The following is a 144,179-nucleotide window of genomic DNA, read 5'->3' as shown; positions in this document are numbered from 1 at the left end:
GTGCATGCTTCAGTCATGGTTGTATTACCATTTATATAATTGGATTTTATCCACAAGACGTTCTTCAATCTGCTTTGTGTTAGAAACATTTGGCCTATTTGAGGGGGGAAGGCGGTGATGTTAGTTAGAAAATTGGGCTCTACTCTGTCCATCCTTGTGAGCCTGTTGGAGAGCCCTAATGAACACACACCTCCGCATTAGAGAAGTATAAACAGGGCTTAAGGACCGGTTCACACTGCAGGAGAATTGTGCCAATATTCTCCTCTTCCAACAGTCTTAAAGAAGAGCCTAATTACTGTAATGGCTCTAACATCAATTCTTTCAGATTTTTCTGTCTTGTGCCTTCTATAAGAGCTTCTTTCTGATTTGTCAAAATGAATTTATAGTGAAGTGCCGTCATTTGTTTCCATGCATCCATCCGTCCATTTTAATCAAGAAATCATTTGGTAATAGGTGAGGCGTACCCAGGTCAAGTTAGAAATGCCAATTAAGGCAACTTGCATGTTAATGCTTTATGAGAGGAATCAGAGAGCACAGGGGGAAAAACCCGCCCATGGAACACATGCAAACATGGAGAGAACCTCCCCAGCTGAGATTAAAAACCTGCAGTCTTCTTCTTGTGCTAATCAAATCTACACAAACCCTGCACTGCCCTTGTTTTACTTTCTTATACATAATTAACTTACAGCTGTGTGGTCTCACATTCTTCTTTTCTGCTGAAAAGACCGTCATCACTCCAAGCATCTAGATTTCCCATGTGGCCATCTTCATCTGGCATGCGTACCTGCCACTGGAGGATCTCACCAGAACAGTAATCAATAACTTAGTGAGACCACAGGAAGTTATGAGTAATCACGATGATCAATGCCACGAAACTCTGGCTGTCTGCAGATGGTCAACATACTGCTGACATTAGATGTTGTCCCTGATCCCTCCAGGGCCAGATGAGAGCTGAAACAGAGCCCACCGTTCTCTCCGTCTGAGTCTTCACCTCTGGCGCCAGCTTCCTTTCACCTCTGCCTTCCTTTCTTTGCCACCAACTCGGAGGACGATCCGAGGCAAACCATTTATTTTATGAAGATGTGGAGCCACTGTCAGCTCCTGCCGCTAATTTTCTGTTTGACTGTGAACCATAACAGTAGACCTTATGGCTTTGTGTGTTTTTGATAGCATGTTGTAATGGCCCCTGCCAGCAGCCCTGCAGATTTACAACCTCATATCGACCGGATGCCCCTAACATGAGATCAAGCTGTTTGATCAATATCGAAGAGCCGAGATCACTTTTGTTTTAGTTTGATTGTCTACCAAATCGAAACGCCACCTTGGATTTACACTTAGTGTCTCATGATAGTGATTTGCTTTCAAACTACCTTAACAAGATGCTTAATTAATTAACCGTTTGTCTCGGGCTGGCTTCCTGTTTGGTGATTAAAGTAACTCTTGGTCAGTAGGAGTTGGGTCCCGTTGGGGTTCGTTTTGAAGTAAAGCTACATGTTGAAAGACACAAATAAAGACATCATAATTAATCACCTTATCATCTGTGGGTTTTATTTAAAGTGGGGCAAAAAAAAAAAAATAAAAAAAATGGCAGCAACCGATTGTGCAAGTTGTCCCACACAAAAAGATGAGAGGTCTGTAATTTTCATCATAGGTATACTTCAACTGTAAGAGACACAATGTTAAAAAAAATCCTTGGTGTCTTAGATTGTTAAGAATTTATTTGTAACAAAAATAAGTATTTTGCACCCTCAAACAAGCAATAATTCTGTCCCGCACAGACCTGTTCCTTATTTCAGAAGCTCTTCTTTCATCCACTTGTTATCTGTATTAATGGCACTTGTTTGAACTGATTATCTGCATGAAAGACAACTGTTCACACCTTCAAACAGTCAGACTCCATTAAGGAAACAGCTTGGTGAGAAGAGAGCAACTGTTCGAGCAATTATTAGAAACTGGAATAAATACAGATTACTGATACTCTCCCTCAACCTGAGGCTCCATGCAAGATCAGGAGAAGTATAATTGTGGCAGTTTTCAAGTAGAGTATTGAGGGTATCGCTGTTAGCAACAGACCCAATGCTTCCCAATTCTCAGGGGGTGGGGTCAAATAACCCCACCCCCTGAGAATTCTAACCGAGCCAATCAGCGCTAAGCAGCGTGTGTCACACACACACACACACACACCACAATGCAGAGTTTCTCATAAACATGGCGACTGAAGTGGATTTCGCTGCAGCTCTTTCCTCTGTTCTAAATGACTTGGACATGTCTTTAAAACCATGACAGGACGAAGCGCTAAAAGCCCCTCGTCTAACTAAAGACAGTTGTGCTGTCGTCTGACGCCATTATTGACAACAGCTAAAAAACTACGGTGTAGCGTAGTGATTTCTGGCTTTTTTCTGATTAGTTATTGTTGAGCTGGCTAGGTGGGACACCTTGCACAATCAGAGGCTGCCAAGTACTTTTTTGCCCTACTGTACATGACACACCAACAGGATTAGGATTAAACCCTGCATTAGCGTAATCACATTTTACCCCTTCCCCATCAGGTTTAAAGAGGAACAAGTTAATGCGCTTTTTAGAGCCTGAATGTGTCACTTGGATATTAAGCTAATTATGCGCACAGAATGTTAAGGCTGCATAGGTGAGAATGCTGATCATTTCTGCAGCGTATTCTAAAACGTAAACACAAAAATGATTAATGATGATGAATTACTTTGAGAGTGAAATTACAGAAGTTCTCATTACATTTCATTGAATTGCAAAAAAAAAAAAATTGTTATCTTCTTTTTACCAAATTGTGGAAAATGTTTATAGCTACAATTCCTACGGGTAAAATCAAATGTCACACAGAATAAAAACTCTATTTTTATGCAATCATTGTCAATTAATCATATCAATATTCAACCACAGCATGCTAGTGCAATCTTTATTTTCTTTGCTTTTCAATTTTTTTAATCGGTTTTACTGATTGTGGAATAGTTACGAATTCCAAAAGGCTGATGAAGAAATCAGAAAAAAAATTATCTCTTCTGCTGAAGTCATTTATGAAATATTTTGTTTTCTAAATTAAATGTATCAAAAACTGCTAGAAAACAAAAACAAAAAATCAAAAAGATGGATTATGTTTTAAGAGACTGTGCAAGAGACTGCGACATCCAAGATGTAAAAGAGAATACTATCATAGGTCATTCATCTCCTATATGCAGTAAAAGTGTATTACTCCTCAGCCTGAGGAAGTTTGCAGCCGCAAACGAAACGTAGCGGGAAAACAGGTAAACAAAAACTGCTCTGTGTTTTAAAAAAGAACTACAGCATGGAATTAGAGATACGACACAGCAAGAACACACCTAAGATGGTATGTCTTCTGTTCAATACTCTGCAATACCGGATGTACCAGGACAGCCGTAGCTCAAGAGGTAGAGCAGGCTGTCCAGTAATTGGAAGGTTTCAGGTTCAATCCTGACTCTGACCAGAAAATGCTGCTGTTGTGTCCTTGAGCAAGACACTTAACCCGCCTTGCCTGCTGGTGGTGCTTGGAGAGACTGGTGGCACCTGTGCTCAGCATTCTCACCTCTGCTAATGCCCTGGCAGGCAGCTGTGGGTTCATTGTAGCTCATCATCGCCAGCGTGTGAATGAGTGAATGACTGGTTAGTTGTAAAGCACCTTGGGGGGTTGTAGAACCCTAGAGGGCTCCATATAAATACTGGTCATTTACAATTTGATGCTTTTTTTCCCACTAGAAAACACAACGAGCATGTTTTGGGTATTTGGGCTCAGACCCCTTTGCTAATAAATTGAAATAATCCTAAATTTGGAGGAAATAGCTGATGACAACAAAGAAAACATACAAACAGTTGCTCTGGGAAACATTGGCTAAGCTCAAATAGTTCCTTGTTTGTATTTTGATACATTGGTAATGTCATTATTAGTGCAATTGGTGTTTTAGTCCACATTTTTATTGGAACATTTGCTTTTGTTTGTCAGAAATAACTTTTTCGACGATACCATACCGTACAGTACTTTACCGTGCCATGCCGAGCCGTGCCATGCCGAGCCATGCCATAACACATTTAAAAACAGCCCAACAACTGACCAAAGTGCTTCACAAAGCAACACGGATGCTCTCTATTTAAAGGACTGATAATATCAAAAATAACATTACATTAGGCTAAAAGAAAAAGAGCAAATTGAAAACAAAACAAATCTAAGTGAAAAAACATACTTAAAACGAGTCTGCCTCACATGTAAAGGGAGTGAATCACAAAGCTTGGTACCGGCAAATGAGAAAGCCTGCTCCACATGAGATTTGTAGTGTGTTTTAGGGACACACTGGACCTCAAGGATCAAGGATCTTGATAGAATAAAATCTGTTCCGGTAAGCAAAGGGGAGCTGCACCATTCAGATCCTGATACATGAGGGTTAAAACCTTTAACTGAACCCAATAACAGATCAGAAACCAGTGCAAGGATAGGAACATCTGGAAGTGTTTGCAAGGAATCTAGCTGCAGCATTTTGCACTTTCTGGAGAAGTTCCAGAGGAGATACATTGACACCTATGAGCACTGGGTTAGCGTAGTCCAATCTTGTTGAAATGAAAGCATGTATAACAAATTATCAGGTCCCTTAAGAATGGGTTTATGCGGCGGAGCTGAAAGAAACAGGGGTGTCATTTATCAAACTTTGCGTAGAATCCTTACTAAAACTGTACTTAAGCTCAGCAAAAAAAAAAGTACTTACGCAAAGTAGGTTTGTGATCTATCAAACATGGAGTACGCACAGCTGCACGCAATCTCCGCTTCATAAATCAGAAACTATCTAGAAAGGTTCTCAGCTTCTTTTTAGTAACATCCGCCCTCATCACGCCCACTTACTGTCATAAATAGTTAGTGCAAAGTGCCTTGTGGATCTCATGCATATACATAAGCCGGCTGTTGTAGCGCTCCGCCAATGACGATTGTGAATGTAGATCAAGGCAGATCAAGGAAGCACAATTTCACAGAAGCAGAAATTGAGGTACTTGTGGGTGAGGTGAAGAAATGAAAGGAAGTGCTTTTGCAAAACAAATAAGAGAAAATCCACAGAGTGGCACAGCGTTGCTGAAGCCATCAATGTTGTGAATTCTTCAGAGAGATCTGTGGTGGAAATAACAAAAAATAATCCAAGAGGGATGCAATCCCCAGATTTCCAGGTGAAAGTCACGCATGCTAACCAGTCAGCCAAATGTAGCTCTCCCTTGTACAGGGTGCATGATCAATCGTGTCACAGTAATGGGACACTCACACTGTCACAGACGCATGACATTCTGTCTCAATCTGTCCCCCTGCTGATATTCTGCATTCTGTATTCTGCACTTCAAGCTGTGTGTGTGTGTGAGTGAGTGAGTGAGTGAGTGAGTGAGTGAGTGAGTGAGTGAGTGAGTGAGTGAGTGAGAGTGTGCGCATGTGTGTGTGCGCGCGTGTGTGTGGTCTTTTTCTGTGTGAAAATGAAGCAGTACAAGTGATAATGCTGCAGGATTTCATAATTGTATCCTTCTCAGCAGCAGCACTGCAGGTGCTCTCCATGTCCAACATGTGCGTAAGCAAGGTCCTTAGTCAACTTAAAGTTGCACACATTTTTCTGCTAAGTTTTATTTCATAAATCCCAAAGCTTGCGTGGAAATTTGCCTACGCAGTTTTCCGACCCCGTTTTGTCCGCAAGCCAGCTTGATAAATGAGGCCCCTGGACTTTACTGTGGCATTAGTTTAATAAATTAAAGTTAGCTTGTTTTTTAAAGAAGGGCTAAAGCAGAAAAATATTTCCTTTAAGGTTATTTCAGTGTCACCATGATGTTTGCTAAACTATTCGTTCATTAGCTTTTTTTTTAAACGTGTGGTTGAGCTTTTTAAAAATCTGTTTGCGATCATAGGAGGATTTTAGAAGGAAATAGATAGAATAGACCTCAGAATACACTGATGTGAGACGGCTCTCGTGAGAGTGTTGTGTATGTGAGGAATGGAAGCGATGGATGAGCTTGAACTCCTCAGTATTCTCTGTATAGATCCCCACAAAGTCTCAGCATGTGGTTCCACTCAGTATATAATGAGTGTGAGTTACCCGCTGCATGATAGTTGTGGATGCCTCCTCTTACCTCAACGCTGCTGGAAGAGGAACTGCTTCAGGGCTTTATTTCCCACAGGATGCAAACATGAGAAACAAATGTTCTCAAGTCAAAACTAATTTATCTTCAATTTTTTTTCAATCAGACAAACGTGTTACTTGGTTGAGGAGAGCCATTATAAGTGCCCTTGCTGCCACTCCTTTCCATTAGCTTCTCTGACTAATGGAGAGTTTCCTGTGCAAAACAAAAGGCAAACAAACAAATAAATAGATGAATAAATAAACAAACTCTCAAACTTGTGGGAAGCATTCCCGACTTTCAGATCTACTGCAACAAAATTCCTAGATCATTTTGATTTCAAAAGAATTTCACTCAAGAATATACAACAAGCTAAACATGAAGAACATTTGGAAATCAGATGAAAAGTGAAGCTAAATGGACAAAATTAACCCACTTTGCATAGCTTATGTTGATTTCCAAAAAACAGCTTTTTCTTTGAAAAATCATGCAGGATCTTTGATGAGAAGGACAATAATCTACAATGATGACTACTAAACAATATATCAATCTAGAGCATGAGAAGGTGAGCCTGCAAAGGTTTTTAGCAGAAACAGGATAAATTGTTCCGCAAAGTGAAATGTGGGTTTGTGAAATTCAGATGGCTGTGATGGATCTGAGCTTTGTTACATGCTCTTACCATTACTGAAGGGAAAAGAAAAAAACACAGAAGGGGCTAAACTACACAAGCACCCTCTCAAACTACACAGAATCAGGCTGATTTGATATCACTTCTGATGTCTCTATGGAGACGAGGAAAACTGCTGCAGTGTAGAACGAGGAGAGAAAGCCAGGCAACTGATTTTATGATGTGAGGTCTGCCATTGTGAACCGATCAAGTTCTGGACTCATTACAATTGCTTATTTATTTCAGAATGTGACGGTTTCTGTCATATTTTCGCAACATGAAGCTATTCCTCATGTAGAAGTGGCGTAAACATTGATCTGACATCCTTCACACAAGACACTCTGCTGATGTAGGACGTTCCACATGACCTAAAGTGGAATAAAAACTTATAGGACCAACTTGTTTGCTGGTTGTTTCTGTCAAACTACGTTCTAATCGTGTGAGCAGAGTTTTTGCTGTGTGTTTTTCTTTCGTTTTGTAAATAAAATCTTTATTAATTTTTCCACTTTCAATATTATTATTGAGTTCACCAAAAACACAGGATCGTTACTGAGTAACTTTCATGACTTTTTCACATGAAAGGCTAGGTGTTACCATTCACTTACATTACATACGCTAAGCTAAAGCTAATGGATTACTGCCATATGAGGAGAATCACTGGGCTGGTTACTAAAGGTTTTTTTCAGCTATCTAACTCCGGGGATTACGACAACAGACTAAATTTCACTTAGGGATGGAGCATCCCTTTAAAGTTGATGGAACAATAATGAAGAAATCTGTTTAGACATTTCTCTATTTAGTAAATTATTCATTCCACATAATGCAGAATTGTGTTACCATTACAGGCTTGAGCAATGCTGAGAAAGAGGAGACGGCTGAATGCACTATCAACATCTCTGGCTGTGCCAGCTGCTGTGCTTTGACTGTACCAGGACATGGTCTAAATTCACCATCTTCTCACTCAAGGACAAATGAGGGGCTGTCAAGCTGTCAGCTCCCCAGTAGGGACCGTCATCTAAAGAAACGCTGTCAGATGGGGCCTCTTGTTCATCAACTTCAGAAATGCACCAGTGTTTTTGCTTTTGCCTGCTGGTCCCTTTTGTGCAGTTACAACTCCACAGCTTCCTGTCTGATGAGTGACGAAGTGACCCAGACAAACAGACTCGAGCAAAGAAAAACAAGCCATTTAAACCCAAATGGAGAACAAGGGAAGTGAGAGGCACAAAAAGGCAAACTTTTCAAAACACTCTAATTAAAATTATGTATCTGGAGTCCTTCTCAACTGCATTAAACAAATGGTCTGTATAATTTAAAAAAGTTGGTCAGAAAAAAACTCTGAACAGACAAGTCTGACATTTTGGTTAATGTCCTTCCTTTCTTTCCTTTTGCCAAGTGTTAGATAAGAAAAGTGACACCAGTCTGGAGTGGCTGTGTTTAACGGGAAGTTTGTCCCAGTAGCTGGTTAGCTCAGCCTAGCAACACTGGAGACAAAGAGAGCTGCTACCTTAATCCATTTTTCTTCTCATATCTTGTTTGTTTAATCTATAGAAAACAAAATTAAAACAGACAAAAGACCTAAAAGTGTTCTCATGTGTTTTTCTTAAACAGCAAAATTTCCCAGTTTCTTTAACTATATTTAGATTTACTGTTGCCAAACAATTAACGTCTCTCAACGCTGCTTTTTAAAACACTCTGTATGACAATAGTAGGTGATCGGACATGTAGCACTTCTCTTCAGGAACTTATTATCAACATAAAGGCAACAAAAAAGTAATTTTACCATAAAACAAAGGTTTTAGAGCATAAAGGGTAAAAGAAGAATTTAGCTTACACACAAACTAACTCCAAAAAGCGTTTAAACCATAACATTTGTTGAAACAGCAGTATTGTTTCTTGAGTGCAGTTTGTAAAACTAACTTTTAAATGAATACTCAAGAAAATGATATTGATGAATGACATTGATGATATATAAAAGTTCCTCCAAAGCCAGAGGAGAAGATTCCCTCAGTTCTGAATGCACATTAGTGGAAATTCCCCCACACAGAAACATGTGAATTGTGTTTTTTCCCTCTGGTTTAAAGAGAACCATTCTGAATTGTCAGTGGAAAAGTGCAACAGTGCTATGGTAAAAAGGGTGGACATTATACAGTATAATGCCCCTCCTGCTGTATACACTTCTTCCAATAAGAATGAGAAAGCAAGGATACAGTTTAAATAATGTTGCCTACACCCAGAATAAATAAAACATAGTATACATTTTGTTTGTGACTTGAAAAATGGTTTCTCAGTTTATATGTTAGTCTGGTTTAGAGATGGTCAAAATACTCCAAGCTGGAATAACAGTGTCTGTGGAGCCAACTATAAGGAGAGAGCTTAGGAAACGTATACAAATACATTGGTGCTCAAAATCCTCAAAGATTCAGCAAATGTGTAAAATTTTATTTATGTGGAGGCTTCTTTCAGCTATGAAAACATTGGGATTAACCCTCTGGAGGCAGGCGTTGCAGATTTTCAGCTGTTAAAACCTACCTACCTGGTTACTCCACACGTATTTCATGAGCATTTTTAAACTCAGAAGTACAGCTGAAGGACTTAGTTGTTCATCCTTTTATCAAAACTTATTTTGCGCCTGAGAGGGTTGAAGGCCAAACAATGCAATTAGATTTCTATTGTGAAAGCAAACCCCTCAAATATCTCAAGCTGGCACAACCAACAGGTTTAGTCTTGACTGGCACATCTGTACAGGTTGTGCTGAGTTGTTTTCCCACAAATTACTGCCAAGTGTCTGTTTTCTCATAAAAGAACAATGTGGTTTATTGGTCTGATGTTTTATGAACTTTAATCCATTTAACCAACTCAGACCCATTTCCTGAGACCCATATGTGGGAGATTTCAACTTATAGAAAAAAGTGAAAATGTCAATAAACCATGGAAACCAGGGCCGGAGTGGGGCACATTTTCAGCCCTGGAGTTTCAGACCCCAGACCGGCCCACTTAACGAATTATTATTAAAATCATGTTAGAACTTTATATGTATAGTCTACAAAAGCACACTACTCGGTAAAGCCTTGTAATTCAGTGAAAGAAAGAGTTGCTTTAGAATGTAGGTTTATTTGAACATCAGTGCACATCTCCAACATTGTTCTTTACAACACATTCTCTAACAATATGACAATCTACATTCTGTTCAAATAGCTGTTCTGAGATTTTCAAACCTTTAAAATGAAATGACTCAGCACTCCCTTTCACACTTTTTCCAGTTTCCCTAGACTCACCTGCACACAATTAAAATAATCATCTGTAAAGCTTTAGCACATTTGATATGGAAAACACATCTTTGTAACCAATTAAAATATTTTCTATGGCAAAATATGCAGGCTTATTTAATTTTACTTTCATTCTAATAGCGATCTGTTGTGGGCTTTGTGCATTTACTAACAGAAATACATCAGGTCACTACCATTATTTGGACATTAAAATTATTATAATGAAACTGATGTTTGCTTGTTTGCACATGAGTTGGCTCACCTTCTATCCCAACAGGAGCAATACCCTCACTGCTGGCTCCCGGCTCTTCTTCTGACACTACATTGTGTGAAAATTGTCACAATTCAGCATTCATTTTCCTTTTTTACACGCTTTCTGATCAATGCTGAATCATCTAGCATTTTAGAACACTTTCATATAGAGCCAGGATAGTTTTCATCATATAAATTTTAATAATATTCAGTTCACTGACTCAATAAGTAATCCTACCTGTACATGTCCGCTCTGGAATTGTGGGTTTCTGCCTGGTGCTTATTAGGCCTACTGGATCTTGTGTTTGACTCTGACAAGACAGTTTGGTGGCATCAGTCACATCATACTGTAAATTATATTACATAACGTTATGTCATGATGCCATATAATTCATTATTGATGCTTAATTAACTTGAATGGTGATTTGCAGCCGGTAAAGTTTAACATCTTGACTTGCCTTACCCGTTTTATCTTCATTTGAAGTTAAAGACCACGAGCTTGTTTGAGAAAAAAAAGGTGCTCATTTTTGCACATTTAGCTGCATCCAGGGCCAGATTAACACTTTGTTGTACCCTGGGCAACAATATCCAAGGGCACCATCATCACGACCCAAGGATCACCATAATATGGTCACATACAGAATATTTTACTGTAATATGCAGTAAATATACTCAATGCTTGAATGCCTGACATCACGTAACCCGCTCAGGGTAACCTTTGACCCACCTTGTGTGGACTGACCAATGAGGAGAGGGTCTTAACTTGAGGCCCTCTCTTCATTGGTCAGTCTGCATGAGACTGACTCTCAACTGACGTTCAAAGTCATAGGCAGCGAAGCGTCTCTGTGCAGCGCAAAAGCCCGGGTGGACAGTTTGTTTAGTACAGGGTGATCATATTTCCATTTCCAAACAAGAGGACAGGGGATCTGTGCCTATGACGTCACACTATGGCAACACCACACAAACCACGCTGGGACCCATTTTTTTTAAAGAACTAAATTAATATCAGATTCTGCCAATAAAAGGGCTCTAAAACAATTCATATGTAAATATTTAGCATATGTATTGCAAAATCTAATTTTTCTGCTTTAGTGCTGCAACAAGGTTTTAATAATAATAAATTATTATACCTTTTGTTTTACTTCAGCATCGGTAAGCTTCCTGTGCACAGATTATTAAGGGTGCTTGTTTCAGCTGTGAGATTAGACGATAGGATCAATGAAAAAATAAGTTGTCCCACACTCCATGGAAACTTTCAGAGAATCCACAAATAGTGGCTTTCAAATGGTTTTGTTTCTTTTTGCAAGTTTAGAAAAGAAGCAGATGAGACAGCATGTCTGATAATTTAGTTTTTCATCTGATAATATTAGAACATGTCAGTAATGTCTGAGGAGCTTTTATAAACACTGTATAACTAACAATACTGGAGAGGGTAACAATTACACAGAGGCTTCTGGGGAGCCCAGTTATGGGGTGGGTGGGGGTGGGGGGGTCATTTTGCCTTGGCCCCCAAAATGTCTTGAAACGGCCCTGGGTGTGTGACTGAGTTTTGAAGGTGATTTGAATTGTATCAGATGTGTAAATATGACATGTGTATAACTTATTGTTTTATACAGGTAAAAACTTGTAGTGGAGATAAATCTACCTACATTTTACTTTACACTTAGTTTTGTTTTCTTGTTTTTATTTAACTATTTTCCTGTCCTGTCTGTCTCTCATCTTCCTGCGTCTCCTCTAAACTCTCCAGAAAAAACTGCTGCCAGGATTCTTACTTTTTCACCTCATCAGTTACTTTTGAGCAGATCAAATGGATCTCCTGACCGCAAAGCGGAGTGCGCCTTTCGATGCTGCGTCAGTGAGGTGAAATCACCGCAGCACCGCGCAGCACAGGTGATGAGCTGCGCAGCAGCAGAGCGCTTCAGGCACAAATAAGACAGAAAATAGAGAATATGTGCGGACATGAATGATCATGTGCTAATTATAGTTTTTTGGTTGCGCCACTTTGAGAATGGACCGTGCGCTGGACGCAGCTGCCTGGAGCGCTGCGCAAGAACGCGCTGTGCCGCTCTCTGTGCTCTCTGCTCAGAAGAGTCCATAAATGATGTAATATAGATAGAAAACTTGTTTCCGGCTCCCCTGGATGTGTAAGATATACAGCTCCCCCATAATTCGATCCCTGCTCCTGGATGAAAAGCCGGACATTTTCATCAATACGACCGCGGACCCCCAGTCCGGACGCCCGGACAGAGAGTGAAAAGTGGACATGTCCGGGGAAAACCGGACATACGGTCACCCTAGTTTAATATAATGCGGGAGATTACAGACATGCCTACAGTATTTTGCTCGTGCGCTTGCTGCCCTGGGCCCCTTAGAGTTCGTGGGCCCTGGTCAATTGCCCAGTTGCCCATATGGTTAATCCGGCCTTGGCTGCATCTGTTTCCAACGCTTTCCTCTTTTTAATTCTTGCCTTCTCCGCAACACCCTTGCTCTTTCTACTTTCCATCCTTCCGTCAACTGCGTGGTCACGTGGTGCGCACAGGCGCATACGGGGGAAAAAAAACGAGCTGCAGCCTGCAGGTAGAGCCAGCCAGAGACAGCCGGGAGTAGCGTATGTGATCAGCCCGGCGGCCTCAGTGCCATGACTGAACACCGGCACCAAAAAATAAAAATAAAATGATAAAAAACAAAAACGAGAGCACCGACCCCATGCGGCCCAAACATCGCGCGGCCCACCGGGAATTCTCCAGACCCTCCCGATTAGCCACTCCGGGCCTGATGGAAACAACTAAGAAGTAATAAAAGAAACCAAACTGTCCAACATGCACATGTGTTTTAATGTTTGATTGAAAACCAAAACATGCAAACAAAAATGTGATGTTCATGTCTCTTGTAGCTGTATTGCCTTTGTTTATGAGGAGATTTGACCTGTGATGGACGGATGACCTGTCCAGGGTGTCTCCCACATCTTGGCCAGTACCTTTACTGGAAGAGAGATTTGGTTTAAGCTTTAAGAAAGCGACTGACTGACCAACCAACCAAACAAGGATACTGTCAGAATCAGTTTTGGTTGGTCATTTATTTCAAGAAGCACTACATTGAAAATTATGTATCCCTAAACATGAATTTCAGGTTCTCACACTTCTGTGGGAGGACATTCTGCAGTAAATATTGACCTGGTAGAGGAAAATCAATGTCATTAGTGTTAGAGATGTTGATGTAACCTTAATTACACAACTTTGATTTACTGTTAGGACATCAAGATGAATTATTGGCAAAAAAAGAGCATTTAATGTTCTTTCCTTGTGGTAAAATGTGGACACATTTTGAACCTTGTATTAGTCATACACTTTTGATTTAACATAGACTCACATTTAAATGGTCTTGAGTTTTCTTTTCTGTTATTTTATGTCAGATAAAATAAATGTTTATTACACAACAACAACAACAATACTACTACTACTACTACTACTACTACTACTACTACTACTACTACTACTACTACTACTACTACTAATAATAATAATACACCAGAGGTGTGATCAGTACAGTGGGGAACGGATGAAAAACTGCTGAAAAATTAAATTTGATCACACACACCTGTGATTATATGTTGTACATAGATATGTGGAATATATATTTACACAGGGATGTAAACATATCACAACTTTTAATTCACTAAGATTCTGTAATATCACTCACAGGAAGCTGACCTTTCTAAATCAACTGTTTAGAAAACTGTTGCTTTTAGAGTTGTAGTGTTGAACTATTATAACTGCCTTAATTATTTACTTTCTATGCAAATATGTGCAAACATGCTTCATTTGTTTAATTAAATACTTCACTAGGGGTGTGTATTGGCTAAAAGTACAAGATTAGATACATATCACAATTACACAATATTGTGATACTAAAAGTCACATGATATTTACAGTATTCAAGACTGAATTAATTTGGAAACCTCAGGTCAGACGCTTCCAAGTCACATCAAGTGTAATTGTGAGAGCTCATTGTGCTGTCAGAAACAAGATGGTAAAAGCTGCTGCCACCTAGTAGTCAAGGTTTGAAGCGAAACATTTTGCATCACAATTGATGCCCCATGTCAATAAATGCCACCAAGCTCCACCGCTAACAAAACAGCAGAGCCTGGGCTACAATTAACTGAATCATGTCAATCCCTCTTCACAAAGAAAATAAAGGAAAATCTCCTTTATATTGTTTGTAGTTGGTAGAAAGCAGGCAGGCAGTAACTTAATCTATATAAACTTTATTACAGCAGGAGGAATTTGACCATACGCAGCATTCATCTTGTAACCCTCAGCAGAACTTCCCCTAAACTCTACACTACACCTCTATATATATTAACAGTGCCACCTAGTGTTCAGTTCATGTCCATTTACTCTTCTTCAGTAACACATTTACTTATATTAGCACACCCCAACAAATCCCACAATAGCTACAAATCAGACCAAAGTAATGAAGTAGACCTCGTGGTTACAGAAATATAATAAATAAAGTGTGGGTGTGTCATGTGTGGCTTACTAACATTATTATTGACTATTGCTTGGGTGCAAACTGTCTTGAATGATTAAAATGTGATAAATCAAGATTACTGAGTTACAAAGCCTCTAGTTAATTAGATACATTTTAAAAAATCAAATCCAATCCCTAGTTCATATATACATGGACATAGTTTTTTTTTTGGGGGGGGGGGGGGGGGGGGTACATGTCCTCCCCATTTTTTCCAAAGTCAGTATTTGACCCCTGCACTTTTTACTGTCCAAAAACAATATCACGCTATATTAAATAGACACTGGTTGAGCACTGGGGCCAAGTGGAAAACAAGGGTTTGCGTTGAAGCTCCCCCGCCCCCACCTCTGTAGTCAAAACTACATCCATGTACTACGTCCATGTATACATACATTTTCAATTTTAAAAATCTATAAATTGCAATATTTTAGTCTATCAATATGTTTTCTACATCCCTACTATTTACACAAACCACCATGAAACATTTTTAAAAATGGCAGAAATGTCTATTCGTTAGCATCAAACCAATCAGGGCTAAGATGTCTACCTTTCCAAGCCTCCTACAGAAGATCTGAGTCATCCTTTAAAACTTTTAGAAAGAAAGAATTTCATTATGTTTTGTACATTTGATCCTGAATTCATCCTCTGTGCTAAATCTGTTCAGACTTCTTAGATTCACGTTGCAGCGTGAAAACATTTAAAGATGTCTGCTATCCCATTTTTTATATTTATAAGCAGAAGTAACATTGTAAGTGGGAGTGGACAGAGTAGCAACAGCTGCTGAGGGGGGCAGACCAAAGAAGGAACTGGTTTCTGACGGGACCGCTCAGTGGAACAGTACAGAGCCACGTATCTGAAGAGAATCGCATGTGAAGCATTTTCCTGATTCTTCAGTGCACTGGATTGAGCAACAGGGAGATGGCAATCTATTGTTTTCTTTACTGCTGCGAGTCAAAGAGAGGGCATTTATTTTCAGTCCTATGTGGTTAGAGATGCTTCATGGTGCATAGTCCGGACTATGAACTGGATTAGAAATAAACAACACAGAGAATATTTTAGATTATGGAATTCTTTAAGCAACCTTAGTATACTATACATATAAAAAAGTGTTTGAAGAAGTGCGCTGGTGTGATGTCGCCTCACAGTAACGATATCTACAGTCTGGATCTTGGCTGTGTCGGTGTGGAGTTTGCCTCATTCAGTTTTAAGCTCTCCGCCTTAGACTAAAACATGCTTTTAAAAAATAATTTGGTGATTTTGCTGTTTTATAGTTTTGTCGCTGCAGCAGACTGGTAATCAGTAACCTGATGATAGCTGAGATACACGCCAGCCCAGATGTGAGTTTAACAAAACTCCAGCCTGAATTTACACCTAACTTTAGATTAAATATATATATATAAATATATGTATTAGAAAAGTTTTTGATTTCTTCCCAGCCGTTTGAAGGACTGAGAACGTTTCAGAACGTTTTCAGCAGTAGTTTTTCTTGTTTACTGTCATAAATGCATCTAAGTTTCTGAGGGTCTCCACACGTGTGACTTCATCACGGTGTTGAGTCCAGTAATGCTTCGACGCACACAGGCACACTGTTAAGCTCCGCCCCCTTGGCTTCAGTCAGGGTGTGATTAGAACCAATACAATCTTGGTCAACCTGCTCTGAGAGAGAGAGAGAGAGAGAGAGAGAGAGAGAGAGAGAGAGAGAGAGAGAGAGAGAGAGAGAGAGAGAGAGAGAGAGAGAGAGAGAGAGAGAGAGAGAGAGAGAGAGAGAGGAGGGGGGGGGGACAAAAGGCAAAGTGAGCAGCGACTCTGGTGGTTCTTGCTTGATCTTCTCACAGTTCAGCTCAAGCATCGTGGCTCCAGGAAGATTGGACTGAAGACTTTTTCCCATTGGACATATTTAAAAGAAGAAATCATTTTGATTTTCCTCTAAAACTGGACTTTAAGCAACTTTTGCAGCTCAGGGGATAGTTTGGATTAAAGTTTCTGGAGAGTATGGTTCTATCTACAAATCCTCCAAACTCACGTCTATGATAATATGGGGAACCACACCTCCCATCTGAGCGATGCCAAACTGGAGGCAAAATGTGAGCATTAACCGCGGAGAAGATAAGCTTCATCTTGTGGTGAACTTAAATTTGAGAAGGTTCATTTTTTTGACACTTCAGCAGAATATTTATTTGTGACTGGTGAAAGATGAATAACACAACCAGAGCAACCTACCACGACCCAGAGGGACTTTGGTTCCTGGCAGTGGTGGTCAACATCATAGTGATCACGGTGGTGGGAAACCTGCTGGTCATTGTTGCTGTGGCACGCACGGCACAGCTACAAACTACGACAAACATCTTCATCATGTCCTTAGCATGTGCGGACCTCATCATGGGGATCCTGGTGGTGCCCCCCGGGGCCAGTTATGTTGTGACCGGTGACTGGCAGCTCAGTAAGACGGTCTGTGACCTCTGGACTTCTGTCGATGTCCTCTGTGTGACAGCGAGCATCGAGACACTTTGTGCCATCGCAGTGGATCGGTACATAGCCATCACAAGACCGCTGCGACACAAGGTTCTACTCAGTAAGCTGCGTGCGAGGGTAGTAGTTTGCTCCGTTTGGGTTGTGTCTGCTTTAATATCTTTTATGCCAATCATGATTGGCCTCTGGCGGGACAGCCAGGATGTCATTGCTATGGACTGCTACGAAGATTCTCGCTGCTGTGACTTTCTGACGAACAGTATCTATGCTATTTCATCCTCTTTAGTGTCTTTTTACATCCCTTTGGTTATAATGATAATTGTGTACACAGAAGTCTTTGTAATAGCGAGGCGGCAGGTCCAGCGCATAGATGACAATCTGAAGCGTTTTCAGAACAAAAGTCCAGCAGCCCAGATTCCAGCTGGCCCAAATCTCAACCACATCCTGCCAGCAGCATTTGTGGGCTCCAGTAGCAATGTCTTAAGGAAAAAGAGTAGCAAGCGAAGGCCGTCTCGACTGCTGCTGGTCAAGGAGCACAAGGCTATCATAACTTTGGGTTTCATCATGGGGACCTTCACCGTGTGCTGGCTGCCATTCTTTGTTGCCAACATCATCAGAGGTTGGAACAAAGATATCATTGAAGAGCGCTTCTTCCTGCTGTTGAACTGGCTTGGTTACATCAACTCTGGCCTCAATCCAATTATTTACTGCAGGAGTCCAGAGTTTCGAAGTGCATTCAAGAACCTGCTGAGCTGCCCGTGGCTGTGGCTGAACGAACTCCCCAAGGAGCTTCGGACGGCCTGCTCCTGCTTTCTGTGGAAGACTAATGCAGGCCTGGCCGGCTCTTTCCAGAAGTCTTTGGACTGTGGGATGGAAATCACAGAAGTCACTGAGAGTCTTGGCAGCAGAAGTGAAGATTCATCGCGAGGTTCTTTGCAGCCAAACGGCAGCGCTCATTCTAGTGACTGTTTGGAACCAGAAGCCAAATAGTAAGTTTTTCCATTTATATAATCTTCACCCGTTATTTATTCTTTCTTAGCTTACATGTCTAAGATGTCTAAAATAATGAAGTAACTATCTGTTTTATTGTCACAGACAAAAAAAAACAAACTCAAATAAAATGTAATCAGACAAATCTCAACCCGATCAGTCCTGCACTGACTAAGGAACAAGACAGGGAAGTATATCAGAGACAAAGGTTTAAATCTTTCATGAGTTCCTCCTGTGTGTTACACTACACAACAAACACCTGACAGCGGTGGGGAAATGTACAGTTTCAGATCGATTGGACAGAAGTTCATTTTAAACTCTTATAATGATTTAGCCGTGTTGCTGTTTCATATTTTCCAGACAACAATACAACAAATGTTGGTAACACTTTCCAATAAGGGTCCTTTTATTAATGTTACTTAGGAAATTATTAAGCATTATTAAACCAAGGATCCCTTTATTAACGTTGTTAGTGTATTTTTAACTATTAGGTGTCCTTAAGGTTTGAACAAAGGGCCAGGGGGGGATCTGTCTTCTTAGTCATTCATTAGTTAATAATACCATTTATATTAAGCAGTTGTTAACTCTTTATTTAATGGTTTATTAGTGCTTAATAATGCACTAAGTAACATTAATAATCAGCTGTGAAATGAGGTTAAATAAATCTTACTATTTAGCATTAATTCATCATCATGAACAGATTAAATGTAATCATGACTAAAGTTATGCATAAATGCATGTTTTGCATAAATGATTTAAGTCTTTTTTGCAAATAAAATTATTTTATAATCACTGGAAACCATTCAAAAGTCTGCCCATTTAATTAAAAACAGTCCATCTTAGGGGATGTGCTGCAGCCCTAAAATTAAATAAGCAAAAATAAATCACTTGGGAAGTATTGGCAGCTGTTGGACATGACACAAAAGAGGAAACTTTATATTCAGATTTTCAAGCATGAGTGAACAAACACTTGAGGATGATTTTGGCATCACTTTCAGAGGAAAGATTGTGCTGACATTTTGTGTTTTATATATCTATATCTATATCTATATCTATATCTATATATATACATGTCAGTTAGTTACAACAATCAGCTCATTGAAGGCTAAAAAAACAAACAAACAAACAAAAAGAGAAAAACATGAAGGTAAATACAAAAAACCAAACCCAACAAATCTAAATATTTATTTTGTATGTTTATTTTGCTAAAGCAATCTCATGACACAAGCACGCTGGTAAATGTTGTGACTCTGGGTCTGTCAGAGGGCCTCTGAGTCCCGCCCAACTCTCCCTGATGCAGATAAACTTTTATCATTTATGAACAAGACATCCGCCCCAAACCACACTGTCCACAACTGGCTGTTTACTGCCGCTGTAGCCAATCAGAGCGTCCCTGTTGTTGGAGGTTAACAGGGATTGGACATCTGGCTGTTTGATTCATCAGTGATGTAAAACAGCAGCTGTACACGCTGTACAGCAATCGTGTGTCCTGCAGATATCAGTGGATTCTAGGGAAAAGGAGGTGGAACATTTACACAACATATTTACCTAATTTAATTTTTGTTAACATAAAAAAATTATGTTGTCATGACAAATCTGAACTTTTTTTGAATTTTTCCTTTCAAAAGCAAAGTAAGGATATTGAATGACTTTATATTTGAATCATTTAAAATCCAGAACAAATAAAGAATAGTATTAAACATAATTAATGCCATTTTACAATTACATGTAAGTTGATCTAAAAGTGTTTTTCCCAAAGCAAGTTTGAGTTTACGTCATGCCCGTAAAAATACATTTAATTTGTCGAAAATAAACATTTGGGTGTCCGTGTGAGCACTCATCAGTAACCCAGGACCTTTCAAAACTTTTATTTTGCAGATTATTTCTCACCTCTCATGACATCCACTCAATGGCATTTGAAATACATCAATGTGCACATAATATAAAAGAAATGTGGGGTCTCATGAAAGTCTTCCGTAAAAGGAGCGCAGCGTTGAGCGGTAATTCACCCCCGAGGGAAGGCTCAGCAGACTTCGCTCAGCGCTCTGAGCAGGATTACAAATGTGAGCGAGAGCAGGAGCTCAAAATATGAGTCTGATGGCTCGAAGAAGACTCACAGACAGAAATGATCAACTGGTTCAAACGTGCTGTAGATGTTGCTTTAGAGTGCCATTATGAGGATCTGTGTCAAAACCCCTTTGCCAAATACAATCACACGTGAGCTCCACAACTCCTTCAGCGCAGCGTAACAGCATCAAAGCTGTCAAATCACAAGGTGATTTATTGCAAAGCTGATAATAAAACATGAGATACCACCACTGAGATGTATAGTTACTGAGACACAGTCATCATCAATAGTTACTTTGTTTTCTTTGCAATACATGCTGGCACATCAGTGCAGCCCTTATCAACATTCATTGCAACTTTCTGCTTGTGTCACGCACACCTCGCTCTAGACGACAAGAACATGTCCCCTTCAGGACATTTCTCTTTTTCTTTTAGGCTTTAACTGTGTCTCCATTTTTTTTTCTTTCTATTGTTTTGATCTTAATAATCTGCATAGTGGACATATTTGAGCACATTATGCACAGATGGAGTGTGTTACATTTATCCACAACTGAGAACAGTAAAATTAAGCTAACATTGAGTGTAACATTTGATTCAAAGAATAATAATAATAATACATTTTATTTCAAAGCGCCTTTCAGGACACCCAAGGTCACTTTACAGAAAACACGTAATAAAATACAATAAAACAATAATAAAACCCAAACAAGAAAAAACAAAGACAGAAACAGTTCAATAAAATCAGAGGTTAAAAGCAGATTTAAACATGTGTGTTTTGAGTTTTGATTGGAAAAGGGTAAAACTGTCGATGTTCCTGATGTCTGGGGGAAGTGAGTTCCAGAGACGGGGAGCAGAGCGGCTGAAAGCTCTGCTCCCCATGGTAGCGAGACGGGCAGAAGGAACCGCAAGATGGATGGAAGAAGAAGATCTGAGTGAACGGGATGGGGTGTGAATACTTATAAGGTCTGAGATATATGGAGGAGAGAGGTTGTGGATAGCTTTGAAGGTATGGAGGAGAATTTTGAAGATGGACCTGAATTTAACTGGGAGCCAGTGAAGCTGCTGGAGAACCGGGGTGATGTGGTGAAAGGAAGGGGTTCTGGTGATAATACGGGCTGCTGAATTCTGGACCATTTGCAGTTTATGAAGGAGTTTGTTGGGGAGACCATAAAGAAGTGAATTGCAATAGTCGATAAAGAAGCAGAAGACAACCAGGCTGTGGACTGAAAAGATGTCAGAATGTAGAACATAAACAAAGGCTCCATTCTAGATCTCTGAACAGACAAAACCAGAACAAATGGGTTTTAATCACTGAGACTGGGAAACAAATCTGGCTAGAGAAACACAAAATGCGTTTTACGGCCTTTCTGCGTGGAGTTGCGTGTTCTCCCCATGCATGCGTGGGTTTTCTCCGGGTACTCCAGTTTCCCCCACAGATCACAACATGCCCTATAGGTTAAAAAAAATTGTAAGTCGCTTTGGGTAAAAGTGTCTGCTAAGCACATAAACATAAACATAAACATTTAATACCAACTACTGAAATATGCTGAGTGACATTTGGAGACTAAAACTATGGATGTAGTTGCTTTTCCCACTTGTGTGTTCTATTTCCCTCCATAATATAAAATAAATATGGAGGATTATTTATAAAAGTTTTAGTAATTTACTGCATGGTTGAAAGTTTAAATGTTGAACTGCTGGTTAACTAAAATGTGACATTGTGTGAAAGTTTATTGATATGAATAGGTGGCTGCATGTGATTGTTGTTGAATAAATGTAAATGTTGTAATAGCTGCTAAGAAAAGCTGATTTAAAGTAGTGGTTCACTTGCCTAATCCATACTTATTCAGTGGTTTCTAGTAGAAATTAATGCCCATTGTTCTTGGGGGGAAAAATATACCAGTGCAACATTTCTTGGAATTAAACATTACCCACATCACAGCTCTTCAAACGGCAGGTTTTGGAGTCTTATTTCCTGATATTAGGACATCTCGGCTCGGATTGGATAACAGCAACGTGACTTTACCACTGGCTTGCAACGTTGATGTTTTATCACCACAAATAACAAAAGCCTGGAGAGGCTTCTGCTGTGTGGTGAAGTTGCTAATGCTAACAGTTAGCTTCTACTAGCCGAGACGTCCGCTGCTGATTCTTGAACGTTAAACCAACAACAGCCTTCCCTGTCGTGAGTCAAGATGGGCGATTCCATGAACATTAAGTGTCAGTGTGATATAAATCTGTCAGGCTTTTCAAATCCTAGCATTTCAACTTCTATTTATATTTTTAGTCAGACGCTTACGTAGGGGATAGGTGTCTGGGAGTATTTTCATGTTCAGCCTACATGACAAACTCAGAGTGACAATTAATAATCAGATACAATCATCAAAAAAAGGGTTATCATTGAACTACTACTTTAACACGTCTGAAGCAAGACACACCCCCTTAAAGTTACAATGACAAAGCTACAAAACAAGCTAGCGTAAAACATTTTTTTCATGCCTCTTAACAGGGTTTTAACATGCTATAGCAGTAAATATTTTGTGGAGATTTAAAAAAATTTAATAATAATAACGATAATAATGAAGGGTTCCCTCACATTTGTCTAAAAACCTCAGCCGCCATTGGACCATCTGGTTGTCTGTCTTACTTAAGCTTGGTTTATGCTTGACGCATTCACTTTCCGCTTGGTGATGCGGCTCGCGGCTGGAACGCGCTTCACAACTCGCAGCGTTTATGGTTCATGCGGCTTGTCTCTGCGGTGAGCCAATATTCTCCCAAACTGAACGGGGCAGCATGGAGCTCTATGGCATGCATCCAACACTACACCATAGTAGAAGTAAAAATTACTGTTTACAACATGGCATTCCAGCATTTTTTAACAGCGTCCTCGTCTTTTCCGACAGTGCGAGCTATTTCCCTCCAAGAATTATTAACAACATGTTGATCACGGTGATCTTTCAGAGCTGAATCATACAAATGTCTGTATTTACGAACCTCTGCCATACTAGTTCTTGCCGGTCCGCCATGTTTTTCCGCATCCGACCGTCCGCGTGGTTAGAAAATTTCCTAGGTACACGGTGCGGAAATTTTGGGCCGTGCGGAGGCGCGGTGGAGGGGCGTGGTTCATTTCAAGCGCTTATAACCTCCGATTTTGTTTTCTTTCTAGCCTTGAATCTGGGGGGACAGATCCCCCCTCGTCCCCCACCCTATCTGCGCGCCTGGGGTAGCGGTAATGCTTATTGCAGAATAACACTGGGCCAAACCACTGCTAATGCTAGACCGAGTTACTGCTAATGCTAGCCTGAGCAAGTAACTACCTTGTTGGACAAGAGGAAAATAACAAAGAAGAATGTTGGAACTCAACTCCCATTCCAGGATGTACTGGGAATGTCAAGACAATGAGAGTGCCAGATAGCACCATAGCTTGTAGTCCTCATCTTTGTGACTTTGTCCCTTGCTCATCCAGTGTCCACACTCCTGCACCACACCCTTAGCTTGATGCCTGTGTGTGTGTGTGTGTGTGTGTGTGTGTTAGCCGGGGTTTGGTGCCATGAATTCTGTAATTCCAAGCTTTATTCTCAAGCGGACTAATTGTGCTTCCTATCCAGCTTCACATGACACCTCATCTGTTGTGCATTTATTTAGCTTAGCGAAGATCAGGCTCAAGAGAGCGTGAAACAAGAAGCAGGATAAAGCAAAACACTGAGGTTCTGACCTGAGAGAAACCACAACACATTCCAGTTGCATGCCTCCATGATATAGCAACAGACCTTTATAACACAGAGCAAAATAAATTGAAGACCACAATAAATTTAGGTTGTTACTGGTTTAAACGTAAATACATGATAAAAGCTGCAGAAATTAATCTAAATGACTTTCAGTAGCAAGACTGATTTAAGATGCATTTGCATTTAAGCAGCTATTAATCAGAGGAGACCACCGGCTTAAGCTGGGAGACATGGAAGACCGGGTGAATCCTGAGAGTGGCCGGAAGGCGCAGCCGGTAAGTGACCGGATTGATGACCCTAAGGACAGGGAAGGGACCCAGGAAGCAGGGAGCGAGCTTCCGGGAGCCCGCCGGCATCTTCAGATTGGCGGAAGAGAGCCACGCCTGGTCACCAGGCTGGAAGACGGGGCCAGGCCAGTTGCGGCGGCAACGTTGACGGTAGTACTCCATGTTGGTCCGGGTGATGGCCGCACGGGCCCGGATCCAGACGAGCCGACACCGGCGGACCAGAGTCTGAGCAGCAGGAACCTCCACCTCAGGCACCTGGTGGCTGAACAGAGGGGGCTGGTACCCATAACACGTCTCGAAGGGAGACAGGCCCGTGGCAGAGGAGGTCTGGAGGTTGTGCAACAGTTCCACCCACAGGAGGAAGCGGGGCCAGGTGGACAGCTGGGACAAGGTGAAGCAGCGTAAGTAATGTACGAGCTGCTGGTTGGCTCTTTCCGTCTGACCGTTAGTCTGCGGATGGTACCCAGAGGACAGACTGGTTGAAGTGCCGACCAAGCGACAGAAGGCCCTCCAGAAAAGTGAGATGAACTGGGGTCCTCGGTCGGACACCACGTCCTGGGGGAAACCATGGAGCCGCACCACCTGTTCAAGGAGCAGTTCAGCCGTCCTCTTGGCAGTGGGGAGGCCGGCCAGGGCCACTAGGTGCACGGCCTTTGAGAAGCAGTCAGTGATGGTGAGTATAGTGTCCAGGTGGTCGACGGCGGGCAGTCTCGTGACAAAATCCAGACCGATGTGCGACCATGGCCGCTTGGGCACAGGGAGTGGTTGCAAGTCCCCGGCGCCAGGTTGGTTGTAGGACTTGGACCGGGCACATAAATCATATGCGGCAGTGAACTTGCGTACATCCTTCCTCATAGAAGGCCAACAGAGAGCCCGACAGAGGAACTGGAGGGTGCGGGCTTGGCCTTGATGTCCAGCGAGTTGTGAACAATGCCCCCACATCAGTGCCTCCCGTCGGCAGGTGGTCGGAACATAGAGGCAGTTTGGGGGAGTCTCTGGGGGTGTCGGATCAGCAGGGAGAGCAGCCCGGATGGATTGTTCCAGAGGCCATTGGAGGGAGGCCAAAAAGCGTTGGGCCGGCAGGATGGTCAGAGGCTCCGGAGGGCTTGTATCCTGCGAGAAACGCAGAGAGAGCGTCTGCCTTGAAGTTCTTGGAGCCGGGTCGGTAGGTGATGTGGAAATTGTACGGCTCGAAAAAGAGGGCCCACCGAGCCTGGCGAGGATTGAGTTGACGGGCAGTCTGAAGGTGTATTATTAGGTTCTGATGGTCGGTCCAGATAAGGAAAGGGTCGGTGGTACCCAAGAGCCACTGCCGCCACTCCTCCAGGGCCCATTTTATCGCCAGCAGTTCTCGGTCACCGACCCCATAGTTCTGCTGTGTAGGGGAGAACTTCCGGGAAAAGTAAGCGCGGGGTGGAGTTTAGAGTCCGGGCCCCGTTGCGAGAGGACGGCTCCCGCTCCCACATCGGAGGCGTCCACTTCCACAACGAAGGGCCGGGTCAAGTCCGGGTGGAGGAGGATGGGTTCACTAACAAAGCGACGGACCAGATCATGGAAGGCACGGGTAGCCTCCGGGGTAAGACGGAAAGGGCGAGGCTGGTTGGTAGCTTTGGTGAGCCGTGCGAGAGTATATGAGTATGTCATCCAGATATACGAAAACCCAGTGGCCCAACATGTGTCTCAGTACATCTGTGATGAATCGTTGGAAAACCGAGGGGCTGTCGCAGAGGCCAAAAGGCATAACCAGGTACTCATAGTGGCCGGTTGATGTGATGAAAGCAGTCTTCCACTCCTTACCCTCCTTGATGCGGATCAGGTTATAAGCACTGCACAGGTCCAGTTTGGTGAAAAGGGTAGCTTGGGTGATGGCGTCCAGCGCGGTACCCATGAGAGGAAGAGGGTGACGATCCCAGATCGTTATCTTGTTCAAACCCCTGTAGTCAATACAGGGCCGGAGATCCCCCTCCTTCTTCTTGACAAAAAAAAAAAAACCCGCGGCACCGGGGGATCTGGAGTGGTGGATGAACCCCTTCTGGAGGGCCTTGGTTATGTAGGAGTCCATTGCCCGGGTCTCCGCCGGGGAGAGAGAGTATAGGCGACCCCGGGGCGGGGTGGTACCGGGCTGGAGCCTGATCTCCAGGTCATAAGGCCGATGAGGGGGTAATCTGGTAGTGGGTTCCTTGGCAAAGACCTGAGCGAGGTTGTGGTACTGTGGAGGAATGAGTGTCAGGTCTACCTCACTGGGAGGTGTTGATCGAGTCCGGGGTGTAGGGGAAGTACAGTGGGTCTGGCAACCCGCGCCCCAGGCCATGGCCTTACTGGTGGACCAGGATATGTGAGGCTCATGGCGGCAGAACCAGGAGTGACCCAGGATGAGGGGAGTAGCCGGGGCCTGAATGACCAGAAAGTGAAGGGTCTCCAGGTGTTTATTGATGGTCTTGTGAAGGTCCTGGGTTCGGTGGGTGAGAGGATACGGCATGAGCGGGCGGCCGTCCACTGATGTGACAGGAGTGGGTCAGTCGAGAGCAGTAAGGGGTATCTTGAGCTGGTTGACCAGTCCCTGGTCGATAAAACATTCAGCTGTGCCGGTGTCGAAAAGAGCCTCCAGTCGGATCGGGCCTTGGTCCAGTTGGAGGGAGACCGGGAGGGTGGTGCGATGTGGGACTGGAAAAGTGGAGACTCTGGGTGGGACAGCCCCTACTCCGACCCGGAGGGACCGTTTCCCGGTCGTCTTGTGCACGTGCCACGGTGGTGGCCCAAATCCCCACAGTAGGCGCATCGTCCTTCCTGGTAACACCGCGCCCGTTCCTCGGGGGGAAGATGTCCCAGCTGCATGGGTTCCTCCGTCGGTTGGCTGCCCTGACGACGGGGTGAAGTTCCGTTGTGAGCGGGAGCCGACATGGCGCTTGGTCGGTTAAGGATGCAGCGGTCCAATTGGAGGGCCAGGTCCACTGCCAGGTCCAGGGAGGTTGGGGCCTCATGTTCGATCATGCCCTCACGGATTCGGGGGGACAACCCCTCCAGGTAAACGGCCTTCAGGGCGGCGTCGTCCCAAGTCAACCGAGCGGCCGTGGTCTGGAAGCGGGAGGTGTAGTGAGCCACCGTCTGGGAGCCCTGATGGAGTTGAAGCAGTCGGGTCTCATCCGCGACCTCGCTGCTGGGATGAACAAAAGCCTTCTTCATCTCCTTCACGAAGGTCTCATAACTGTTGCAGACAGGAGACTTCTGGTTATAAAGAGCCGTCGCCCATTCGCCGGCCCGACCCGTCAGCAGGGAGGTCAGCAGGGCGACGCGAGAACAGGACGTGGGGTAGCGCGCCGGCTGGCACTCAAAAGTCATTGCCAGGATGGCCAGCATGCCTTCCGGGGACCCCCTGGTCCCATCCCACTTGTCTGGAGGCTGAGACGTGGTTCCATGTTGTCAGTGATGGCCGAGATCTGCTGTTGGAGGGCAGTGGAGAGCTGGACAACTAGCTCGATAAGAGACTCGAGCTTAGAGGCTTGGCGATCTGCTACGGCACGAAGCTGGGTCAAGTCTGCCATCTGTCGATCTACAAGGGTGCGAAGTTGAGCCACTTCTGCACGTAGGTGAGCGAACTCCGCTGGGTCAACCTTAGACTCAGTCATCCTGTCAGGTTCGAGTGGCTGAGCTGAAGTGTAGCGGAGGTTGCCTGTAGCGTAACTGCGTGACCCAGATGCGGAGTGGCTAGCGTTGGGTTAAACAGAGCACGTGGCTTTGATCTGGGAACGGCGGCGCAGCGCTCGGAGAGAGCCGAGACTGAGCAGCAGCTCCGAATAGATAAGGAAGCTGACTTACTGGCAGTAGACAGCGTGGAAAGATCCCTTTCCTGGTTTGAGGGCTGGTAAGCCTGAGAACTCGGGTCGATGTCTGGTAGGAATGATGACTGAGTGATGAATGAGCGGCGGCACTTCCCTAAATAGAGTAGGCGTGATGAAGTCGACGAGCCACACTGGTGATGGGAATGCTGGGAAGTGTAGTAACCCGCCAGTTGGGTCCATAGGGAGCGGTCAGCAGGAGGAGTTCGTGACAACTTCACTTCCACCTCCTTTTAGAAAAATGCAATAAATGCTGTTGCCTGGCAGACAAATACACACACAGACTCACAATGACATTGTGACATCATAATGTACCAGCTAACGTCATAGTGTACCTCTTAGCCAATAGAAATGGCAGATTTAAATTCAAATGTAATGCAGAGTTCTTACCTGAAGTGGGCACAACACTGACAGTTTTAGGAAGAATATTTAAATTTGAACTAAGATCCACTCAAGTGCCAAATTATAGACTACCTGTGGCTTCAACACGATTAGATACTCATTTACAGAGTTAACCAGCAAAAATAAATAAATTTTGAATTGACGAAAAAAAAGTAAAACCTGACAAATATTTTATTATATATTATTTACAGGTCGAAGTGCACTTTTTGAAAAGTGAAATTAAGATCTATTTGATGTTTATTTTAAGTTTTGTTTTTAAGACTTTGAGACATTTTCACTTAATAACTTGCATTTACCTGGTAAGAAATAAAATGTTGGATTTACTTAACCAAGTTATGTTAAGCTATTTAGTAGGACCAGTCGACATAACTTCGTTAAATACATTCAATATTTCATTTTTTTAGTGTAAGAGCTGCTTTGATGGCATACAATTAGGATTTTCAATCACCTTTAATTGTGTATAGTTAGTTTTTGTATGTATAATTTTGCCTTTAAATTCATAAAATATGTTTACCAGCTTTGATCATTCATCAAAGATCATTAAAGCTAAAAACACATTCTATTATTTTAAAACCTGGTAAATAATAGCTTTCTGTTTGTAAATGTGAGTCTTTGCGCAGCAAGCTTGCTTCCACAACAAGTTTAAGAGATCAGATTCTGGGAAACGATGGTAGCCACGATGCAAACTGTTTCCTGTTCATTTCTCATCCACATTCACACTCATGTGAAGTCCAAGGTAGTTTATGATTTCCTGTAAAGACCGGCACAGCAGAGTTGATAACATCGAAACGATGATGGGACGCAGAGGAGAGAAAGATGAGGGAATGTCTGTAATTAACAGGAAAAATAAATAAAACGAAACAAGTTTGAGCTGCGGGCATACAGGCTCATTTTCATTAAAAACATTTAGACAGACGATAAGGATGCTTTCTACAAAGAGCAGGAAATATATAAAAATTTTAAAAATATGAACTAAATGTTTTGAACAACCAATGAATTAACCTTATGCTGCAAGATGAATTCTCGTGAGATTTGGAGTTTTTCAAACTCAGGAGTGAATTATTGTTTGTGAGCGTCCCCCAAAATAACACGGCGTGTCCGACCGCTGCAATACACGAGTAAACAGTAAATGGAGTTGACAAAACGAACGAGACACACTGACCATGGTTTAGACGTCTTTTACACCATCTATGATCCCGCTGCTCTTTTGTGTTCTTTTTTGTCATGATCTCAAAATTAACCAGTTACTGAGCTATTTTATTGACACCATGTCTGTTTTGGTTGTTTGGTTGCTCTCTATCCAGTGTGAGCAGTCTAGTGCGCCCCCTAGTGGAACACTCCAGTACTACATGCAGTGCAGTGCTGTGTAGCAGCAAATATGTGATCAGACTCAGCCTGCTGCCTGCGCCAACGCAAGGTTAAACAGCAAGTATCACGGCCCTTACTGTATGTTGGGTTTTAAGCTGAAACAAAGCATGTGGGGAAGGCGCACATGAGTGACATGTTCATGAATGCTGCAGTCTGTCAGTCAGATAAATGTCTCCAATATTTTAGCTTTAGTTCGATGTTACATTCCATTCCTCTATAGACATGCAGACATCATTATTCTTATTCCATGTGCTTCACTGTTAAACAGAAACTAACATCATATTGTTTTATCTCATTTCAGCTTCACGGTGCAGGAAACGGATGACTGATCTCTAAACTGATCTACTGGCACAAACTGTGATCCCTGCAAAATCTGAGACCAAACGGCAAAGACGAGAAAGTTCATACCAGACAAACGAAGCTCAACCCAAAGAGACGGCCTGTCCCAAATCAGCCGATTTGGAGCAGAGAGGAGCCATTTCCTACAGCTTTATTTTTATTATTTTGTTTTGAATTCTGCCTTAGCTTGCTGCTTCAGGACATTTGTTGACGCCGCATGGACTTCATGCTGTCATCCACAGTCTGACATGTTTACAAAGACTGTCTGTCCCTGAAAAAAGACAAATTATGATGCATTCCAGCCAACCTTTGGACACAGCATACAATATGTGGTTGCAAACATGTCAGCGTTAACTAATTATGTATTGGACATTATGTGGTAAGTTATGTATTTATGATACACTGAATCTGTAGCAAAGAGGTCGACTACAAGTTGTGGCAAAGCTGTCTTCACTGTAGAAACACACTCATCACACAAACCTTTCAGTGTGCCGTGGTTCAAACCCAGTAGCTTTGCTCTGAAAACTCAACCCTGGCTTCTGTTGTTTAAAGTTTGTTTCTGATTTGAGCCTGGAGTCTGTGTGCGCACATGTTGTTTTATACCATAAACATGAAAACTGTTTAGTCTATCAGTACATGTAATTGTACAAGGTACAGCATTATAGAATATATAATATAAATCTGCTTTATGCTAAGTTGCTAACAAATGTTTTACCTTCTGTTGTATAAAAATGACAAATATAAGCTAAGCAACACTTTTAAAACCAACCAAAGACTAAACAACACATTTTCATGACTACGTCACAACACATGATGATATTTTTTAGTCATTGTGGGGTATATAATTTCAAACGTTTCACAATAAGTCAATGAGAAATTAAATCTTATTTCTGAACACAAGAGATGTTCATCCATCCATCCATCCATTGTCTGAACCTGCTTTGTCCACGTAGGGTCGTGGGGGTGGTTGGGTGGTGCCTATCTCCAGCGGTCAATGGGCGATCAGGCGGGGTACACCCTGGACAGAGAGCCAGTCCATCGCAGACAAGAGATGCTAATATTATTTGTAAACACTGATTCATAGATTAGCAACAAAGTTTAAATAATTTATATAATTAGATTTTTACAAAACGGGTAATTTCAAATTTTACAGGAAGCACAATTAAGAATTCAACTGTGAAAAATCACAACAGCCTAATGTCTCAATCATGCTGGAAGGAAGGTTATACTGAAACATATTTTATTCTCAGCTGGCTGGGGGGTTGTCAGATTTTCTCATAAAACAACACACACACACACACACACACACACACACACACACACACACACACACACATATATATATATATATATATATATATATATATATATATATATATATATATATATATACACATATATATATATGCAGCCAGCTAACACAGCAGCACAGACATTTAACCGGAAGGCAAAAAGCATCTGAGTTGTATAAAGAGCCAAAGCCAGTGAACAGGAGTGACCCAAAAGTTATTTCTCCCACCCCTAAGAAGCCACGGCAACTTTTTGTTTTACTCTAATATCACGTGAAGCAGGCTAGAGGCTAACGTTGAGCTAACAATGCTAACAATATGTTAGAAACAAATTGTCGGCTCTATAAATATTTCAAGCTATTTTTCAATTACTACCAACTTGGTATCACAGTGAAATGTATGTGTGAACTGAATAATGAGTTCATTGTGGCATTTTACTTCTTTTCATGTGTCATTCAAAACTATAATAGCAAGCAAGCAGAACAGCAAACAACAACTCTTCCTGTGTAGGCAGAGACAAACTCCCGTATTAAGTGTATTAAGTGCTCCCTACCATTAGACATCCAAAACACCAGATATGACAATATCTGCTTATTAACTTACTGTGTAGGAATCGTCTTTGCTTGTCATCTAGAATCTTCTGGCACTGATCCGTAACCGGCTACATCCTTGAAACTCACGGAACGAGAGTAAGAAAGTAATTTGGTTTTATTAAAAAATGCACTGCAGTACCCACATTTGACCTCAGGGTGTCATTCTTACAATTTGCACCTTTAAACTCTTACATTCAAATCCATCCATCCATTTTCATCCGTTTATCCAGTCAGGTCGCGGGGGCAGTAGCCTAAGGCGAGAGGCCCAGACTTCCCTCTCCCCAGCCACTTGGGCCAGCTCCTCCAGGGGAATCCCAAGGCGTTCCCTGGCCAGGTGAGAGACATAGTCCCTCCACCGTGTCCTGGGTCTACCTTTAGGTCTCCTCCCGGTTGGATGTGCCCGGAAAACCTCACCAGGGAGATCCAGGAGGCATCCTGACCAGATGCCCAAGCCACCTCAACTGGCTCCTCTTGATGTGGAGGAGCAGCAGGTCTACTCCGAGCCCCTCCCGAATGATCGAGCTTCTCACCCTATCTCTAAGGGAGAGCGCAGGCACTCTTCGGAGAAAACTCATTTCGGCCGCTTGTATCCGCGATCTCGTTCTTTCGGTCAGGGTAGGAACTTAGATCGACTGGTAAATGGAGAGCTTCACCTTCTGACTCAGCTCTCTTCACCACGACAGACCGGTACAACGCCCGCATCACTGCAGATGCAGGCGTTGTACCGGTCTGACGTTCTAAATTTTTTTTTAATTAAATTCATTATTCATCATAAAGACCAGAGTGATCTGCTGTATTGAGACATGGGTTAATAAACACTTTTAAAACTTTTTTTGTTAAATAAAAATTCAAGGTATAAAGTCACAACAAAGAATGTGACTCATTGATCCATTTCTGTAAACTAAAGGTCTGTGGGTGGGTTTGCAAACAAAAGATAATTGTTCCATGTTTACTTTTTTAGTTTGTTTTAAATTAAATGTCTATTTATTTATTTTTTTTTTTTAAATCTACAACATGCATCTTGGTTGTAGTCATAGAGACACCTTGTTGGGTGTAATTGCCTCCCTAATGTTGTCATCAGAACTAAGATTTGGTCCGATGTAATTGGGATTATATAAACTCATTATAGAAATAAAAATAAACCCAAGTTACATAAAAATAAACTTGTTTATCAAGGATTTCCCAAGTACATGTGGATCCCATCTTTTAAATGCTGTAGCACAAACTGCAGAAAATAACAAAAACCCTGAAATGTGTTAGTAGAATCCAGTGTGACCTAAAAGCTCAGCGTTGTATAAAGTTTTAGATCACATTGACTTTTTTGGTTGTTTGGTTTTGTTTCATTTCCTGATGAAAATTGTAGAATAAGGGAATTTTTTTTCTCTAATTGATACTGAAAATAAAAGAGGAAAAAACAAAGTTTCAACAGAGTTTTCAAGTCCTCTTTATGTTGGCTGAGAAAAGAGATTATAAACAAAAAAATAAATAAATCTGAAAAAATCAAATCTGTCTATTTTATTGTGTTTTATTATAACAATGTATGTAAGGTTATGAATATTTTTAACTGACAAAATATTCTTTAATGCCTTAATTTTTCTTCAATAATTGCTTCTTGTTAGGGTCGCAGCGACCTTGGGGGAGAGGGTTGATTCTCATTTTTTCCTGTAGGTTAAATAAAAAATAATTAAAATGATTGATTTGTTATAATAATAATAATAATAATAATAATAATAATAATAATAATAATAATAATAATAATACAGATTGTTATTATTATTATTATTATTATTATTATTATTATTATAGTTATTCTGATAATCCATCCATTGTCTGTACTGCTCACTCATTAGTAAGGACCAGTTTCTGCCTCCATCAGTCATCAGATAAGAGACGAGGACCAAAGAACATTTTCAGGGATCATAATAATGATAGTTTATTTTTTTATTTTTTTACAATTCACTCAAACCTGAAAGCTTTTTGATTTTTAGAGACTGAGTAAAAAAAATTTCATAAAATTTTGAATAATTTAAGTTGAATGAAAAATGTTATATTTTGTGAAGTTTGCATTGACAACAGCTTTTCTGCGAATGTTTTTAAAACATTTTTTATTTGTTTTTGTGCAGGAGTTCATTTTTTTTCCTTTCTCACATTTGCTTGCAGGATTTTAAATGGTCTAAAGAAGCTGGTGTTAATGCAACTTTTTTTGTTGCAATCAAAATCAAACCTCAAAGTTAAATTGGGATGTTTTTGTTTATTAAAGATGAGATGAAGTTTTATTTTTTGTCTCCTAATAACCCTTGAGAACCCCACGGGTCCTGACCTGCACACAAGGGAACCAGTGTTCCACAACACTAAGCTCTGTGTAAAACCACAACTGATATCAGCTGAAGATGCTAAACAACTTGTTCCTCCAGTGTTATTTTTGGTAACCGACCAACCACCAAAACCTCTGACTTCTCTCTGAGCTGGCGGGGATGAGAAGAATTCACATAATGTGGGACTTCTAAAAACAGACCCAGAAGACATTTAAAAACAAACGAGGACAGCTCTGCCAGATGTTCAGTCTGACTGCAGAATTATCAGAAGCCACAAGAAGTCAAAAGCTGAAACAATTATCCTGTCTGAAGCCGAGCCGCAGTCTTATCAGCTGGTTTCTGTCACAATGTTTTCATAAGCGTAATTAGATCTGTGTCAATTCTAAACATTTGTTTGGGAGGGTGTCATTTGTTTTTCGTTTAAATACAAAAACAAGCGATAGCCAGTGTGCACAGAATTCTTTTAATTCAGCCGCATTAGAAGATTTTCCAGCATGAACTGCCTGTTCAAGGTCAAAGGTCAGATATTCTCATTCATGGTCAGACAGCAGAATAGTCTACTTTACAGTTGACGGCACAGTGCTGCTGGGTGCTAGTGCTAGACAAAAGAACCACATTAGCCCACAGAAAAAACACGCACGGAGCGCTTGGGCGTTGATAAAAACATATCGACAGAAACAAAATTCTAACTTTTATGCTCAAACAGTTACCGTACTCATTACCGACAGTGCTCAAGTAACATTTCCCCAAAGTACTTTTTTTACCCTTAGGTCATTATTTGTCTCACTACGTTTTACATGCCACCCACCTCTGGTCAAAAGCATCTTTCGTCCACCTTTGGACTTCTTTGTTCACACAGTTGCTTCCTGGATAACTCCACATTTTAGAGCGTTGATAGTATCGGCTCATTTTTTCTTGGATGCAGGAAATTTTCCAACGGCAAAATATATGGAACAAATATAAGTGCACCAAGTGCACCTCTTGATCTGCTTGACACTGCTCTTCCGCATAATCACTGCCATCACTTTAGCTCGGCCTCTTCACTTTCCAGCTGTTTAATGTTGTCGTGGACCTTACACGGTTTTGGAAATTGGATGAAAAATGTCCCAATCTGGGTATCAATAGTCTAAATTGCACAACCCTCAAAAGAGGTGATTAGTTCATTCCCGTTTGAACATCTTTAGGAGACAAAACTCCAACTTTGAGATGAGAGGAGCAATTCAGACCCATAAGCACCCATGCAAAATGCACACCTCTGGGGCTACATGCCACAATGCTTTGTGATGTTATGTCACAATCTATTTTTTAGCCACTGTGGAGCACGCTTTTCATGGTTTTCAATTACAGGAAGTTCTCCAGGTCCTGAAACCGTAAAGGAGACCAGCAAATAACTTTTATAGCCCCGTTGACTTCCATTCATTCCTTACACTTCCTACTGGTTAATGATCTAGGCTTGCATTATTCATTCTGCTGTAGAGGCCATGGGAGGGTTATATGGGAAATATAAATGATAAAATATTTCTTACTTTATGTCATTGAAGACATAAAAGACCGATAGTAAAATTTAACCAAATTTAAAAAATGCTAAACTATGTATGGTAGCTGGGGTCAAAATGAAGTCAACAAGGAAATGGCAAAACGTGCAGTTCCACCCTCATCCACTAGGGGCTGGCACCAGAAGTGTGCAAATCCTCATTGACTTCCATGTTAAAAATGCCAATTTCATAGCAGAAATAAACATGTTTACAGCTTGGTTCAAAAAACATTTTAGGTTTAATAGATCTAGTTTACATTCATGAAAACTCTGAGGGGGTGAATTATTTTGTAACTCTTCTGTTCAAGTGGAATTTAATGCTTACATTTCTGAATAATTAACGAGCATCAGAGCTACGTGACTTCCGAGGAAAGGCCTTGGCCTCATGTAAATAGATGTTTGGCCATTTCGACTCTCTGAACTTCAGTTTTGTGTATGTTTGTGTTTGGATGTTTGGCTTCAGACTGTTTCCTATTAAATGCGACACCTGGTTCTCTTATTCCTGATTAGAAATATTTAGTCTTGGAACTTCCTCACTGTCTTTTCTGGATTGTTCTATCACGACCAGTACTTTAAATGTGCAGTCACCTCAGCACAAACTTCTGCTGTACCAGTGAGGCCTAAGCCAGGTGTTTTCACACAGTGTGTCCTGGGACTCTCAGGTAGTCAGGTTTCAGAATAAAAGGAAAACAATCCTTCATACACTAAGGGTCCAGAATTCACCACCTGGGATCTGTCAAATCCAGTCAGCATTAGTGTGATCTGATCAAAATCTCAAGACTTATTCTGGTACATTTGGAGCTGAAGGTCAAGGTTTATTAAATAACCTTGTTTTACGACCCCTGGATCATTGTTGCACCTTGCTGCTGCTGATGCATGGGCCATGCAGTCCAGTAAATGTAAATGATAACTATAATTGGGGTCGAATGAACATCATAAAGTCCTCCCAAACAGCAATCACACACATGTATGAAAGTTTCTCCCATGGAAGATGTGTGAAAAGAACACAATCTATCATTTTAAGATAAGACAAGACAAGACTATTGATCCCACAGTGGGAAATGTGTGCATTACCAGAGCTCAGGACAGATAGCAAAAGAATACAAAAGGATGAATGCACCATTTCCAGGAAAAGGATGGTAAACGGCTCTATTGACAATGCTACTGCCGTTCTTTGAAGGTTGCTGTTAAGTACTTTAAAGCCAATCGTGCAACAAATCAGACAAAACAATCAGGTGAAAAGTGTGTCTCTTGGATGTTTATTTTTTATTTTTTATAAATGATCCAGGTTTACTAATTGGCCAAGCTAGCCTGGTTTGACCATCTACTGCCATCTAGTGCAGTGATTAGTAACTCTCAGCTGCACACAGTCATCTAGTCTGTTATTTATTATTTATTTTCTTGATTGGCGCTGGGAGATATTGACTTTGGGTTTCCATCTGTGGTGAGATTTGGTGCTTTTTCTTTATTCCTTTGAAATAATTTGATATTTTGTTTTCTGCAAGAAAATAAAAGGGAAAAAACTGTCAAACTACCTCAATGGGCTCATACTGCAGGAGAAGAGTGTGTTTTATTTATTTGGTGTTGAACATGAAGGTCACACTTTGATGATTCTTTTGTAATCTGCAGTGTTAAAAAGGGGAGGACAGTGCACCTCTTTAATTTTGATGCAGTTTAATATTTAAAGAAGAAAACAAACATCAGCAGAACAGTTTTGAACTTTGCATTTTAACTTCTTGCCCACTGACTGTAATTAATTAGCTATCAAATAATCTCCAAACAAAGCCTAATGAGGGTCTGAAAGTCATGTTTCAAGTTGTTGGAGTGGGAAAAAAACACTTCTAAACTAAACATCTGCTGAATGACTCTTTGTTTTCAACAGGGGTGGGGGGTGATGACAGCTCACTGTGATGGTAAAAGTAAACGCTCCATATCTACAAATGATCCCATCACATTCTAATCCATCACTGTTGCCTCAGCGACGGTTTCCAAATACGTGTTGCAGCTTAGCAACAGAGCTGCTCGCACGATGCTCAGTCTGGCAGGGTTCACGATGAGCTTACTCCACGGTGGCCATGATGAAAAAACACAAACCTGGGGTCAGTCAAGATGGAGACCCAGGAGGTCATCTGTCTGTGTTTATGGATAACGCTGCACAGTGTTGAAACAAGGCTGTCAGTCTTCAACACAAACACTGTCTAGAAAAGTTAGTCAGGCAGAGAGAGGTGGCGATGCCACTGTGTATTTATTTATTATTTGTTTGTACAAACAAGGCTAGATGCAGGGGTTAGTTTTCTTAGCAGTGACGTTTAAACTAAATATTAATTGGTAAATGGCTTGTATTTGATACGGCACCTTCTAGAGTCCTGGAACCCCCAAGGCGCTTTACAACACAGTCATTCACTCATTCACACACTGGTGGGGATGAGCTATGATGTAGCCACAGCTGCCCTGGGGCGCACTCAGAGCCGGATTAACGCAAAGGCAAAGTAGGCACGTGCCTAGGGCCTGATTGGCTGGATGGGGCCCAGACAGAGGGACAAAATAAAAAAAATAAATAAATTAAAAATTAAATGTACAAATATCCTATGATAGAATTTGTGGATAGGACTCCTATCTACAATTTATTTCAATATTTATTAATTAACTAAAAATAGTGACAATGTTCATCTTAACCATAGACTGTTGCATTAGCTACGTCACATTAACACTACCCCATGACAGTAGCCTACAACTTGGGCGATACCCAATTAAGGACGTCAGAGAAGCGTTCAGAGTCAGAGAGAGCGGGACACAACAAAGCTAGCAGGTGTTTTTGAGTAGGCTAACTTTCATGATGTTTTCGGGTGCGGCAAAACATAAAAAGAAAAAAAATGAAGAGGAACTAAAGAAGAGACAGTGGGGGGCTTTACAGAAGTTTCTGTTGGGCTGCTCATGCAGCCATCAGACAGCTGTGAACCTGCTCGAGTCAGCAGAGCCAGAGGCCGGGCCCGAGCCAGACCCAGAGGAGACACGGTCCGAAGAGGCGGTGGAAGATGCGACGGGAAATGTGGCTGAAGACGCTGTATCGCCAACGCCATCAACATCAACGCCTTCACAGAAGGACGAACTGGAAGAACAGCAGCCAGCCAGAAGTGAGCCCAATGTAGTCTTACAGCAGGAGCCTCTAGACCCAGAAAGGGTGTTAACAGCTAGCTACCCATCTGATCCTGCAAAGTGGTACCAAATTGATGACAGGATGCGTGAGTACTTTGCACTAAACCATCCCTCTCAAAATATTGGATATTCCTCTGCATCACAGAGGAAATATGGAGACATAAGCCGAAGCTTAACCAAGGAACATTTCTTTAGACGTTTTTCTGCTGTGATTGAGGTCTGTGATATTGGAAAGCTGAAGATTATCCCGGAGTGGAGAATGCTAAATGGCTTCCTTGGTAAGTGTTGCTGGTTTTCTGAATTTTAATTTTTAAATATTTTTATTAATGTTCAAATTGCATAACAAACAATAAGTTCACATTCAGAAAATTGACACAGATTTTCTGATTCAGCAGAGGCAACAACAGCCTGAACAAGCATAATGCAAGATCAAAACTTAAGATAACATTTTCATTTTATTAAAATACTTTCTTTTAAGATTATAGAATGTATTAAATTTATACTGTAATAATTTAGGCTGCGTGTTTATAGTTTGTTTTTGTGCCTTTAAAACATGCTTCAATCCATTCAAATTAATCTATTTATTCTTGAATGTCTTTCCACCATCATGTGATTAATTTGTCAACATTTATACATGTTGTAAGTTATTGGTATTTTGCAGAAAATCTTTTTCATTAAATGTAGTGATTAAATGTAAACAGAGCAAATAAGATAAACATATTTGCTCTGTTTACAAAGTTTAATGACACCTAGTGGTTATTTACTGATACTACCGCCTTGACAATGACACTCCCACCAGATAAGATGAGGATAATTTATTAGCATTTAATACAGCTGGGTAATGACGTATACATTATTAATATAAAAAAAATTGTCTGATATAATGTTTAACATACAACACATGACTTATTTTGGCATACAAACAACCAATTTGTAACCACAGACCAGGCTATGTAAAATGTGAATGGACTTTTATAAGTAACTTTGGTAAGTTTCAGATTTCAATTCATTAAATAACATCGAGGGGGGGGGGGGGGGGGCAAAAAATGCAGCCTGCCTCGTGTAGTCCATTTATTTAATCCGGCCCTGGGCACACTGACAGAGGCTAGGCTGCCAAGCACTGGCGCCACGGGTCCCTCCGACCACCACCAGCAGTCAACGTGGGTTAAGTGTCTTGCCCAGGGACACAACGACAGCGACAAACTGAGCGGGGCTCGAACCTGCACCCTTCCGATTACGGGGTGAGCACTTAACTCCTGTGCCACCGTCACCCACACACAATTGGCATATACTCAGGAATTTCTGAGCCTCCTAAAAAAATGCAGATTCTACCTTTTGAGTGTAAGATAATTTATAATGTAAAAATTATTTTATCCATCTTTTACTCACATTTGTCCTTATATATTTAATGTTGTTTTAAAAATAATTTTCATTATAGATCTTTTTTCTTTGTTTTTTCTTATTCAAACATTTTTTTTCTGTCTCTGCACCACTGCTAGAAGGCATAAACTTCCTGAGAAATTAAATCAATTCTATATGAACTAATGACATCAAAATTAGGGATCATATAGATTTGCCACTAGTTCATTGACTAATCATTAACCTCTGTTTGAGTGGATCTCACAGTACATATTCAGTAACATGAATAAAACCCTCTATTTGGACAGTTATATAACAACTCCAGCATCTCAAGGATGCACGATTTCACTAAAATAGAAGATTTCTTTATATAAACCCTGCTGGATTTTTTTTTAATATAATCAGAGATGTGGAGCATAAAGCAGCTGAAAGGTCTGAGCGCTGTGAACTGTTCAAAATATTTGCATTAAACTACAATCTTTTATTCCCAAAAGGATCAGCTCTCCTCCTGCACCGGTTTAGTCACTTGCTCATTTTTTGACATAAAGAGTGTTTTAATTCAAGAGTGTTTCCTTCTTCCACTTATGGAAAGTGCAGGGAATGTTTAAGAATCCACATCATATGACTTTAAGGATTAAATGTACTTGCTGTAAGTGTTCAAAAAGAAAAAGGTCTCTCGAAACGTGCATTCAACTCATTTGCAATTTAGACACACCAGGAAATTTTCGGCCTTTAAAATGTTTCACATGAATTTGTTATTCTGCAGTCTTTACATGTAGTGATAGAAGCAACAGGGTATTCCGGTGTGCACACAGCATAACAAATGTAAATTATAATTAATTTCAAATGAGAAGCCCAAGGAAATACACTTTCTTGTGTCGTGTTCATCAACAGCATTATTTTTTTCTTGGAATTCATAAAAGTTACAAAAAAGGGAAAAGTGCCATTTGCTTAACAAAAATAGATAGATATTGAGTGATTTTCTTGTACAATTCCCCACTTAAAAGGGATGGGCCCTCAACATGAAGATGTTAACTGGATTCCATTCAAGAAACAGCCGTAGGATCAGTTGATTTTATTTTATTTAACTTTTCCTTCAGGCAGTAACAGTAACAGGTGAAAACCGGCTGTTTTTCACAAGCTTGTAGAGGGCTTGATTTTGTACAATCAGTTTAGAGCTTTGACATTTGCTGTTGTCTCAGCTTGCACTGTGTTCCAAACCAAGACAAAGGGGCTGGTCCGTCACTAAAACCGCTGCTGTTGTGCCTCAGGGAACGATGGCGTCGTCTTCCAACAACACTGCTGGCACGAACAATCAGGTGAGTGTTTAAGTTTGGAAAAGTTACACTGCAGTCTGTGAATACTAAGAATTTACGAAGCGGCTATTGTTACGGTAAAAAGTAAGATTCATTTTTCGGCTATTCTGTTTTTTTAATTTAATTTTTATGGTGAAATCAGTAGCGGTTTTAGGCACGGGCAGACGGAGCAGTTGCCCGGGGCGGCATTTTTTCATGACACAAAAGGGACGCACAAGCGCTGAGTGGTGGTTTTAGCTTTTTTATGTTCATCTCTTCTGTTTGGCTCTTGACTCAATAAGTTTCCTTTAGTCAGGACTAAACAATTTGTCCTTGATGGGGGGGTGACCACAAAATCGTTTTGTTTTTCCTTTTTTATTTGGTCATTTCACACAATTCAGAAAAACCTGAAAGAATGATAGGCCTGTGTTTATGATATTATGAATGAAATGTACGTTAAATGGAAGAACATCAAGATGTGGTTGACTTTAGCCATGTTAATACAGTTGATTCAGCCCCTACCCGCTCATTTCATTTGGGAAAGACCCAGAGGTGAATTCCCCTGTCGCACCCCTCCCCTTCCTCTTCTTCTTACACACACGGTGCACCCACCTGAACCCTCTCAGTCAGCAGGAGCGCCTGCAGCTGCAGGGGGCGCCAACTTGCTGTTTCCAATCTGTGATATGACAGATAGAATAGAAAACCTTGGTGCGGCGCAGATTTCTTTCTTTTTTATTTTTTTTACTCAGCGCTTGTGCGTCCCTTTTGTGTCATGAAAAAATGCCGCCCCGGGCAACTGCCCTGTCTGCCCGTGCTAACACTGCTACTGATTTAACCATAAAAATTAAATAAAAAAACAGAATAGCCGAAAAATGAATCTTACATTTAACTGTAACAAAAGCCACTTCGTAAATTCTTAGTATTCACAGACTGCAGTGTAACTTTTCCAAACTTAAACACTCACCTGATTGTTCGCGCCAACAGTGTTGTTAGAAGATGACGCCATCGCTTCCTGAGGCACAACAGCAGCGCCCACGCACGCTACTTTGAGAGTATGGGAAATGACCATTTCTCACGTAGTGGTTGGGAAAACTTCTCATGATTGATCAGTCACAGCGTAATTTGTACACATTACTGATTGAAAGAGCTTTAGTAACTGAGTTTAAGCAGTTATGCATGACATTTTATCTAACCGTGATCAAATAATACAGTGCAGGAGGTGTTTAATAAATTATGTTTATTTCCAGGTTTCCTGAAGGCAACATGAAAAAATGGACCGTCTTCAGCCTCCAGCGGCCTGTTGTCACTCATGATTCCCCGCCCCTCTCTGTGTAGCCACGCCCACCAAGCCAAAACAGGGCCAAAAGTCTGTAACTGAAAAATACAGATCCGAAAGTGAAAAAAAAAATCTGAAGCTGAAAGAAAAATCTGAACCTGAAGAAATTTTTTGTACATTAATTAAAAAGATCTGAATGTGAAAAAATGTAATCTGAGACTGAATGGATTAAAATAATAATAATAATAAATAATTAAAAATAAAATTACTGAAAATTCTTCAGTACAATTTACTCAGAAAAATTCTAAATAAAAATACCATTGGGGTTTCAGTTCTTACAAATATTCCAAACGTTTGATTTTATTTTAAATCCAAGTCTTTCTTTTTCAAAGTTCACTCTAAAAATTTGACTTTTGCTTTCAGTTTACATATTTTCAATTTCAAATATTTCTTTTAACTACACAAACATTATGGCCCTTATTTAAGCCCATACCAGACTTACAAGCAGGGGACCTATGGGCAATTCACCAGGGGTAGCCATGCCCCCCAATGGGCAACGACACTGAAGTCCCCAAAACACTGAAAATGCTGTCTTAACAAAGCTAACCACAAAAACTTGATAAGAGAGGAGCAGCTTTGACAGGAATCTGAAAGGGAAAGTTCTGAAGTGTTTCACAGTGACTTTATTACATGCTGGTGGATCTTGGTCTACTTTTGGGATCTAATAAAATATGTCTTGATCCTTCTTGCTGACCTACTCATTGATCCAGGCTGCAGGGATGCGAGAAATCCAAAAGTATTATAGGATTGGCAATCAGAGGAGTGTTTGTTTACAGAAGCTTCTGCAGGATTTGGAGAAAGCTCCTGGGTAAATTGCTGTTCTACCAGCGTCTGCTCACTGGCAGCAGACCTCTCTCAGAATCGATGAGTCGTGATTATTCAAGCCATGGTATGAAGTGTGAGCTCCTAAAATGAGGGCACTATTACTTTTTATCAGACAAGTTGCCATTCAGTTCTTCTTACATCACCACGGCCGTCTGGCTTCTGTTACTACCACAGGCACAAATAACATCTCCCTTCCTCTCCCTCTCATCTCTGCTGTCAAGGTTTTGAGGCAAATGCCAGCGCTGCTCTGAACTCAGCTGGGAACAGAGCTCTTCTGTACTCAATCTTTTTCTCATTGCTTTGGAACTGAATCATGAGTAAGAAAAAATAAGAATTTGTGTGTGCCAAAAGTGGATTGGAATGTGAGACAGAGTTATGAAGTGATTTGTGCAGCAAAATGGATTTTTGTTCACAGCATGGTGTTGGTCTTTTTTCTTTTATGCTACTAAAGTCAATCCAATTTTATTTCTTTTTGTGTACCTTGGTGGTTTAGTCAAATTTTGCCATTCGCTGGGTGTCAGAAAGGGGCATATTTAATAACTGGGTTCTCTTTTGCCATCCATTGATGGACACTGACGGCTCCTGATTTGATTCCCTACAAACAACAAGCTGAAGATAGCATCACAGCTGGTTCAGAAACATCGTGTCTTTTTGCATCCAGGCCACATTCCACTCCCTTTCACCAGGTGAGGCGTTTTGTGAGCATGTTAGTTCAAAACTCCTTCCTGTTTACTGTTTAGCCTGCAGCTAAAGGCTACGGCAGTGTGTTTGATTCACTTTTTGTCAATTAGAATTTTTATTATTCTAAATTATAAATATATTCCAACACTTATTGCCAATCAGAGCTTCACTGAGAGATGTTTTTCTAACTGAAGGCTATTTATTATTTTTATATCGAGCTCAGAGTTGTTCTGACTCAACCAGGAAGACTATGGTTTTTATTATTCTCTGAAAAGAAACTACAGCACAGTTCTGAATAGAAATAACTGATTCACTCACTGAGCCTCTCAAAAGCAGAAAAATCCAAGCCCTGTGATGTTGGCCATGAATTTTCTGAACTTTTGCCCTTCTTTTGTCTCTCAAGTGTGTTGGTAAAAGCTGTGACACTTGCATTCACAGCACATTTTTTGCACATTAATTAACAGCTTCACGGACCGACATCCTTGTAATGTTTGAGTTTTTTTAATACATTTCTGTGACACATGGACATTATTTATTTTCTTTGAAACACATGCACAGTACAAGTCTTAACCATAATCAGTTCAATTCAGATCAGTTGTTGCAGATAATAATTACCCCACCGGGGCATCTTGACCCTAATCAGTTTTAGCTAAACTAATGTTCAGAAGACAAATACGAATGATTGCTATAGATTTAATCACCTGTTGCATTTTGATTTCCAGAAAAACTGTTTCCTGGCATTTCATTTTTATAGAGCTCTGGGAGTTGACGTCACTTCTCCCGGCATGCAACTGTTCAAATCGAAACGGCGCCATCTTGGCAGGCAGTAACCCGCAACTGGGCTATTTGTTATTGTCAGAAAACTCTATCAAACGGGAAATATGATAGATTCCTGTTGTGCCCCAGGATGCCAGAACAGATGCGGATGACATAAGGGATGAGCCATCTACAGGATTCCCCAAGATCCAGAGCGCCGCAAACGTTGGATCATTGCAATAAAACGCGCTAGTGATCGGGCTAAAATGAAGCTGTGGGATCCAGAGAGTAAAGGTTTTTGCTTATGCAGCGACCGCTTCATATTAGGTACTTAAACCAACGTTTCCTCAACTGTGTATGGGGTTTATTTTAAATGCTTTTATTAAGATTCTTAGTGGGCTTCCTAAACTTATTTTGGCGTGGTTTTTCTGTCTTATTACTCATGGCTAAAAAAAAACACAGAAGAAAAAGTAGTGTGTGTGTGTTTGTGAGTGTGTGTGTGTGTGTGTGTGTGCGTGCGCACGCGCGTGGTTCATTCGTTGTGTCTCCAGGCTAGTGGCTAAGTACTGAGGGCTTCATCTATCTAAAAGGAGTCATTTCCATCTGAATGTGGCAGCGACGGGACACAGCAGCAGAGCGGTAAGCTTCATATCACTCTAAAATGTCGACAAACGTTACTTTAGATTTACGGGCATTAGCAGCACTAAAGCGTTAGCATCCGGCTTGCTATCGCTAGCACAGTATGCTAGTAAAGTCAGCACCCAGATTAATGTGGATTTGGCTGATTTTCGTGGAATAAAACGTGGTTTCTGATCAACGCCTTCTTTTACACCAGATGATAACCTTCCACTGATTGTAGCAGCAGAGAGCCTGTGTGTTATTCTACGTGAGTGTGATGTAATCTTAGCATCCAGTAAATAAAGTCCCATATCAGCTAAAATGCAGCGTGACAAAGTCATTAAAGTGCGTCAACACAGTGGATTTAATAGAGTTTTAAAGAACAATCTCTGAGTGAAGTGAGGTTAGTTTTTTGTCTCACTGCAGATATAAAAACTAACTCTGCATCAGTCAGACTCTGAGACCTAGATACCACCAGCACCGAGACACAAAGCACCTGTGTGCACAACGTCTGTTTAACTACTAAAGCCTGTTTATTATATTGTTCTACTTATTTGCTGTGAGGTTAATACTTAGAACATTTGTATATTAATGTAAACAATAAAAAAATCACTGATTGTATGTTTTCTTTTAGATGCAATGGTCCAAACTCAGCCTTGTAGACATTTATTGTATCCTGTAGGTAAATACACAGAACAGGCTCAGATCCAGGATGACCCAGCATGCTCTTCTTCCATTCTGGCTGTTAGGGATTTTATCAGTAACTCAATGCCTACTGATGTTTTCACCTAATGGTATTTATTTAGAATGCAGGTAAGATTTAACTATATTTGTTAGCAAAGCAGACTGATCTTGGGAATTTCACTGCAGCACTGATGGCCACCTCTGTGTACACATTAGAGAGAATTACCACTTTACAGCAAAACACATATTTAATAAAGATATAGGCTACGCATTGCAGACAATAAAAACAAAGTTGTAAGCATTAGAATTATAATGATCACATTAAAGAACATTTGGAGGAATGTTCTTTATTTTTGATTAGAATCTCAAATTTTTAAATTAAAATGTAACTGCTTTTTATCCATTTTCAGCCATTAAGACACCCAATATAAAATATGACTACTTATAAAATTATTTATAATTATATGTATGTATACAAATATATATAGAGAGAGATAGAGATCTTAATAAAATATATTCTTTTAATGGTGTTTTAATGAGCTGTATCATTTTCAAAACATTTTTTATAGAAATAAATAAGCAAGCAGCATTCCTTGTGTGTGTGTGTGTGCGCGCGCGTGCCTGCTCGTTTGCCCTTCCGTTGGCCGTGACGGATGTGTGTGTGTGTGCGTGCGCGCACGTGCCTGCTCGCTTGTCCCTCCGTCGGCCGTGACGGGTGTGTGTGAGTGACTACAGACAAATGCATGAGAGAGTTAGCAGCCTTGAAACAGCTTGATGAACTACTCTCCCCACTTGTTTTAAAAATGCTAATATGCTATGCTAAATCTGCTATGCTAAATAATGATTTCTCTATAGAACTACAAAGTCCGACTGGGGGAGGAGAGTACAGGTCTGCACTACGGAGGGGGGAGGAGTTTACAGCTCCTCCTCCAGTTTAAAGAGACAGTACCCAAAAACGGCTCGTTCTCAAGACTTCTCAGAACAGGGGTAGATGAGGGTTTGTAGAGCAACAATAATGAGGAAATCAGACCAAAGAACTGCAGTTCCACTGTTTTTAGACCCCAACTGAAGGATTTAGATGTAAAAAGGAATAACTTAAAAGCATGTTATGTCTCCTTTAATAAATCAAAGAACTCTATTTTTAATAAAGCTAATCAAACAAAGTGTTAATCAATAATAAGATGTGACCAATCTGTGAAATCAAAATATTAATTACTTTATTATAATCCTATAGAATATAATAAGTAATATGACTTTAAATGTTCCACTAGGACTGATCTCACGTAGCGTTAAGAGATGACACATTGCTTTACTGATCCAATCAGAATCTGCCAGATTGGCATGGGCGTGGTTTTGGTAGTGCTTGGTAAACCTGTCATCTTTTCATTCGACCATAAACCAAAACATCCGAAGTATGAAACTATGCCCACGTCATCTTTAACGCCAGTTCAAAGCGTTCTAGAGAAGTTGTCGGAGTGGCCAAATCGTAACTTCCCTCTTCAGCCAAAAGAACCAATGACAAGCTGGATAAAATCTGTTGCTGTTCCAACTGCTGCAACGGTTCCTTTCAGAATAAAAGCTGAACCATCACGACCCAGTTTTGGGTCTCACTAGATGCCAACAAAACCCTCGTGACCCGGAAGTATCTCAGACTGGTCTGGTCGGCAACCGCTGCTTTTCCTACCGGCTTCGGTTCCAGAGGGTCCAGCTGGACCTCAACATTCCTGGTCTAATGGGGACTTCCAAAAGGGTATGTAGGCCGACGAAATGGCATCAAATGTGTTGATGAATCTCCCGACCAAAGCTTAGCGTGAAGACATCACCTTCATTTCCCATCAGAACTAATAATTTCTTCGGATTTGCTGGTTCTGAGCAACATTCCACATTACACCATTCTCCGTCTCATTCACCTTAGTTACACCTTACATTTAGTGTTAAAGTTAGTCTAGTTTAATTTGTTTAGTAATAAATCTTTAAACTTTTAAACTTGACTCTCTCTCTTCTGTTGTCTCTGAGTTAATACGAAGCTGTTATCTAATCCCTGCAATAAAAAGTTCCAATCTTCTGGTTAAACAGTACCTACAGATCCATAAGGTTGATTTCATATTTCCTATGGAATCCTATGTCTTATGGCTTATTAAATAACATGTAATTACACTCATTACATGATTCAGCAGTCACATTCCAGCTTTCCATCATTCAGTTCTAGAGAGCCCTACGGAATGGCAGTCCGGAGCGAAGCCTCTTTAACCCTGAGCATTTTTGGCCAGCTGCCAAAACACTGCTAAAAGCTGCCTACTGCTGACACAGCAAACGGTTCCTGCAGATCAAAGCTGATGCAAGATTCGAGAGAATCCATTCGAGACGCAACTAGTTACAACCTGTCATGACCTGGAGATGACTCGGGACTGATGTGGTCGTACTGCGGTTTTCCTATGGACTTTGGTACCTTGGGGTCACCCGACCCCCTGACATCTTGGATCCAAAAGAGTCTCCACTTGGGGTACGTAGACATGACAGATAGCGTCTGATGCCTTTTTGATAAGAATCAACTTCATAGCTTAACGCAAACCAAATTCTTCCCTTTTACACCCAGAACTCAGTTATTCTAGATACAAAAGTTCTGATTACATCACATTCACATATAGTCACCATACGCCACATTCCATCCATCTAGATCCATCCATCACAGTAAATATTAGTTAACTTATCATGTTTTTAATTGTTTGGAAAATAAATTCTTACTTTTTATAAGCCTCCCTGACTGTGTCTCTCCTGCTTTGATTAACCTTATTGTTCTCACCTGTCCCTCATTACTCTGCCCATGTGTTCCTGATTTCCCTGTGTATTTATACCTCCCTCCTTGTTGCTGTCCTCGTCGGATCATTGTTGTTTGTTCATGCGTGTTTTGTCCCGTCTCTCCCGTTCCACCATTAAACCATTTTTATTTTTTCATCCGTGCCTGCTTTCCTGCCTCCTGAACCCTCCACCACACTTGGTCCGCCATCTCCACCCTCACATCATGACACCTGACTCTCTTCTTGAATCAAGACGAAGTGTTCTACAATCCCTGAACAAACAAAGAATCCTAGAATCGTCTGATTAAACGTCCAAAGACCAAGCAGGTTGATATTCTATATTTATATAGAGTATCACAGCTTATTGGTCATAAGTAGAGGTAATATATTAAGCTCTCAAAGCACTACATTTACCAACTACTACATTAATAACAACTGAATGTTTACTTGTTCTGAAAACACTGCTATCCAGAGCAACTTACAAATGTAGATAAAGCTGTGAACTCATCTAATAAGCATGTTTTAGTCTGTGGAAAGAAACTAGACAACCTGGAGAAAACCCACACATGCATGGGGAGAACATGCAAACTTCAAACAAAAAGGCCATAGCTAGGATTCAAACCTGCAACCTTCTCAATGCAAGGCAGCACTGCCATGCAGCCATGCAGAATCTATTTGTGTGTTTTCATGGTTATCTTTTATGTGGGAGGAAAAACATGAACATCTTGAACCTGCATGTTTATGCTTTTCATTGAAAACCTGTTTGTTGATCTGCTCACTGGATGAGAACAAAATGTTCCTATTCTAAAGTGGCCACAACTTCCTTCAAATCTCATAAAAAATGAATTTGGACAAAAAATAATTATCAGATCCCACCCAAAGCAAACAACTTAATTGTCTAGATGCTAGAAACTTGAAAGCTTTTACTCGTAAAGAGTTTGATTCACCTTGGATAGATTAAGGATTTTTCCGTGGGCTGATAAAAATATGCATCTTCTATGTGTCTATGTATTTACTGTCAAACTAGAGAATGCCGTGTCTGAATTGCATCCCAAAATGATTGCTCATTTGGATGCATCCATGAGAAATCCTTATCAGATTTTTCAAAAACAAATGATATTTAGAAAACCACACAGCTTTTGTCGAACTCCATATCCTGGGAAGCTCTCTTTTCACTGGAGGGATGTGCCATTACTGTTGCTGCGAGCTGTTTACTTCTGTAAAACAGATTGTGACACGGTACTTAATGGAGGCAGTGAGCTGGCTCTTTTCATTTCACTGACCTCGAGTGAAGAACCAAGATAATAAGCATGCAGCGTCATAAAGAGTCTGGGACATTAGAGCCTATTTAGACCCCTTTGATTTGGACCTTGCATGCTAAAGTGTAGCGTTGCACTTGTTTACTCATATCACAGGTTTCAAGTCTGTGATAAGTTGTTTACGTGCTTCCTTATGTATCAGTGTCAGTTATCTCCAAAAGAACCATCTGAATCCAAATCCTGCTAAAATCACAAAAGCAGCAAAGCCTGCATGAAATGAAAAACCAACAACATAAGTACGGGATTAATATTACAATCTGAAACAGATTATTGACGATGGGGGTACTTCCTCTTCATCAAAACGCAACAGCCTGTAGTGGACTAATTACAGAATGTTGAAATTCAAGTATGGATCAACTTGAGTAATTTGTGGCTCTAATTAACCTCGTGGATTTTTCATTTTGATCTGAGAAATGTACGATTGATTGCTGAAAATTAACAGTCAAAGCATCACTTGTGTGCCAAAGTCGCTAGGTTCTGTAAAACCTGCTGAAACCTTCCTTTCATGAGTGAAAATCTGGTTAACGTTTAAAATCTCAGTTGACCACTCATCATCTTAACCTGATAGTTTTATTATTTTCAGATGAAGTTCTCAGTTTATCCAGTTAATTTCATTTCAAGCTCACAAAGTTACTGCTGGATATTTTAAATAAAGTTCAACTTTACTCATATTTGTAATAGAGGTAACATTTGCTGAGGTCTAGAGAAGGAATTGATGCCTTGTTAGTCATTCTCTGGGGAAAAAGCTGAGATGCTCCTGCATGAGGACGTAGACGTCAGTTAGAGGAGAAAGTAGCTCCAGACGACAGGGTTTGGAGTCTTATTTCCTGATTCTTGGACATCTCATCTCTGGTTGGCTAACAGCAACGTGACTCTACCACTGATTGTTTGCTCTGCAACATTGATGCTTTATCTGTACAAATAACACAAGCCTGGAGGAGGTCTGCTCTGTGGTGGAGCTGCTAATGCTAACAGTTAGCTTCTACTAACAGAGACGCTCTCTGTTTCCTGGATGCTAAAACAACAACAGCCTTCCCTGTTGCTGGCCAAGATGGTCGAGTCCATGAATGTTAAGTGACGATGTGTTGTATCTGTCAGGATTTTCTAGACCTGGCGTTTTTCCGTCTATTTTCTATCAGAAGCAAATGCAGGACATAAGGGTAGAAGACTATTTTCACATTCATGCTGCATGTTAAACCCAGAGTTACTTATCATTTTCAAAAATACTAAATGAGCCTGTGTCGGGTTAAAAACCCTTAAGACACCATAAACAACACAAGGAAAGAGACACAAAAGTCAGAATTTTGTTTAATGCTCGAGGAGAATGAGAGTCAGCACAGTGCGGTCTCCACTTCACATTGTGAATCCCTCGCCACTCTGTCATCCAAATCTGAGCATCTTTTTATTACAAGCTGGACGTTTCCCTACATACATGTCTGGAAGCTGACACTGAAGGATGGGTGGGAATCACAGCTCTCAGTTTTTCAGTAATTGTTACGAGTTTCACACAAAGAGTATTCAGTATTTCTAAATCACACAATGAGCATTCAGTGTTTCTTATCAATGTCTAATCACACGATGTGCAACAGACGGTTGCACGAGTCAGCAGATGTCCTTGGGTCACATAAGGTCAGAACGAAAGCACAGCATTTTTAAAGTCTCCTCATGAGACTTCAAACTATACAGCAAATGTTCAGCATAAAGAGTAAAATCTTTAAATGTAATAAGAGCATAAAGCATGATAAAAGAAAACACATATAATGATTTTAACATTTCCCTCCTGTTTTATCATGATTACTCTGGCAGATCTAGGGAATAATAATAATAGGGACTGCTTTCACCTCTGAGGACAAAGAGATCTTGTTTTCCATCTACCTGCCGTTTAATTTCCATGTCTCCTGTGGAGGATGGAACCAAGGCCAGAGCGAGCAAGCAAAGGCCGTCTCTGCCTAAAAGATTTACTGGGCAGCGTGGAATTATCAGTAGGGACATTTTGATAGCTTTTTCCCAAAGGATCAGGTACAGGGACAAAATTAGTCACTGGCACTTTGTCTACTTTTCCTTATGCATTTCTGACTAATGCTTCATCATTACTGAGAGTGCAATGTGGTATTTTTTCATTACAAGTTGTCCTGCAGGCACACAAAAATGTCATTTCTTTTCCATTAGGCTTTCTTTCTCTCAAAGGAAACAATTCTTGTAAATTTAATATTACTTCCTCATTTGATTTTTCTGCTTCTAATTCATTGTTTTGAGCTGCTGGACCGTGACTGTCGGGTCTTTTTAGGGCAATTTCGAGCCAAATTACCTTCTTCACCACAGTTCCAGCAGCCAGAAGAAAATTGGTGTTGCAGCTGGTGGCCCCCCTTGCCCCCCTTGCCCCCTTGTCCTCGGAGTTTACCTCCGCCCCGCCTCGATATTTATTTAGAGATCCTCCTTGGTAAAATATTTCTGTTTCAGAGAAGAACGTGGCGGACGCTTGTTTAGTTTTTTGTTTGTTTTTTACCACCTTTTCTGCATGTAGGGCATGGCTGATGTAATCGTCCAGCGTGCCCTGTGGCATTCCAATGAAGTGGTGGTTAACCCACTGATGTATGGAATTGTTAGAGCCTGCATGTAGGGCATTTTTCAGCTGCTGGCGATAGGGTCTGCGGTCGTCATTATTGTCGTGTAAGCCAGAGTGTTTATTAAAGATCTCAGTCATACGAACACGAAATTAGTCGAATGATTCTCCTTCCTTTTGTCTAGTTCTACCTATTTCAGTGTAATTCGCCTGTCGAGCAAAGTGCGCACGCACCCGGTCTTCTAAACCTGCTACCTCCACATTGAGGTCCTGGGAGTCATGCTCCAGCGGTTGTCCGTTACTCACTGGAGTCCAGGCTCCTCTAACGAGGTGCCAGTCTGTCCCCATCAACGCCACCCACACCTGTTGTATTTCCTGACCATTAAGGTGATAAGACTGACGAAGACTTTGCATATCAAATATGCATTGATCTACGTCTATTTTTGGAGACGTAACGCCTTCTACGGCTTTTTTAACGTCCTCCATGGTCTAGGTGCGAAAAACCAACATCGTTGCGTCATTATTGCTGGCAGCATTAGGGTTTGCAACCTCAATCATTGGGTAATTGTCATAAAGCTCAGACGGGGTTGACAGTGGAGCGCTCACGACCAGGAGAGAAGATCTCCCAATTTGGGCGACCATTTTTGAGGGACGGAGTTATCTGATCTTAGTGTACGCTGAGGTGTGTGTTGGTTGTAGGCTGGAGGAGGAGGGGAGGTCTGAGGATTCTGTGCAGGTTCTGCAGAACCCGGGTCAGGGTAAATTCTGGGCGAATCTGCAGCTGCTACACCTCCAGGCTCTTCTTCGTCATGCGTCTGGCTGTGAGGAGCCGGTCCTGTCTCATCATCCTTTCTGTGAAACATTAATTCCTCCTCCTTCTCCTTTCTCCTCTGTTCTGCCTGCAACTCTTTCTCTTTTTTTCTGTCCTTCCTCCCTGCTTCTGCTCACTTTTTCCCACAATTCTAAATCTGAAAAGCCTTGTTTTTCCATCTTACATTTATTATGTTTGCACTTCTCTGCAATATGTTCTTTTAATTTTAAACATTTGTTTGAACTAAGTCTTCCTTCAAAACCATATTTAGTCACCCACTTCTCCAAATGCTGCAATTTGGTTGGGTCTTTGGAGTTAACAAACTTCCAGTCTTGGCATTTTAGGTTCTCTAGTTTACTAGAACCTTTTTCCATTTTTCTATTTCACCTTTTAGTTTACAGATTTATTAGATAAACGTCGCTTTAATTTTATGCCAGAAAATAATCTTGCAACATACGAGAAATCTTTGCGCTTGCTTCAAAGGGATTTATGTCTTTAAACGGCCAGGGTTATATCTGTTAGTTCAGATATTCTTGTTATATTCTTGGGCGATCATAATACCTGCTGAAAAAAGATCAGACATGAAAAAACCTATGCTGCCATATTAGGACTCCTGTTGAGCTTAAATCTTGGACCGAAAGCTTATAGATTTCTCTCAATAATATTTCGTGTCTACCTCCCGCATTTTCATGGATGTTTAACTTTACTTCAGTGACCTGTCCGTTACTTTCGTTTAGAATCTATGCCTTTTTTTAAACTGCCATATATGTGCGTATTTCAGGCTTATGATGATTATTGTAATTACAATTGCTACACAGGCTCCTGCTATAAAAATTTTGGTGTTTTGTTCTGAAAGCATTTTAAAGTTTTAGACGAGTGTGGGGTTAACCCATAGGGGGTTCTAAACACTAGTTTTCTTTGCAACCACAAGGGTCGCTCAATATTATTCTCACTGTTTTATATGATACTGCGTCACCTAGTGGTAATTTTAAGACAGAGAGGAAATTATCTCTGTCTGGCCCCAAAACAAGTTCTTATCTGAATCTGATGCCCTTGAGCCTGTGAGGCTGAAGCAAATACTCCCCCCTCAGAAGAAATGTGGAATGCTGACGTCGCCATGGCAACTCTGTCTCCCTATCCCAGCCTGGGCGAGACTGCAACTGGAGAAGGCCGCTGAATCATTCCAGGAGTCACTGTGCTCTCTAAATCCTATGTTGGAATCCGGCTCTCGAAGGACCAATTAATGTCAAGTTAAAAACCCCTAACACACCATAAACAACACAAGGAAAGAGACACAAAAGTCAGAATTCTGTTTTATGCTCGAGGAGAATGACAGAGTCAGCACAGTGCGGTCTCCACCTCACAGTGTGAATCCCTCACCACTCTGTCATCCAAATCTGAGAGTGTCTTTTTACGTCAAGCTGGGCGATTCCCTACATACATGCCTGAGAGCTGACACTGAAGGATGGGGGAAGTCACAGCTCTCAGTTTTTCAGTAATTGTTACAAGTTTCACACAAATTCATTTTTCAGTATTTCTGAATCACACAATTCAAATTCAAATTCAAAAATACTTTATTAATCCCAGAGGGAAATTGATTGCTGTAGTAGCTCAGAATAATAATAATAATAATCAAGTCATCAAAGAGTTATTGTATATTACAATGGCTGTTGGCAGGAAGGATCTCCAGTAGCGGTCAGTGTTGCAGCGAAACTGAAGAAGCCTCTGACTGAAGACACTCTTCCGTTGTCGGACAGTCTTGTGAAGAGAATGCTCAGGGTTGTCCATAATTTTCTTGATTCTCTGGAGAATCCTTCTTTGCTTTATCTCCTCCAGTGGTTCCACAGTCGTCCCCAGAACAGAACCAGCCTTTTTTATTAGGCCGTTGAGCCTTTTCAGGTCCCTTCTTCTGATGCTGCTACCCCAACAGACAATGGCTGAAGAGATTACACTCTCAACAACAGACTTGTAGAAGATCTGCAGCATCTTGCTACAGCCATTGAAGGACCTAAGCTTCCTCAAGAAGTGCAGTCTGCTGTGTCCCTTCTTGTAAACGGCTTTGTTGTTCTCAACCACCTCCACTCCAATGAGCGTTCAGTGTTTCTAATCAGTGTTGCAACGTGATGAAGGAGCTATTCCACCAAAGGTTATTTACCTTCTCTCCTCATGAAGAACTAATCTGCATGAGACTGCCTCAAGGTCATGCATTTGCTTCTAAAACTGTTTCCTTTCAAGCTCAAGAGAAGAAAGAAGACGAACTCTTTCTTTTTAATAAATCAAAGAACTCTATTTTAATAAAGCTAATCAAACAAAGTGTTAGTCCAATAATAAAATGTGAATCAATCTGTGAAATGACAATGTTTGGGATCAGTGGTGTTTTAATATTAATAAGTAATATGACTTTGATCTAGCTGCATCTTGATTCCACGTAATGCTTAAAGTCACATGACACATTTTATCTTTCTCATCCAATCGGAACCTTCCTTTCTGAAGCGTGGCATGATCTCTGTGGTGTTCATAAATCTGTCCAACTCTGATTCGACCGTAAATCAAAACATCCAGATTAATAAAACCAGTCCCCATGCCATCTTAAGCCAGTTCACCGCATTCTAAGAGAAGTATCGGACCGGCCACCGGGACTTCCTTTTTAAGCAAAGAACCGACAAGCTGGAAAATCGGTTGCACTTTACCAACCAAGCAACGGTTCCTTTCAGAATAAAAGCTGAACTCACTGACCCTCAGGCTCCATCTGACGCTGTCAACCAACTGTCGCATTTTACCTGGAGACAATCCAAAGACTAGTCTGTCCTACTGCTGATGCTGTTTCATCTGCTTCGGTACCGAAAGGGGGTCTGAGGACCTGGCATTCTGGATCTGTACGGAGGTCTCATCCTAAGGGTATGTGTGGAGCGACAAAATGGCGTCTCATGTGTTTATGAAACTCCCATCATAGCTCAGAGCAAAACATCGCTTCTCACTCAGACTTGCTTCTCCGGATATGAGAGTTCTGATGACAACATCACACACACATACACCATCCATCTCACGTCTCATTCACATCAAGACCCATTCATCACCCAGAGTTTAGAGTTTAGAGTTAGTCTTGTTTAAAATAGTTTAGAAATAAATCTTCTTAAACTTTTTAAAGGTGACTCTCTCTTCTCTTGTCTCTCAGTTAATACGAAGTGGTTACATAATCCCTGCAATAAAAAGTTCCAACCTTCTGGTTAAAATTACCCAAAGATCCATCAGATTGATATTTCATATTATATGAAATTTTACATTTTATGGTTCATTAAATAGATGTAAATTAAATCATTACAGTGTCTAATCACACAATGTGCAACAGACAGTTGCACGAGTCAGCAGATGTCCTTGGGTCCCATTAGGTCAGAACCAAAGCACAGCATTTTTAAAGTCTCCTCATGAGTGAGTGTTGAGGTGTATTCCATGGCTGTGGTGAGCGGGCAGTTCGGGCATTGTCTGGCCTATGCCAGCTGATGCCACCACACCACCCCACTTGCACCCACAGCCCTCAGTGTCTAAGTGCAGTTTAAAATTGGAAGTGGGAACCGGCACATGGGATGAGGCTGAGAAATCCCCCTGCCAACTGCCGTTGAATGTGCTCACTCTCAAGGCCCTAAGTGTGTGTTTGCGTGGAACGTTGTTGGTGGAAGTGTTTAAGGTGCAAATAAAATTGGGGGGCAGGTTGCCACAGGAATGTGGAAATGGGGTCCATACCCGCACTCCCTGACTTGTCCACCCTCCAAGGTCCTATGTGCATGTTTGTGTGATGATGTGAGGGAGCAGGAGGAGAGAAATGTATGGGGATGGGGAGGAACGGCTGGTTGGGCTTAGCCCTCCAGGGAGCCAGCTCCCCCACTGGCCCCAATAGGCACCTCTGTTGTCAAAATGCCACCCAGAGCATGGATATCCCAGTCCATCCTGCCAGGGCCCAAAGCAGCAGCATCACAGAGCCTCACGGTGTCCAAGGGCATCAACCCAGCCCCACCCCAGCAGAATATCTACACCCATCCCTGCATTTGCACAACTTCCAGATTATATAAGACATAGGACATCCAGTTAAGGTTGGGTCCTCCCCCTCCTGGACTTCACCAATTGGAGCAGGCGGAGGGAGACTAGGGTTCTTAGCACACCTCTGTTGTCGCTTGGCTTCCTGGGGCTGGAGGCTAGGAGGGAGATCCGGCCGTCCGGTTGGGGTCTGGGGTGGTGGGTTGCTGTGCTCAGCGTTGGGCGGGGGAGCCTGCTCATCAGCACCCCAGCAGAAACGGTCGAACTCTGGGAACCAGTAATGGTTGTACCCCATGTGCAGCAGTACTGGGACCAGAGTGAATAGGGTGTGTATGGGGAGCATGAGTGGGTGTCCGGCGTGCATTTTTGTAAGTATTTGGTTGTATGTGTATGTGTGAGCATGAGGGAGGGAGTGTGTGACTGTGTTTGTGTATGACTGTATATGTCAGGTGGGGCCTTTGACTCCTCCCTTCTCCTGGGACTCCTTTTGATGATATAGATCTTCGTCTCCCCTCTCCCTGCCACACCTGGTGTGGAGTGCGGTGCCTTGGTCTGCCTGGGTCATAGCTCCCAGATCAGGGAGTTTAAGATTTTTGGCATCTGCCTGACCATTTCTGGTGGCTGCCTGGTGGGGTCTGGGTCACTGGGCTCTGCTGGGTCCCCGGCGGGGGTGGTCGTCCCTGGGTTCCGGGTCGCTGGGTCCCAGGCTCGGCCGGCTAGGGGGTGGGAGGCTGCGGGCGAGCCTGTGGGCTTGCCGCTGATATCTCCCGGAATTCTGCCGGCTGCTGGTTGTGGCCCCACGGGGCAATCTTCTGCGCCTCTCAAAGGGGGCGGGGGCTTTTCTGGTCACAGTCTCCCTGGAGTTCCTGTGCTCTGGGGCAGCTCCTGGATCTCTGGGACTTGGAGCTCCCTCCATCTCCTGCACATCTTTAGGGGGCAGATATGTGGCCCCTCAAAATCTCTATTGGACGCTCCTATAGAGAAACCTTACATAAACAAGCGCGTGTACACACACAGGTGCTCACATGGAGCTCTCATAAGTATGGACTTGGGCATGTTCAACACATGTCTTTAGGCTATGGTTGGCACTAAATGCACCGTGATTTATTATTGTGTGATTGTTCAGTTAAACAATTTGAAGTTTTCATGTTGTTGATTATATATTTCTTCATCAAGTTGATGCAGTGATAGCTTGATCTTGCTGTATTGTTGTTGTGTCCCTTTTTTTATTTATTTATTTTATTTTTTTATCTTTCTCTTTCTGCAGGTCTAGAAGCAGACTCTTGTTCATTACTGTGTATTTTTGTAGCCCCCCACCCCCCACCCCGTCTCTTCCTTGGTCCTTCACCTCTGTCTCCGTGTCTGGTCGCAATTAAAAAGCATTCAAAAACAATAACAATAAAGTTTTAAGTTTCAGGCGTGACATTAAGAGCAGACACTTTGATGCTCCACCTGAAAGTAAATCTGTAAGGCTTGTCACCAGCATTCAGACATCAATTCTGTTTGCTTCACAGCCAGACAGGACACGGGAAAATAAATAAATAAATAATTTAAAACGTCTCCTCATAACACTTCAAACAATACAGCAACTGTTCAGCATAAATGGTAACATCTTTAAATGTAATAAAAGCATAAAGCATGATAAAAGAAAACACATACAATTATTTTAACAGCCTGCTCTTTAAAAGCTTTTTATTTCTCTTTATTCTTGAAGACATTTGTTTGGCGCCTCTTTCTCCTGCTCTCCTGCATGCACACATCTCAACACCGGTGCTGATGTTAACCCAGGCAGCAGTGAAAATAATTTGTTCATTGAACTTTCTGGTTTTTTGAGCAGATCTTTGAACCGTCACAGCGAGATGCCGGGCAGTAATTTTAGAGAACATCCCACCACCACTGATTGGAAGTGGAGCAGGCTTTCATTACCATGGTGGTAATTGACTTCAGGGGTGCGGCTTGTCTTCAAGTGCACTCGGTCTAAGAAAAGGACGTGCTGATTGGCAGGGATCAGTGATTAGCCACGACTCACAGAACAAACACTGTTAACAGCAAAGAGATCATTTTACTATCTAAAACGGCAATTATCAACAAACGGTAAGGCAACATAATAGCCTCATTGTTTCAATTGGAGAATGAAGAGCATCAAAATTACATGGATTGTCTTTCTTTTCAATGGTAGTTATTAAAAATGTGGTTTTTATTCTACCAGGAAAACCAGTGGCCTTTAATAAATACCGTTTTATTTGAAAAGTCTTGCAATTTGCTGAAATGCATAAAGTTCAAGGGACCAGTTCTTTAGCTTTATCCACCGTTCCCTTCGATGCAAGGGCGTCAGTTTGTTTTCAGAATTGCTGGGGACAATAACCATACACTTGAGTGGGGTTTAAAAATTGCTGGGGACAATAAAGTAGGCTAGCACAGGGGTCGGCGGCTCTGGAGCCGCATGCGGCTCTTCCATCCATCTGATGCGGCTCTCTGTGTTTGTAAAATAATGAATGGATATTTAAATAAAATGCTTTATATTTTACTGCATTAATTTTACATCTGTATGCCAATTCTAAATGTAAAGATTGTCTGCGTAAACCTGAACAGGTCCAACCCGGTCTTACTGTGAGACCGGGTTGACGCGTCACGCTTGTGCGTAATCATATGCGCTTCCTGAGCTGGAGGATGTCAGATTCTGGGATTCTCCTCAGACGGCTCCTGGATGCGTCGCCACATTGGAGACAGGAACAAGCACTATTCAGCTAAAGTTTCATAATCAGGTGTGGCAGTGAGTGTCCTGTCACAGTGTCCCGATAGATAATGCGCCCTGGCTACTTGGCCAAGGGGATGTCCCTTTGGCTGACTGGTTAGAGTGTATGACTCTCACCCAGGAGTCTGGGGATCGAATCCCGCCCGGGCCCTCGTTTCTCCACCTTGCCACATATTGACCGATAAACTCAAGGATGTTGGTCTTTTTGAAAGAATTACCCCGACGCACACTGATGCGCATGGATGAGCTGACATTTTAATCGTTAACGCACATCGCGGAGGTAACTTGATTCCCATCAGAACATCAGAGCTTTATACTGGACACTGTGTTCAGCGCGGCTCGGAGTGCCCACGGTGGACAGTGGGCTGAAGATCTGAGGGGTTCGCAGCGCAGTGCAGAACCACGGTGCATGCGATGATTTCCTCCCACTGAAGCGGTCTGGAAACCCGGTCTCTCTGAGGGATGTCACTTGGAAAAATGTTCTTTTTATGAAATTATGAAACTTTGGCTGAACAGCGCTTGTTCCCGTCTCTAATATGGAGACGCATGACGCATTCAGTCTGAGGCAGAATAGCTCTTCAGCTTAGAAAGCTCCTGTAGAGACATTTGATCACGCACAAAGTTCATGTGGAGCAGAAGCGGTCGGGCCACGACAGGTGAAATGTTCCTAGCCTACATGAAGTGTAATATTAATATGTTACTGGACACACTGGTCTGGTTGGTTGGACCAGTGTTTGAAGTGGAAAACACACACACACACACACACACACACACACACACACACACACACCAATTAAAATAATGCTGATAGCGTGGACTAGAAGCCAGGTGATGGTTTATGTATTTAAATGATGATCAGGCTGCTGTAAAATGAAATCTCTATCCACATCCAGACACAATTATCCTCTATTCTTTCTCTATTTGCTCTGCTCTTGTCTGGGCTGACGTAGCTGACGGTGCGCGCGGCGCGCCTAACTAGCGGCTGAAGCACATTTTACGCATTTGGAGAGATGGGCTGGATGCTCTGCTTTTACTGGAAGATGGTCCACTTAACGCACGGGTGTAGACTACATATTAATGACGAATGAATGAAAATTAAACTGGGAGTTTTTACTTCATATTTTATAAATTAAAATGACGGGGGAACACATTTATGACGTCTTTTTAAACTAAATTTTCTAGCGCGACCTGCCTGCTTCACTTAAGTCACTGCTTATTAAGGTCCGTCCAAAATTACCGTGGCCCAAACCTCTGCAAATGGTTGTTCTTCACTTTATCAAACTCAGACTTTGTACAGCTAATGTCAAGATGTAAAATTATGAATTCAGTCGAGCTCTTCCGTCCCTCCATCTCCTGCTCTCCTTGAACCCGACATCGGCTGTCAGAAGCCGGAGATGAAGGAGGAGATGAGGCAAACAGAGTGAGTGCGACATAAAGAAACCAGACTGGTGTGGAGGTGAGCAAAACAGAAGGAAAAGTGTGGGTGTTGAATCCCCCACGGGTGCGACGCCCATGCGAGCGACCGGTACCGGCTGCTGTCACCTGGTTGTGAGCAGCGCTCTGCTGTCTGAGGGTAGGCCCCGCCCACAACGCTGTGGCTCCCAGTGTTTTCTTTACTGTGGGAAACGGGTAATAATGGCTCTTTGATGGGAACAGGTTGCCGACCCCTGGTATAAGATCTGAGCTGGTAAAACAAAAATCCTCATCAGCAGGCTTTTTTAAAGTGGGGGGGGACACAGCTGCCAATCACAGATTTTGCCGGGGACATGTCCCCGGCGTCCCCGGTTAAAATGACGCCTATGCTTCGATGACCCGATGATGATTAACTGGTCATATAAATAGGCTACAGGGACTGGGGAACAGACGAGTTGGGAAGAAATCAGACAAAAATGACAGAAAAATGGGGTTGCGACTGGAGGTTCCTTGAGGTAATTTTACAGGTCAAAAGAACTCCGAGTGACAAAATAAGTCTGCCTCGAGCGCAGAGAGAAAAAAAAACTGAGAAAGTAAACACATTGTCTGGAAACACGTCTTGAAAATGATTTTTGTTGTTGCAGCTTCAATCAGAAAAGTGCCAGATGATTATGATTAGCACTGTGAAGTGTTTTAAGAACATGTTAAAGCATGTTTTGTTAATGATTTACTCTGAAGCAACCTCCAGTGGAGTGAAAAGTCTCGGTATCAAGTATTCAATCACACCTTTTCTAGAGGTTTCTTTAAATCTGAGCCTGTAGATTTATCTACACAACAAACAAGATATGCTGTTGAAGTTGTTGATGGCGTTACACTAATTAAATATTAATCTAGTACTTAAATTCAGTTTTTATATAAAAACAAAAGTGATGGGGAAGCGACCTTCCCAAAGCTTGGTTGAAGTTTAATTCTAGCAATCCAGAAAACAAAGGTTTGCATCTTTTTCTTCTCATTTTAAAGCTTTCTGGGTTTTTGCCTCAAGTGGAACAATTCAAAGACATGGAGTGGGAGATGGACTTACAGATCAGGGTTTTGTCTTCGCTAATGAGGACATTTCTCCTGCCTGCTGTGATAAAAGTAGAGTACCAAAAGGATCATGACTAACAGAAGTAGATCCCAGATACAATCACTGGAAATGAGCTTCCTGCTGAAAACAACCAGACTCAGGCTCAGAGAGAATGTGTGGAGCTCCATCAACCAGGGGGAGCTCAGAGTAGAGCTGCTTCTGCAGTGAACAAAGTCAGAGAAGGTGATTGAGGCATTGGGGTTAACCTCCCTCTGGAGGCTGGTTTCTTATGGAGCATCCATTTAGGAAAGGATGATGGGGCGACTCAAACGTTGTTGGAAGGATAATAAATCTGGGAAGAAGGACGAGTGGATGGATTGGTGGATGAATGGATAAAAGGATGGATGGATGGATGGATGGATGGATGGATGGATGGATGGATGGATGGATGAAAGGGTGGATGAATGGATAAAAGGATGGATGGATGATGATGATAGATAGAAGGATGGATGGATGAAAGGATGGATGGATGGATGGATGGATGGATGGATGATGATAGATGGATGGATGAAAGGATGGATGGATGAAAGGATGGATGGATGGATGGATGGATGGGTGGATGGAAGGGTGGATGATGTTAGATAGATGGATGGATGAAAGGATGGATGATGGATGGATGGATGGAAGGGTGGATGATGTTAGATAGATGGATGGATGAAAGGATGGATGATGGATGGATGGATGGAAGGGTGGATGATGTTAGATAGATGGATGGGTGAAAGGATGGATGGATGGAAGGGTGGATGATGTTAGATAGATGGATGGGTGAAAGAATGGATGGATGGAAGGGTGGATAATGATAGATGGATGGACAGATGAAAGGATGGATGGATGGATGGATGGATGAAAGGGTGGACGATGATAGATGGATGGATGGATGGATGGATGGATGAAAAGGAGGCTAAACTAGATATTTTTCTTTGATTAGTCAGTAACAACAGCCAAACAAAAACCTTTTTGGAAGTTGGACCTAAACTCCTTCAAAATATTTCAGTAAAAATTGGCTAAATGTTCTAGATTAATACCCAGAATAAAAACATTATAATCATCATAATTTACCGTTTCATTATTAGAATTCAATAAAAATTAAATTAATTAAATAATGTTTTCTCATTTAGGACAATGTTCTCTAACGCTGCTTTGGGCTTTCATTCATTCAGAGTTTTGGACAGGAAAACCTGCAGGAGGTCAAGGACAAATAAAGGCAAAACAATAAACAAAGTACATAAAAATTCATTCTTAATCTAATCCCCCCAAAACAAACTCTCCCCCCTCATCATCAGCAATCACAGTAAAGCAAAGCAGGTAGAGTGCATGCAGGCTGGTGACTCATCAGACCTGCCTCATCTTGGTTGGGTGAAGTCTTGATTTTCCATGGCTGGTGCTTTACCTCGGAGACAAGGGCTCTAAAAATGCTTGAGGGGCTCATGCCATGCTGTGGCTTGTTTAATGATCCTGCCTGCAGAACAAGTCAAGTGTTTGTTTCACAAATCAAGAAGTGTTAATGTGTAACAACAAAAATGTCTATCATTTGATGCATAACTTGTATTTCACTTCTGTAACTGGGAACGATCTGTGAGAGTGTGTTTGCTCTCCATAGAGCCTGCTTGATGGTCTCTAATATAACAAATTAAAACTAGAGATGTCTCTCTTTATTCTAAAACAAACTGACTTTTGTGAATTTAATATTAAACAATTTACAGTTTGAGGGTCTACCTTGAGAATTTAAGGACAGTCTAGCTGTAAATATCATGTTGTTCTTCTATAATTACTGTTTTAGAAAATATGTTATGGCACTAAAATCATTTCTATGAGCTCCCCATCGGAGGTGCTGAAAGTTCAGGGAACTGAGTCAAAAAAGAAAGTTTTTCTTTCAAAGCTCTTTAGTTTTCCACCTTTTTACAATAGAGTTATTTTGGGTCATGAGCAGCTGCTGTGAACCCATGCAGAAACTCATGTTCAGATGTTCTTGTCTCATCAGCACATAATTAAAAAAGTGACAGCAACAAGTCTTCATACAGGATGATTCCTGTCCCTTTATAAGGGATATTTGGCTATTTAAAGCTGGTTTATTACCATGTATGAAGGATCCCTGTGCTGTCAGGCATGCCTTCTTGTTTTCTCCTTGCCAATTAATCTCGAGATTAATCTCCAGGAAAACATTTCTTCAGTTTTTTTTTATCAAAGCCTCAAAATAATTGCTTGGAGTCTGGGTTTACCTTCATGCTCTGATGCACCCAAAAAAATGAACTCTGCCTATTGCTGCTTTTGATAAAGTGCATTTTGTTGTATCTACTTAATAAACTTGATTTTGGAGAGATTGGTAATGTGCTTGAGCAATTGTAATGTCATAATTTCTGTTTCTACACAAAACCATTGAGCTATGTCAACATAACATTGTTGAATAAATTCAAAGAGTTTTGTCCCTCTGCTGATACCGTACTGCCCAACGTGATGAGCGGCCTGCCCAAACAAAGGCCAATGCGCATGTTCACTGTCCATGGGCAAGGTGCATTATAGGTAGCCGGTTTTCAGTTGATTATTTTTGTTTTGGTGAGTTTTCATGTGTTTAGTTGGGGGTTTGACTAGGGTTGGGTTTTGATGGATGTTGCAGTTAGTTGTTGGGTGTTATTTTTGGTTGGTGTTAATTTAGCACCGTGAGTAAGGGTTCCATTCCGAGTAGTGGGGCCGCAGTGCCATTCAGCTGTTTCACAAGTTAGGCAGTGACTTCCTCAGGTGCAGTGGTGGCTCCAGAAATTTTTTTCTGCAGGTGCTATGAAGGAGCTAGTCTTTTTATTGCTGGGTGCTAGTTGTTAGCATTCTGCTCCACCCACTGCATTGGCATAGCAGTTGCCACAATATGTAATAGTATTGAGTAGAAAGTACTTAACCTTTTTAAGTAATTTAAAGCAACAAAGTCATGTACCTAGTAACAATGTTACAGAGAAATTACCAAACCATATTGTGTATTTCTAAAGCAATGAAGTAGCAACTAAATAATGCAATTAAGTTACATTTAGCCAAAACACTCATGTAAATCTAACTCAACAGTATTTTGTCCATACTAAGTAACCAAGTTTCTTACCTTACTTAAAGCACTTGTGTGGAACCACTTGACATAACATTTTTAAGTAAATCTGAGGTTTTTTTTCTTTGAGTGATGGTTTGGAAACAACTTCAAGCTAATGTTTTTCTCTTTCCTCTGAAAACATGAGCAGCAGTGATCTCAGAAAGACCCGCTGATCCTCTGGCTCGCCTGTAGCGTACTGAAGCTTTCTGATGAGCGACTAGGGAATGGACTCTGACTGGCTTCATGCAGGACTAAAAGAGAGGTGAGTTTACCTGCATTGATTCCAAATAAACTCCTGTGGCTTTAAATTAGCATGCTGAGAACTCAAACACACACTGAGAGCGTCACATCTGGATCTATATCTCGTCTTTGACACAGACCCGTCTGATCCAGTCCTCTACCAGCATACAACTGCAGGGCTTTTTTTTTGCCTCCCTTCTGGCTTGTTGAGAGATAAATTGAGACTCATTTTGCAGAAAGCAGCCACCATGCCAGCAGTGTTCCATCTCTGAATGTCACTGAGGCTGCTCAGCATTCTGATTACATCAACTCCTTTAGCTTTTACCATGGAAGGAGGATGGTTAGTGACCTATAGGCATGAGGGTAACCTTTGGGATATTATTTTAAATATCTCTTAATGAGATTTAATCCTGATATTCTCCGTGGAGTCCCCCAAGCAATTCAATTAAATTCAAGTGTATTTATATGGCGCCAAATCACGACAAAAGTTGTCTCAAGACACTTCAGTAAACATTCCAATACAGATCAGTTCATTAAGCCAATCAGAAAAAAGTTTCCTATATAAGGAACCTGGCAAATTGCATCAAGTCACTGACTGATGTCAGTGACTTTACAGCAATCCTCATACTAAGTAAGCATTTAGCAACAGTGGAGAGGAAAACACCCTTTCAACAGAAAGAAACCTCCAGAGGCCACCACGACTCACTGGGGATCGAGAAGACAGAGCAGACACACACACACACACACACACACACACACACACACACACACACACACACCATATATACCATGTTTCTATGGTTACATTGTGATATCTTAGTAAATATTCTATTTGGTGAGAGATAAACTTTATTTTATTCATCCTAGTGAATCTATAATTAAATGGATAAACTAGTAGTAGCACATTCAATTTCAAAGAAAGTAAAATGTTATTATCAGGAGAGTGAGAATGATTAAATGGTTAGCAACAGTGTTCAAGCCGATGGCCCCCTCCATGAGGCCACCACAGCTCAGCAGCACATCCTTGTAGCTTCTTCTGGGGAGAAAAACACTTAGAGAAAAAAATAAAGTTAACAGATGAAATTGCAGGAAATAATACAGTTAAAGAGCAAATTCCAGAAGAAAGTAGTGGTGTGGAAAGTGGTCAGTGTATCCTCCAGCAGTCTAAGCCTATAGCAGCATAACTACAGAGATAACTCTGGATAACCTATCCTTTTAGATGGAGGCATGTTGGAGGCAGGGCAAGGGAGAGCCGTCTTTACCGACTGTACACCCCACCTCCCAAGCAGTGGGGACAGGGGGAATGCATAGTTGTGTTGCTCTTATCCAACCCTATCAATGTTATTCTAGGGGTAGCCATGGCCACCCCTTGCCAACCCTTGGGGTCACCACTGTTCCTTAAAAGATGTGCTGGGGTGCTATACTGGCTAATTCTTGCACTGGCTTGGAAGGGAAAAATAAAAAGGTGAATTTCTGCAGCCTTCTGAGAATATTTAGTGAGAGTGCTGTGTAGTTCGAGGACCCCGAAGACACAGAAACCCCTTCAATCATCAGAGCTGTCAGTCAAGTTTAAGCAGCTATAAAAGCACCCTTCCTGTCATGCAGTCAGTCAGCTGGACCTGCTGATCTCCCAGCAGCACACGCGGCTTATCAGCGCCTGACACATGAGCAATTACACTCTGCACTTGTGCAGCGGCTAATGAAAGGTTAGGAGAGCGCATTCGTGTCCGGAGACGCGGCTCATCTAGCCTAGTGAACTAGACCAAAGTCTTGCTTTGCAAAGTTTGCAAAGTAAATAATACGTTTATTTAGTCTGGCTTGCCGGGCTACGGCTCATCAGCAGAGAGCCAGAATGTGCTCAGCGCGCATCTACTGAGGCGCGCTGATGATCTTCAGCGCGGACGGACTACGTTTGGAAACAAAAACACGAACATCGGATGAGTGTTTCTAACTAGTCAGGTACGTGAATATATGTAGAATATGAGATTAATTCTGACTGCAGGGGAGGAGGTGGATTGGTTTGGTGCGTAAAGAGGGATGATGGAAACGCGCGTCAAATTAAAATGTAGAAGTAAACAAAATCGGCATAATGTCTTATTTTTAAGGTTGGAAAATGTGTTTAATTCTATTTACGGACCACCTCAAGTGTTTTAAGTATCAGTGTGTGTTTATGCATTTCAATTGATCTATAAAATAACAACCAAACGAAATATCTGCTCATGGTAAACCTGTTCCCTTAATCCCAATTACTTTCAGGCTCAGTTAAGGAAGAAGAAAATGAGACAAAAAAACGCGACTTTTCTGCGCGCACCAGCCTCCCATTATTCTCCACAGATGTTGTGGTGTGGACTCAGTCCATGCTGCAGGCTGCACATCAAACCCACATTCTGAGAAATGATGGATTAAACATGACATAAGAAACAATTACAAGCAATAAAACTGTCAGATGATAACAAGCAAGCACCAACTATAATCTTCTTTTCAATCACACATAGGCTGAGTTCATCACATCATGTTTTAATTGCTGTCAAGGTATTTCAAAGACAGCTGGGAAGAGACATGTCTGCAGATCCACATCCTCATAAATAATGTATTTTCAAATGCTCGTCAAGCATCATTCCGTATTTTGTCATCTGTTTCTTCACTCTCAGCAACCCTGTGAGCACATGCTGGTGGGCATCTCAGACTGTGTGTCCTTCACAGATCTATAGATGAGCTAAATCTGGTTCACCTGGAACCAACACCTCCAGTGCTGTGAACATAAACACAGCCCAGAGTATGGATGGATGGATGATAGACCAGAGCAGGTGGGAGGCAGGCAGCGGATTCCCTTTATTATTCAGTGTTGAAGATCTGATGAAATATCTGAACAGCAGCTGGCTAGAGGAAACACACATGTATCTGATGGCAGGATCACGCAGCAAAAAAGGGAAAAAGAAAAACATTCATTCATCTATCTGTGGTTTCCAAATACAGCCTCCCAGAAAAAAGATGGTTCCATTTTTCTGTTTGCTCCTGATAAACTGGAGTTGCTTTTTAATTGATTTTTAATTTCTTATCCACAAAATGTTAAAATAAACTACATGTTATCCCAGAGACACAACTATTGGAAAAGTAAACGTTATTTCTCCCCCTTGTCAGGTTAGGACCATCCTGTCTGGATGGAGGGTACAAGCAGCGGTTGGGCAGCTGATCTCACCCCCCCAAGCGTGCATCATGATGATGGTGCGAATGACACGGGCATGGTGTTCGAGGTGGCTCTGCAGAATGCCTCCTCCAAGCGCAGCCCCCAGTTTGCTGGTGTGGAGCTGCTGCAGTCCTTCAAGCTGCTCATCGTCCCCTGCTACACTCTGGTGGCTCTGGTGGGCGTCTTTGGCAACTATCTGCTCCTCTACGTAATCTGCCACACTCGCAAGATGCACAACGTCACCAACTTCTTCATCGGCAACCTGGCGTTCTCTGACATGCTGATGTGTGCCACCTGCGTGCCCTTCACCCTGGCTTACGCCTTCAACCCCCACGGCTGGGTGTTTGGCCGCTTCATGTGCTACCTGGTGTACCTCATCCAGCCGGTGACAGTTTACGTGTCGGTCTTCACGCTCACAGCCATCGGGGTGGATAGGTGAGTGACTGAGATGAACTTTAAACCTTATCGGGATATCCTTTATTTATAAGAGGAAATGGAAGGTTTTGTGAACTCTAAAGCCTTGGGGAGTAACAATACTGAGGGTGCTTTTGTGTGTGTGCACAGCAGGCTCTTTGGTGGAGACTTATTGTCCTTTAGTGAATACTGTTTCCTCACCAGCTGCTGACACAATGTTCTTCAGCTCTGAAGAGATATTACCCAATAATGACATCCGTTATCTGTATTCAGATGTAAATCTGTCTGAATGAATATCACAGATGAGATGAAGGATTATTTATTAGACAATAACATGTTTGCTGCTGGGTGGGACTCTATCTGACCTTGGCAGCAGTGGCAAGGCTAAATTAGAATTGATGTTTGTCAGGCCAGTGTAAAGTCATTTTCTCTTCTGGCTGGAAACGGTCAATTTGGCACAAAGTGGGTCCTCCAGTAATTTTTGAGCATTCGTAATTTCCGACGCTTAAGAGCATACGGTAATTTGTGTATGGATTGCTGATGGTGAGCGCTGACTGGAGTTGTTCTTCCACCCCTGCAGTGACTCATGCATGACATTTTACCCATCGTTTTGTAGCTGTCTCTAACTCGGCTGCTCTTCTTCCTCTCAGATATTATGCCACAGTGCACCCACTGAAGAAGCGCATCTCAGTCTTGGCTTGCACATACCTTCTGTCTGGTATCTGGCTGCTGTCCTGTGCTCTAGTGGCCCCGGCCGTGGCGCACACCTACCACGTGGAGTTTAAAAACGAAGGCTTCACCATCTGCGAGGAGTTCTGGATGGGTCAAGAGAGAGAGCGGCTGGCCTACGCCTACAGCACCCTGCTGATTACCTACGTCCTGCCTCTGTCAACACTCTGCATCTCCTACCTGTGCATCTCGGTCAAATTGAGGAACTGCGTCGTACCGGGCCACCACACCGAGAGCCAGGCCGAGGCTCAGCGCATGCGCAAGCGCAAGACCTTCCGACTTGTGAGTCTGGTGGTGGCGGCCTTTGGTATCTGCTGGATGCCCATCAGCGTGTTCAACGTTCTGCGCGACATTGACATCGATCTGATTGATAAGCATTACTTTCTGCTGATTCAGCTGTTCTGTCACCTGTGTGCCATGAGCTCGTCTTGCTGTAACCCATTCCTCTACGCCTGGCTGCATGACCGCTTTCGTGCAGAGCTCCGGAAAATGTTCACGTGCCGCCGCCGCATCGGTATCTCGGCCAACAACTGTGCCACAGCCAGTGTGGTTCTGTGAAGCCCTTTAGCTTGAGAAGTGAAGACTACTTTCACTGGGAAACCAATATTAAACTTATTTTTTAAAAACGATTGGTCACTCTGAGTTTCCCAAGCAGGCTAAATATGAAAATAATCTTCTATTCCTATTTCCTGCATTGCCGCCGATAGAAAAGAGATGGGGTGAAATACTCGGATAATAAAAAGCCAGTCAGATCTACGTCACACTGAAAATAAACACTCATGGACTCACCCATCTTGTCTTACAAGAGAAAAGGCTGTTGGTCGTTTATCATCCAGGAGAGCATTGCGTGTTTCGGCTAGAAGAAGCTAACTGTTAGCATTAGCAACTCTACAACACTGCTGTAATGTTGCAGAACAAAATGAGTCGGGGGGCTAGAGCTGCATTGTTGTTAGCCAATCACAGGGAAGATATGTGAATATCAGGAAATAGGACTGCAAACCCTGCTCTGCTCATTACTCCTCTGGTTCACTTCTAGTTCCTGAAACAGGAGAGCTAGAGCTTTTATCACAGAAATCAACTTACAAAACATTAATTTATATTAGAGACCACTGCAGATGTGTTGAATAAACGAGTGAACCTGGTATTTAATAATCTAATCTGTATTCACCTTATAAAGGTTCATGGAGAAACGATGATGCGAGCAACACCTGGTGAGATACCAAAAGTAGCACATACCCATTGGCTAGGCTAGCATGGTGGAGTTTTGTTGCCAGCAGCAGTTTCTTTGAACATTTCAAGAGGATTTTAAAACATATTTAACCTGAAAATTTTACTTGTGCAGCCTGGGAAGATGCTGCACTGTACGCAGTTGTACTAACAACGAGAGAAAATTAAATTTGTGGCTACAAGAGCAATGTTTAGAACATGCACCTCGGGGTAAGAGAGTGTGGCTGCGAGCGTCGGTACAGTTTTCACAGCCTCCCCAGAGATGAGGAACCCAGAAAGATGTTGCCGAAAAATCTTTATTAAAAATAAATAAATAAATGAATTACATCAAAAACTTTATTTTGTTGTAAAAACCCCAGAAAGGAACGCCTACATCCTATTTTGTTTTTGGGATATGACAAACCTCTGGAGAAGAGCCGGTAGTCTCAACAGTTATGATTTCATGTAAACAGCTTTCTCAATAGTTAAAATTTCATGTGCATTTAGACGCCATTATTAACCTAAAAGTGCAGTTTGTATTTCACCATAATCCTAATGAGGGATTTAAGGCTTTGACTCCAACTTTATTACTATGGAGGTACTGATAAGCCTCTGAGCTTTTCAGATTGTTTACTGACTTCAGAAAGTAGCTAAAAATGTTACTGTATGTTAGCTTTGGCCAGATTTTAATACTGTCCTCCCACCGCTCTAGTGCAGAAGGAGGATAACGGTGTCCCGTTACAGCTGTGACATCTGGTGTTCACAGATTTTCTGTGTCTAAAAGCCCATTAAAAAGAATAAGCATGAAGGGATCGCATTGTCTCAATGTAAACGGACCGGATGCCGGGCACATTTTTCACGTAAAATCTCAGGTCGATAACCAAAATTAAAAACATCCCTATTTTTACTTACTGTTTACCAATCTGAGACTTTTTTCATGCTTCCTAATGTTTACCGAGTCAGATTATAGTAAGGTCACATGTTGATTTTTGTGGGAAACTGAATATTAAGATCTTATTTCAACCTGCTGCTGAAATCCTGATTTAATATGAAGATAAATATAAAACTGTTAGTTTAGTTATAACTATAAATTTTAAAAGTAAACAATTAACCAGCCTTCTCTCCAGTGAAAGCTCCTGTATTAGTTTCATTTACTGAGGCACCAGCTTTCACCAGAAAACCTAACTGAATGCTCCAACCCATTTTTAATTACCCACAATTCATAGAAAACGCTTCTGTATAAAGTAGATGGGACACTTTCAATAATTGCATTAGTTGGAAAGGTTACCTAAACAGAAGACTGAACAGATAATTGTTCTTCCCTTAAGAAGTTTCATAAAAAAGGGTCAAGCTACCAAGAGCTGATTGAAAAGGATGTTCTGACTATAACTGGAATGAGAATTCCTATTTCAGGAACAATGAGCTTAAATCCTCTCCTAATGAGCACATCTCAAGGTCTTACTTTCAGTTTATTCTAATGAGGAAACAAGTTTTTCCTTTTCAAAATCCCTTTTGTGTTCAGCAATATTGTTCAGCTGGTAGTGCTATCAGCTCTAAGTCATTTATGTAAATAACACCTGAATAAACCACTCATTATTTGTGTTTCTATAATTTTAAAGCATTTAATGCTTGAGGTATAATAGATGTAAAAATGCAACACTGTGGGTGGATTGCTGCTATCATATTCACATGACAGTAATAGGGATTCACAGTGTTATGTATTTGCAGGTATTCTTCAACCAGGTTTGATTGATTTTTGATGCAGTTATATGATATTCAAGTCTCACAGGAGAGATGGGCTTTTATTTTGTAAGTTACTTGAGGGAAAATGGGATCATTTAATATAAAATCATAGATTTGTTAATTTCATGTAACCATCTGAAGCTAATTCATCATTTCATTTGAATGATAAAGTATGTTTGCAGCTTATTAAAAACCTGGTTCATTTAAGGTAAAAAAAAAAGATCAGGGATTTAGGGCATAGAACACTCTGTGGTTTACACAAAGAGTCATTTCAGGCATCTTAGAGTCAAATGTTATTAAAGAGCTGTTTAGGATGGAAAAGGTTCAGTAGGGAGAAAATGTTTTCTGAAAATAACAGGAATCTGAGCTTAGCGTTTAACTATTGCTGAGTAACTATATGCTAATGAAATATAGTCTGCACGTGAACATTTTAATAAGGCCTTCAACAGTGACATAATCTGATTTTTCCACTGCAGAGCTGCTCACAGGGATGACTACATGCTCATTAATTTTTATCCTGAACTTTATTTTCTTTCTGAAGCTTGATGATTCTGACGACACAGTTCACTTGTTCCTAACAACACTCTATAGCGCCACAAGAGGCTTCTGATTTTTTAAAATTTATTATTTAACAATGCATTACTTTTTCTGCTTTGTATTTTTTTGTCATGAATTTAAGTCACATTTATTTGTAAAGGATAAAACTAAATTTTAAACTGTCACATTATCACATGACTGACTTGTTTAAGAATGATGGTTGCGTTCTAAATAATCAGGAAAAGAAGAAAGGTTACAAACACTTAACAGAATACAATTGTTCATTGTTGCTTGGCCCTAAAAATAAGCCATTGTGTACAATAAACGATGCTTTGTTTCCATGGTTACATGCATCTCTGCATCCTGTTGGGTTAAAAATATGTAAAATACAAGGAAATCGCACAAAATACTCCGTTATGACTGATTGCTTTTAAAATGGTAAATAATGCCATGCAGGAACCATCTGATGCAGACAATCTTAAAAACTCAGATGAAACTTGGGTGTAATACTTAAGAGTCTTTATTACAAATAAAATATAATAGTTCCTTCTGTAATAACTTTACATCAGCAGTAGTGTCCAATTAACTTGAGTAAGCTGAAATGAAAATGAAATGAAAAGCTTGATTTGCCCCAGGGAAGGGAAATTAAGAGTTTCAGTACATTCATTGAACATTTAGTTAAATAAAGAAAAGCTCAGAAACACAAAATCACTACAAGAGCTGAAAGGCACGGTTCCACATTCAGAAAGGGATTCCAGGAAACACGTTTGTTAATGTGATTCAGCCACAATAACAAACTATGCTGGTTAAGGTTACTGTTGGTTAATTTGAGTTTTTCCTTCATAAATATATTCAGATGTAGCAATTTTAGAATTTAATATAATATTTAATGGTTTAAACAAAACACAATAAAATAAAATAAAATAAATGTGCAGCAAATGCAATGGAATGTCAAATAAACAGAAATAAAAGCACCCTGCAGAAATCCTGTCTCTAAAAAGGCCAAACACTATTCCAATGTGATGACCACAACCAGAGAAAATAAGCTGTCCTAAAAACACATCAAATATAAGACTTAAGGTGTGAAAGGACAGGTGAACAGCTGTTTAAGATCTTTGACTGAACAGACAACAGCTTAAAGACAACATGTTATCAGGTATTTATAAACCAAAAACATGTCTTCAAACATTGTTTTGTACCCTAGTGTCAACAAATACATTCATTTGCATAAAATTTTTAATTTTTTAAATGTTAAAATATTTAACAATTTCCCCTCTCCTCTCAGACCTTTATTGCCACTGAAAGTGAAAAAGTGCATTTATAAGAGGTTTATGTGGTAAAACCAGACGACCAAAAACAGATACGTAACACCCAGCGGAGCCTTTTACAGGGAGTGTGGTCTTCAGGAAACGGACCTTCACACCAGCTTGGCCATGTTGAGGGAATTCAGGATGGACGGTTTCTCCTCGATGACTCGGACCAGCAGGTTGTCGATGTACTCCTCCAGCTCGGCGATCTTGCCGTCCTTCTTGGACAGGTCTGTCTGCTGCTTGACCACCAGGGAAATCAGTTCCTCCTGTGTCAGCTGACTGTAAGGACCGGATCCTCCACCCTGACAGGAACAGGGACCACAGAGTGATCATGTTGGGTTATTTATTCTTTTTGAACTGATAATAGAGCTTTTCAGCTCATATCTGGAGAAAACATATGCATGAATGCTTTTTTAGCGATCCAGGGTTACATTTAAAACCTCCAGTTCCAGTTTTAAAACATGTTTTTATGATTTAATATAAAGTTTGCCCATCTTTCCTGCCACATAATCATCCTTTAAAGCAGATGGAGTTGTTTTAAATATGAATCAGGTCAATGAAAAACAAACTACTTAAGTTTTTTTGGTACTTTAGAACATAAAATATAAAAATCAGGAGCTACCAATGGGTGTTTTCTGTTTAGTTTCTGGTGAATGATGAGGAAAAAAAATACTAATTCAAGCTATAATTCCCATTAAGAATATTTTTTAACAGTTTTCAACCAAGTCTTTAACTAATGGCAGGCCAATTTACCTTAGTCTTTCCCAGAGTGGTGTCCCAAACCTTTATGTCTTTCACAGCAGGACTGGTGGCAGCATGCTGGCTGTCTGCTGGGCTCAAGGGCTTCACAGGGTGAGGTCTGCAGGAAAAACAAAACAAAAACAAATATAAGTTACTATAAAAAAACTAATTCAATCAGGTTAGTGGAAAGTTGAGGTTAGAAATCAAATATTAAAATCAAAGGATTAAAGAGGTCATATTATGCTTTTTGAGTTTCCAGATTGTTTTTGGGATCCGTTTCTAAAGTTTTTCTTAAATCAACAACACAAAAAACCAACCAGCTGCATCACAGTTCAGCGTCTTCTGTAATCAGACTGGGATGCAGAAAAGAGACGGTGAGAGGATGGGAAAAACCCAGAACTACGAGCATAATATGGACTCGTTAAAGAATGCCACTGAGTGCCTTTTTATCTTCAAAGAGATTCCAGAGTCCTTTAATCAGAACAAAAAATCAAAAACCAGAAGAGTTACTCTAAGCTGAAGACGACAGCAGCACCACAGATAAATACCAATGACCAGATGACCTCTGAGAACAGCAGCAGGATGGTGAAAACAGGTAAATCAGAACCACAGCCTGCTCAGTCTCACCTGCGTAAAACACTTCCATTACTACTCTGAGTACTGACAGGCTGCACCTCCGAGGGAGAGACCCACGCTCTCAAAAGTGCTTTTTCTGTCTGAGGCGCCGGTTCCTCCAGAACCACCGGGAGGGGTCCCGGGGGAGCCAAAGATGAAGACACATAAAAATGTTGGGCTCTGGTTGGATCATCTCCTGCAAACGCGCCGGCTTCCGTTCTCCCAGCAGGCTGAGGCTGCGTGGTGACAGAAGTGTCGGCGATATCTCTCGTAGAGGAAACCTGGTGAGCTGAAGCTGAGCTTATGGCCTCTTTAAACACAGGATCTTCTTCAGACATGAAAGTCTTGTTTTCAGAGCGACTTGTGGCTGGAAAGATCCTCTTCCCTCTTTGTGAATTCCTCCTCTGAAAAGTGGGACTAAGCTGCTTCGAATCATCTTCGTTTTTTCGGTTTTGACTCAGTTTGACTGAATCGCTGCTGCTCCTGCTGTCAGTTGTTCCTTCTTGATTAAAGATGGCATCAGGATCATCTGCCGCAGGTTCTCTTTGTTCTGATTTTTGCTCAGTCTGTACTTTACCAAAAACCTTCACTTCTTTGTTAGGATCCAAATGTCCCAACAAGCCTTTGGGAAGATCTGCCCTGGGAATCTGATCAGGCTGAGCAAAGTCGTCCTTTTTGTCCGCACTGCCCACCCTCAAACTGGACAATGGCCGCCCATCCGTCTTCCCGACGGATTCCTCCTGTCTCGTTGGCTCCACACCACTAAGTCGTTGTCTGGGTTTAGCTGTGGGAGCTTCTTTGTTCACGCCGACTTGCTCTTTCCTTTGATCTTCTGGAGTTGTGTTAACAGATGCCAGGCTTAGTGAGGCTGCACGTGAAGGAGTCTTCTTGTCTTTATCTCGTAACGTCCCAACTGTGGAGCTGTCCGATTTAGGGACTGAGGCTGAATTAGGCCTTGACAGAGAGCGGGGAGAAGTACTCAGACTCTTTTTCAGACTAGAATCTATGAATGATCGTGGGACCGGTGAGACTGATTTGGGGGGAAGTGGAGCTGCTACTTTTTTGGTCGACACAGGCTTGATCTCCTCCTTTTTCCTCGTGGCAGGATTCTTCTGTGGTGTGGATGATCTGGGCCTTGGTTTAGGCTCTTCTGGGCCATCCACACTCATCTCAGGACCCATAAGCTCAGGTGTACTCAATCGGTATTTTTGGTTGACCTCAGCCACTATGTTGTCCCATCGGATTTGCCCTTGCACTCCGTGTCTCTTTGGAAAGAGTGACTCATAAACAGGAAGTGGTACAGATGTCCTTTTGGTCTGCTGTGAGCCATCATCTTCCACATATGCAGGGTTCTGAATCTCTCTGACAGGATCTCCTTGACTCTGTGCTCCATTTACAGGATAAGAAGGAGGTAGGAGGGCTCTTTTCTTGTGGTCTGCCATGGTTGGTGGAGATCCTGATAAGTCCTCAGTGCTGCTGCCAGGAGAACCCAACAGGCCTTGGCAGATGTTTGGTGGAGCCAACGATGAATGTAGGTTGGAGAACGTATCTGGGGCCTCAGATGGAACACTAGAGAGAGTGGACTCAGACTGGGCTGAGGACAGACTGGGGGTTTGGGAGGCGGCAGGTTCAGACTCCAACGCTTGAGCTGATCTGCTAAGGAGTGAAAACAAAGGCCTGAAGGTCAGTGTGACCAAAGTCACTGCAGACAACATAAAACCCGTCACCAGTTAAATGAAGGATTCACACGCCAACAGGTTCCTTTGATAAACTCCCACAGGCAATCTCACATAATGTAGCCTTTAGATTAATGTTCCGTTTAAAAACACACAAAAACCCAAACCTATAGCAGTTCGTCAAAAATACGACATAAAATCAAACAATGAATGATGAAACTGGCGGTTCTATTTTAGCGGTTGATGAGAAAAGGCTGAATTATCAGTGAAGCAATAATACATCCGTGTGTACAAAAAGCAAAGATAACACATGAATAGGTGAAAAGCCCTCGGCTATCTGTCTGCAGTCTCTAAGACGTTAATAAAACATGCTGATGTGTAACAGAAACAACATTCTTACCATTTTGATCGGTTTCACAAAGGCTGGTCCAGCAATCAGAAAAAAAATGTAATGAACTAAAAATGAAAACCTTTTAATGGAGTTGCTCTGGACTTTGCCACAGAAACTGTGGCGCGGTCACTCCTAATGAGCTGTGTTCAGCCTACAGCTTGTTCAGCAGCCTCTTTCCTAACACCAGTCCAACCAGTCCAACGGGTTCAGCAACCATTAAATAGGATTGTGACTTCAGCCAACTCAAGAAAGCACTTTAGAGTCCATGTGACCAGAACCAGTGTTTTAGAACAGTAAAGACGTTAGAAACCAGGAGTTTCTGAAGTGTGGATGGGTTTTCGTCTTTGTGTTTATTTTTGGGAACTTTTACAGTTGAAAGTCAAATTCTCATCAGTGAAGCAAGATCCTGATGGACTGACTAAACAACCAGCTGATGTGATTTTGGTGTAACTGGTGTGGTGTGTGCTGTGCTGCAGGCCTACCTGGGCTTGACTGCAGACACTTTAGGAGTGCGGCTGAGGAACATGGTGGCCGTGGGGGGTTGAGGGTTACGGCTGGACTGGAGGTGATCAGATGGACCTTGATTATTGGCAGGTGGAGAGTGTGAGCTGATGGGAATGTCCTCAAACGGGTTAGTGGAGTGACTGGAGGCGGGTTGGCCCAGTTGTTCAGACTCGGTGTGAAGGGCTGGGGAGGGTTTCTGCTCCTCTTTTGTTTGTTGCTGTGCTTCATCCTTTTTCTCCTCCTTCTTTCTGATCATCCCAAACAGAGAAGTCAGCCTGTCACTCATGGAGGCCTCCTCCTGACGCTTCTGCTCCTCTGCTCTTCGGCGTTCTTCCTCGAACCTCTGGTTTTCAGCTTCTTCCAGCATCCTTCCTTCCTCCTCTGCCTCCTTCTGCTTCTTCCTACTTGCGTCACTCTCTATGAAGTGCCTTCGCCTCTCCTGTTCCTCTTGCTGTCTGCGCTGCTCTTCCTCCTGGAGCCTCTTGGCCTCTGCCTTGTATCTCTCCTCTTCCTCCAGCTTCTTTGCCTCTGCGATGCGCTTCTCTTCAGCCAATCTTTTTTTCTCCTCCTCTTGATGGCGCTGTTGCTCTACTACAGCTTTACCTGTTGATTCTGGTCTAAAGGAAGGAACAGGTACACTTTCTGCGAAGCCAAGTGGAGCGTGTTTGCGGACATCTTCTGCAGATCCTTGCTCTGAGGTGTTCAGACTGAGTGTAGATCCATTCCTGCTCTCTGCCTCCTCAGTGTACACGTGGTTGCCATTGATACACAGGTTGTTCTGGTCGCTGTTGCTGTGTTTTGAGCGGCCCAGTAAAGAGAAACCACCCAGGGACACCTTGCTGTCGGAGCTGCCTGTTCTCTTGTGTCCCAGTAATTTAAATTTCTTTTTTCCTGCAAGAGGAGAAATGGGAAAGCATGATGTCACCGCTGAGATGCAAATCATCCTTATTTAACTAGCAGTGCACAGGGGACAAAAGCCAGAAATGCAAACACGCCTCCGTGTATACAGAATAATAAATCACCTTCAGGAGAATCAACATTGAGGCCAGAAGAGCGGCTGCTGCTGAGGGATGAATTCTTCTCAGGGAGAGTCCCGAGCGTAAACATGGACTGAGACATGTTACGCTCCAAGTTGGATTTAGGGGCAAAGAGGGTTTTGAGTTTAGATTTCTTCTTAACTTCCGGAGACTGGCTGAGCGACTGAGTGTCGGGCTCGCCCTCGCTGTCCGTGAGGACCTGGCTGACGGAGGGAACGATGGCTGAAGCAGAGTCAGAGAAGCCATCCTTTTTCTTTCCTCTGACTTTGTCCTTCAGCTTGGAGATGCGAGAGCGCGGCTTGTCGTGCATAGAAAGGTCAAACATGCTCGCTGACATGTTGTTTCTCATAAAGTTGACATCTAGCTGGACCTCCCCTCGCACCTTGTCCTCCTTTTTATCCTTATTCACCAGCTTGAACCACCTGTAATGAGGGAAAGAAGAACATGAGTTCTGAATATTCTTTTTGCACAAAACAGGTGAAACTATTCCAGGAGCAGTTCCCGAAGCTTCAAAAAGATTCTGTAATTTAGCTTTTTTGTAATCGATCGGGTTTTGGTTCAACTCATTTCTGGGAAGCTAAACATGCAAACTGACTCATTAAATGAAAAATATTTATTATTCTAATCTGACATCTCTGAATTTTCTAAGCTTATTTTTTACTCCTTATTTGTATAAACACTATAATTTCAGATGTTACTTAAATTTTCTAACCGGTGCCACATAGAAGTAATTACTACAATTATAATTTTCTCCTCTCCTGCTGTGGCAGAAGCACTCATTATGGGTAACCTTTTTCAGCTTTTAATTTAACAGCACAATTAAAAAAAAATTGGAATTTTATGCAAGTGGATCTCAGTTAATCAGTTCTTGATCAAAATATGTTGACCTTATCAACTTTAAGTTATTTTCAAGTGACAGGGCTACAGAACCCTGATGTGTGTAAAGGTCGGGGTGAGCTTTACTTTAGCAGCTTCCATGTTTTGGTGTCTTGGAGCAGATGTCCACACAGCCTCCTCTGGAAGGAAGCGAGGCCTGGGAGTGAACCAGCATTCCTCAGACACTTTCAAACATGCAGGGAGGTGCAGAACAGTAAGGAATTAAAATCACATCGAGTCTCACCCTAAACTGGGAGGATCAAGTCAAATTATCCATGTGAAAGTCAAATAACACTTTCTCAGAGCAGGGCGTGTCTTTGGACAACAGCAAAGACGTAATGCAGTGATGTGGTAATTATTATTATGCTGTCTGAGTGTTTACACCCTGCTTTGTTTGTGTATAACAGAGGCATGTCCCTGGCGGACGTCTTCCTGATCCTGCTGGACAGGTTTCCTCTGTTTAACAGCTGCCAGCTCTACTTTCACAGGTAATGTTTAACAAGCCTGTGTTGGAAACACAAGAATGTGCCCAGCAGCGATTACAGATCAGATCTAAACTTTCACTGGAATTTTAATAGGTTTGAATTTGTTTTTATTTAAAATATCAACATTAAAAAAAGTGGCAGGAGAATCTCATCTCTGCTTTTTGCGGATGATGTGGTCCTCCTAGCTTCATCCAGCTCTGACCTTCAGCTCTTGCTGGGTAGGTTCGCGGCCGAATGTGAAGCGGCTGGGATGAGGATCAGCACCTCCAAATCTGAGACCATGGTTCTCGACCGGAAAAGGGTGGCTTGCCAACTCCGAGTTGGGAGAGAGGTCCTACCTCAAGTGGAGGAATTTAAGTATCTCGGGGTCTTGTTCACAAGTGAGGGTAGGAGGGATCGGGAGATCAACAGGCGGATTGGTTCGGCGTCTGCAGTGATGCGGACGCTGAGCCGATCTGTCGTGGGGAAGAGGGAGCTGAGCCAGAAAGCCAGGCTCTCGATTTACCGGTCGATCTACGTCCCAATCCTCACCTATGGTCATGAGCTTTGGGTAATGACCGAAAGAACGAGATCGCGGATACAAGCGGCCGAAATGAGTTTCCTCCGTAGGGTGGCCGGGCTCAGCCTTAGAGATAGGGTGAGGAGCGCGGACATTCGGGAGGGACTCGGAGTAGAACCGCTGCTCCTCCGGATCGAAAGGAGCCAGTTGAGGTGGTTTGGGCATCTGGTCAGGATGCCTCCTGGACGCCTCCCCGGGGAGGTGTTTCGGGCATGTCCTGTCGGCAGAAGGCCCCCGGGTCGACCCAGGACACGTTGGAGAGGTTACATCTCCAATCTGGTCCGGGAACGCCTTGGGGTCCTGCCGGAGGAGCTGGTGGACAAGGCCGGGGAGAGGACGGCCTGGAGCTCCCTAGTTGGGATGCTGCCCCCGCGACCCGGACCCGGATAAGCGGAGGAAGACGACGACGACATTAAAAAAAGTCTTGTACCCACCATGAATATGTAATTTCACTGCAGGTTATTCTAATGTTGTGTAAATATACTTGACATCAGGTTAGAATAAGGAACCCTGAATAAAAACACTTATTGTTTGCACAATAAAAAGTGTGAATCACATGTTTGAAAGCATGAATGTGACTCTAGAGCAGAGTTATTCAATTCCGGGCCTCGAGGGGCGGGAATACAGCACGTTTTAGTGGTTTCTCTGCTCCAACACACTAGATTGAGTGGTTGAATCGCCTGTGCAGCAGCTCATCAGGCCTGTAGAAGCCTGTTAATCACCTGCTGATTGAAATCAGGTGTGCTGAAGCAGGGTTAAAACCAAAACATGCTGGATACCGGCCCTCGAGGCCCAGAACTGAATAGGCCTCTAGAGAATATGCTTCACGTCATACCCAGTAATGTCACACTCAAGTACATCCTCCAACTTTCTTAAGATGCACAATGACTTAAGAGACTAAAAACAGATGCAATCTCACACTGAATTAGTCTTTAGAAGTGATTTAAAACCCGACAGTGAGGAAGACGTCATAATCTGAATTGGCAGCACATTTTAAAAGCTTGGGGCTGCAACTGAGAAAGCTTCATCACCCCTGAGCTCCCGCTTCGTTCTCTGCACCTCCAGGAGAAGCTGGTCAGCTGACCTTTCATACAAAACACTCATTTGTAACCACATCTAAAGCCCATTCACTAGTCAATTCAACACATTTGCAGTGGTCTTTAGTAGGGCCCGACCGATATATCGGCCAATATTGGGGTCATTAACACTATCGGCTATCGGCCAAAACGACGGCCGATATTGCACTACCTATCCAGCAGATGGCACCAGCTTTAAGAACTCATGTTGTGTGGCTCCATTCCTCGGGGGGTGGAGCCACCGTCACAGCACACACGCAGCGTATCTGTTGTGTCAGTGGCAAGTTGAACGGTAAAATAAGCAATGACAAAAATATGTTTCTCCTCAACATGCTTCCTAAGTTTATTGTTGCCTCATGGCCTTGTATTGAAAAGTTACCCGGAAAAATAAAAGAATAACTGCCGCAGCATTACGCTCTATGCAGAGCTCACACTGCTTCCCCTTTAGTCAGGCAGGGCAGTAAGTAAGTAATGATGGCCTTTTTCTGGTAGACATTCTGAAATATTCTCAATTTCATCCACTCTTCTTCAGCAGTCTTTTCAAACTCACACGACCACTGTCGCTGCTGGGGGGGGGGGGGCTTTGGCAACAAGGCAATGAAGCGCTGTGATAGCAGGGAGTCCCTCCTCCTCTCTCAGCTAGGGAGAGGAGGAGGGGCGGTAATACGACAAGAAAATAAACATTCCTCTCTACAATAGAATAAATCTATTGTATTTTTTTTCAATCTTATATTTTATATAAGGCTTATACATTGCCACATACTGGCCATTTAAGGTATCTTAGTTTTTATTTTCCTAATACTGTCAGCTTTGGAAAGGATTCAAAACACAAAAGTGTAAAACTCAAAAGTATTTTAATGCCAAAAATCAGGTGACAGAAATAAAAACAGGTAGCTAGGACGCTGAAACCAGCAGAGTATGACTGAAACTGAACCGTATACACTGAGGAGTGAGAGATGACAGAGGACTAGTTATGAGGAGGAGCTGAGTACAGCAGGGGAACATGGGAGGAACTATAAATGAAATTAATTTAAAAGAAGAAGGAAACCTAAAAGGGAAAGAAGAATAACTAGAAAAAAACCTGACAGCAAAAGGCGTTGAAAATTCAGTGGAAGGAAAAAAAAAAGACTTGAATACTAAATGAGAAAACCTTAAAATTTTTATTTTTAGGTGAGGGAGATTTATCGGTCATTATTTCGGCTATCGGCCTTTGTTTAAAGTTTTATATCGGTTTCTGTCCCAAAAAAGCTTTTCTGTCGGGTCCTAGTCTTTAGGAACGCCTTCTGAGTTGTTTTCTGTGGGAAAAAAGCTCTGGCTCCCCGGTTTCAGGAAGTGGAAGTTAGCTGGAGGAGATGGGGGCAAAAACGTAGGATTTCTTACTCATTATTAATCATGATATTCAGACATCTCACTTCTTACTGGCTAAAAGCAACGTAACTCTTCCACTGCCTACAGTTGCTCTGCAACATTGATGTTTTAGCTCCACAAATAACACAAGCCTCAAAGGGTTCTGCCGTGTGGTGAAGTTGCTAATGCTAACAGTTAGCTTCTACTAGTCGAGCTGTTCTCGGCCATTTCCTGGACGCTAAAACAACAACAGCCTTTGCCGTTGCAAGCCAAGATGGGTGAGTGCATTAATGCTAAGTGAACTTCCTGTTTATTTTCTTTCAGTGACTATTGAAGAAAATGAGGGTAGACTTTTTTCACAATCAGCCTGCATGTAAAGTCATGTAAAAAATGAAACTCAAATGAAGTCAAAACAAAATTCATATTTGTTTGAAAACGAATCCTTAAAATTTAAACACAGCTCTTCATTGATAAAGTTTTTGATGCTGATCAAAGATGGACATGAGTTACCAATGGATCAGCATTGAGTTTGGATCATAAAGGCTAGTTCGCCATTAATTTTAAGTTTTGTTCCAGAGTATTTCTCTTATCTGATGGCACCATCTAGTGGCTGTCAAGCATATCACACAAGTTGTCTCTCGATCCATTTTTTTAAGATGGCGACTTCACGTTTCTTGTTTATTAACAGGCTTCTGTAGCCAATGAAGAATGAACAGAGCTAAAACAGGTTATTTTACAAGTATTATTGTCATGTCCTGCTGTGTTTTTATATATTTATATTTTACAGACTTACTTGTCCATGAAAAGTTCATCAACTCTGCATCAGCTGAGGTATTTCTTAAATTTGAAGCATGTAAATGGTAGTCTAACACTATTAGTTAGTTCTAGTTGGTGCTCAGTTTCCTATTACACAGAGCTCTGCGAGGCAGGGGGCATGCTTAGCAAAAAACAACATAAAATTATGTAATGCTTACATTATATCACAGCACTTGATAAGACTATCAATTTTACGTATTTCTGAAAAATCATAATTTCTGAAAGGGGAAAACTCCGGGGAAAAACTAGTTGAGTTGCTAAACTGATGCTAAATGTGGGCTTCTTCTAAGAACAGTTAAAATAGCTAAAAAATACAAGTACAATTATTATTTCAATATAATCTCATTCAAACAAATTTGAAGGTATTAAATTTGTAGTCCTACTGAACCTGGCTTGTCAAACAGTGTAGTTTATTTAAAAAACAGTCTTTTCATTAATCACATTCAAAGCACAGTGTGTAAAAACATTCTAATCTCTAGCAGCCCAGAGTAGATATAGCATCTAAAATAGCTCACAGGCATTAAAAATGCAACGTTTTATTGTGGTGATGCATGCATGGCTGCGGGGGAGAGGAGACACTGTAGCTCAGACAGCTACATCGGGGGTCACACACAGAAACCACCACACACCAGCTTTCAATAGTCTGCAAGTTATTTTACATTTTCTGCTGTTCTGATGATCTCTCTCTCTCAGGGAATCAAGAACCCCTTGTCCGTGTCTTGTGAATATATGTAAAACGGGTCTCTTCCGCCATTTTCAGCAGCTGTCTTCTTGCTCTGCGTCTTCTGGGTCACTTATCTCCCTCTCCTCTGCAGCCGTGCGTGCACCACCAGAGAAGTTAAAAACTTCCAGATTTCGTTCCAGCAATCTCACTTAGTTAGAGCAGGGCAAGCAACCAAAGAGCAAGAAGCAGAATGTCTCCAAACCAACAACACTGTCATGGAGAGATCCAGCACAATCTCCGCACAATGCTTAGAGAGTAAGAAGAATTTTTATGCCAAAGCACAAATGCGAAATGTCGAGCATTATATCTTGTATGTCCCTAAACAGCTACGGTACTCCAGGATGGAGCATGACTATGGAGTATTGATCACAATTTATGTAAATAAAAATGTAAAATTTCAATCTAATAGGAATATTTGAAATATATGTTGGTGAGAATTTTTTGTTAAAAAAGAGCATGTTTGTGAAAGGAATACACAGAATTTGATAGTAAACAAGTACAAATATCACACACGGTGCCTTTGAATATTATCTCCCTAAACCTCTTTAATATTTGGATGGATTCATTTAGGACAAAAGGACATCAATCAGAAGCAAACTATACCATATCAGTTTGAGATTGTGATTTACAGTTATTGTGGGTTTTGAATATTAAATTAAATTCCTTATAAACGTAAATGTCAGCATTGTTATTAGGAATAGTAATCACATAATCTTAGGTAAGTTTGTGCTTAAAAGTTTTACGATAATTTAAAAAAGGGAAATAATTTAAGTAAAAATCTCAAAAACAAGGTGAAATACGAATATACCTACATGATTTAATTTCCCATTACAAATAAAAGAACTCCTCGTCTCATTCTTCTCTGTTTCTATGAAAGACAAAGGCCTTAAGGCTAAAATTTCATCTTTTACAGTTGAGAGAACATTAAGGATCCCTGCCAGCAGGAAAACAAGGTCTTGAATGTCGCACCCTGTGTCAGCAGAGTAGAGAATCGGGGCAGTAATCGAACACCACACACTCACGGCCAAAGCACCAACATCCAAACCCAGAGAACATCCTGGATCTCACAGGAGACAGAGGGATAAACACAGGCAAGGACAAAAGGAGCTGGACTTTGCTATAAAGCAATAAAGGCACACTGAGCAAACAAAAGATAAAATGTCAGATAAGACTCAAACATAACCAAGTAAATGAGGTAATTGCAGAACTATGGCAGGTTCTAGCTGGGTGATTAGAGAGCCAACACAATCTCTAGCTCACTCTTTTTCCGAAGGTTGCTGTAAAAAAAAAAACTACTTAAGGGACATTTTCTCAGGGCAACACCAAGACTATTCCATCTATTTTAGGCTGGGTATATTTTTCTCTCACAGAAGAAGGTGTGTAGATCCCCATTTAGCGCTAAAAGCTTTGTTTTGATTGCTGTTTTACACCCTACGTCAAAACAACATATGTCACCCTGATGTGTGTCATGCTAATCTGGGTTTGAGTAATGCACTCCAAGCCACCTAACAAACCAGAGGAATGTGTGGGATTGTCAGCAGTTTCCAGAGTAGGCCTCCGTCATCGCGTCAGTGATAATGTTGGCTTCAAACCATATTCTGAAGGAAAAGTCTAAGATGAACGTTAGGGTTGGGGCAGTGAGGACAGAAAAAACAGATGACGTTTTTGTTTTATCTCCCAACCACAAACTAACAAGAGGAAGGAGGCTTGAGCCAAAACTTCTAACCTGTTTTTACTTTATTTAATTTAGGAAATTCATCTCAGAAATGAACATCTCAGGGGCTAAAACAACTCTAAATAAAATCTCGGCAGCTACCTTGATTTAGTCCCATTGATTTCAGTAAAAGTTAAGACTGATCTATGCTTGTTTCAACAAAGATTTTTAGCATTTGTCAGGTTTTTATCCAGTTTATCATCTTTTCATTGCAGGTATCATGTTTCATGTAATAATTTTCAGCACAGTAACTAATTAAACCCACTTCTGTATTAATATGTTATTATGGTAATGTGCTAGTTGTCTAAAAACTTAATGCAGCTGTTGGATTTTACAGTAAAACACACCAGGATCACATTTGGATAGAGTTATTTTAGGAGACCTCCTGCTTAAAGCTCAGTTTATGCGTGACCCCTCATTGGGGAGATAGATGTAAATGAAAAAAAGAGAGATAAAACAACCAGGAAGTTCATGTTTGTTTAGAAGTCCCACTGTTTTCCAATACTGTAAATACCCTAAATAATAACATCTATATGCTACTGAGCGTTGTCTGCTGACTAAAATCGCTAAGATAAAAGTATCTAGTTATTTGAACTGGATACATGTGAATTTTGACTCAAGAGTAACTTAGGAGACTTACTCTGTTTTGTTGCGGGACTTGTTGTCATAAAGGTCCAGCAGGTTGATGACAGCCTGGCCCAGGAATTTGTCCAGACCCACCTGAGCCCGGTGCATCACGATGATGTACAGCGTACAGCGGTCAGTGTTTTCCGGGTGGAAGAGCGGCAGGTCGAACGAAGCCTCTTCCTTCCACACCGGAGCCACACATTTCTCTGCCACCGAGGTGGAGAACTTATCCTTGGCCACCTGGATGATGGCATAGGCGTCGTTGGTGCCATTCTTGCCCTTGACCCGCAGGTTCCGAGCCTGACGCACCGTTACCCGGACACTCGTAGGGAACAACTGCTGGCTCTGACCGAGCAGAGACATCGTCAAAAGTCCGTGAACGTGAACCAAACAATGTTATCCCAGCCACTAATGTTTATCAACCCTTCCCTGAGGTAGGTTCGTCACCTTCGGTGTCCTGATAGGCTGCTGGCCTCTGGTTACTCAGCGTTCAGCTTCAGTTCAGGAAGCTAAATTTAACGTCGCAATAGTTCACCGTTCGGAGGCCCCTAATAACATCGGTTTGATAAAAAGTCTGTTAACAACCTTATCGCTAATATTAGCCTGAGTGAGACAAACAAAACATGACCAAACCGTCACAAGTTTAGCTTTCATAAACACAACTTCGTCTACTCCCCCACCAAGTTTCACAGTTCACTTCCCTGAGGTTACGGGGGTTCCCACCCATACTCTGTATTGACCTCGCTGATTGGTTGATGGTTTTGTCAGTTTCTCAAAGTCGAGCTGTGATTGGTCGCTTAATAGGAGGGCGTACGAAATTGCGCACCGTTAATTTGTTTTATTAAATACTTATCTGGAATCAGTATAAAGTCGTGAAAGTAACAAAGTACACACTAATAAGATATTTATATTTATAATTTCTTATTTCTTAGCTGGATATGTTCCAATTCCAACATGACGTTATGGAAAATTACAAAAGTGCGAAATGATCCAGAATAAAATTAAATCCCATCACATTTCTCAGAGTTTGGTTGGACTGGTTGTGTACTCTCAGTACACAGAAGACAGAAGACAGAATGATCCAATGTGTCAAGCAGTTTAACACAATAATTTTGAATGAAACCGGCCTTTTATCTATAAGGAATAAGAAATTCATCTAATCATGGTTTCTAAAAAAAGACCCAGATAAAATTAAACATTTTGGACAAACTGTATTAGTTATTCTGAATCATGGACAAAACAAGTCTGTCAGAGCCTAAAATAGGTTTCCATTAGAAAATGAGTCACAGTAACTTCCTGGTTGGGAATGGCAGTGAAACAGACTGAACATGTTTAAACACACAACATTACCAGATTGCAGTAAAGAACAATAGGGGAAAACTAAGACAGCGTGTTGTTGGTGTAAATGTTATTTCCTTTTTGAGTAATTTCCTAAATTGCTGGTGTATCAGACAGTTTAAAAGCAGAAGTACATCATTGGTCTATGCAAGTTACCACAGACAAAGTTTTCTGGTAAAACAACAGATGCGTGGCCTTTTTATCATTAATAATAATAATGCATTGAACTTATATAGTGCTTTTCAAGACCCCCAAAGACGCTTTCACACACTGCTAGTGATGGTAGGCTGCTTGTAGCCACAGCCGCCCTGGGGAGGTCTGACAGAGGCGAGGCTGCCATTTGGCGACGTCGGCCCCTCTGACCACCTCTAGCACAGGCAAGTTGGGTGAAGTTTCTTGCCCAAGGACACAACAGCAGGATACCCCTGGCGGGAGCTGGAATTGAACCCATGACCCTCCGATCATGAGGCAACCCGCTCTACCACCTGAGCTACTGCTGCCCCATAATAATTAATTTGTTGATATTTTTGGAGAAGTTTTAACACCACTGCCATGACACAAAAATTATTGGGATTCATTTGAAGCAATTTGTAATCCCTAAATTTTACTGAAGGTGTTCCTGTTGTCCATAGGAGACAGTCAGTTTTCTGGTGGTAGTCAAAGTGTCATGCCTCTTTCTTTTTCTCCCTTTGGCTTAATGGAGGTTGGATCAGAAAAAAGGGAAAGCTCTGAAAGTTCAAAAGTCTTAGCAATTTTAATTCACTCTGGGATTCTGTACAGCCACACTCGTGAGTTTTCTCTTATTACACACACACACACACACACACACACACACACACACACACACACACACACACACACACACACACACACACACACACGCACACACACACACACACACACACACACACACACACACACACACACACACACACACACACACACACACACACACACACAAAGGCACAGCAACATAAATGCACATATATTAGCATAGATAAACAATCACTTAGAGCAAACTCACAGATGAACGTTTGCCCTCAGATTAAATGCATATAGCTGTACTTGGTGAATGGATTACACTGTAATCCATTTTATGCTAGAGTTGATTTGCATAGGAGAAATTACAACTAAAACAGTAAAGCTTTCATTAAACAACCAAATGCAACAATGCATGCCAACTTCAAAAAATGTTTGGTACATTTTTTTTTGTAAAGCGATTAAAATAAAAGTGAATCTATGATTGAAAACAACAATATTGTTTCACAGCAAACAAACAACACTACAGAGGCAAAAGTACCAGTTTAGGGTCCTGGATGCCTCCATGGTATGATAATATCTTAAATTATATAATTATTAGGACACCATTAGAACACAACCAAGTCTTTTTCTTCAGGTAATGCATTGATGTTCTACTGTGCTTCACACTGTGGTTTCACTTTTCCACAAGCCGCTCTTCATCCCAACAGAGCACTGGGACTGGTCTGTGCTGCTCACGTCCTGCTCAAGCTCTAACACAGAGGTTTTCAGGGTGCCGTTTGGGGCAGCGGCCCCCGGCACAGCGGTGGTGACACTGTTCAAAGGGTAGGAGCAGCGCTTGGTTTCTCGCTCTGCAGATGCTCTTAAATTGTCTCTGCTGGAGCATCGTCTCTGAGCATCATGCATTGCCACTCTGCTGGCAGCAGAAGGCAGCAGAGGGAAGGGTTTGCGGCTCCCGCTGCTGCCCCCATCACTTCCCTCGGAGGGGCTAGTGGCTACCGATTCCCCCACCCGCTTCCCATTTGTCAGCAGGCTGGCCTGGTTCTCTGAGAGGCTGTGGTGAATGCTGCCATTCTCACTCGTGGCCTGCTTGTAAACAGCATGTGATGAGTAGAGGTGCTCCAAACCTGTAGGCCCTAAAGTTCCTAGACTACCGCCACCTCCAGCAGTTCTTAGAGCTTTGAGGCGATAGTGGCCTCTGCCCTCACCCCGATGATAATACTGACTGTTCCCTTTAGTTCTGCTACTGATTTTCCTTCGCTGAGGATGTACAGGTGCTGATGAGTTCATAGTTGGCAGAACATTGTTTGTTGGCTTGGTGAGGTTGTCGGTACTAGTGCTTGTGTTGTTGCTTGTTGGAGCCCGTGACGTGTTGCTTGGATTGTCTTGGGCAACCTGCAGCAAGTTGGTGAGCTTGCAAGGCCCAGGTCCAACATTACTGATCCCGCTCGGTGTGGATGATGACCTGGCTGAGGAGGAGTTATGAGAGTCAACGGGTGGATGGCAGCCGATGTAGAGCTGAGATCCTTGCTCAGAGGTCTGCACTCCACTTCCAGCTGTGCAGGTGTGTGTGTAGGCAGACATGGGATGAGAGTGGCGATAGCCGGGGCAACAAGCCAGCCATGACGCCTGCACATCAAGACGTCGGAAGCAGTGGTGCACCACCAGAAACACCCCCAACACTGTTGTGACTATCCCATAGAGACAGCTGAACAATAAGCTGGTGTGACCTGATAGCCACACTGCCATGGCTCCACAACACCACAGAGCCACAAACAGGAAGTGGGTGGCTACCAACACAGAGAACTGAGTCTTCAGTGAGTACTGATCCTCTGGAGGCACAACTGGGGTTATAGGTCCCCCCACAGAGTCAGTGGAGAGCAGGCTGGTGCTTCCTGCCAGTGCAGGATGGCCCTCAGTCCCAGGAGAGGTCAGGGTGGTTCCTATGCATTCCTTGGTCACACGGTGCCTCAGGCGAAACACTGTACACAGGAAGTAAATCCAGGTCACCAGCACAGCCAAGCCAGCTGGGACAAAGAAAGACCCCAGGCTGGAGCGCCAAACCAGCCAGCAGCTGCAAGAGGCAGAAGAATGAAAGAAGAGTCAATGAAACACAAGGACTTCTTTGTGAATTTCACACAGAATTATTATTGGCTTCAGCACCAAACCAAACAATTCAAAGTCAAGAGCCAAAATCATGGATGAACACTGATTCACTTACTAAGGGCTGTTGTCTCCGTAGTTGTTTACATTGACAGCTGCAGTGATTCCACATATAATAAGCGGAACGCCATCAGCTATTAAATAGAACCTGGAACAACATAGAAAAACATGTGAAACACAACTCCTCCCATTCAAAAGATGAAAGCATTTTCTTTCACAGGAATCAGTTTGGAACCGCAATTTCCTTTATTGGACATACTGTTTATAATCTGACCTGAACTGTGAGATCTGCCATTCAACTACTGAAGGTTCAGCATAGACTCTAGAGGTCAGGCATTTATTACAACCAAGCCTCAAAGTAGTTGGCTCAGCAATAAAGGAATGACTGGAGATCCGATGAGGTCGGGGGCACCGTGTGAAATTAGCAGTTTTAAGATCACAGTGTCAGAAAAATGGGTGGATGAACAAAAGGAAACTTGTGAAGGAGACAGTGCACCCCTTGAATCCCCTCTGCTCAGATTTATGACAACTCCCACTGGTTCTTTAGTGTTGGTGGCACACATTCGTCATCTTTCCAGCTCCAAATCCATAAAGCTTTTGGTGTACATCACTATCCAGTTATTTACCCACCACCACCCAGGTTTTCTAAAAACAGAGGGACTTTGGTTTTTCAGCACAATAACTGCCGTTGATGGTGCTCGTCTTGGGTGGCCGTGTGCAAAAAACAAGACTTCTCCCACAGTCTGATCATAAACTTTATTGATGGGAAACAGTGTGGTCATGGTGCAAGCAGTGGTTGAATGTGTATGAAGGGGAGCTCACTGACCTGAGCATAGGTCGCTGAGTAGGTGGAGCTGGGGACTCTCCATCCGTCTGTCGAGGCGTTCTCCACACAGCTTCTTTGTAAATGACTCTGGCACTGACTCCGATCCACAGCAGCGCAGACAGGGAGGAGTAGTGCAGAGCAATGCCCACCTGTTACGTATCACAAGTAGATCAGATTTTTAAAAAAGCTGATCGACTTTGAAATACATTCGTTTTTGAACAGTTTCCAAATGGAAAACGTACCGCCTGACAGACTAGAGGGTAGCTCGTTAAGCATATGCCTCCTGCATAAACAGCCGTTGTCATGGCGATGTGGAAACAGGTATTCAACAATGTGTGCCAGCTCTTTCTTGATATGATGATTGAACTGTAAAATCACGGGGAAGTTTCATAAGAAGATGTGACAGATAGCAACATCAAAAAAGGTTGCTACACATATACGCGTCAGTACCTGTGATGCAGTATGTGTGTGATGGTGATGGTGAAGAGGCAGAGCAGGAGTGCTGCAGTGCATGCATACACCACAGGGTGGAGCACTCTGACAGCAATCAGGCTGGGGTGTGGAAAGTCAGGCACTTCCTGGAAAATTAAAACACACACAAGTCAGAAGAAAGTCTAACCTAGAGGATCCTAAATGATTAGATCATAAAATCTCCTCCCCCACCTGAAGCACCGCGTAGTTGCTGAGGACGGAGCAGCGTATTGTTGAGGTGCTTCTGTCACTGTGGACAAGCTGACAGCCCTCCTGGCTCCAGCTTCCCTGACTCTCAGGTCCCCTCGGCATCCACTGAGCTGCCACTGCATCTGAACCGGGAGACAAGTGACGCAGGGACACCCAGATCGGCTCAGAGTAGTTCCACATGTTACAACCATCTGTCACAGTTTGGGAGAAAAGATGAAACTGCATTTTTTAAAAGGACATATGACTGCCAACACTTACTTTAGGAGACGATTCCCAAATGTGCAAAACAAAAATTAAAAATATATCATTTCTTACTAAGGCCAGCAAAGATGACGGGAGAGTTCACACATCTTCTGCTGGAGTGTTCAACCTTGTTGCTTGAGTTTAGTAACAGAGGGAAAAGGCTTCCTGTTCGGAAAGCTACAAACTGCAGTTTACAATCAGCCGCAGCATCAGGTGGAAATAGAGTGGCTGGAAGAGTCACAGAAGCCAGAGCTACGGAGTTCTGCATAAAACAGTAAAACGGATACAAATCTTTAATATTTGGCTCTGAAATCTACTTTCCAATCCTAATATTAGACTAAATAGATCAAACGTGCTGTTAAGGAAGCAGTATGTAGCACCCTCACCTTCAGGGGGAAATTATTGAGGGAGGTGTTATGGGAGCCAGTGCTGCAGCGGAAATGAAGCTGTTGTTCACTGGTGGGGTCTGTCAGCTCCACTCCAGGCCGATTTAGAGACGTTTTACGACGATGGTACGCAGTGCAGGTCATGCCGGTGAAATGAGCTGTTCGAACTAGGTGGGCCTCCATCACAATGTTCTTAGACACCTGTCGAAATCATTTAATACATTGATCATATGAAATAAGTCCAGACACTCATGTTTTTCAAATTAATGATGCCAGAAAGATGTAAAATTGCATTGGATTTTGCGTTTTGATTCATGCATGTCTCCTAATATGAAATCAACAACATTTCCAAACATTGCAATCAATTACACCGTGTGAGCTGTAATGAAATACACACAAATACTTAATAAAAATTCAGATTACCACAGAGAAGTCCTGAGCGTGAGTGTGCAGCTGAGGCCAGGCCAAAGTCTCCAGAGAGTAGATGATGGAGCTACACGTTCTCTTTTCCCTCTGGGCAAGAGCGAGGATCTGATCATCCACCTGCATCAGGTTGCTCCCCATCTCAACCATTATCTCCGACAGCTGGAGCAAGCACACACAAGTTCACACCATTAGAATGGAATCTTTAAACACACTTTTGTTTTATTTGATATTAAATATTTCTCACCTCTCTCAGCTGTTTGACATATTCCATAAACTTTTCCATAATCTGCGCCACGTACAGCACATCCACAGAGTCGGTGAAACCCGCAGCCTCCAGGGTGTAGGTCTGCACTTGATGGGCCACAGTCACAACGTTGGACACGTTGATCGGCCTCTGAAATGTAAAGCCAAGTGACTTTTTATGAAGATTAATGTTTTATTGTTGGAATTCTCAAAAAGACCTTTGTTCTGTGGTACTGACCAGGATGAAAGTGTGCAGAACACGAGTGATGCTGTTGGTGTAGTGACACTCTGAGTAGTCGCCCTCTTGCCACTTTCCAGAGCGGTCACAATACCGAGACGCTCTTTTCTGCTCCCGCTCCCCCTCGACTGTCAGGGAGGGGCGATGCGGCTGCAGGCAGTACTGATGAGAGGTGATGCCTGCCACCGTTCTCGGCCACCTGTGGAACCAAAATAAACACCCAGTGAAATACTAAATTCATTCGAAGCCACTCGTACAGTTTGATGTTACTATGCCAAACCTGAACTCTCCACGGTTGTTGATGATTTTGTCTTCAGGACAGAAGGTGTCGCTGTTCTCCAGCACTACTATTTCAACAGTGCGGGAGGTGTTGCCCCGCCCAGTGGTGACCACACACTCCCACTCCCCACTGGCCTCCACATGGACGTTGAATAGTATCAGCTCACTGAATGAAGACATGTTAGGTCATCATAACACATTATCCCCAAATGCTAAATTAGAACAATGTACTCAGGAATAAACACAAAGCACATGTGAGAAGAACATGAAAAAGAAAGTCAAAGCTGAACCAGATTTTATTTTCTGTACCTGGTGATAAAGGTACAGTCATGCACCACATTATTCTCCAGCTGGACACCCTTGTCTGGGTTGGATGTCACCTCTTGATCGTTGTGGCGCCAGTGTAAGCTGGTGATCTTGTCCACAAGGGCAGCAGTGCAGTGAAAGGGCAGCCGGTCTCCTCTGAAGACCACCTGACGCTGGGATGGCAGCAGGGACATGGTGTGCAGCTCCGGTGGACCTTCTGAGGAACACGGTGGGAATAGTCCCAGATATGGCTGTCACATTTCACTGTAAATTGTTTTAAACCATTGAACTTTTGGTAAATGCTTCCACAGAAGCATATTGGATGCAGACTGCAACAATTTGTCAATAAAACCCATGGGGCTAGCTGTCAACACAGAGTTCTCACACATTTAGTTAACATGTCCCTGCTGAGACAGGACGTCCAGAATGGACTCAAGCTTCATTACAGTGCGACTGTCATTCACTGGGTAATTCTCTCTGAAATAAAGTGGCAAACCGCCTCATTCATGTGTCTCCCTGCAGCCAAGGTCCTCACCACAGCTCAGCTGGCTCTCCTTCAGCGCACGAAGGGGCATTCCCCTCAGGCTACTGGGATAGGCACACAGCGTTTCATCTCCTAACCGCGCCGTGCTGCTGCGAAAGAAGGTCGGCACCCAACGCAGCCCACAGTCACATGACAGGTAGTCTGAGTTGAAGTTCCTGTAAGAAAAAAATGAGCTTAGGTTCAGTCAATTCAAGTTCAAGTCAACACCTATGATTAAATATTTAGATTTATTTAAAACATGATTGGTTTTGGCATTAAAGTAACGATTGGTTCGATTAAACCACCAAATGGTTCCCAATTGAAGCCATGTCTGCAGTTCACCGCTCCCCCAGAGGATGGGTCAAATACAGAGAACATAGTATCAATTTCGATTGTACAAAATGCAAATTAAGGGGGGAAAAAGGAAGGCTTTTAACGCTGTGAAACGAAGGCTTCAGGAGCGCAATGTCAAATATACCCTGGCGTTCCCGGCAACACTACGTGTAAAGTGGATGGGGGGGGGGGGGGGGGGGGGGGAATGTAAGCTTCAACTGGCAAAGGCAGCTGAAAAGTTTTTCAGCAACGAGGATGAGCAGGAGAAGAGGGTGCAAGGAGGGGAGACCCCAAATTCGACTGATTGATGACGTAATCTCGAGGAGCCTGAGACATCTGGTGTCTGACTGTTGGAGAGGGCAGATCTCATCATCTGTCATCTTAGGAGGGGAGAAGCAGAGCAGCATCCTACGGACCCGATAAGGTTTTTGTTTAGGCCCTGTTCATGGGAATGTTTTTTTTTATTTGTTATGTTTTTGGCTGTGTGCACCCATACAGTGGGTCTTTTCTTCAGGAGAGGAAAGGTTTATTTTGTCTAGCATGGTTGCGGGTTTAAATCCTATTGGAACTTACAATTGGAAATGACAGGGAAATATGTAAAATGTATATCTTGGAATATTAATGGGTGTAGAAATACAACCAAAATGCGTAAATTACTATCTTATTTAAAGTCAATACAAGCTGATATAATTTTTCTTCAAGAAACCCACTTAAAGGACGGTGAAGAACTGAGGTTCCAAGGTGGTGGGGTAAATCATATTTTTCATAGTTCCTATTCGAGTGCTCGCAATGGGGTAGTTATACTTATTAAAAGAAGTATTTGATTTTCATTGATTAAAGAAGTTAAAGATACAGAAGGAAGAATGGTATGTGTCCAAGCTTTGGTAGAGGGAGTAAAGCTAATATTGTGTAACATCTATGCCCCCAATAAAGAAGACCCTCTTTTTTTCATTCGATAAACAGGGTATTGGGAGACATGGATGGACAAATAATACTAGCAGGTGATCTGAATGAAGTAATGGATCCTGTTTTGGATAGAAGTTCATCTAAAGGCTCAATTAGTTCTAAGGGAAGAGAAGCAGTTCATACGTTAAGGGAAGATATGGGCCTAATCGATGTGTGGAGGTTAATTAATCCATCACATTTTACTCTCATTGCCACAAATCTTATTCTAGGATCGATCTGTTTTTAATTTCTAAATCTATGTTATCTAATGCAATAAGCTGTGATATAAAAACAATTGCACTGACTGATCACGCAGCAGTTGAAGTTAGTATTAAACTAGGACTGGAGAATAAAAGAGGTTCAAGGTGGAGGATGAGTGTCTCGCTATTACAGGATAAATCATTTAAGGAGTGTTTGGGTGAAGATCTTAAACATTTCTTTGAAGTAAATATTGGTAGTACGGAATATATTCAAAGTGTTTTGGAAGCCTCTAAGGCTTATGTGAGGGGCAAATTGATAGCATACGCTTAAAAAAAAGATAGTGTCCTTAAGATTCAAGAATTGGAGAAGGAAATTAAATTGAGAGAAAATATTCTGTCTATTCAGTATAGCAAATTAATTTATAGAGACATCTGTGGGCTTAAGATTCAGTTTAATGAAATATATAATAAGAAAGTGGAATACTCCTTGTTTAGATTAAAAACTACATTTTATGAGGGAGGTGAAAAATGGGGAAGGTACTAGCAAGACAAGTTAAAAAGGAGGATTACTCAAACAGTATTCCTGCTATTAAACAAGGTAATTCTTTGGTAACCTCAGAAAAAGATATAAATAATGTCTTTAAGCGATATTATGAAACATTCTATGCGTCCATGGTGACTGATGCTGAGAGCCAGGAAGGGTGTGATTATTTTTTCTCTAAACTCAGTCTACCTAGATTGCTTCAGGAACAGGCAGAGTTGTTAGAGGGTCCAATAACAGAAGGAGAAATTAGAAAAGCGATTTCACTAATGAAAAGGGGGAAATCTCCAGGCTACGATGGCATTCCGGCCGAGTATTATAAAGAGTATATAGACATTCTTTCCCCGGTTTTACAAAAAGTATTCCAAGAATCTTTAGAAAGAGGCCAACTCCCTCCCACATTGAACAAAGCACTGATTTCTTTGATTCCAAAAAAAAAAACAGACAGGGATAGTACAGATCCATCAAATTACAGGCCGATTAGTTTGTTGAACTCTGATTGTAAGATACTTACTAAGGTGTTAGCCAGGCACTTACAACAAGTCCTTCCTAATATCATACACCTGAACCAGACAGGATTTATAAGAAACCGTTCTTAAGTGGATGATGTCAGGAAACTGCTGCATTTAATGTGGTTGAGCCAGTCAAAGGATGAGCCTGTAGCTGCCTTCTCCTTAGATGCAGAGAAGGCGTTTGATAAAGTTGAATGGGGTTTTCTTTTTTCTGCTTTATCAAATTTTGGATTTGGGTCACAATTTATAAATTGGGTTAAAATATTGTATAAAGAGCCGAGGGCGGCAGTTATAACCAACAAAATTATTTCACCTTTTTTCAGTTTGTCACGTGGGACCCGACAGGGGTGTTCTCTCAGTCCTCTATTACTCATTATATTTATAGAAACGGTAGCTGTGAGTATTAGGTCAAATAGTGATATTGGAGGTATAAGAACGGGCCAAGTTGAACACAAATTACTTCTTTATGCAGACGATATTCTAGCAACGATAACTAGTCCACTTACTTAACCACATTTAATGGACACTCTAGAATCCTACTCAAAAGTTTCTGGATATACAATTAATTGGTCCAAGTCTGAGGCTATGCCATTGTCGGGTCTGTGCTATTCACATATGGTGGAGAAATTTCAATTTAAATGGACACCTAAAGCCATGAAATATTTGGGGATTAAATTATGCCAAGAGCTAGGTGAACTGCCTTCACTAAATTTAAACCCAGTTTTGTCAAAAATCAAAACAAGTTTTGAAAAGTGGGAGGCATTAAAATTGACTTTATGGGGCAAAATTAATATTATTAAAATGATTATAGCACCCCAGCTCAATTATATGCTCATGATGCTACCTATTTCTATTCCTCAGGACTTTTTTAAAAGGTATGAACATTTGGTTAAACATTTCTTGTGGGAGGGTGAAAGAGCAAGAATAAAAATGGAGAAATTGTATGCCCCCAGAGAGAAAGGTGGATTGGGACTTTTGGACCCAAAGCTCCATTATCTATCATTTGAAATGGCAAAACTAGTTAAATACTGGGAGGAAGATAAAGAAAAACACGTCCAGAAGTATGCGTCTCTTTGGAATAACCCTGCTATATGTATTGGTAAAGTACCGGTGTTTTGGGGACAGTGGCACTCACGTGGTATATGTAATATTGGAGATCTGTATAAAGATGGAAACTTTATGTCTTACGAGGATCTAACCCGTACTTACAAATTTCAAGGTAAAGGATATTTTTGGAAATACCTCCAAATGAGACATTGTGTGACTTCTAAATTTAAGGAAGTTCCTGAGAATGATATTTTAGGTTATATTAAAATGCCACGTGATCGCCACACTGCTTCGGTGTTTTATAAACTGTTTAATCATGGTTTCAGTGGGGAGTCTTCAGGCGTCAAACTACTTTGGCAGCGGGACTTAGAAACAGACTACACAAATGAAAAATGGCTAAATATCTTATCAGACAGTGGTAAATATGTGAAAGAGGCTAGAAGTAAATTTATACAGTACAAGGTGTTGCATAGATACTACCATACTCCTACCAGGTTGCATAGAATGAAACTAATGCCAAATGATTTGTGTTGGAAATGTAACAGTGAAATGGGGACATATCTACATTGTTTTTGGGAATGTTCTATTGTTTTACCCTTTTGGACTGATGTCCTGGAAATCCTGGGTGCTTGGTCTGGCATAGAAGTCCCTCAGACCCCGGATCTATGATTACTGGGAGACAGATCCCAAATACCAAATGTTTCAAGAGGAACCTTCTGTATCATTACAGTCGGACTAGTTACAGCATCCAGGATTATATTAAGACATTGGAAGACTAAAGTGCACCCTGGGATTGATGAATGGATTGCGGCGATGGCGGAAACAGCTGTTTATGAGGCCATGCTCAGCAACCTGAAAGGGGACAAGGACACAGATTGGAACAGCTTTTGGGGAACATTGAAAAATGTTCCCCAAACGTTGAAATCTAACGCCTCACTGCCTGGATTTGGATTCCTAACTGACCCCAAATTAAGAATGGCCACTGGTCTATGTAGCTGTGATAGCTGAACCCGAAACTCTGAGAATCGTTGGTACCCTGGGAAAAAAAAGCGGGGGGGGGGGGGCACAAACCTGTGTATTTTCTTTTGCTTTTGAATATTCTTGTATGTAATAAAAAATCTGAAAATAATAAAAACTTTAATTATTAAAAAAAAGGGGGGAGAAAGTGAGAGTCGAGCTGTCCGGTGTCTTGGTGTGGGCGTGTGGACAAACGAGGACCAAAGTGACTGTCTCGCTGGTTGTAGAGCAGAGATGGGCAACCCTGGTCCTCGAGGGCTGCTATTCAGCCTGTTTTAGTTGTTTTTCTGCTCCAACACACCTGAGTCCTGGATAAACCACCTGTTCAGCAGCTCACTAGGCTCTGCAGAAGCTTGTTAATCACCAGCAGATTCAAACCAGGTAAGCAGAGAAACAACTAAAACCTGCTGTAAAGTGACCCTCGAGGACCAGGATTGCCCATCCCTGTTGTAGACGGTTTGTGGACAAACGAAGAAGAGGACAAACACCTGACCGGACAGCAAGCTGTGGATCCATAACCAATTTATATGTAACAGCACATTTAAACACAGCATGAAAGCCGACCAAAGCGCCTTGCAGAAGATCAGAATTAAACAGAATAAAAACAGTTCAATAAAAACGGATTTAAACAAGCAGTAAAAACAAGTAAAACAACCAAAAAAACAACACAAGACAGTAAAAACGGGCATAAAAAAGGGTCATAATCCAAAAGCTGATTCACAGAAATGAGTCTTCAGTCTTGACTTGAAGTGTGAGAGCGATGAAGACTGCCGTATGGTGATGGGAAGGGCATTCCAAAGGACAGGTGCGACATAGTATTAATTCATAGTCAGAATATTCACGGTAAATCCTGGAATGTTAATGGTGCTCCAACATTCTTTGTATTTTTTCCTCTCCTCCAAGAAGGACACAAGCAGTAGCAGCATAGATCAGGCTAGTGTTAGCAGTTTGGGCTGGCGTTAACGGTTTAGGCTAGCATTAGCAGTCGCTCAAACTAGTGTTGGTCTGTGGTTAGCTTTACCACGACCAACGTTTTTTAGTCCATGTTGAAGTGGGTTGGTACTAGGGATGGGTACCGAATTCGGTACTTTTTACGGTACCGACTGAATTCCACAGTACCGACTGAGTACCACATCCACGTTATTCACGTCATACAAAACTGTGCCTTTTTTCGGTACCTGTGCCGTGTGCCAGCGCAAGAGTGAATGTCATCAGTCAATGTGGGCGAGCTGAACAGAGCAAGCAGCATAGCAGAGAGGAAGCCTTCACTAAATGGGATGGGTAACTGGGTGATGATCAAACCAGCAACAGTGATCTAAGTGAGGCATCATCATCTCAATCTGCTCTGGTAGCAAAATAAAATGTTTAAGATAACAGTAGCTTGATATGTAAGCTTCCATTCAACTAATGGTTTAATTTTCATTTTATAAAACTACAAGACCCACCATCACACGGTTCGTCCAGAGGGGAAAGGAGAGGAAAAGGAGTACATGGAGCTGGGTTTAGTTTATGAAACACCACAATATTAAAAAACAAACTGCTGTATGGTATCGATGTTTGCTTTAGTTTCACTTGTAGTTTATACTACAAAGGGCCAGAAACGTGACACATTTTAGTATGCTACATTAGATACCCCACACTGCTTATATTCAACAACAACAAGGTAAATGTGGTTTTAAATTCTAGGACCCCTTTAAATTGCATATTTTCAGTAATATGATTGCTACATTGTAACCATGCCATTGGTATCACTCTGTATCATTACACTTACACTAATTTCAGAGACGGCATCTCCTCAAACACTCCTGGCTCCAGGGTCGATATGATATTTCCAGAGAGGTTGCTAACAGAAAACAAAACAGACATTAACAAGCTCCTTCATAGCTTCACAACAAGTCAGAAGGTGCTACAAGTAATCAGAGTCTCACAGTTTAGTGAGATTGGTCAGCCCGTGGAACATGTCTGCAGTCAGGCAGCCGATGCGGTTGTTGGAGAGGTCGCTAAACGTGTGAAAAACAAAGGAATGTGTTAGCTATTTTCAAATGAATAACTCCTCAGCAACAAATTGTTAAGTCCTGACTCACTCGCTGCATTATTAGATCAAGTATTGCATGTTCAATCAACCAGCTGGTGAACCTCATGATTACTCAAGTCTAGATGTTGCCTGAATTTCAAAATCAAGCACTTCCCCTCATCAGGACCTCGTGGTAACTGAGTAGACGTTTATCATCCGTGGGGTAAAGCAGGGCCCCTGTTCTGCCGTCTACCCCTGAGTGTGATGTATAGCTGCAGCCCGAGAGGGATCTGCTCTGTTGCACCCCTGACACTACCCAGCGGAGAGCTGTCCAAAGCATGTGTTTATCTCCCCCCTGTTTGTTTTGAGAAGCCCCAGACCTTGCAGGGAAAATACAAGAAGGGGGAGGAGGGATGAGGAGTCACACGGTGCAGCGCAGACAAACTCTTTCGACCCACACCACAACTAAACACCGGTGTCCAGAAATACGAGGAGAGAGCGGCTGCAAAGGGTCGTTCTGTCACATTGCATGACCTGTGAGGAGCCTCTGCATGATCCCTTCAGAAATGATAAAGATGGCATGCCTGGGCCTTCACAGCACATAAGTTTAGTAAATGAGGCTTTTATGGCCACTCTAATAGCTTAGTTTATTGCATGACAACTGTTGTAAACTGTGTATATTTCAGTTTCACTCAGCTACTTATGAGCAACCATAAACAAACTCGGATCTCTGCTTTTCCATAGCAAGAAGTCCAAACCCGAGTCTGTGTTTAGGCTTTCTGTTTGTATGTTTGTTGCACTGAACCTGTTAAACAGGCTATTATCTACTTACAGTTTCCGAAGCTCAGACAGGCCTTGGAAAGCTCCAGGCACGATGGTGCTGATTAGGTTGTGCTTGAGGTCCCTGGAAAAAGAGAAACGGATTATTAAGGAATTATATGCAAAGATAATTCTGACAAAGGGATGTCAGTACTGTTGGGATTGGCTTTCTTCTAAAGATCTCTGTCTTGTTTCATGTTTCCAAGAAAACCCTTTTAGCGTAAAAAGAATGTGTTGAATCAAAAGCATTTATTTGGTTATTTTCTGAAGATTTTAAGGCACTTTTTTCACCTTTCTCTCCTCTGCTAAAGACATCCATGCACTCAACAACCTAAACTCCCCCTCCATCAGCTAAGCTGCGCCAGATTCTGCATCCAAACTCTTTTTTCTGTATCTAAGTGGAAAAGGTGTCATTAATCAGATTAGAAAATGTGATGTGATATTGAGGTGTTTCAGTCCCCATACGATTTGTCACAGTGAAGAATTTCCTTACAGGAGTTTAAGCGGCATTTTTGTTTATTTTTGATTCAACCACTAAGGCCTAGTCCACACGTAGCCGTTTTTTTTTAAAAACGAATATCCGCCCCTCCAAAAACTTGCATCCACACCACCTCGTTTTATAAAAAAAAACTCTGTCCACATGTACCCGGATAAATACGTTGTTAAGGACATGCCAGACCTGTAGGCGGCAGTACTTCCCCCGTTCTTAACCTCGTCCTTCGTCTGTGGTCTTCCGCAAGGAGCAGTAATTCCGCTTGCAAAAACAAACAAGCAAAAAGCGCTTGGACAATTGATAAAGCGAGCGCAGCTCTGAGGGCATCCATGATGTCGGCTAGTGTAAACACAGGTCGCACACGTGATGTCAGCATTTTTTTGTCGCGGAAAGTGACGTTGCGGACCTTAAAACTCCGGTTTTGTCTGTCCACACGCAGACACCCAAAACGGAGAAAACGCTGATCTTCATTTTGGCCGGAGTTTTTAAAAAGATCAGTTTTCGTGTGGATGACAGGCTAAAACGTAGAAAAATATCTACGTTTTGGCAGATCCCCGGCTACGTGTGGACAGGGCCTAAGCCTTAGGCGTTTTCTCCGTTTTGGGTGTCTGCGTGTGGACAGACAAAACCGGAGTTTTAAGGTCTGCAACGTCACTTTCCGCGACAAAAAATGCTGACATCACGTGTGCGACCTGTGTTTACACTAGTCGACAGCATGGATGCCATCAGAGCTGCGCTCGCTTTATCAATTGTCCAAGTGCTTTTTGCTCGTTTATTTTTGCAAGCGGAATTACTGCTCCTTGCGGAAGACCACAGACGAAGGACGAGGTTAAGAACGGGGGAAGTACTGCCGCCTACAGGTCTGGCATGTCCTTAAAGAGCAAGTCACCCCCCACAATAAACTTACTCCACTCCCACTTCATGTTTGAAAAATGCAACAAATGCTGTTGCTTGGCAGACCGAGAGGGCGGAGCTGCTAACAAATACACACACACACATGCTCACAATGGCATTATGACATCATAATATACCAGATGACATCATAGCATACCTCTTAGCCAATAGCGGTGGCAGATTTAAATTCAAATACAGTGCAGAATTTTTCCCTGACAACGGCGCAACACTGACAGTTTTAGGCAGAATATTTGAATTTTAACCAAGATGCACTGAACTGCCAAATTATTGACCACACATGTCTGGAGCATGATTAGACACTCCTTAATATAGTTTATCAGCAAAAAAAAAAGTGATTTGGTGGTGACTTGCTCTTTAACAACGTATTTATCTGGGTACATGTAGACAGAGTTTTTTTAAAGCGAGGTGGTGTGGATGCAAGTTTTTGGAGGGGCAGATATTCGTTTTTTTTTTTAAAAACCCGGCTACGTGTGTACTAGGCCTTAGTGTGATGGAAGTCCCGAGGGGGATTTTTGGTCATTTTTTCCTTCTAAGATTGACTGTCATCCTTACTTTTGACCACGCTGCCTCATGCAGTGTAAACCCTCGAGAAACTCCTAACCACACTGTCTATTATCCACAAAGATGAGCTTTTCTGGGGGGTGAGCTTGGGCAGAGAAATTGTTTTAGAAAATGACTTCCAGCTAAAAAGATTACAACATGTGGTATGGTTGGGATATAATCAGAAGATCAGGGGTTTGTGTTTTGGCCCTGTTTCTCTCTGAACCATTGCTCATGTGTGGATTACAGACAGGCGACAGTTCATAATGATGGAACAAAAACTTTCTGGCATCAGACCGAAGCATTGTCTTGGCTTGGACAGCTACAAAATTTCTAAGCTTCTTTTCTACTTTATGAATTTTCAATTAACACGTAGAAGTAATCAAAGCAGAATCAATGACACCCCCTCGTGTGTGTGGCCTCCTTGAAGGTCTATTACAGTGTTGTGTGTCTGTGTCCCACTCCCTGTCTACATGTGTCTCTGTGTGTGTCGGTAGCTGCATAGGGTTTGTTGACCCGAGCAGAGCGGAGGAAGAACAATACTTCTGTTTCCAGTCTGTGCGTCGTGAGGCTCATTAGTGAGGCGCTGAAAGACGAGGTACTGCCCACCATTTCCTCTCTCTGAGGTCCGTCTCCCTCCCTGTCTGCCTCTTTCATGGACATGCACAAGCAAACACTTGAGATGAGCTTGAAAGTGCTGCTGTGTTCACAAAAAAATGTGAGTACATAGTGTATAGGATGCTGTGTAAGTCTTCTATTACTCTGACATTATTGAATAAATCCCTACAGCTGTTGTGTCCAATTATACCCCTGCTGCTATCCCAACACACCTGGTTTGACTCAGTGTTGATTTTCAGGCTTTTGCCAAACTTGATGACATGCTGAGGAGTGTTAAAGCTGGGAAACACCTAAAACAGGCAGGATAGTGACCTCTGCAAACCAGGGGCCTCATTTATCAAGCTTGCTTACGCACAAAACGGGGTCAGAAAACTGCGTAAGCAACTTTCCAGGCAAACTTTGGGATTTATGAAAGAAAACTTAGCGGAAAAATGTGCGCAACTTTAAGTTGACTAAGGACCTGGCTTACGCACATTTTGGACATGGAGAGCACCTGCAGTGCTGCTGCTGAGAAGGATACAATAATGAAATCCTGCTGCATTATCAATTGTGCTGCTTCATTTTCACACAGAACAAGACCCCCCACATGCACACACACACACACACACACACACACACACACACACACACACACACACACACACACACACACGCACACTCACACACACACACACACACACACACACACACACACACACACACACACACACACACACACACACACACACACACACACACACACACACACACACACACACACACACAGCCTGAAGCTCAGAATACAGAATGCAGAATATCGGCAGGGGGACAGATTGAGACAGAATGTCATGCGTCTGTGACAGTGTGTGTCCTGTTACTGTGACCCGAATGATCATGCGCCCTGGCTACTTGGACAAGAGAGATCTCGGTTTGGTTGACTGTTTAGCGTGCGTGACTTTCACCTGGGAGTCTGGGAATCGAATCCCGATTGGACCATTTTTTTTATATCCGCCACAGATCTCTCTGAAGAATTCACAACATTGACGGCTTCAGCAACGCTGTGCCACTCCGTGGATTTTCTCTTATTTGTTTTGCAAAAGCACTTCCTTTCATTTCTCCACCTCAGCCACAAGTACCTCAATTTCTGCTTCTGTGAAATTGTGCTTCCTTGATCTGCCTTGATCTACAGTCGCCATGTCATTGGCGGAGCGCTGCAACAGCCGGCTTATGTATATGCATGAGATCCACAAGGCACTTTGCATTGGCTACTTATGGCAGTAAGTGGGCGTGGTGAGGGCGGGATGTGACTAAAAAGCAGCTGAGAACCTTTCTAGATAGTTTCTGATTTATGAAGCGGAGATTGCGTGCAGCTGTGTGTACTCCATGTTTGATAGATCACAAACCTACTTGGCATAAGTACATTTTTTTTGCTGAGCTTAAGTACGGTTTTAGTAAAGATTCTACACAATGTTTGATAAATGAGACCCCAGGAATGGATGCCACAGACATTAAGTATTCAAGATGTTGGCTCTTAAACCTGATTTTAACTTTCTATTAAAAGGTAAATTTGTGGTTTTAGAAAATTATTTTCAAGTTTTGTCTCGTATCTCGGTCCAAAAAGGGCTGCTGTCTTTGTATTTTCATTTCTGTAGAAATGTGACATCATTGAATCTCAGTTTGGAGATCTAGTTAGAAATCTTTGCTCAGCACTTTGGTCAGCTGACATGCTGTTTATAAATGTGCTTTACAAAAAATCATGGCATGGCGTGGCGTGGTATCATGAATGCATGCAAGTCCCTTGAACTAACTGAAAGAGTGAAATGCTGCATGTGTGCCTCTTGTCTCTAAAACATACAAAAGAAACAAACTCTGATACACTTTCTTATCACCCAGCTGGGGAATGTGAAGGACATCACCACAAACAACAGACAGGACCTTTGGCTCCACGGCCACCTCTTAACACCAGAACAGACCCATCTTAATCCCATCTGCCTCTCCTGACTCTCCTTCCTCGGCTGAACACCTCTGGGTCAGTTCCAGCTTTATTTTAAACCTGCTGTAACTCCAGCAGGCCTCACCTCACCTCCCTCCAGGGTGATGACTAGTCTCTGAGCCCCCCTGGAGAAGCCTGCACCCTCTCTGAAACAGCTTCACAGCTCAGTGGCCTTGACACTGATGACAACAGCTGTCACCAAGGAGGACGATACCAGCGGAGGCTTCAAAGCGTCTGATTTGCAGAGCATGACATTTGTACTCTGAAATATATAGTTTTAATGTTACTATGTTTTACTCCTGTGGCTATATGGCAGATTTCATTATTCTCTGAGAGCAGAGCTTTATCGCCTTCACCACATGGCCTGTATGGTTAGTTTGTAATAGGCTCAAGACCCAAAAGGGAGCTGTTGTCTCCCAGCAGAAGCTACCATTAAGAATTTCCTCTTTCTGATCAATGAGGGTAAGTCCTCTGCCATTCTGAAGAGTCACCGCTCTGTGGGTGTGAGGAATGAACACCTGGACCTTGCAGCCTGGAGAGTGGCGGTGAGCTTGTGTCAATCGAGCGGCAAAAGGGTAATAATGAAGACACCGTCTATAAAGAGCGCCAGACATGGAGAGCACCATTAGCAGAGACTGGAGTGGGGACATTGTCTGGACCTTTGGGTCTGGATGGAGCTGGGAGAAAGAGTGAAGCAAAAGCAATGGCTACTCACTGGAGTCAAGGCTTTCTTGTTTCTGGAGGTTTTAAAGGAAAGATTTGGCATTCGAGAGTGATATACAGGCTCTTGCTGCAGACCCAGATTAGCAAAGACCTGAAGAAAAATGTTGGGGAGTAAAAACTAAACCGTATTTTCTGGCACCTTGATTCCTTAAAGAGGTCATTAGGAACATTTCTGTGCTGCGTGTCATTTCCTGTCTGGTTGCAGAAGAGGCCCTTGCTCATTTATTTTTACAGTTTCCTTTTTCTACCTTTTATTTTTTTTTTACTAGTGAGTTTTCCCGTGTAGGGAGGGGCAGTTGGGTCAGGAGATTCAGAACCAAGTAAAATTGTCCCCGTGTATGGCCCCGGGGACCCCACCTCCCTACTCAACAACACACTTGCTCACAATGGGGTCTCTGTAAAGCAGGGCCAAACGCACTCTTGCCTTCCCCCAAAACAGGAAACAAGGGTTTGCGGCGCTCTTGTTTTTCCACTCATTTCCTGCTATACTGCGCCTTCCCCAGATTATTTTCTTTACTTTTTTCTGGTTCCTGTCAGATTAGATACACCTGATCAGCGTTCTGTTCATGAAGCTAACTTGCTACAGCCAGAAATCGAAAGGACACAATTATTATGTTTTAATCTTTTCATAAATCTGACGTTCTTTAGGCTTTGGATGACCACCAGATTATTATTTCTTTAGAACACCATCACTCATTGCTGATAAGGCATCGACCTGCAGCTGCACTGTGACTGACCTGAAACTGTGGATCCAAACGCACCACTGCCAGCAGTGTATGCAGAAATAGCAACATACTTTTATTGGAGTTTGACATTTCCTGAGTTGATTATATGTTTCTATAATCTGCAGCAAGAAGAGATGGAGATTTTTCTGCCAAAGAAAATACTGGAACCATTACTGACTCCAGCTCAGGCCTGTAGAGGGGCCAAACTTTCAGACCTACCAGCTAAAAAGTTTTGTTTACAGTGAAACATATTTACATTTGATAGATTATGTCTGAAGTCCAGGTCTCTGTAGGATTAGGTTACCAGTTAAACTTTCCCTCCAACAATAACAACTTTTATGAAATATGAGTTATTTCATATTGTAAGATTGAGTTGAACTAGGTCAATAAAACAATACGTGGTTTGGAAAGACAAACCAGTGCTATTTGTTTGAAACAAAACAATATTTTCAGCCAGTAGGTGGACTACAGCCTGTGGAGGATGTCAAGTGGGAGGAACAATGAGAGGCTCAGAGAGATGCAGAAAATCAGCGAACGAGCACAAACGGAAATGGGGGAAGTAAGTCCTGAGAAAGCTCGAGTTCCTCCTGAGGAACATGCCATTGAAACCATATCAAGTTTTCCCAAATGTGTGTGTGTGTGTGTGTGTGAGAGAGAGAGTTACTGTTTTATAAAGCATACTATTTGGTAATGGGCTTATGAGGGGGCTTGCTGGCTGTTTCAGTAAACCCCTAGAGCCATGACTGAGCTAGGCTTGCAATACAAACACACCCCGTTCCTTCAGTTTATCTGAGAGACACATCTGGAGTCTATCAACTCCAGCAGCACCCCCTTTTTGTTTCCACTCCAGCACGCTTAACCCATTCCTCACCCACTCCACCCATTCGTGTCACGCAGCCTTAATAGGTGGCTGTTGCCTAACCAGGAGCGACTGAATGGCGTGTGCGTGAAAACACACTCAGTTTTTTTTCCCATGCGTGACCTCTACAGCTGCCTTTTGGACCGCTACAGTCCAAACTCCATCTTATTTACCAGACTAGAATAAAAGGTTCTTATATAATTTAATTCTTTTTTACATGCTGAAATCTCAACATCTGCCGTGTTAAAGGTCACTGAGATAAATGTTAAACGGTGATAAAGGTTCCTCTCTAACTTTCCCTCCTTTTACCCCCCTTCATCATACCACCTTCAGCCATCTCGGCTCCACTTCTCCGGTGTCAAACGGTAAAGTTGTTTAAGTTGGACTTCTTCCTGACCTCAGCTGCTCAGAATGGCAGGGGTAATTTCAAGGCTGGCTTAAGAAAAACACAGTCATTGAAAATGAATGGCCACACTTCCAAAAGCAGATGTACCATCAATAAAAACACCAAATTGTTTGCAATGGTAAAAACGACTTGTGTTTTATTGAGAAAAATATTTTTTCATCATTTTTTGCTCTTTATCAATTCAACAGGAGGACATATTTTGTGTGGGATTCCCCAAGGGAGTTGCTTGGGTCCTTTATTATTCAGTATATTTGTAAATGATATGTCTTTTGCATGCAGTGAATCGCACATGACTGTATATGCGGATGACACGACAATATCTGTTTCAGCTTCAAGTTTAATTCAGGTCAATGTTATGCTTCAAAAGGAGTTAAAGTCTATCTCTGAGTGGGTAGAGGGAAATAAGCTAACAATTGAATGTATTAAAAACCAAGTGTATGCTATTAGACTCTAGGAGTTTGGTAAGAAAAAACCACCAGTTAGACATCTATTTATGGGGACAACAAATTGAACAAGCAAAAGAGACCAAACTACTGGGCATAACATTGGATCAATCAATGTCATGGACTACACACATTGATAATATTGTAAAGAGAATGAGTAGGAGCATTTAAGTAATTAGGAGCAATGCTCATTATGTTACTGGAGACCAGAAAACTTGTTGTACCGTCTCTGGTTTTGTGTCATCTGGATTACTGTTCAGTTGTTTGGTCCAGTGCAGCTAAGACAGACCTTGACAAACTTCAGAGAGCTCAGAACAGAGCTGCGAGGTTGGTTCTTGGTTGCCCTTTTAAAACTAATATCCACTGGATGCATTTTAATCTGTCATGGATGAATGTAAATGACAGACAAGCCTGCAGCCTGGTTGTGTCGTTACACAAAATCTGGGTTTTACATAAACCTTTTAGCTTGTTTACAAAGTTGTTACCAACCTGTGAGCGGCACGGTTTTAACACAAGGAATGCCTCTCATTTTATCTTTACTCTTCCATCGCCAAGAACCAATGCACTTAAAAGGACAGTCGTTTACAGAGCAGTCACATGCTGGAATATCCTGCCTCCTGAACTAATAACAATAAATGATCATGATGCATTTAAAGTGAATCTCAAGAAATTTGTAAAACATAAGCTTGTACCAGACAACAGTTACAGCTATTTCAATTAGATTAATAGATTTTAGATTTATAGACTTCAATTAGATTAGAATTAACACCCTGACATTAACACTTTGTTATTGTTATTGTTTTATTGATTCATTGATCCATTTTTAAATTGATTTTTTAGTAATTTTTTATGATTTTGATTTATGAGGTTGATTATAGGAGTTTCTTGTGTTTTTCTTACATTGTGTATGAAATATTTTACTTTTAATCCTACACTTTCTATGTGATATTGTTGTGTTTTCTTTTCGTTTTGTTTCTTTTATCAAGTGGACCCCAGGAAGAACAGTTTTCACTATTGTGATGACTAATGGGGATTATTAAATAAACAAATAAACATATTTAGACTTTTAGTCACAAGTTTTAATAGTTTTATGGACAATACCAGATTCATGAAGTTCTTTGCACTAAATCCCTCTCACATAAGACGTTTTCAGCAGTTTTATTCATCACATTTTCAGGACCTTCCAGAATGAGCCGTTCCAGGGCTCTGTCACTTTAAGAAAACAAGCTGGAGCTGGCCACGCCCACCCAACCCGCACTCAAGCTGCTATTAGCTGAGAAACTCTGATATCTGGGAGGGGCTCAGAGTAGAGCCACTCCTCCTCCAGAAGCAGCTTTCTCTTGTATGCGGTTCAATAGTAGACAAATAATTCCTAAAACCATGGATTATTTTCACATTTGAAGTGTTTATAGAGGCCGTAGATACCCACATGGCAGCACAAAAGGTTGCCTCAGGTGAATTTTACATACTATGTGCCCTTTAATGCACATTTTTACCATAGAGGTCACCTCAAACTCTCAAGCTCACCTCTGCAGACAAAACCAGTCACCCTGCCAATACCCTGGATATATGACCTGTCCACCGCAAACGCCCTGCTGCTACCTCATCCATCATCAGCATTGCCCCTTTGCCCCCCTTCCTTGTTCCCTCTCTCCACGTTGGGTGAACAGACCTGGTAATGAGGGCCCCGTGTGCCCTGCCTGCCTGTCCCATGTCCCATGGTGCAATGGGGCCCAGTTGGACAAGGGCCAAACTCCTTCAGCCCTCTTTGCTCATTACTCTCATTACCTTCCCTCATATCAGTGTGGGACAGGCTGCTGGGATCTGTCCACAACTCATAAACCTCTTGGCTCGTTAGTGCAGGGAGCTCCTGTCACAGAGTGTGTGGAGGTACTCAAACAGGTAGAGCAGAATCAAAGACCTTTATGCAATAAGTAATAATTGCATAATGCAGGCATCACAAAAGAGGAAAGGTATGATTAAAGCTGTGTGTTATTCCCTGGAGCTACAAAAACACAAGTTATTCCAAGATCCAAATGTAGCTTTTGGATGGGAGGCCTCTTTAAAAAAGCTACAAAAACACAGTAGTCCAGTAAATGGGCAAAAACAAACACGCCTAAATTGCCTCTCTGTACTTGGGTGGTTTGGCAGATTTTGAAGGCTATAGTCACTTCCAGGGGTTTTGTCCCAATGAAAGGGCTAACTGTGTAGATTGCAGCGCTGCTTGGCCTGGGGCTGAAGGAGGGTGGCTGGCCGAGGATCTGGATTTTCCAAACAACAGCGGATCATGATGCATTCAACTCCTAATAGATGTCTGGCATGAGCTCACAGATGTGAAAGTGTGTCCACGGAGACTCTTACCAGACACGTTTAAGATGACCGAGGGAGAAGTGAGGCTGCCCATACAAGGAAACACACTCTAGACACCAGAGTCACAACAGAGACGGGTGTGTGTTTGTGTGTGCATGCGTGCATGTGTGTGTGTGTGTGTATGTGTGTGTGTGTGTGTGTGTGTGTGTGTGTGTGTGTGTGTGTGTGTGTGTGAGTGTGTGCGTGTGCGTGCGCGTGCGTGTGCGTGCGTGTGTGTGTGTGTGTGTGTGTGTGTGTGTGTGTGTGTGTGTGTGTGTGTGTGTGTGCGTGCGTGTGTGTGTGTGTGTGCGTGTGCGTGTGTGTGTGAGTGTGCAGCCAGGGGAGCAAACTTTGTTTATCCTTGTCACATCAGGGCAGAGATGCATTGTAATTCCCTGATGTGTGTTTACTTGGCCCCAGTGGGCTGGTCTTTTGATTACAGCACTGACCACATAATATGAGTAAGTGTTCACTACTACTGCAAATGACAAGCACATGTCGACGCCATGTTGGAAACAATGAGAGGACCTGAAGAGTCATGGCGGGCCGAGGAGACAAAACAAAACGCAAATCTGAGTGTGAAGAAGAAGAAAACTGACGTTCAAACCTCACAAACTCCATTGATCCAATCAAACCGTTCCACAACAGACGGCTATTTTCCTATGAGCTCAGATGTAATTATAAGCTGTGTGGCACTCCCAATTAAAGGTTAAATACGTCAGAGGGAGTGAGCAGACCTCCACTGATGTGTGTCAGAGATCCGGCAGAGGTCGAAGCAGAGGAGTAAAATGAAACTTGTCTGATTCATGTCATCTCCCGTCTTTACACCAGATGCGTTCACCTCCCACCGTGGACCACAAGTAGGTGTGGACATCTGTCGTAGTTTGTCTAAACGCTCTGCTCTTTCACCAAAAATTTTCATTTGATAAAACTCCACCCTATTTCAACGCAGCCTCAGGTACATGGTCCACGTTCAGGTTACCCAACCTTTTGACCCTGCAACCCTGTAAGGAGCCTTGTCTGCACTTGTAAAAACAAAAAGCAACATCATCTTATTTTACACTGAAATACTTAAAATCCCTGATGTGTAAAAATATTTGACTCATTAGCGCCACATAGTTCAGAGTAGGTATTGCAGCTACAGTAGCCCACAAGCATCAGAAAGGCAATGTGTCATAGACACTGCTAGGCTGGCAAGCCATCTTGTATTTGTGAATATATACAGAACAAAAGAAGTTGGCTTCAGCAACCGTTGGTATAAATTTCTAGACTAAGACACGAGCACTGACAGCTACTTTGGGGGTCACACACATAACACCACACACCAGCTTTCAGCCATCTGTACGTTTTCTTTAGTGTTTCTGGTGCTGTGCTGATTCCTGCAGTCAAAGTTTCTCTCGTGGAATGGAGAGCCTTCTGTCTGTGTCCCGTGAATATGTGTAGAATGGGTCTCATCAGTCATGTGCGTCAGCTAAAGCCTGATTCATGCTTCTCCGTCTCCGTCAGTGCGGAGACACGCAACGTCCTTGCGGGTCTGCCGGAGAGCTCTGCAAGGACGGACGAAGTCGAGCTCTCTTTTCTAAACATCCGTCAGTCGAGACGGACAACGCAAGCTTTTGATTGGTCAGGACGCCGCTGTTATCTACAGCGCCGCCATTGCGCCCTCAAAAACATAAAGAGAGCCGAGGATAATAAGCGGCAGACACGGAGAAGCTTTAAGAATACCTCGTGAAAAAACTCTAAAAACATGAATGTTTAATTCCCCCGTGACTGGATGAGTGAAAAGATGTGCAGGAAGCATTTTATTTGTGGACGGAAATGACAGGAAATGTGGGTTTAGAGGTGGGGAGCGCATGAAGAGGTGGAGGAGAATGAGAGACAATTATGTCCGTGTTAAAAAGTCTCTTATATACAAAAAAAAAAAATATATATATATATATATAAACACACTATCTTGGACCGATACATGACAGGATACAACAGAACAGCGCTGCGCCCTCTGTTGTCCTGCCGGGCAATTGCTTTGCATCACTCTCCAGGAGACGGAGAAGTATGAGAGCAAAACGCTTCCGTCAATCCGTGCGTGTCTGTCCCTTGTGGAGCTGACGGAGAAGCATGAACCAGGCTTAAGTCTTCTCCCTCCAGTGCTGCTGCTTCTAATGCATCTGCCATGCCTGCCTTGCATCCAAGGGCCAGAATACACTTTATTTTAATTATGCATAGCCATGTTCATCATGGCAGCTTTGTGTAATTATGCTTCTGTTTGAAGCGTTGTTTCTGCACATCCTCTGAAATTAACACAAGTCCACAAGATGCATTATATGAGTGACTGGTAGGGTGAGTTAACTAAACAAGCCAGAGACACTTGCCATTGACACACCGTCTCTGGTTTAGAGGTGTTTCACAGTATCTGCGATCCCACTGCTGTCTTTTTTTCTGTTGGGATCTCAAAATTAACCAGTTACTGATTTCTTCAATTAACGCCATTGTTGTCTTGGTTGTACCCAAAAACCCAGGACTCTAATGGCGCTTACACATTAGCGTCGTATGATCTGGGCTTGGTGGGGCTGGATGGCGTGAGTTCAGCCTGGTACAGGCGGTGTAGTGTGTCACGACGCGCAGGTGAGTTGAGCCGGAGGTGAGGATCCGCATGCAGGGGAAGAAGGAGGCAGGCAGGCAAACTGGAATGTCTAAAGAGTCTTTAATAACACTGAGCATGCAGGACATTGAAACAATGAACCAACAAGACACACAGAACTGAGAGGGTTTAAATACATGAGGAGCTGGGAGCTTGGGTCATTGGGTGACGAGAGGCAGGTGGGAGCAATTAACAGGGACACATGACTGAACAGAACGGGGAGACAAGACAGAGTGTGACATAGTGTTCACATATAAATGCGAAGTACTTCTCAGGAATACGGAAATCCCAGAGCCCGTGGGCGGCATTTAATACGTGCGAGAAATTCTGCGGTGTCCTCTATAGTAAGATTAACAAAAGCGGGCATGAGCTGTGTTGCTTTTGGAGACTCTGAAGACTCTGAACCACATTAAATTATTAGTTTGCTGTGTGTGTCCTCATAATCTTGTGCTCCGCTGCTGCGGGCCACACACACACACACACACACACTGCTTTCTCCACTGAGCAGCTGTCGCTGGGGTGAGAGCTCCGATGTAGAAGACAGGGACACACACACACACACACACACACACACACACACACACACACACACACACACACACACACACACACACACACACACACACACAGCTCACACTCTTCTCCTTTTCCCACAGATCGGCAGCTTCGTGCTACAGGCAGAGAATTTTACTTAACAGCATCCCGCATGAAAATGAATCGCGCAGGCGGGAACCCCCGCTGGCTGATTCTACTCGCCAGTCGAAGGCGGTATGCTTAATTTCAGCCAACCAGTTAGTCCGTAGTGTCACCTTGGTCCCAATCTGACCGCTGGGGAGCAGGTCTGAAAAAAAGAGTTGCCTCGGACCAAAAAACACATATCTGACTTGTGTGTGAAACCAAATTCCGGTCGCTAATGTGTAAGTGCCATATCCAGTATGAATACTCTACATGCCCCCTTGTGGAATACTAGTAGCAAGTATATTCCCAGCCTATTATGGGTCTACTGTCTACTCTATAATCGACTTCCAGCTTTCAATCCAGCGATCACCTGCAGTTAGCGCAGGGCAAGCAACCCAAAGGGAATAAGCAGAATTTCCCCAATCCAGCAAGGCTGCCACAAAGAGAATCAGCACCACCCCGCACAACAGATAAGCTTGTTCTATGCTTGACACGTCCCGAGGTACGCACGGCTCTGCGCGGCAAAATTGCGTCATTTTAACAACCACGCCCCCCACCGCGCCTCCGCACGGCCCAAACTTTCCACACCGCGCACCTAGGAAATTTTCTAACCACGCGGACGGTTGGACAGAGAAAAACATGGCGGACTGGCAAGAACAAGTATGGCAGATGTTCGTTAATACAGACATTTGTATGATTCAGCTCTCAAAGATCACCGTGATCAACATGTTGTTAATAATTCTTGGAGAGAAATAGCTCGCACTGTCGGAAAAGACGAGGACGCTGTTAAAAATGCTGAAATGCCATGTTGTAAACAACAGTAATTTTTACTTCTACTATGGTGTAGTGTTGGATGCATGCCGTAGATGCTGCCCCGTTCAGTTTGGGAGAATATTGGCTCACCACAGAGACAAGCCGCATGAACCATAAACGCTGCGAGTTGTGAAGCGCGTTCCATCCGCAAGCCGCATCACCAAACGGAAAGTGAATGCGTCAAGCATAAACCAAGCTTTAGAGGGAGAAGGACTTTCACGTAAAAACGCAAAAGTAAAACACAGAGCATCATATCTTGTATGTCCCTAAACAGCTTCGGTATTTCAATATGGAGCATGACTATGGAGCGCCGACCACCGTTGATGTGTAAAAATCTAAATTTTGAAGCTATAGTAGGAATATTTGCAATTGACTTTGGTGAGAATAATTAATGAAAAAGGACAAGTATATGACCGCGAGACACAATATTTGATAATAAACGAGTAAAAATATTACTCACTGTGCCTTTAAGTCACAGCTTTGTTTTGGTGTAACTTTTATATCAAGTATACCACGTTGCGTTACCATCAGGATCCTGTTATGCAGTCTTCCTGTCAACAGATTTAGCTGCATCCTTGATGTGAGACTGGTGTGGTGAGAACTCGTAACTTGGCCTTGAAACTGCACACCCCTGGTGTTCTCATGCAAAAAATAGAATAAAATAAAACTCTGCAAATTTGGCATTTGTTCTCAACTGGCACGTCTGGTGTGAGCTCCAGTAGGTAAGAGCTAACAAGCTAACGACTGCAGCATATTGCTGTATTTTTCTTTCTGTCAATGATTTTGAGAAGCTTGCTCGCTTCATGGGTGGCAGCTCCAACTGGCATGTGGTAGTAATATACCTCCAGCATGCCCACAAACCTGCACAACAAAAGAAGTCAGGCAGCAGGATCTGCGCTGGAGCTGCACATGTGGTCCTGCAAAGCCTCACTCAGCCAAAAAACTAGATTTAGATGAAACTAGACAAGATTAGGGTCTCACAAAAGAATACTCACCTATGAGATTCTAATCCTTTGATCATCAAAAGACATTTCCTGTAGATCATCAAATCATGGAGGAGTTAACCTATAAGTCAGGAAGCCTTCTTAGCAATTAGTGCTTCATTAGAGCAAAATACATTTCCATTATGAGTTCCAATAGTCATCAGAAGCCATCTGCACAATGTCGTACATAATAGCCTCAGAAGCGATCTTGTCTGTCACTTGTCTAACACCCCATTCATAGAGATTAGGATGGTGTTAAGGAGGGCCAGACTGTCTGAAAGCTGCCAACACGAACCTCCTGCCAGAAATATCTCTTATCTTGTCTCGTGGAGTGGAGTTTACCCAGTAATGAAGGACCAAAGTGTAATTATGTGAAGTTCTCAACATATCCAGTCTGAGTGGATCATCCTCCCTGCTGGAAGGAAGCCCATCAGTTGATAAACGCACACAGCTTTGCTCAGATCGGCTCAAATCTCTCTGATTTACTTCATCTCTGTTTGACTCAGACCAGAAGCAACACACATCGCGGGAATCAAATAGTGAAACGACACGCGAGACATTAAAGCCTTTCCAGAAAGGGAGTTTAATCGACTACTCACAGCTTCTCCAAAGAAGAAAGTCCAACAAAGGATCCACTTTTCAGAACACGAACTTTGTTGTGGCTCAGTATCCTGCAAAATAAAAAAGATCTTGTTAATGCACCAGTTTTTCGGATAATAAAAGTTCAGATTTCATTAAACACACGGCAACAACTTAAAAGATTAAAAGATTAATGAAAACCAAAGGTGCAGCAGTCACATGAGAGATTAGCCAAAGATTTTTCCAATAAATGTGGGACATCGACATTAGGAGGGATGTTGTGATCTCGATCATCACAAACTTTTGCATCAAAATAAACTTAATAGATCAAATAACAATGGCACAGACTTTGTAAATGATCCCCTTGCTCACTAGCTAATCATTTTGGCTCTTATCAGGTCAAAGGTCAGAGAACTGTGGGACACAGTGCAGATTACATTTTCAGTAACCAGCTGAACTGATGGCCCATTCTTTATCAAACCAGATTAAACTGGACTTCTGCGTTCTTTTTAAAGACCAAGTTCACTCATTTGCAATCATCTTTAGTACAAATGGATACCTTGTGAGATGATTCCTGTGGGGAAAAATGCTCTGGAGCTCCTGTTTCAGGAGCTAGAAGTGAGCCAAGTTGAGCTTCAGATGGCAGGTCTTATTTCCTGTTATTTTGCTACCTTGCCTCTGATTGGCTAACAGCAACACGACTCTACCACTGACTTTGTAACGTGGATGTTTTATCTCCATTAATAACACAAACCTGAAAGAGTTGTGCCATGTTGTGGAGTTGCTAATGCTAACAGTTAGCTTCTACTAGCCACGGCATGCTCGGCTCCCTCCTGGACGCTAAATCAACAACAGCCTTTCCTCTTTCCTGTTATGAGCCAAGATGGGTGAGTCCATGAATGCTATTGGATCATGTGACGTGGAATTGACCTGCTTTGCTAACCCAAACGTTTTCTCATCTATTTTCTATCGGAGGCTAATACAGGAAATGGGTAGAAGACTATTTTCACGTTCAGCCTGCATGTTAATGTCATAGTGACTCATATTCCTAACAAGTAACAAGTAAAAAACTGTTTCACAGTGAACTCGATCTTACAAAGTAGTTGTTACACTTTGGAAGCTTGTTATCATCCTTGCAACCCATCATGAACCACCTAGCAGAGAAAATGTTTGCTAAATGTGGAGCTGTAACTCTTGAGTCACAGCTTCTCAAACCTCATTGGACCCACAGTGACATTAGCAGAAACACACTTGGGGAAAATATGCACGCTTGCAGATGTTCGGATGTCCATGAAGTGCAATTTTCCTCTTCCATACCACTCTTATTTCATAAAAGAGTTCTTTTAAATTCATTTTTTATACAATAAAAATAGAACTGTCACTCTTGGGTGGATAAAACCAAAAGCCAGCTGCGAACAGACTGGGAGCTGATGTGAAGCCCTCCAAATCATGCAAGAAGAGTTTCAGGAAGGATTTAATTGCCAATAAAACTAGAAAATGTCCGTGTTGATGTGTCACTACTCAGCCATAACCCAAATCTGTGATATTGCAAAGGTTATTTTAGGAAGACTGATTTCCACAAATTAACCACAACAGCGTCTGGATCCACCGAGCCCTGCCCTGGCAGCAGGCTGCTATCGTTAACACACCCTTCAGTTTCACATCGGCCCTGCTCCCACCACATGGCGCTTAATGAGCTGTCTGTGACATTAAGTACATTCTTAATCGGGAGAGCCAAGCAGTGTGTGTGCCTTTAAAAGTGGGAGCTGACAGTGAGCGGTCTGTGAGATTTACAGATTCAGCAGCAGCCCCCCCCCCCCCCCCCCCCCCCGTTTCCTGCCACATCAATAAAAACGCCTTTAGCTCTGCGCCTTCCAGCTCACTTAATGGCCACATTTAACCGTTATATCTTGGTATGTTGGGATAAACTGGGCTGACTCACCTCTTTGCCACAATATCAGGACTCCTTTTTTTCAAAAAGCCAAAGTTTCCTACACCGCTTACTTTTAAATAGTAGAATTATTTAAAATAAACGTATTATTAAACATGTCTACGATCAAGAAACAGGATATATTTCACTGTAATAATGAAATTAAAGCTTATTAAGTTGTTTTATTGTCCATTTAAGTACAAAAATTCCCTTTCCCCACATCTTTATGTGATGTTGTGTCATCAAAATGTACTTTTCCAAGAAGTAGAGCTTTGCTAGAGTAAAAAATAGAAACTGAGACTTGTTCAGAAATCCACAGGGAGCCATTGGGATAAATCAAAGACAGCTTTGACATTTTAGACTGCATGTTGGACGAGAGCTGTCCTTTTGGGCCATAGCCTGAGTTTGAACCCGTGACTTGTGAGTCTGTCAGGTCTTTCACTTGACTTTAGGCTAAGAACCCCTCTCTATAAATGGATGCAGGCCCAAGATGAAAGCTACAGAAGACCCGGAACTGCCTGAATAATTCAATGCAGATAGGAGAGGAGAAAGTCACATCTGGCAAAGACACAAGCCATTTTAATTGAACACAGATTGATGGTTTAGGCACTGCTAATTCATTTTTTGACTCAGCTTATTATGCTGAGAAAGGATTATTTGGGTGCCAAATGTGTTTCAGCTTCAGTGTCCTTAAGAACAAATATTCCTGTTAATTGAAATACCAGGATAAGTATAAATATTCATGATGCGTGCACAAATTAGATGCATTTGTCTTCATAAACACCTTACTTTGTATATTTTGAACACCATTTTTCAATAAGTATGACAATCTGTTTACAAGAACATGAAAGCTGACTTGTACAAACAACAGCCGCTAAATGAGCTGAATGAATCCCTCCAACAGACAAAAGGCACAAATTTCCAGGAACACAAAAGAGCTGCAGAGCCTGAGCAGTTCTGCAAAGTCCCCAAAGCCTGATGTTTGGAGCTCAGTCGTAGTCAAGCGCATTGTTCTCTCATAAACAATACACCGAGTGCAGTTTTTGAGAACGAGAGACAGGCAGAACTTTGTAAACAGACAGAAATAGTCAGTGTTCCCATGAGGCTAAACAGGAAACCCAGCCAATTAGCTGTTTATGCAGAAACCAGTTTCAGAGGTCAGGGGTAGTGGAGAGAGCACTTCCGGGACGGCCATCAGACAGCCGGAGCAGCGTCCGGAGGCGAGGTGACAGTCGAGGCGAGCGGGAGTGCCTCTTCTGTGTCACTGCAAAGGTTAACAGAGAAGAAGAACAGCTCCTCTGTTGTGGAGGAACACATATCTGATGTATCTGTGAGCGGGTTGCGTCTGCAGAGGCAGATCAGGTGGCTGAGCGTGCCCGTGGGAGGGCTGGTACGAGGCAGGGCAGCAGGCTGCTCTAATTCACTTCCAGCTACTCTCTAGATGGTCTCACAGAGCAGAATTCACCATCACTCATTCTTTTAACCCTTTCACAACACAAAAGGCTCTCAGAAATCAGATGAGCTAATTGAGTTCAGCTAGTTATAAAAAAAGAGGACAAGCACATGTTCAGGCTCCAGGATCCTATTCAGCTGTTTTATTTAATTCATTTAAAGAAAGATCAAAAAGCGAGAGGTCATATGAAGAGAGATGCGTCCCAGAGAGAAACAGACACTGGCCGGCCTTGTTCTCATCAAACACAGGCAGAAATACAAAGATCACTGACAAATTAGGCTTTAATTGCGTTGGGAGGAGTGATCCTATGATTTTGTAAAGAATTATAAATATTATGCATAGAGAAATTTTGTGAGCGTGTGATTTATCGCGTGAACGTTTCTCCCATCTTTTGTAAAAAAGAAAAAAAAAACAACTGCTCGTCCAATCAAGTCAGAGCGACTCATTGCAGAGCAGAGAGAGACCTGGAGTTTTTACACGTGTCCGTGTCTTGGGTCCATTTCTAAGCAACTACAGATGCCAAGATCACCTTCTGGCAGGTTTTGAGTGTCAAGAACAACCTTGAACTTCAACAATCTGGAAGCTGATAAAACATTTGTGTCGCTGTTACCATTCAACTTTTCAACTGCCAAATACCTTCAGGCTGCTGTCCAGCAGAAAGGGCCAACAATGTTGCTTGATTAGAGTTTGCAGCTGGTCACATTCACAGAGAAATTAAATCACATAATGAAAGAACTGAGTTGTAGCTTGGTACGAGCAGAGGTCGTGATTTAACCTCCAGAACAGCAAGGTTCTGACCGGGCTGGTGAACGGGTGAGACCAGCTCCAGAGTGGCAGCTTGAAACTACTTTAATATAAAAAGGATCATATCAAGTCATGCTAAAGCAATTTAAACCTTTACACGTCTGTTATTTTTTTTCATTACCTGGTTATTTCTGTAGAAACAGTTTGAAGTTAAACAGGAATTGGAAGAAATGGCTATCTCCACTGATTATTTCCTAGAATTAATGTAGAAATTATGGTTGCATAATACAAAATATTGTTGCTTAAATGATAAAATGTTTTTTGAAAGATTTTTGCTGTTTTAGGATGGCCGTATGCCATGTTGGTCTTCACCATGTTGTAATTAGCCTGTAGCTCATCGATTTGTAAAAAGAAAAATGATGTTTTTTCCTCCCTTAAATGAAACTCTCCACTGGGCTATCTACAGCAGGTAATATTTTTGTAACATTTCCACAGGAAGACCTTGAAAATATCTGATCTATCACTTTAAACAATCTTTGCCCTGACTTGAAGTCAATATAGAACAATAATTCATCAAATAAAAACGTGTGATATTCACCTACTTTGTTTAAAGGGGACATATTGTGACATTTTTCCTATAATAATACATGTTTATTAAGTTCCTTGCACTTAATTACTCTCACATAAAACAAGCCCACCAGTTTTATTTTGGACAATTTCAGTGCCTTCCAGAATAAGCCATTTCAGTGCTCTGTCACCTAAAAAATAACAAGCTGGAACTGGCCACGCCCACCCATCCCTTGCTCAGGCTGCTATAAGCTGAGAAGCTCCGATAACCAGGAGGGGCTCAGACAAGAGCTGCTGCTCCCCTCTTTCACGTGTGTGGTGATCCAAGCCTAATTTGCCCATTTGTGATGTTCCAAATAGGGACTTTTTTAATGCTGATGAATGGGCACGTTTTTTTCAAGTTTGGAGTGTTTATAGAGGAGGCAGAGGCCCACACGGCAGCACTGAAGGACGCAAAATGTGAGTTTTGCTTAAAATTCCCCTTTTCACCCTCCCAATGTCTTAATGGATGACCCCGCAAGGAAAGTTGACCATTGAGCAGGATTGATGGTTTATCCCTTGAGGTCCACGCGCTACGGGGTGGTGCTCACTCCTCACCCTTGCCACATGGACCCAAGGAATAAACCATCAACCCTGCTCAATGGTCAACTTTCTTCGCGGGGTCACACCCATTAGGACAGTGGGAGGGTTAAGAAAGTAGCAACAACTTTAAGACAGGGTTTTGAAGCTTTGAAGAATAAATACAAAACACAACCTAATCCTTTTGCATTAAATTCAATTAATACATTGAAATACAAACTACTCTATGAGAAAATGTATCAAACCAAGATGCAAACAGAATTAACTAATTATTTGCTGATGGTTTCTTGATGAAGAGCATAAAAAATGCAACTTTCTGTCTAGAAACTGCAGCACCATTCCACAATCTCAATATGAGTGAATGAAAGTGTGTATATGTTCCATCTTTTCTCTGAAGCTTTGCTTTGTGGTAATATTACACACGCCGTGCATGAGAACAAGAGTGTGCAAACAGAAACCATCCTGCTGCTGATTTCTGTCAGCCAATCAGCAGCAGGATGAGCAGAGAGGACGAACACATTCTCCCATCTCCTGTCCCGACTGCAGCTAATGCTGCAAACCTAAAACATGGCAGAATGTCCTGCTGACTGGTCCTTACCTCCGAGACTTTTGTGTCAATATGCTTTTACTCTTCATCCTTCCTTTGTGCCAGACAAAATGAAGCCTTAGTTGTGTTTTATGAGCTGGAAGCATACAGGAAATGCCCCCGCCTGGTTTGGCGTTTAGCGAGAGCAACAAATGAGATGCACTTGAGTTAAAAAGCAACCTTGGATGTCCTCTAAATATTTAGCTGGACTCAGAGTGAATTCTGGGTAACCAAATGGCTCTGCAGCAAACCACAAATAGAACAAAAGGCATAAAAGAAAATATTTATATTTAATAAGGATGCTTTCATGGGTGCAGCTGTCTGTTCTCATGAATGTTTTACTAGCTGCTGTGTTCAATGCAACAAGTGTTTTCTTTCATTTTCAACACACAGAATCAACACATTGATCTCAGCAGAGCACTTCAAGTCTACAAGTGACAAACAACACGAGTGTTAATTAGACCCTCCACCTCTGGGCCTGCCCCAGCATTGATCCAGCCCTTTTAGAGAGAAAGGCCAACAAAAAACTGGGTTGGAGTGATGAAGAAGTCAAACAAGCCACTGGGCTGCTGGGTAAATATCAGTTTAACTTTGGATTGGTATCTTACCCGTGAGGACCACGCGCAACGACAAAGACAAGAACCCTTGAAAGAAGCTGGTAACGTGGCAAAAGTCCAGTCTGACTTGGGAGACCAGTGGGAGCCGGATAATGAGAGGGGTTTTAAATGAGGGTTTCAGAGAGTCATTATTGAATTAAGCCTGCTTTATTAGCTGATTTAATAATACTCCCTGGCTCTTGTCACAGCGCAGCTTAAATTCATTACAATAAAACATGAATAGGAATTAAACCCTGAGGGATCTGAAATCTGCTAAAAGCAATTAGATTATTCACATTTACAATAAAGAGCTCTCTTGTATTTTTCTCCATTTTCTCTTCTTTGTTAGACAATGGGCTTTATTCCTGTTTACATAATGATCTAGATGGAATGAGCTGCAGGGTGGTAGTTGTACACCTGGGGTCTGCAACCTGTGGCTCTGGAGCCACCATGGGACTTACAAAAAGATCAGGTGAAAATTTACAGGTTTAAGCAGCTTTTCAGTAGTTTTTTCAAGAAATAATTGCATTGAATTTCAATCAATCAATCAATCAATCAATCAATCAATCAATCAATCAATCAATCAATCAAATTTTATTTGTATAGCACCTTCTACAACATTATCCGAAGCCCAAGGTGCTGAACAACATCATTAAAAGAAAAACATTCCCAGTACATGGGCATAAAAGCAGGATAAAACATATATTACAGATAAGAGATATCGGAATAAGACTAATCGATAAAAAAAACAAATGTCGGACAAAATAAAATCAAGCATCTGGGTTAAAAAGAAGAATAGTTTAAACCATAATGTTAGGGCAATTCAAATGACCCTAGCGCTAAAACGCAATCAGATAAAAATGAGTCTTTAAACGAGACTTAAAGACTTGAAGGGATGGTGCCTGCCTAATGCTCAGTGGCAATTCGTTCCACAGAGTTGGAGCCAAAATAGAAAAAGCACGACAACCCCTCGATCGAAATTTCGACCGGGGGACCACCAGAAGTTCCTGCTCGGCTGAGCGAAGAGACCGAGATTTCCATTACATAATGACAATAAATAGATCTGTATAATATTAATAGTTTCAGAGCTTTATTTTTTTACATTATTTCACACAAATATCATTACCCTAGGTGTAAATAATATATTATTTTTGCAAAAGTGTTTTTTAAAAACCCTAATAATAGAAACAAAAAAGTGTTTTTTTCTTCAACAGTTAATTTATGGTCCAGGTCCATATTTATGGAAGAGAAAAAAGGATTTCTGACTGTAATCTAAGAAAAAGTTCAGATTCCTGATTTTAATCTCAGATTCATGACTTTTTCTTAGAATCTTGGTGTGACCTTTGACCCAGCTCTCACCCTGGATTCTCATGTCAGTTCTCTTGTTCGCTCTTCCTTCTTCCATCTCAGGAACATTGCTAAGCTGAGTCCCATTCTGTCTCGCTCTGAACTTGAGACAGTTATCCACTCCTTCATCTCCTCACGCTTAGACTACTGTAACTCTTTTTTCACGTGTCTGAGCAGAACCTCCCTGAACCGTCTACAGGTGGTTCAGAATGCCTGTGCTCGGCTTCTGACCAAGTCCTCCAAACACATCCACATCACCCCGCTTCTCCTCCAGCTTCACTGGCTGCCAGTCAACGTCAGGGTTCATTTCAAGATCCTGGTTCTGGTCTATAGGGCCTTACATGGACAAGCACCATCTTACATTGGTGATCTTCTTAGTCCTTACACCCCCAGCAGGTCCCTGAGGTCCAGTGATCAAAACCTACTGGTTGTGCAGCACCAGGCTTAAGACCAGAGGTGACAGATCATTTGCTGCTGTGGCCCCCAGACTCTGGAACTCTCTCCCCCTGAGCCTGAGATCAGTGGACTCAGTGGTCTCCTTTAAAAAGCAGCTGAAGACTCACTTGTTCAAGCTGGTTTTTGTATGACCATCACCATCCTCTCCTTATCCTGCTCTTATTCCACCTTTCCCGGGATTCACTATTTTCCCTCTTCCCTATTCATTTTCTCTCTCCCTTTCCTTACATTTTTTAATCACATTTTTTAATTTTTTCTCATTTTAAACATATTTGTAAAAAAAAATTGAAATCCTTTTTAATACTTAAATTTTTTTTGTTTTTGTGAGGCGCCTTGTGATACTTATCCTGAGAGGCGCTATAGAAAACATTGTTTTCTTTCTTTCTTTCTTTCTTTCTTTCTTTCTTTCTTTCTTTCTTTCTAGAAATCTGAAAAAATAGAACTTTTTATTTTCAGTGGCGCTAATTGTTGTCCATAGAAATTTCTTAAAAATTGTAAGTTGTCTTTTTTCTAAAGTTCCTATAAAAGTTGTGATTCTAAACAACTTTTATCCTGGTGGACTGAGTAAAGAGCAGCTCATGGATTGGAGCGGTTGCAGCCTCGTGCTCTAAAACTACAGGAAACAAGGGGTTTAAAAGTGACTTAAACACAATCTTAGATGAAGACTTGACATGTAATATCAGTTCTAGAATGGTTACCAGTCACTCACTGAACATGGACGAGATAAAGGTCTTTGTTCTAAAGTCAGGAAGAAGGCCCTCCTGACAAGTTCACCTCAAGTTCAAACTGAGCAAAGTTCAGAAAAAAGTTTCAGGAAGTAGACATGAGCCAGAGCAGAGGTGAGCAGAGCACATCAGGATTTTGACTCTTATTTCCTGATATTTAGACTTCTTTCCTCTGATAACAGCAACATGACTACCTCTGACTCCCTTTACTTTGCAACGTTGATGTTTTATCTCCACTATAACACAGGTCTGAAAGAGTTCTGCCATAGCGGAGTTGCTAATGCTAAAGGTTAGCTTCTACTAGCTAAGACGTTCTCTTCTCTCTCCTGGACACTAAACCAACAACAGCTTTCCCCGTTGTGACCTAAGATGGGTGAGTCCATGAATGTTAATTTGTCTTTATGACATGACATTCACAAGCTTTTCAAATCTGAGCATTTCCCCTTTTGTTTTCTGTCACTGGCTAAAGCAGGAAATAGGGGCAGAAGACTGTTTCCAGGTTTAGCCTCCATTTCAAACTCAGAGTGGCCAATAATATTTTAAAATAACAAGTATAAAACAGTTTCTCAGTGAACTTGGCTTTTAAAAGAGTCTCACTGTAATGGTGCTGGGAGTTGCTGCAGAGGTCTAATAATTAATTAAATTGTTTTGTTAATAAATGATCATATTAGAATAATGCTGATGTCAAAATATGTTTGAATCATGAGGTAAAACAGGCAAAAAAGATCGGTTAAGATGTTGGATGACAATTGTTGTCCCAGAGTAAAACATCTGTTTGTTTTCTGTCTCTCATCTTTATGGTTTAATCTTGTCTGTAGGTTAAATCTAAATCTAAAACCAGTCAAATTACTGAGTTTGTGAACAAAGTAGGATGAAAATGTGGTTTTCTGGCCTGAAGCTGTCTGTATCCTGATTTATTACTTCTTATTTCACTGGTATTTTTGTTCTGGGCAGCTTCTGTGTGTCATTTAAAGATGAAAAAAGTGTAATTCCACTAGAAGATAATATGTTATGAACGAAATGTTTAATTTTGTCTCTAATGACTGAGGTTTGGCTTAACTAAGGCTGGATTTTGGGGGAGGCAAATTGTCATTTAATAGTGAGTGTGCACGTATGCTGGCAGAAAAAAAAACAACTGAATACACTCTAAAGATTTAACCAATGTTGTTTGTGCCAAAGTTGTAATTAAATATTCCTCAGATGTTAACTGTGTAACATTTTGAGTATTCCCACCTGCATGACTTTATTACAATTAGCAAAGTCCTCTATCCACTTTTCCTGTTTTATTAACTGAAAAACTGAGCTTAACTGTTGGTGTTTGCATCATGCTGCAGAAAGCTTACCCTGCACGACCTGGGTCTCTCAGTCTCACTAATGGACACTTTTGCAGAGAAGAAAGGAGGAGGGTGGACAGAAAATGGATGAAAGAGCATGAGCAGAAAGATCTCTCAGGCTGGAAGGTGCTTGTGTCATCTTTGTTACAATAAGTACTTTATGAGAGGCCTCCAGACTGTGCTGGCTAGTACGGGTCCATCCAAATGGCTTAACCCTTTCGTTGTAGGAAGACAGAGCTGCCTCCACCCCGACCCATGGCACTGAGCACAGCAGAGGCTAAATGCCCTGGAGTGCAACAGGCACTTTAGCAGTAAACACATGTCAAGATTTAAATGTGCCCATTGTGCCTGACCCACCAGAGGGCTTGTCGCAACCACCTGGGAACGCTGCCAAGCTACAGGCCCCATTTATTGCCTTTCAAGGAGAGGAGCATCCATGTAATTGCATGCAAAATATTTTTTATAATATTGTTCTGCAGATCCTGACTGAGTACTTCAGTCATCAGCAGGGAGGGAACTGATACAGAACATAAAAGATTCTTATCAAGATAAAACGTAGATTTTTTTAAAGATTATTCCAAGTGAATGATCTTGCATGACTTGGTTTCACCATCTTCTGTCCTGATGCTCAGCGTGGGGAGTGTTCTCCTGCATCTCTGTGCAACCGCTCATTACAGAGCGAGCTGCGTTGTGCTTCGGTTAGCAGGCCGGGCCAGGGAGTTGGGCTTTGTGGTGTGTGTGTGTGTGTGTGTGTGTGTGTGTGTGTGTGTGTGTGTGTGTGTGTGTGTGTGTGTGTGTGTGTGTGTGTGTGTGTGTGTGTGTGTGTGTGTGTGTGTGTGTGTGTGTGTGTGTGTGTGTGTGTGTGTGTGTGTGTGTGTGTGTGTGTGTGTGTGTGTGTGCGGGCACAAATTTAGATGAACAACTGTGTGGCCTATCAGTCTTATTTTTATGGGACGAGTGTATGTTTGGTCCTTTGTGTGCACATGCATGTGTGTGTGTGTGTGTGTGTGTGTGTGTGTGTGTGGTTGTGTATGCACAAGTGGTCCAAAATACTGGGCTAAAATTAAAATATTGGTTTTCAAAATGTCTCTAATTAGAGAGGAGGGGAGGACCGATGACTATTTTGAGAGCTGCGGCCGTGCACACCCATTCCACACTAGAAAAAGCAGACTAGCACACACACACACACACACACACACACACACACACACACACACACACACACACACACACACACACACACACACACACACACACATACACACACACACACACACACACACACACACCCTGCTAAGAGCCTTTTTAGACAATTCATCAAGTTCAAATAGCAGTAACTGTCTACAAAGTGTGCTTCACATGTGATTTATTACAGCTGAACAACCAGCGAACTTTAAAAAGACAAAAACAAGAAGCTGCCACAAATATTAACAAAAGCTGTGATTAATTATTATAATATTTAGAGTCAAAATCTCACCAAAGTGGAACGTTTATATGAGCTGAGCAGGAACACAATGGTCAGTTTAATCACTGTCTGAAGTGTTTTTACAATTTTAATGAGGCAATTTGGTGAAATAGCTGTTTGAGACAGGGAGAGGAATGTGGTGTGTGCCTGGCTGACATTGTCTCATTGTTCTGTCTCATAACAAGCTTCTGTTTTCTGCTTCTGAGCAAAGATGGCTGGGAAATTAGGCTGCTTCAACAAATCTTTCTGTCTCAGATTGGATTTATTTATTTGCAAATTTGGACAACGTGTTGATAAGTCGAGTCCAATTCACTGCATGTCAAACCGTTTCAAAACCAGGATTCACCACAGATTATTAAACCACGAGGCCTTGTTACACAAACATGGTAAACCAGGATGTTTTCCGGAGAACAGATTGATTAAAGATGAAGAAACACACTTTCACATTAGATCTGGTGGTCTATTGCATCAGCAAAGATTTTAATAAATGGTTATTGCTTTGTTTGTTACGCAACTGAATCTTTGGATCTCTTCACAGACACACTCCACAGTATATCAACACTGTTAGGTAACGACGCTAGCAGTAGCTTCATTTTTCATGAACTGTGTATGAATGTATTGGTCACCCTTCACATCTGTCTATCTATGGATGAAGAGCTGGTGTCCATGAGTACAGCCATTACCCAAGAATTAATGCATCTGTAAAGGACAATCTTCTTGGATTATCAGTTCAATAATCTCAATGCATATAAAAAAAGAGAGATAGAGGCTTTAATTTTAGCTTTCTGTTGAAAACCTTACAAAATGTAATGATAGATCTTTTAAAAGTTCCTAACTTTTGCAGAAGTGCAAAGTTAAGAACTTAGCTGGGTCCAAAGCGAACAGCTGCCTTTCCTCAGCTTCCAGAATAAAAAAAACTAGAACAAAAACTTTGTGAGGCAGCTGGATTGTTGTGAGATTTATGAGATCACAATCAGGAAAAAATCCATCTTGTCAAGCTCCAGACAAAGAATTCCTGGTGAATCTATAATAGTCTGAAATAGTGAGCTTTACTGCACGAGCAGCTCCAGGAAGTCAGACACTGGGGTACACGAAAAATATGCAACCAGTCAACAATCATCATCTAATATCTCTGATGGTTGTCTTTCACACACAGCTGGAGCTCACTGGGGCTTTTTAAAGCTGGTTGAGATGTTAAACTGGTGTGTGTGTGTGTGTGTGTGTGTGGGGGGGGGGGGGGGGGGGGGGGTTAGAAGCTGACTAGTAACGTATATATAAAAAATATTTGCATCCTACAGGATTGATGAGCTAATGGCTAGTCGAAGCTCTAGATTTCCATTGTGTAACAGCTGAAAAGTCCAAGATTTCACAAAATGTTTCACAATAACAGATTATACCTTGACCCTTGAATGCACCACAGTTGCTGCCTCCGGTGGACTTTGTGTTTAGAAATAATCTCATAATTTTGTGTAATTATATTTGTTATGCAAAACTGTTAGTGATGGAGAGGTTAAAAAAGCATGAAAATGTTATACAAGCGGAATGTTTTACGCATTTTATGCATGTGGACTGGCCTTTAGCTTATCAGTCTTGTTTGATGCATACTCTTTTTCTCCATCAAACTGCCCTCTTTCCCCCCACCCCCCCACACCCCCTTCTCCACAAACGCCTTTGTGCAAAAATCACACGTTTACATTTTGTTTTGCTTGAAAACTGTTGGAAGCTGAATTTTGTCATGAGAGTTATCAATAAGCGGTCGCTGGGCAACACTGGACGACCACAAACGTGCAAATCACCTCTTGTTCACTGTTGTTTGTCGCAACTCTGTTCACAACAAGAGATTTGTCTAGGATGGCTGAAAACACAGAGTGTGGTCCAGGCTTGAAACCTTCAGTAGAGACAGAGTCCAGAGAACTCCTGACCAGCACCGGACTATGAGGAGTTCGTCAGACGTCTGGAGCGTACTGCAGCTGGTTTCATGTCAGAAATGATGGCAGAAGGCGCCAATAACAGATCGAAACAGTAAGATAATGTAATGTTTTTATGGGTGTTTAACAGTATGCATTGTATCAGGCATTCTCCTGTGTTTTGCCGCGTGGCTTGGAAGGGGGAGGGGGTGGCTTTGATGGAGGAGGGTTGAACTTTTGAATTGTGTGTTTTTTTCTTTTATTTTTTTTGATTGCGTCTTCCAGGAGACTATACCGTACCTGTGATAAAAAGACTTACAGTAGATGTTGTACTTTTTTTTTAAATCATTCTCTTTAACATTTTTCATTTTCTTTATAAGCCCATATCATCATATCCAGTAAATGGACACACACACACACACACACACACACACACACACACACTGGCCACAGACGTTCCCAGTATAGAAACCCATTATCTCCATCTGTATCCATGTGTTGTGGACCCAGAGCAGGAACTCGGCCGCTGTGGTCAGACACAGGGAGAGGGAAGTTAGCATTGGCAGCAAAAAGTCAAGTTTAGGAAAAACAAAAATAACAAAAACCCACTTCAGGTGGGGGGGGGGTGGGGGGGGGGGGGGGGGGGTCTGTGAATACATCTGGCTGTTTTTGCCAAGTTTTGAAAGATTGCAGTCTTTCTAAAGAGCCAACAAAACAAAGCGATGAGTGGAACGTGCATTCTTCATCCAGAATAGTCAGGAAGCCACAGCGCTGTAGGTGAGTCTTGCTTTGACCACGACACCTTGACCTGTACGTCCAGAGTAAAACATCCAGAGCTCTGTGTGGCACTGGCAGGTGCCACAGCTGCAGCCTAAGACTCACGGTATCCAATGTCAGGCCTTTGTTTGCTTTTTTGATTTATGGCTGACCACAGCTCCGTCTAACATGTGCAGAGGAGAGGCTGCCCCCCCTTCTCTCAACACCTTTCCACACATAAATAAACCCAGGAATAGCCGCGCTCCAGCATTCTGCCCACTATAGGAATTCTCCCCGCTGATAAGATGATGGTCCGGGACATTTTGTCAACATCCTCCCGTCTCAACACATAAGAACCAGAGAGCCAACATAAACTGCCACAGCTGCTGCCTCTTTAATACGCATCCACACAGGAAACAATGTGACTCAGAATGTGAAATGGTCATTAAAGGAAGGCAGAGTCACAGTGAAGAAAATCGATGATCCCGCTGAGACCAAGGGGATCTGAAAGGACACGAGTTCATAAGACTCATGGGATGCAATAAACAAGGAGGCATGACGGTCAACCCAACAGAACTACAAGTATGTTCAGAAAAGTCAAACAGATGTGGGATGAGACATAAACAAAGCTGTCTTCTCCCTCCCGGTGGCATACTGGTTCAACTTGTGTACTTGCTGGTGTATTAGTTCAACGTATAACTCTTTTTTCCCCCCGTAAACCAAGCCTCAGTATTTCTATCCCCAACTGCTCCAAATCAAATTTTGTGAGGAAAAATGTCACCATTTATTTTTTATATCATATATTTGTTCATTCATCTCAAAGCACTGTAAAACTAAAAGTGCTATATCACGGTAAATGATCGGAGATAAATGTTCATACATCAGCTTATTCTGTAAATAACCAAATTAACAACAATTAATTTCTGACCTGCTAAAAGTGGTGCTTTGAACAACCTCAGTTTGCAGAAAAAAATATTTTTTAACCAGAATAATGAGCAAACAGTTATACTTTAATAGATTACTGTTGTCTCAAATGTCAAACTTTTTACAAGCATTCATGCCAATGCATGTGATGGATGTCACACTAGAGAATTAATCACGGCTGTGAATCTGTGACGGTAGTTTCCTTTAAAATGTTCTTGTCATATTTTTACCATTTCAATGAAAGATGGAGCATTAATATGAACAATAAAGACCATCCATTCATTCAAAAATGATAATTTCATCATCTTTAAAATGTTCATCAGTAGAAATAATCTGATATTTCTGATGAAAGTGGCCCTGGCTGCTCTGGAACTGCTAAAGCTAGCTGCTACCACTGCAAGCAACCACACATGTGAATAACAGTAAAACAAAGGTGAATGTTTATTTAAGGTCCATAAATCTACATTTGCATGAACTGCAATGACATTTTGTAGTTTCAGTTGTTTTGAGTAACCATTTTTTTATTTAGGTCTTGGCCTTGCTACGATTACCTGTTAGCTCATCGGTCCAATTAGAACAAATACAGGTGCTGGCCAGTAAATTAGAATATCATCAAAAGGTTGAAAATATTTCAGTAATTCCATTCAAAACGTGAAACTTGTACATTATATTCATGCAATGCACACAGACCAATGTATTTCCAATGTTCATTACATTTAAATTTGATATTCATAAGTGACAACTAATGAAAACTCCAAATTTGGTATCTCAAAAAATTAGAATATTCTGAAAAGGCTGAATATAGAAGACACCTGCTGCCACTCTAATCAGCTGATTTACTCAAAACACCTGCAAAGGCCTTTAAAAGGTCCCTCAGTCTTGTTTTGAAGGCACCACAATCATGGGGAAGACTTCTGACTTAACAGCTGTCCAAAAGACAATCATTGACACCTTGCACAAGGAGGGCAAGACACAAAAGGTGATTGCTAAAGAAGCTGGCTGTTCGCAGAGCTCTGTGTCCAAGCACATTAACAGACAGGCGAAGGGACGGAAAAAATGTGGTAGAAAAAAGTGTACAAGCTCTAGGGATAACCGCACCCTGCAGAGAATTGTGACGACAAACCCATTCAAAAATGTGGGGGAGATCCACAAAGAGTGGACTGCAGCTGGAGTCAGCGCTTCAAGAACCACCACGAGGAGACTCATGAAAGACATGGGATTCAGGTGTCGCATTCCGTGTGTCAAGCCACTCTTGAACAAGAAACAGCGCAAGAAGCGTCTCGCCTGGGCCAAGGACAAAAAGGACTGGACTGATGCTGAGTGGTCCAAAGTTATGTTTTCTGATGAAAGCAAGTTCTGCATTTCCTTTGGAAATCAAGGACCCAGAGTCTGGAGGAAGAGCGGAGAAGCACAGAATCCACGTTGCATGAGGTCCAGTGTAAAGTTTCCACCGTCAGTGATGGTGTGGGGTGCCATGTCATCTGCCGGTGTTGGCCCACTCTGTTTCCTGAGGTCCAGGGTCAATGCAGCCGTCTACCAGGAAGTTTTAGAGCACTTCATGCTTCCTGCTGCTGACCAACTTTATGGGGATGCAGACTTCACCTTTCAGCAGGACTTGGCACCTGCACACAGTGCCAAAACCACCAGCACCTGGTTCAAGGACCATGGTATCCCTGTCCTTGATTGGCCAGCAAACTCGCCTGACCTTAACCCCATAGAAAATCTATGGGGTATTGTGAAGCGGAGGATGCAATACGCTAGACCCAACAATGCAGAGGAGCTGAAGACGACTATCAGAGCAACCTGGGCTCTCATAACACCTGAGCAGTGCCACAGACTGATCGAGTCCATGCCACGCCGCATTACTGCAGTTATTGAGGCAAAAGGAGCCCCGACTAAGTATTGAGTGCTATACATGCACATTCTTTTCATGTTCATTCTTTTCAGTTGGCCAACATTAGAGAAACAAACATTTTTTCATTGGCCTTTAGAATATTCTAATTTTCTGAGATACCAGATTTGATGTTTTCATTGGTTGTCACCTATAAATATCAAAATTAAATGTAATAAACATCGGAAATACATTGGTCTGTGTGCATTGCATGAATATAATGTACAAGTTTCACGTTTTGAATGGAATTACTGAAATATTTTCAACCTTTTGATGATATTCTAATTTACTGGCCAGCACCTGTATCTGCTTCTCAAAAGTGAGTTTGTTCAAGTTAGACATTTGCTGGGTCCAAATTCAGTGGCTGATTAATGAGGAGCATTTTAAGACCAGTTACATCACAGCAGAGTGACAAGAATAATAAAAGTGAACTTGGAAGAATGTCCAAATTTGAAGGCTACTCAAAATGCGGCCATATTTTCCAAAAATCACAAAGATGGGTCTAGTGTGTCGTTGTTGGCTTCTCCAATCTGATGATTCATCAACTATTTTGTAGCGGGCAAAGCAAGAAGACAGCTGTTTCATTCAAATCTGGCCTAAATCAACAGGGTGGGTGGGGTCGTTACCAGAATGCTGACCCTGATTTTGGACACAGCCATTGATTGTTCAAAACCGCGCCATAAAACCCAGCTTCAAAACATCAGAACTGTTGCTTTAGGGTGATTGCTGGCAAACAATCTGAACCTCAGTCTGAAGGTTAAAGGTTGAATATGGAACAATTAAATAAAAAGTTATATTAAAAATAATAATACTTCCACGGGGCGTTTAGAGGTGTGCAGAATGAAAGTACAATATTTCCTTTAAAAGCTATGTTTTAATAAAAAATATCAAATATTTATTTTCACGAGCATAACACTGGATTTATGTTTACATCTACCAGCCAATAGAGGGCTCCATTGCGGATTACCAAACACCGTTCGGCACAGCAAGGCTGATACAGTGGAAAATGGCGGACTGTGTCATCATCCTTCTCAGAAAAGGACCATAAAAGATCTAAAACCAGAGTGAGTTTAGGTGAAGCCTACGACAGATGGACCCAAATAAAAATGTTCACAGTATAACCTGGTATCCCGACGGCTGGAAACCTTGTCCTCTTGTTGTGACTATAATCTCCACACACTAGATGTCGGCGTGGTGTTCGTGTTCCATACTCAACCTTCAAAGACAGTTGCAGGAAAAAAATAGTTTGAGAGGGGTTCAATCTGTAGGATGTGTCGGCTATAACGTTAAAATCGTGGGCTCTGAAAATATGTAGACGATGAATTTTAATAAGGTTTTGTAAAAGCCGAAGAAAATGCACTAATGCACCATCTAAATCAGTATTTAAGAGGACACATTATGCTAAATGCACGTGCTTCCATGTGGGTCTCTACTGCCTCTATAAACATCGAAATGTGACACAAATCCATCCGTTTTCCGTCAGGTTGGGGTATTATGAGCCTAAAAGGAGCCGTTTTAAAATGTCCTGTTTGTGATGTCACAAACAGGTAAAGAGAAGTAAAACCACCTATCTTATGTTGCTGGAGGAGCAGCGGCTCTACTCTAAGCCCCTCACAGATATCAGAACTTCTCCGCTTATAGCAGCCTAAGCGGAGGGTTGGGGTGGGCGTGGCCAGCTCTAGCTTGTTTTCTTAAAGTGCCAGAACCCTGAAACAGTTCATTCTGGAAGGTACTGAAAATGTCAAATACATAAACTGATGAAATTGCTTTATGCGAGAGGCATTTAATGCAAAGAGCATCATGAACATATTTTGTATTGACCATAGACCCTAACCCTAGCTTCAAATTAAAAAAATATATGTTCCCTTTAAAATTATTAGTACTGTGGGTACAATGATGACCATGTGATAAAAACAGATAAACACTTTGCCACCAAGATAATATCCTAAACATTATTGGGTCCATAAACATTGTCATTGACTCAGGAATCATCTGCAGCTGTCTTGAGTGAGGGGGCATCAAGCCAAGGCAGGGCACACTGACGCCCCCACCCAGAGCATGTGTGCCCACTCATTAAGGTCGGCAGCCACCAAGCCAACACCATCAGTCACTGACAACGATGACAGCAGGCTATGCAAAGGGGAGGAGTTGGGTTTTGACTTTGGTAAAAACCACAAGCTATGAAGCATGAGCACACTCACACAGAAAGTGCCACTGTACGCTCTCTGTTCTCCATTAAAACGTTCAAACAGACACAGCTGCTACTGGAGCAGGAATTGTTCTCTGAGCCTGAATCTCTGGGAAAAGTATTGATATCCAGACTCTGCTGCTTCAAATCTTCAGAAGACTAATCATAATAAAGACGCGGAGCGCCACTTTGGAAGTGAAACTATGTTGCTGCAAGAGGCGCCTTGCCTCCTTCTCTCGCCTTTCACCCCAGTGTTGAAGATCTGTTAGTCAGAGGCTGGGGAGTTTTCAGTCTCCAGGGGCACATCCCTCTGAACCGTCTGCCAAGCTTCTCCTTTCTCTCTCCTCCAGTCTTTCTTTCTTTTCCCCCTCCTCCTTGGTTTGCTTTTCACCACTACTTCAACTCCTCATGCTGAACTTTCTCCTTAACTTTGACCTCTTATCAACCTCTGTCATTTATCCCTACTTTCACCCCCAAAATGTTTCACTCCCACTCTGCTATCTCCCCTTCCGCCCCTCTTCCTAACGCGGCGATCCAGCTCCCTTGCAACTGTGCATAATTAGGCCTAAACACAAGCCTGTGCTGGCTCACATCTGGAAGAGGTTTGGACATGGCAGTTTCCTACCAAGTCGACTAAATATTTAGGTTGAGAGTTACTGCGTGTGGATGAACTCATGATGGGGAGGGGGGGCTGGAGGTAAAGAATATGAGAGAAAATCTGGATGACTGGGTCTCCTGGAGGAGAGCTGAGGATGGGGAAGATAAACGATAAGGGAGTATTTTAGCTCAGGACTTCGTTAGTAAAACCATGATGGTTTTGGAGGTTGCTCCTTCATGGATGGCAGGAACAACAAACAGCCAAGTAATGGTTTTAATAAACACATCCCCATTGGGATTTCCCATGATGCTGAGGGGCCTCAGCTGGAATGTTCACAGGGGCCAGCTGTGGTGCGTTACACGAAGCAGCCAGCCCCCGGAAGCCCAGCACCCGGTGTCCTCCAGCCTTCTCCTGCTCAGCAGGATGGAGATGCAGCCTCGGGAGAGAGGGCTGTCCAAGCCAGGCACGGGAACGCTCCCCTACTGCACCTGGGATACTGTCTGCCCTCTCCGAGCAGACTGAAGAATGTCAGGAATAACACACACATCAACACAACTTCCCACATTCCACATCTGGAGCTAATGTCACGAGCAACGATGGGAACACGGGTGTATGGAGAACTCTCTGGATCATCAGGAAAACAAACTTTCCAGGCTGCACATTTCTCTGGGAAGGTAGCAGAGAATGGCGAGCTGAAGTGTTTGCGCCTCGTAAACGTGTCACGGGACGCCAAGCAGCTGCACCAAAACATCTTGACCAAAATTAGTAGGAGCGGGAAAAGAAGATTATCCTCAACCACCTCAACCTCTGCCACAAAAGCCACTCGGTCCTCCGGTTTTCAGCAATATGTTCCCCAGATGTTTATCAGGAGGCCTATAAATGGACGGCTGGCTGGCTTATGCTCTCCTGGGGCATAAATCCCCCGACTTTACCTCATGTGCTGCTTCCAGCTGGACTCTCAAACTTTATATTTTTCTCCCCCTGTGCCCATACAACACATTTCCCAATGAGCTACAGTGCAGAAACTTGCTGTGGGAATGAGCAACATCCTAAGAAATCCTGAGCAGCTGTGAAGAAAGTTCTGCTCTGGCACAAAACACCACCTCAAAAAATGTGTCACTAATAGATCAGCGATCTGTCATGAATGACTGTGTGTTTTGGCCCACGACGAGGCGCTTTCAAGTCAGCTCCAAACAGACCACACGAAAAATAAAAATCCCTCAATAATTAAAAATATCAAACTGCTGTCCTGCTTTCAGATGGTTTTCACGTCCTCAGGAGGATACAGATAGAAACGTTTGAAGTGGGGGCCCACAAGGCCACCAGTTAGACGAGGAGTCTGATATGAAAAACCCAGAAAGTGTTTGTGTTGATTCTAGTTTTGCAAAGCCGAGTCAGCTGGATCATGTGTGCGGATTCACAGAGTGATCACAGAGGTTTACAGATGCTTTAGGGAAAAAAGGGAGAAGATCACATTGTAAACCTTTGACCTGACAAGTTTTCTCACTGCTGCTGTTAAAGTGGGTCAAGGTGGAGTGGACCTGACTGGGTCATATAGTAACTCTTAATTACTGAGAATTAAAACATGATCATAAGCTAAAGAACACCAAGATGTTAAACTCACAGGGTCACTGTTCTGTTGGGGAACAAGCTGCCATCCGGAAGTTCCACCAGCTCCTCCTTGCTGCAGCTGACCCTCTTCCCCATGGGCTGGACGCCGTGCGCCTTGGAGCGCTCCTCCGAGCAGCTGCAGCCGCTGGTGGCGGCGAGCAGCCCGGGACAAGCCTGGGACAGTCTTGTTTCGGAGGCGGACAGCAGGAGCAGCATCAGTACCAGACGCCCCGGCAGCCAAGGGATGCCAAAGGCAAACATTGTCCTCCGCCTGGTTCTCACCTCAGCTGCACCTCCGCCTCCAGTCATCCCATATCTCCACCATGGAGGGCAAAGAAACAAACAAATGCTTTTAATGAACGTTGATGGTGGAAACTCCTCCGATCAACAAAGAACACCCTTCATCTTCTCGACCCTGAAATATTCAGTGCCGCTGATTTTCCATCTGTCCCGTTATGTCACGGCAGCGCGAGCGCACAACTTTCTTTGGTCCAAAAAGGGAATAAATCCAGAGGGTGGGAGTCCATCAGAGATTAAACCAGCAAATTAATCACTGGGATCTGCCTCTTTAAAAAAGTGTATGGTAGTTTGAACAAATTGAAGAGGTTTATATTTTTCCTGGATTCCTGGGAGTGCCCAAATGACCGTTGTTTGTCCCTGAAAGTCAGTCCTGATTCACGACCAGCGAGTCACAAAAATATCCATAAGCAGTTCAACAGCAGAGGATTTCCAGTGATTTTTTTTCACTTTTCCGCTGTTTCTAAAAGTTTCCCTCGCCTTGATTTTCCCGATCCTGGAGCTCCACGCACGCACGCGCCCTCCCTAAACTGAAATTAAAGAAGAAAAAATAATTTAGCAGGAATCCGAGTGATCTTGATCTTCTTTCACGTAATTCCGAAAAATATGAAATTAAATTAAAAACTAGCGGGTTTTGCCTGCTTGCTCCTGTCACGCTCCAATCTCACTCAGTTTAGGCTCCACTAACCCAAGTGCGCCCGTTCCGCCTGCGCTCTGCTCCGCGTGGTCCTAGCGCGTCCGGCTTTTACGCACAACCCAACTGGATTAGTCTCATCACACTCTTAAAGTTTGACCAAACCAAATTACAGCGAGATGCGGGAAAGTAAAATAAAGTTTTATTCTGTAAAAGTTTTTTAACAGTAGATATTTAAAATCAGATTTCAGCTCTGCTGTTTGGATGATCCATCATCAGAGTTGTTTGTCTCCTTGTTTTGAATGAGCCGTTTCCATCTACAACACAGGAAGGTCCCAGTTTGATTGTGGGCCTGGGCTGTGAGAGCAAACTGAAGTTATGAATGAATGCTGAAGGTCTCTTGTGTATTGTGCTGCAGAGCAGATCAAAGCCTCTTCATTCAATCAGCGGGAAGCAGAGGAAGCAAAGACTTTTATAGATAGCCTGCACTCCAATAAATTTTATATTGTTCCTGCTGAAGGATGCATGATAGTTCAGAGGAGTTTTATCTTGAAAATTCACAGCCTGCCGCCATATAGAGACAACTCCACAATAAGAGTGGCGATATTTTATTCTCAAAGAGAAAATATTAGACTTTGTTACATGCATGTGCAGCAGTAACCATGGTAACGTGGCAGAATGAAAATGAAGGTGTTTCTTGGTTTAAATAGGTTTGCTCCTCCAACAGAACATGCATTAATAGTTAAGTTGCACAAGATGTCTGCTTCCACAAACAAATGCTCAGATTTAGATGAACAGTCCTGCTCTGAAGCAATATT

The 144,179-nt window shown here is 42.1% G+C and overlaps 4 protein-coding genes across 6 annotated transcripts; 2 read left to right on the top strand and 2 right to left on the bottom strand.

Annotated features, from left to right (window-relative positions):
* The first annotated feature begins 16,350 nt into the window (after positions 1 to 16,350).
* Positions 16,351 to 33,705, top strand: adrb3a (adrenoceptor beta 3a). Of its 2 annotated transcripts, none has more exons than XR_011517118.1 (2): positions 16,351 to 30,028; positions 30,281 to 33,705. XR_011517118.1 is itself a non-coding variant. In XM_070546583.1 (2 exons), exons 1-2 carry the CDS (start codon positions 17,026 to 17,028, stop codon positions 30,306 to 30,308), a joined length of 1,293 nt encoding a protein of 430 aa, XP_070402684.1. In that variant the 5' UTR covers positions 16,351 to 17,025; the 3' UTR covers positions 30,309 to 33,705. The 2 variants fall into 2 exon arrangements, 1 of the variants encoding a protein (XP_070402684.1); XM_070546583.1 differs by having other exon boundaries at positions 16,351 to 18,290.
* Positions 33,706 to 68,488: 34,783 nt separating this feature from the next.
* On the top strand, positions 68,489 to 75,049 carry prlhr2a (prolactin releasing hormone receptor 2a). The gene is made up of 3 exons (XM_015972316.3): positions 68,489 to 68,845; positions 70,028 to 70,508; positions 71,138 to 75,049. Exons 2-3 carry the CDS (start codon positions 70,048 to 70,050, stop codon positions 71,772 to 71,774), a joined length of 1,098 nt encoding a protein of 365 aa, XP_015827802.3. The 5' UTR covers positions 68,489 to 68,845; positions 70,028 to 70,047; the 3' UTR covers positions 71,775 to 75,049.
* A 157-nt stretch (positions 75,050 to 75,206) lies between these two features.
* On the bottom strand, positions 75,207 to 89,938 carry rab11fip1a (RAB11 family interacting protein 1 (class I) a). The gene is made up of 6 exons (XM_070546031.1): positions 89,214 to 89,938; positions 80,962 to 81,398; positions 79,918 to 80,830; positions 77,381 to 79,024; positions 76,766 to 76,871; positions 75,207 to 76,314 (listed from the first exon to the last, which is right to left on the bottom strand). The coding sequence occupies exons 1-6, from the start codon at positions 89,561 to 89,563 to the stop codon at positions 76,120 to 76,122; spliced, it is 3,645 nt and encodes a 1,214-aa protein (XP_070402132.1). The 5' UTR covers positions 89,564 to 89,938; the 3' UTR covers positions 75,207 to 76,119.
* A 453-nt stretch (positions 89,939 to 90,391) lies between these two features.
* adgra2 (adhesion G protein-coupled receptor A2) lies at positions 90,392 to 143,536 on the bottom strand. 2 transcript variants are annotated; one of them, XM_015972310.3, is made up of 19 exons: positions 142,444 to 143,536; positions 120,794 to 120,865; positions 105,053 to 105,124; positions 104,135 to 104,206; positions 103,978 to 104,049; positions 97,624 to 97,787; positions 97,092 to 97,305; positions 96,784 to 96,948; positions 96,504 to 96,702; positions 96,267 to 96,416; positions 96,020 to 96,181; positions 95,597 to 95,797; positions 95,283 to 95,472; positions 94,950 to 95,158; positions 94,737 to 94,864; positions 94,529 to 94,652; positions 94,287 to 94,435; positions 93,519 to 93,608; positions 90,392 to 93,371 (listed from the first exon to the last, which is right to left on the bottom strand). In XM_015972310.3, exons 1-19 carry the CDS (start codon positions 142,737 to 142,739, stop codon positions 91,961 to 91,963), a joined length of 4,140 nt encoding a protein of 1,379 aa, XP_015827796.3. In that variant the 5' UTR covers positions 142,740 to 143,536; the 3' UTR covers positions 90,392 to 91,960. The 2 variants fall into 2 exon arrangements, with proteins under 2 accessions (XP_015827796.3, XP_054587381.2); XM_054731406.2 differs by lacking the exon at positions 142,444 to 143,536 and adding an exon at positions 120,207 to 120,276 and having other exon boundaries at positions 120,794 to 120,852.
* Positions 143,537 to 144,179: the final 643 nt, after the last annotated feature.

Source organism: Nothobranchius furzeri, chromosome 17 (assembly GCF_043380555.1).
Source record: "Nothobranchius furzeri strain GRZ-AD chromosome 17, NfurGRZ-RIMD1, whole genome shotgun sequence".
NCBI lineage: Eukaryota > Metazoa > Chordata > Actinopteri > Cyprinodontiformes > Nothobranchiidae > Nothobranchius > Nothobranchius furzeri.
The sequence above is the reverse complement of the archived record's forward strand: the minus strand, read 5'-3'. Positions and strand labels throughout refer to the sequence as shown.

What these genes read in the sequence shown, in the direction of transcription:
- adrb3a (XM_070546583.1), top strand. Translation starts at nt 17,026, where the DNA reads ATGAATAACACAACCAGAGCAACCTACCACGACCCAGAGGGACTTTGG. An exon ending in TTGGAACCAGAAGCCAAATA is followed by an intron (nt 18,291 to 30,280) that starts GTAAGTTTTTCC and finishes ATCTCATTTCAG; the next exon opens with CTTCACGGTGCAGGAAACGG.
- prlhr2a (XM_015972316.3), top strand. Translation starts at nt 70,048, where the DNA reads ATGGAGGGTACAAGCAGCGGTTGGGCAGCTGATCTCACCCCCCCAAGC. An exon ending in ACAGCCATCGGGGTGGATAG is followed by an intron (nt 70,509 to 71,137) that starts GTGAGTGACTGA and finishes TCTTCCTCTCAG; the next exon opens with ATATTATGCCACAGTGCACC.
- rab11fip1a (XM_070546031.1), bottom strand. Translation starts at nt 89,563, where the DNA reads ATGTCTCTGCTCGGTCAGAGCCAGCAGTTGTTCCCTACGAGTGTCCGG. An exon ending in CAATGTTGATTCTCCTGAAG is followed by an intron (nt 80,831 to 80,961) that starts GTGATTTATTAT and finishes CTCCTCTTGCAG; the next exon opens with GAAAAAAGAAATTTAAATTA. An exon ending in AATGGAAGTGTTTTACGCAG is followed by an intron (nt 76,872 to 77,380) that starts GTGAGACTGAGC and finishes TTTTTCCTGCAG; the next exon opens with ACCTCACCCTGTGAAGCCCT.
- adgra2 (XM_015972310.3), bottom strand. Translation starts at nt 142,739, where the DNA reads ATGACTGGAGGCGGAGGTGCAGCTGAGGTGAGAACCAGGCGGAGGACA. An exon ending in CCCAACAGAACAGTGACCCT is followed by an intron (nt 120,866 to 142,443) that starts GTGAGTTTAACA and finishes TTTATTTTGCAG; the next exon opens with GATACTGAGCCACAACAAAG. An exon ending in TACGGAGACAACAGCCCTTA is followed by an intron (nt 93,372 to 93,518) that starts GTAAGTGAATCA and finishes TGCCTCTTGCAG; the next exon opens with CTGCTGGCTGGTTTGGCGCT.